The 144,179-nt window shown below is 43.6% G+C and overlaps 4 protein-coding genes and 2 long non-coding RNA genes across 12 annotated transcripts in view; 3 read left to right on the forward strand and 3 right to left on the reverse strand.

Annotated features, from left to right (window-relative positions):
* Positions 1–8,522: 8,522 nt before the first annotated feature.
* LOC311100100 lies at positions 8,523–17,177 on the reverse strand. The gene is made up of 3 exons (XR_014609796.1): positions 17,056–17,177; positions 9,359–9,501; positions 8,523–8,942 (listed from the first exon to the last, which is right to left on the reverse strand). It is a non-coding gene; the product is annotated as an uncharacterized lncRNA (long non-coding RNA).
* Positions 17,178–26,685: 9,508 nt separating this feature from the next.
* On the reverse strand, positions 26,686–47,239 carry LOC311100022 (globoside alpha-1,3-N-acetylgalactosaminyltransferase 1-like). Its single transcript, XM_084140752.1, has 10 exons — positions 47,191–47,239; positions 47,011–47,058; positions 46,077–46,148; positions 45,746–45,781; positions 44,063–44,197; positions 35,012–35,063; positions 33,799–33,954; positions 30,206–30,330; positions 27,231–27,393; positions 26,686–26,998 (listed from the first exon to the last, which is right to left on the reverse strand). The coding sequence occupies exons 1-10, from the start codon at positions 47,214–47,216 to the stop codon at positions 26,798–26,800; spliced, it is 1,014 nt and encodes a 337-aa protein (XP_083996878.1). The 5' UTR covers positions 47,217–47,239; the 3' UTR covers positions 26,686–26,797.
* Positions 47,240–59,801: 12,562 nt separating this feature from the next.
* ovca2 (OVCA2 serine hydrolase domain containing) lies at positions 59,802–62,890 on the reverse strand. Its single transcript, XM_084140060.1, has 2 exons — positions 62,520–62,890; positions 59,802–60,656 (listed from the first exon to the last, which is right to left on the reverse strand). The coding sequence occupies exons 1-2, from the start codon at positions 62,686–62,688 to the stop codon at positions 60,133–60,135; spliced, it is 693 nt and encodes a 230-aa protein (XP_083996186.1). The 5' UTR covers positions 62,689–62,890; the 3' UTR covers positions 59,802–60,132.
* Positions 62,891–67,235: 4,345 nt separating this feature from the next.
* LOC311100230 (zinc-binding protein A33-like) lies at positions 67,236–81,232 on the forward strand. The gene is made up of 7 exons (XM_084141050.1): positions 67,236–67,353; positions 67,523–67,937; positions 68,099–68,185; positions 76,848–77,078; positions 77,189–77,211; positions 77,298–77,416; positions 79,233–81,232. The coding sequence occupies exons 2-7, from the start codon at positions 67,548–67,550 to the stop codon at positions 79,787–79,789; spliced, it is 1,407 nt and encodes a 468-aa protein (XP_083997176.1). The 5' UTR covers positions 67,236–67,353; positions 67,523–67,547; the 3' UTR covers positions 79,790–81,232.
* Positions 81,233–83,040: 1,808 nt separating this feature from the next.
* On the forward strand, positions 83,041–87,024 carry LOC311099675. 7 transcript variants are annotated; one of them, XR_014609744.1, is made up of 5 exons: positions 83,041–83,306; positions 83,470–83,519; positions 83,973–84,215; positions 84,971–85,066; positions 85,976–87,024. It is a non-coding gene; the product is annotated as an uncharacterized lncRNA (long non-coding RNA). The 7 variants fall into 7 exon arrangements; XR_014609746.1 differs by having other exon boundaries at positions 83,041–83,297; XR_014609748.1 differs by having other exon boundaries at positions 83,041–83,288.
* Positions 87,025–127,686: 40,662 nt separating this feature from the next.
* The window catches only part of LOC311099881 (globoside alpha-1,3-N-acetylgalactosaminyltransferase 1-like), a gene marked incomplete at both ends in the record, with an annotated part of 28,378 nt that continues 11,885 nt past the window's right edge, over positions 127,687–144,179 (forward strand). Inside the window, 5 exons of the mRNA XM_084140603.1 lie at positions 127,687–127,723; positions 128,719–128,794; positions 141,232–141,303; positions 141,586–141,621; positions 143,172–143,306. Coding sequence (XP_083996729.1) covers positions 127,687–127,723; positions 128,719–128,794; positions 141,232–141,303; positions 141,586–141,621; positions 143,172–143,306 — 356 coding nt within the window. The remainder of the gene's footprint in view (positions 127,724–128,718; positions 128,795–141,231; positions 141,304–141,585; positions 141,622–143,171; positions 143,307–144,179) is intronic.

The raw sequence follows: 144,179 nt of genomic DNA on the forward strand, positions 1-144,179 counted from the left end.
CACTATATATGGAATGGGGTGCTATTTGGGACACACTTACTGTCACAATTTCCTCCGAAGCTACCTCCTCTCCTTGTTCGGGCAGGCTTTGGCATTCGTCGTCACTGGCCTTCTAGCCACTGCCGCTCCTCATCTCATCATTCCATTTGTTTTGTCTTGTTTTTACACACACCTGGTTCATATCCCCTCATCAGTCCCTGTATAAGTATTCCCTCTGCCCCCTATATCTTTGTGTGTGATTGTTTATTGTGGAGGTGATGATAGCTCGGTGGAGCTTTATATAAACTCAACAAAAAAAGAAACGTCCTCTCGCTGTCAACTGCGTATATTTTGCTGTGACACACCGCCCCAGACCATGACGGACCCTCCACCTCCAAATCGATCCAGCTCCAGAGTACAGGCCTCGGTGTAACGCTCTTTCCTTCGACGATAAGCGCAAATCCGACCATCACCCCTGGTGAGACAAAACGCGACTCGTCAGTGAAGAGCACTTTTTGCCAGTCCTGTCTGGTCCAGTGATGGTGGGTTTGTGCCCATAGGCGACATTGTTGCCAGTGATGTCTGGTGAGGACCTGCCTTACAACAGGCCTACAAGCCCTCAGTCCAGCCTCTATCAGCCTATTGCGGACAGTCTGAGCACTGATGGAGGGATTGTGTGTTCCTGGTGTAACTCAGGCAGTTGTTGTTGCCATCCTGTACCTGTCCCGCAGGTGTGATGTTCGGATGTACTGATCCTGTGCAGGTGTTGTTACACGTGGTCTGCAACTGCAAGGATGATCAGCTGTTCGTCCTGTCTCCCTGTAGCGCTGTCTTAGGCGTCTCACAGTGACCTTAATTGCCTACCATCTGTAAGCTGTTAGTGTCTTAACGACCGTTCCACAGGTTCATGTTCATTAATTGTTTATGGTTCATTGAACACGCATGGGAAACAGTGTTTAAACCCTTTACATTTAAGATCTGTGAAGTTATTTGGATTTTTACAAATTATCTTTGAAAGACGGTCCTGAAAAAGGGATGTTTCTTTTTTTGCTGAGTTTATTTGTATCACCGGGATATTCACCGGTGTGCTTTGTTTTCTCCAGTGCCCCGTTATACCGCACTGTAGTGTTTTACGCATTGCTGCGTACCGCTGTATTTCCCGAATAAACCATTTATTCTGTGATTTACCCTCCTGCACCTGACTCTGTCCAAATCACCCACTACAATCAAGAACCTACAATCAACAAGTGCACTATATAGGGAATGGGGTGCATTTTGGGACACATATACAGTATCACAGCTTTTTAAAATCTCTTTCTACTCCTTTTACCATTGAGATCAGAGAACCACGGTCAATTGTTGTAGGCCTATATAAATACATTTAATGGATAATTTCAATTGCACTAATTACAAAAAAGAGCAGCCATATAATATGATAACATTTGAATAATGTAACGATTAGTTCACAGGACCTTTGTAGCGGAACACTGACTGCACAAAGACAACACATTTTAACCGAATATTCTTCCATCACAGAGACTGTATAGGGATTACAACCAGACCTGGGTTCAAGTAGTATTTTAAATCTTTCAAATGCTTTTAGTGTTTTCTCTAGTCTGTCTGGAGTATACCATATAGATATAATAAGATATACCATGAGACTGGATATGGACCATGTATAGAATAATGTGGTGCCTCCACCTAATAAGCATAATCACGTGATTGGTTAGATAGGCAGGCTTGAACTCCTTGTGACTTATCCATTTGTTCCATTGTGCCAGGCAAGCTCAATCAAGCCCAGATAAAAGTATTTGAAATGATTCCGAATAATATTTGAACCCAGGTCAGATTTGAACACAACCAGCCTCATCCCATATATAAGGATGATCCAGGCTGCGCTCTGTGGTCCACTGACACACAAAGCTCAACTATTGATTAGGCCTAAGCCTACGTTTTTAGACAAGAAAATTATATTTACCAGGGCTACAACAACACAGTGCAATGAGGAAGTTATTATTGTTATCTAGCGAGTGCACATTTATTGTCTATAGGCTGTAAATTGCAGTGATATAAGCTAATTTGAATAACTGCTCAAACATTCTGTTTTGTTTCATGCCGAAATAACTGCATAGCCTACAGCCTAGGCCTGATTATGCAACCATTTGAATCAGATTGGGTCTATTCTCAACAGTTTAGAAAGTCCAGAAAGGTACATTAGCAGGCCATTCATATGGTGTATTTTGTCAGGATGTAGCCCAGTGTTAAGATATGCCTACTGTAGGAAAATACTGTCTTCTTTCCAACTCCATGCCCATTCTTAATGCTGCAGCCTATTTTACCAGGGTTGCAACTTTCACTGGGGACGGGGGGGACATGACAGTCAGTACACAACATACTATTGATGTTGATGAAGGGATACAGATATGTTTGAATGCCCAGTCATGTTCATATAATCTCAGACATAAATTACTGCAGTTTAAGACCATCCATAGAACATCTTATATGCCAGTGAAACTGAATATCATGCACTCAGAAATGTAATTCCTCTGCTGGAAGTGTAAAACACAAAAGGGGACATATTTGCATATGTTATGATCTTGTGAAGGCTGGCTGAATTCTGGCAAAGAGTACGTGCTTTTATCTCAGCATGTCTACAGATTCTCCCATCTCCCTGTTTTTGTTTGCTTGGAATTGTTGACGTGAGTAAGACTTTTAATCAGGTCAACATTCACAAGGCCGCAGACGGATTACCAGGACGTGTACTCCGAGCATGCGCTGACCAACTGGCAAGTGTCTTCACCGACATTTACAACATGTCCCTGACTGAGTCTGTAATACCAACATGTTTCAAGCAGACCACCATAGTCCCTGTGCCCAAGAACACTAAGATAACCTGCCTAAATGACTACCGACCCGTAGCAATCACGTCTGTAGTCATGAAGTGCTTTGAAAGGCAGGTCATGGCTCACATCAACACCATTTTCCCAGAAACCCTAGACCCACTCCAATTTGCATAACGCCCCAACAGATCCACAGATGATGCAATCTCTACTGCACTCCACACTGCCCTTTCCCACCTGGACAAGAGGAACACCTACATGAGAATGCTATTCATTGACTATATGTAATGACATCTAATAGTGCATTTTTTAATTGACTTGTACTCATTGTGTAGCATTTTGACTGCTGTTTCTAAAAATCACCTGGTCCCAGTTGTCTGTACAGTATAATGTGCAGCTATCTATAGCTGTCACTTTGTACAACATGTTTCCAGCTGGCTCCAACACCTCTCTGCATGCCAAACCACAGGTGTCCCAGTACAGGAGTAGCACCTGCCTGCCTCCCCCTCTCCTGCTGCTTTGTCTATAAGGAAATATTATATCCACTGTGCTCCCACTCAGCCCCTCCCAGTCCCTGCATGCAAATCCTCAAGATGCAATTCCTCCCCTACCAACCAACCACCTCCCCTACCAACAGAATCACAATAACTACACCCAGTGGTGGAAAAAGTACCCAATTGTCATACTTGGGTAAAAGTAAAGATACCTTAATGGAAAATTACTCAAGTAAAATTGAAAGTCACTCAGTAAAATTCTACTTGAATGAAAATCTAAAATTGCTAAATATACTTAAGTATTACAAGTAAAAGTATAAATCATTTCAAATTCCTTATATTAAGCAAACCAGACAGCACCATTTTCATGTTTTTAAAATGTACGGATAGCCAGGGGCACACTCCAACACTCAGACATAACTTACAAACAAATAATTTGTGTTTAGTGAGTCCACCAGATCAGAGGCAGTAGAGATTGACCAGGGATGTTCTCTTGATACAGTAGGGAAAAAAAGTATTTAGTCAGCCACCAATTGTGCAAGTTCTCCCACTTAAAAAGATGAGAGAGGCCTGTAATTTTCATCATAGGTACACGCCAACTATGACAGACAAAATGAGAAAAGATAATACAGAAAATCACATTGTAGGATTTTTAATGAATTTATTTGCAAATTATGGTGGAAAATAAGTATTTGGTCAATAACAAAAGTTTCTCAATACTTTGTTATATATTCTTTGTTGGCAATGACACAGGTCAAACGTTTTCTGTAAGTCTTCACAAGGTTTTCACACACTGTTGCTGGTATTTTGGCCCATTCCTCCATGCAGATCTCCTCTAGAGCAGTGATGTTTTGGGGCTGTCGCTGGGCAACACAGACTTTCAACTCCCTCCAAAGATTTTCTATGGGGTTGAGATCTGGAGACTGGCTAGGCCACTCCAGGACCTTGAAATGCTTCTTACGAAGCCACTCCTTCGTTGCCCGGGCGGTGTGTTTGGGATCATTGTCATGCTGAAAGACCCAGCCACGTTTCATCTTCAATGCCCTTGCTGATGGAAAGAGGTTTTCACTCAAAATCTCACGATACATGGCCCCATTCATTCTTTCCTTTACACGGATCAGTCGTCCTGGTCCCTTTGCAGAAAAACAGCCCCAAAGCATGATATTTCCACCCCCATGTTTCACAGTAGGTATGGTGTTCTTTGGATGCAACTCAGCATTCTTTGTCCTCCAAACACGACGAGTTGAGTTTTTACCAAAAAGTTCTATTTTGGTTTCATCTGACCATATGACATTCTCCCAATCCTCTTCTGGATCATCCAAATGCACTCTAGCAAACTTCAGACGGGCCTGGACATGTACTGGCTTAAGCAGGGGGACACGTCTGGCACTGCAGGATTTGAGTTCCTGGCGGCGTAGTGTGTTACTGATGGTAGGCTTTGTTACTTTGGTCCCTGCTCTCTGCAGGTCATTCACTAGGTCCCCCCGTGTGGTTCTGGGATTTTTGCTCACCGTTCTTGTGATCATTTTGACCCGACGGGGTGAGATCTTGCGTGGAGCCCCAGATCGAGGGAGATTATCAGTGGTCTTGTATGTCTTCCATTTCCTAATAATTGCTCCCACAGTTGATTTCTTCAAACCAAGCTGCTTACCTATTGCAGATTCAGTCTTCCCAGCCTGGTGCAGGTCTACAATTTTGTTTCTGGTGTCTTTTGACAGCTCTTTGGTCTTGGCCATAGTGGAGTTTGGAGTGTGACTGTTTGAGGTTGTGGACAGGTGTCTTTTATACTGATGACAAGTTCAAACAGGTGTCATTAATACAGGTAACGAGTGGAGGACAGAGGAGCCTCTTAAAGAAGAAGTTACAGGTCTGTGAGAGCCAGAAATCTTGCATGTTTGTAGGTGACCAAATACTTATTTTCCACCATCATTTGCAAATAAATTCATAAAAAATCCTACAATGTGATTTTCTGGATTTTTTTTCTCAATTTGTCTGTCATAGTTGACGTGTACCTATGATGAAAATTACAGGCCTCTCTCATCTTTTTAAGTGGGAGAACTTGCACAATTGGTGGCTGACTAAATACTTTTTTTCCCCACTGTAAGTGTGTGAATTGGACCATGTTCTTGTCCTGCTAAGCATTCAAAATGTAACGAGTACTTTTGGGTGTCAGGGAAAATGTATGGAGTAAAAAGTACATTATTTTCTTTAGGAATGTAGTGAAGTAAAAGGAAAAGTTGTCCAAAATATAAATAGTAAAGTACAGATACTCCCCAAAACTACTTAAGTAGTACTTTAAAGTTTTTTTTTTTCCTTAAGTACTTTACACCACTGACAACTCCTGCCTTCCTGATCTCAAAACCCAGAACCAAATCTTGCAGATGTTGGGAGTGCGTAACTACTGCCTCCCGAAGGACACGCTGCAGGCAGGGCCTCTGTTTACCAGGCTCATCCTCTCATCCTCTACTCTTTGTTCTGGTCATTTGTTATTCTTAAAACTGCTCCATGATTATTCCTCTATGATGGTGTTCTGCATGCTGTGAATCTGCATAGCCCTCTATGTCATATTTCATTGTTGCTACAGGCTATTGTTGATCTGTGTTACTTCTCTACACTGAATTCATTTAGTCAACAATCAACATGTTCTGCGTTCATTCATAAGACAGAGGTGTATTTACTAGGAACCAAAACGGAAGCAAACAGCCAAAACAAGGAGGGACAAACCTAAACTTGACCAATAAGAAACACTCGTTTTTGTTCCAAAATGTTTTCTATTGCAAAACGTTTTGCTACGGTGTGCACTAATGAATACACCCCTGCTGTTGGGTACCTGGTGTTTTGCACTGATTAAAGCACCTGTAACACAGGGGGCTGCTGAGGGGAGGACGGCTTATAATAATGGCTGGAATGGAGTCAATGGAATGGTATCAACCACGTGTTTGATGTTTTTGATACTATTCCATTTATTCCATTCCAGCCATTACCAGGTACCCAACAGCATCCTCCCCAATTAAGGTGCCACCGGCCACCTGTGACCTGTAAGGATTATGTTATGTGTTCACTGTGGATCCTCCTTTCCCAAAAACTCCCGGCTTTCCAGATATCCTGGTTGGAAAACTCTGGAATTACGAGGGAATATGCAGGAAATCCGTGAATCCTCCAACCAGGATTTCTGGAAAATCTGGTAATTTTGGGAAGGTTCCCAACCCTAATGCTCAGGCCCTCCGTAGTTCATGTCATGTTGAGAAGACAACAATCAGTTTTGATTAAAGCTAACTTGGTTGTCAGTAATCACTCATCTATGTTATTTACATTATAGCCCCACCTGTACGTGAAGAAGATTTACTTCCTGGAATTCAAAACAATAAAAAAGATCAGGTTGCAAACATCTGCAATATGTGTTCTTTAATAGTAACTTGGTTGTCAAAAATCACACGCTATAGTCCCACCTCGTATGTGAATATCATTTGCTTGAATGCAAAACAGTAAAAAGGGGAGGTTACAAGTGTCCAATGTTATATTATGCTAACTTATATTATGCTAACGGTAGCCAGAAGTAAATAATGGATTATTGTGGATTCTGGCACCATGGGCTTTCAGACACATATCAAGGTTAGGGTAATTTGACCCAAATATAGAGTTTGGATTACCTATCCCTTTAAAAGTCTGTGGGGTTCAGCCCTAGTACAGCAGGACAATGTCTCCCGTGCTGTCTGTCTGTGTGAACTGCATGCGCTCCTGGACTCTGTTAACCACTGTTATCGTTCTACCACTCTAGGGCCAGTTTCCCAGACACAGTCACAGATTAAGCCTAGTCAAGGACAAGAAAGCATTCTCAAGAGATTCTCTATTGAAAGAGCTTTTAAGTCCAGGACTAGGCTTAATCTTTGTCTGGGAAAGCGGCCCATTGAGAATAAAACTCTGCTACATTTTAATGTCAGACACCATGACCACAGATGTCAGAGATAAGTATAATAATTTTAATGTATAAAATGTAAACTGATGTAAAACATGACAAAGGCCATTAAACATTATTTTATAAATAAAATAAATTAAATTGATAAAACATGACCAATCAATCAATCAAATGTATTTTGAAGGCCTTCGGATCAATTTCAACAAAATGTTTTTTGGAACTCAGAAGGGGTCTCAAGTTACTGTTGCGTGTTAGAATAGTAGAATACACAAAGTGACATTTTGAAATGTGGTTGTGCATCAGCATTTTCTCTCTTGTTATGTCAGTCAATGATAGTCAGTTCATTAGCCCATGTCAGCATTTTTTGGGGGGATTGCTAAGTTATTTTAGCGGCCAGCCATCTAAACTTGTTAACATGGACGAAATTAACGGCCCCAGGGTCCCCATTGATTTTGTTAGTCAGTCACTCAGATCTAATATTAAACTGCAAAAATGTCTCTCCACCCTGTGGCAAAATATGTAGAATTGCAGGAAATTAGTCATGTGGGGCCACATTTGCTCCCGGGTCTGCAAGATGGGTACATTGATGGGGGTGGAGGACACAAAGTTGCCCATCCCTGTTTCAAACAATGCAGCAATTACATCGAATTACACTAGAATGCCATAGCACACTTCACAGACAGATGCAGCAACCGTCTGAGCGGTTGGCTTCTGAGTCCTCACCCGCTACGGACTTAAGCCGACTCTGCTTTGGTCTGACCCACTGCAGGCGGTCCGGCAAGTACCCAGCAGATGTGTTCATATCCAGAGTTTTATTCTCTAGTTTTATCCACACATTACCACACACAAAGAAGTGATCTTTCTGATACATAGGATGGACTTGTGGTTCTAAAAGGTATTAAAACATATACACATGACAGTATTAATATAGTTGTACATGCAATAGGAATATATAACAGGAATGAAAAGAATATTCACACAGCAGAATCACAAAAACATATGTCTATCACAGGAGGCTGGTGGCACCTTCATTGGGGAGGACTGGCTTGTGGCAGGAGCGGAATGGTATCAAATCCAAACACATGGTTTGATGCCATTATTATGAGCCGTCCTCCCCTCAGCAGCCTCCACTGATGTACAGTGCATTCGGAAAGTATTCAGACCCCTTGACTTTTGCCAGAATTTTGTTATGTTACAGCCTTATTCTAAAATTGATGAAATTGTTTTTTCCCCTCATCAATCTACACACAATACCCAATAATGACAAAGCAAAAACAAGTTTAGATTTTTTTTCCAATTTATAAATAATAAGAAACTGAAATATTACATTTACATACGTTTTCAGACCATTTACTCAGTACTTTCTTGAAGCACCTTTGGCAGCGATTACAGCCTCGAGTCTTCTTGGGTATGACGCTACAAGCTTGGCACACCTGTATTTGGGGAGTTTCTCCCATTCTTCTCTGCAGATCCTGTCAAGCTCTGTCAGGTTGAATGCGGAGCGTCGCTGCACAGCTATTTTCAGGTCTCTCCAGAGATGTTCGATCGGGTTCAAGTCCGGGCTCTGGCAGGGCCACTCAAGGACATTCAGAGACTTGTCCCGAAGCCTGATCTGTGTCTGGTGCCAACCAGCCATTATTATGAGCCGTCCTCCCCTCAGCAGCCTCCACTGATGTATATTAACATCTCTCTCTAGGCGGCAGCGCGTGATGTCTGAGAGAGACAGAAAAAAGGAATGACTCAACAGGCTAGATGTATGATCCTCTCTCAGGACTGGTGGAGATCTTATCTGATCTGTGTCTGGTGCCACCCAGTTGTACATCATACTGTGCATGCCAGAGCTCAGAGGACCATCTCCAAGACTTCTAGCAGGTTCTAGAACTCACCATGGCATAACAGTAGTGGCTATACAAATAACCATCTCTAATCAATAGCATGTACTATGCAAATACTCATGTAGTTAAGGCAATGCAGGCACTTACGACAATATCAACAACATGCACAAACCTGCAAGATAAAAAGTACTATTACAATACAGTTACACTTGTAGGAAAGTAGCATCAAGTACTATAAGTAACTAAACATCGTTTAGCAGCACTAAAGCCCCAATGGTAGGCCCCACAACTCACACTTTCTTAGATGCTCAATCTTCCTAGTAAACACAATCAACTTGAGTCTTCTTCTTCTGACGACTAAAACACTCTGACCTTGGGTTGGAGGGGTCAGAGTCCAAATGTCCATTCTGGCACGCTGATTGGTGAAAACCAGGAGGCTATGATAAAGACATAAAAAAAATCACCTTGACGGAACTGTGGGGAAAGTCAGATGCGCAGGTATGGACTTTACATTTTTACAGATTTTAAACATGACATGAAGGCCATAAAACATGACCAAGATTTTAAACAATGCAGCAATTACATCGAACTACAGTAGAATGCCATAGCAATCTCAAAGTGCTTAAAATGTAAATTAATTAATAATGAAATGGCAAATTGAAATAAAAATCTGAAATTTGAGATCTGGAAGTCAGAATCAAAGCAGTTATTTGCTTGGGAGGGAGTGGGATCTCTGTTATAACCAGGTAGTAGACGTAATATGGTCCTGGTCAAATTTAGTGCGCTATATAGGGAATATAGGGTCCCATTTGACTTCCTGCTACATGGCTCGAGGATTCTCCATGGAAGATTTTCTCTTGCAGACTGGACATTCCCGATTTCCCTTTTGTCTCCAGTATTCCTTTAGCAGGCTTTGCAGAAGCAGTGGCCACAGGTCAGTTTGACAGGCTGCTTGAAGTCACCATCGCACAGAATACAGCGTGGAGGTGGAGGTGGACTTGGGTGTGGACTAGATTCTGCACCACCCATTTTCTCATCCAGTCACGATCATTCCTCTGTAATATCCTGTGAGGTTAGACGCAGTACTTTCACTTTTTAAAAATACGGTTTGTTCTCCTCAGCCACACTTTGAAAGCACTGTTTTTCACTCCTGAAATGCTGTCAAACTTTTTAGAAGCAAAATAACTTAAATGATTCAGGAGACACGTATTTTGTCCCATTGATTTCAAACCTAACCATCTAAAAAAATGTGCCCACACCCAAGTCTCTCGAGCAAGATGTCTTACTTCCGCAAACAACTTCCTCTTTCGGTTTTATGGCGAACTACACTCAAAAGGTGTACTGTCGCCACCAACAGGACGGGGGTAAAAAAACATTACAAAATAAAAATAAATTCCTTACGGGAAATTAACATTAATCCCCAAAGACTAAACAATTGTTTTTAATACACATACATTCCCACTCCTTCAGTCCTTCAAAACCACAAATACCTTTGTCAAGGGGTGCTGAAGGTGGGTGTGGTGCAGGAATCAAGCGCAGGACGCAGAAGCTCAGTCCAAAAGACTTTAGTGAAATAATCACGTAGTAAATAAGCACAATAAGCCCGGAGGCGAAATAACGGCGCACACAGGCGTCAAACAAACGGCGCACTAACATGTGCAAAAACCTCTCCAAACACTGGAGGGAAGTACGTAGCTCAAACACCAAAACAGAAGAGCAATCACACACAAACACAGACACACACAACGAGAACTAAATAGGACACTAACGAGGACTAACTAGACACAGGTGTACAACATCAAGACAAAACCAAACGAACATGAAACATAGATCGGTGGCAGCTAGTACTCCAGGGACGACGACCGCCGAAGCCTGCCCGAACCAGGAGGAGGAGCAGCCTCGGCCGAAACCGTGACAGTACCCCCCCCCCTTGACCCGCGGCTCCAGCCGTGCGCCGACCCCGGCCTCGGGGACGACCAGGAGGACACGGAGCAGGGCGCGCGGGATGGTCCCGGTGGAACTCCGACAGGAGAGATGGGTCTAGGATGTCCCTCAGCGGCACCCAGCACCGCTCCTCCGGGCCGTACCCCTCCCACTCCACGAGATACTGGAGACCCCCCATCCGGCGTCTTGAGTCCAAGATGGACCGAACGGTGTACGCCGGAGCCCCCTCGATGTCCAATGGGGGCGGAGGAGTCTCTCCTATCTCACCTTCCTGGAGTGGACCAGCTACCACCGGCCTGAGAAGAGACACATGGAACGAGGGGTTAATATTCTTATATTCAACAGGTAGATGTAACCTATAACACACCTCGTTCAATCTTCTCAGGACTTTAAAAGGCCCCACAAACCGCCGACCCAGCTTCCGGCAGGGCAGGCGGAGGGGTAGGTTTCTGGTAGAGAGCCAGACTCGATCTCCGGGTGCGTACACCGGCCCCTCACTGCGGTGGAGATCGGCGCTCGCCTTGTGACGATGGATGGCCCGCTGCAGGTGGACGTGGGCAGCGTTCCACGTCTCCTCCGAGCGCCTCATCCAATCATCCACCGCAGGGGCCTCGATCTGGCTCTGCTGCCAAGGTGCCAGAACCGGCTGGTAACCTAACACACATTGGAAGGGGGTTAGGTTGGTAGAGGAGTGGCGGAGAGAGTTCTGGGCCATCTCGGCCCAGGGAATGTACCGAGCCCACTCCTCAGGCCGGTCCTGGCAATACGACCTCAGAAACCTACCCACATCCTGGTTGACACGTTCTACCTGCCCGTTACACTCCGGGTGGTACCCTGAGGTAAGGCTAACCGAGACCCCCAAACGCTCCATGAACGCTCTCCATACTCGGGAGGTAAACTGGGGGCCTCGATCAGACACTATATCCTCGGGTACCCCGTAATGCCGGAAGACGTGGGTAAATAGGGCCTCTGCGGTTTGTAGGGCAGTAGGCAGACCCGACATAGGGAGAAGACGACAGGCCTTAGAGAACCGGTCCACAACGACCAGGATGGTGGTATTCCCCTGAGAGAGGGGAAGGTCTGTCACAAAATCCACCGAGAGGTGGGACCATGGTCGTTGTGGAACGGGCAGGGGTTGGAACTTACCCCTGGGCAGGTGTCTGGGCGCCTTACACTGGGCGCGGGCGCACACCGAGCAGGAGGAGACATAAACCCTCACATCCCTGGCTAACGTGGGCCACCAGTATTTAGTGCTAAGACAATGCACTGTCCGGCCAATACCCGGATGTCCAGAGGAGGGTGACGTGTGAGCCCAGTAAATGAGTCGATCCCGAATCTCGAGCGGAACGTACTTCCGACCCTCAGGACACTGTGGAGGGCTGGGGTCGGTACGCAACGCTCGCTCGATTTCGGCATCGACCTCCCACACCACCGGTGCCACAAGACAAGACTCCGGTAGTATGGGAGTAGGCTCAACGGACCTCTCCTCCGTGTCATACCGCCGGGACAGCGCATCTGCCTTACCATTCTGGGACCCAGGGATGTACGTGATTTTAAAAACGAACCTGGTGAGAAACATACTCCATCGAGCCTGGCGAGGGTTCAGTCTCCTCGCTGCCCGGATGTACTCCAGGTTCCGATGGTCAGTCAAAATGAGGAAAGGGTGTTGAGCCCCCTCAAGCCAATGCCTCCACACCTTAAGGGCCTGAACTACAGCTAACAGCTCCCTGTCCCAGACGTCATAATTACGCTCCGCCGGGCTGAGCTTTTTTGAGTAAAAAGCACAGGGGCGGAGTTTAGGTGGCGTGCCGGACCGTTGAGAGAGAACGGCCCCTATACCAGCCTCAGACGCGTCCACCTCAACCTGAAAGGGTAATGCGGGATCCGGATGCGCCAGCACCGGAGCCGACGTAAACAGGTCCTTCAGTCTCCTAAAGGCCCTGTCCGCATCAGCTGACCACTGCAAGCGCACCGGACCCCCTTTCAGGAGGGACGTGATGGGAGCTGCCACCTGTCCAAAACCCCGGATAAACCTCCGGTAGTAATTCGCAAAGCCCAAGAACTGCTGCACCTCTTTGACAGTGGTTGGGGTTTGCCAATTACGCACAGCGGACACACGATCCACCTCCATTCTCACCCCTGACGCGGACAACAGATAACCCAAAAAGGAGACCGACTCCTGGAAAAACAGACATTTCTCTGCCTTGACATATAGGTCGTGCTCCAACAGCCTCCTCAATACACGACGCACCAGGGTTATATGCTCGGCTCGGGTAGACGAGTACACCAGATTGTCATCAATGTACACGACCACCCCTTGCCCCTGCATATCCCGGAAAATGTCATCTACGAAGGATTGGAAGACTGATGGAGCATTCATCAACCCATATGGCATGACGAGATACTCGAAATGACCTGACGTGGTACTAAACGCTGTTTTCCATTCGTCACCCTCCCTAATGCGCACCAAGTTATACGCGCTCCTGAGATCCAGTTTTGTGAAAAACCGCGCTCCATGCAATGACTCCGTCATGGTCGCAATCAGAGGGAGTGGATAACTGTATTTCACAGTAATCTGATTGAGACCACGGTAATCAATGCACGGGCGCAACCCTCCATCTTTTTTCTTCACAAAAAAGAAGCTTGAGGAGGCGGGAGAGGTGGAGGGCCGAATGTATCCCTGTCTCAAAGAACCGGCTGTGTAAGTCTCCATAGCTTTACTCTCCTCTTGAGACAAAGGATACACGTGGCTCCGTGGGAGCGCTGCTCCTGCCTGGAGATCAATCGCACAATCCCCCTGTCTATGAGGAGGCAACTGCGTCGCCCTAGTTTTACTAAACACGAGAGCTAAATCCCCATATTCAGGTGGAATGTGCAGTGCGGGCACTTGGTTTGGACTTTCCACCGAAGTCGCCCCCACGGAAACACCCAGACATCGCCCCTCGCACTGAGCAGACCACCCATCGAGAGCCCTCTGTTGCCACGAAATAGCAGGGTTATGGGTGCTTAACCAGGGAATTCCCAGCACCACTGGGTACGCAGGAGAGTCGATCAGATACAGCTGTATAGTCTCTTCATGACCCCCCTGCGCACACATCCTAAGTGGTGCTGTGATTTCCCTAATCAACCCCGACCCCAACGGGCGGCTATCTAAGGCATGAACGGGAAAAGGTTTGTCAACAGGTAGGAGAGGGATCCCTAAATCTAAACAAAACTTTCGATCAACAAAATTCCCAGCTGCGCCTGAATCTACTAGCGCCTTATGCTGGGAATGAGGTGCAACCTGTGGAAAACAAACAGGTATACAAAAGTGCGCAACAGAGAGCTCTGGGTAAGTGGGGCGTCTACTCACCTGGGAGGGCTCCCCAGTGCGTGGCCTGTTGTCTTCTCCCCCGGAGAACCCTCCCCAGCACCTGGCCGCAGTGTGCCCTCCACGACCGCACTTGGTGCAGGAGACAGGTCCCCTCGGGCTCCTCCTCCTCCTTTCTCTAGCGCCGGCACCCCCGAGCTCCATAGGGCTCGGCTCGGAGGTGCCGGAGGGCGGAATGGACGGACCCCCCTCGGGACGTCCACGGGTGGCCAGCAGGGTGTCCAGACGGATGGACATATCGACCAACTGGTCGAAGGTGAGATTGGTATCCCTGCAGGCCAACTCACGTTGAACGTCCTCCCGTAGGCTACATCGAAAATGGTCGATGAGGGCCCGTTCATTCCACCCTGCGTCCGCCGCTAGAGTCCGGAACTCCAGCGCAAACGCCTGTGCGCTCCTCCTCCCCTGTCTCAGGTGGACTAGACGCTCCCCCGCCGCTTTGCCCTCAGGTGGATGGTCGAACACGGCCTTGAAGCGATGGGAGAACTCGGCGTAGGAGATGGTGGTGGCGTCCATCTTCCTCCACTCGGCGTTGGCCCATTCCAACGCCTTGCCCGTGAGACAGGAGATGAGGGCGGAAACGCTCTCGTGTCCCGAGGGCACCGGGTGTACAGTGGCCAGGTAGAGCTCCACCTGTAGGAGGAACCCCTGACACCCGGCAGCTGTTCCGTCATACGCCCTCGGGAGCGAGAGCCGAATCCCCCTGGGTTCCGGACCTGGGACTGGTGGACCGGCCGATGGGGTTGGCAGGGTAGGTGGAGGTGTGGGTACCCCTCTGGCCTCCCATCGGTGCAGGGTGTTGATGACGTCCTGTAGAGCAGTCCCCAGTTGTCGTATCTGGTCATCCTGGCCGCGGACATGCTCCTCGAGCGACTCGGGCGTGACTGTTGATCCTGCTGATTCCATTCAATTGGTGTGTGATTCTGTCAAGGGGTGCTGAAGGTGGGTGTGGTGCAGGAATCAAGCGCAGGACGCAGAAGCTCAGTCCAAAAGACTTTGGTGAAATAATAACGTAGTAAATAAGCACAATAAGCCCGGAGGCGAAATAACGGCGCACACAGGCGTCAAACAAACGGCGCACTAACATGTGCAAAAACCTCGCCAAACACTGGAGGGAAGTACGTAGCTCAAACACCAAAACAGAAGAGCAATCACACACAAACACAGACACACACAACGAGAACTAAATAGGACACTAACGAGGAATAACTAGACACAGGTGTACAACATCAAGACAAAACCAAACGAACATGAAACATAGATCGGTGGCAGCTAGTACTCCGGGGACGACGACCGCCGAAGCCTGCCCGAACCAGGAGGAGGAGCAGCCTCGGCCGAAACCGTGACAACCTTGCTCAGGCTCTGGGGCTTAATTCTCTAGAAATGTTTGCTAATTTATAAAAAATTAAAATCAAAAATAATTTTAAAATAAATTTACATAAGTATTCAGACTCTTTACTTAGTACTTTCTTGAATCACCATTGGCAGCAATTACAGCCTCAAGTCTTCTTGGGTACAGTGATCTGGATAAGAACGTCTGCTAAATGACTTAAATGTAAATGTAAATAATGATAATAATAATAATAATAATAATAATAAATAGAAAATAGAAAATAGAATACAAAATAAAAGTAAGAATAAAAACCACACAAGAATTACGATGAGAGTTAAATAACAAGACTGCAAGTATATACAGGTCAGTGTCAGTCCCTTATTTAATGTTCAGGGGTACTGGAGTGGTTGTATATACAGGTCAGTGTCAGTACCTTATTTAATGTTCAGGGGTACTGGAGTGGTTGTATATACAGGTCAGTGTCAGTACCTTATTTAATGTTCAGGGGTACTGGAGTGGTTGTATATACAGGTCAGTGCCAGTACCTTAATTCATTGACAGGGAATAAGGTGGAAATCCGGGAATCCTCCAACCAGGATTTCTAGAAAACCAGGGGATTTTGTAACACTACTACATTCACATTTACATTTACGTCATTTAGCAGACGCTCTTATCCAGAGTGACTTACAGTTAGTGAGTGCATACATTATTATATATATATATTTTTTCATACTATTGTTATTCTCTGAGGTCATACGGTTCATCCACAAATCCAGGGAACTAAGGGAAACTTAGCCAGCAGATACAGCCCACTTGCTTATAGCTGCACTATAAGATACGGCGAGTTGCCCCCAACACACTTATCGAACATTTTACTACTTTACTAAAGAATGATCTACATTTTTCTCTCTAAACAAGTGTATTATTTATCTTAAGGCTTTCCTACTTGTATTTTCTTTAAACAATTATAGATCTAACTAAATTGGAAGATATCTACAACCTTTTCCAAATGTACCACCATTTTTTTGTTGTTGAAATATCTCCAAAAGTTGTGATGACACAGAGGCCATTTTTTGTTGAGCAAGAGCAGTGGCAGGCAGGGAAAGTGTTGGGGAAATAACTTGGTGACATCTTGTGGTCTTAATGTGAATTACAGGATGGGGGCCAGTTACCACAGGGGGCTAGTTACCCCCTAGTACCCTACAGGCAAACTTTCACGTGAGTTTCGCTGCTAACTCAAACAAGCACTTGCTTTCTGTTTCGTTATTGTTAGTTGACGTATTGTTTGTTACACAGGTAGTTTACACTTGAAACGTATTGAGTGATATAATAAAGTGAACTTACTTCTTTGCTGTGAAGGCAAGTGAGCTGTGTTGTTATTGTGGCTCTTCTTCTATAATATTATCGCCATCCGCAAACAAACGTTTGAGATGCTGTTACCGCTCTATCTATCAATCACTTACCGCTGTGATGCATGCAAGAATAACTAAGTACTTCCGGGTCACAGATTTTTCCAATCCTTCAGAATAAGAGTCCTGTCCTGTATACTTTGTAAATGAATAATTAGGGCGGAACGGGGTATGGTAGTGCTTTGAACAGGGTATGTTAGTAGGTGCCAGCCCCACCGGGTTTGTGTGTGTCAAAAACTGCAACGCTGCTTGGTTTTTCACGCTCAACAGTTTCCTGTGTGTATCAAGAATGGTCCACCACCCAAAGGACATCCAGCCAACTTGACAAAACTGTAGGAAGCATTGGAGTCAACTTGGGCCAGCATCCCTGTGGAACACATTCGACACCTTGTAGAATCCATCTCCTGACAAATGTAGGCTGTTCTGAGGATAAAAGGGGGTGCAACATTAAGAAGGTGCTCCTAATGTTTTCTACACCCAGTATATATTATCCATGTCCTTGTTAAGCCACGACTCAGAGGAGAAACATAGGATATTACAGTTCTTCAGGTACGGTTGATAGGATAGTCTTGAACGGAGCTCGTCCAATTTGTTCCCCAGTGATTGTACGTTTGCCAATAAAAAGGAGGGTAGAGAGGGTTTATGTACTCGCCGACAGGCCTCTCTTTCGCAGCCTTTTTCTTGTCCAAGTCTCGGGGATTAGGGCCTGCCCCGGGGTGAGCAGCAGTAGTGGTAATATCACTGTGGAAGCAAATCCAGAAAAAAAAGCCATATTACAACCTATGTGTTGTGATAATTGCGTTGTTTTCTCTATAACCTGTTAGTTCATATGCCTTGACACGGTGATATATATATATATAGGCCTAAGGCCGAGACAATAAGAAGACAGTGGTAGAATAAATTCAACCACATATTTGTTTCATTAGAAAACCGGAGAGCAACGTCTGTCCGGTGAAGTCCACTAAACATATTGCATATAACAAACAGTTACAAGACCTACAGCATGGTCAAGCAAGGTAATGTTTCCAACATTTTCGGACTACTAAACAACTATTGATTTAAAACCACGGAGAGTTACCGCAAGTCGCAAAGAAAACCGGTGCTGCCTCCACATTTCCAGCACCATTTCAACTTCAACATTTCAACATCATCTAATCACCTATGCTTAGTCTAATACAGTGACAACTAAAATATACCAAAAACTATTTAGTCCAATCAACGTAAGCTAAATATGATGTGGCTGTCCATGGTATTGATTTCTGTCTGTGTCTGTGTGTGTGTGTGTACTTGCGTGCAAGTAGAAAAAACATGTTGACTCACCCTACTTGTTGTCACGTCTCCTCCCGTTGCTCCCCTCCGGCGCTCTGATTCGCCGGTCTACTGAGCCACCGGTCTGAGCGCACCACCTCGGCAACACCAGAATGGAAACCCAATACACCTTAATCCCCTCCAGCGCACCTTCATCTCATCACCACCACTATATAGCCCTGGACTGTTCTGGATGATGTTGTGCGTGATTGTTTAGCTTCGTGTCATTTACTCTATCTTTGTTATATCTCTTTGTCATGGTTAAGTAAACCTTGACCTTGTTAATTCCTGCGTCTGCGTCCTGCCTCTTCGTATCCTCAGTACTCGTCACACTTGTAGAGAAATGCCAATGCCATCCTCCTCTTTCATGTTGCCTAAACAGTCTATGATTCTGTCATACAGTACACACTTTTAGTTTCTGTTGTCCTAGGCTACCTGGCGAAAATACTTGCTCGCTAGCCTAACTTCCTTTCAGGGGCAATGATACACCAGGCCAGCTAGTCAACATTAGCATACTACATATAGCTACATGTTGAACTTCCATCCTCTCAGGCCAGGGGCACAATGTATGAATTTATGGTTGGATCAGAATCGCTGTTATAATCATTGGCCAGTACGGAGAATTAAGTAAAACCACAAGTCCAAATCCCTATCTCCATCCATGGCTAATTTAGGAAAGGGACCATTTTAGCTAGCTAGCTAGCCACCAGAGGACAACAACACAATGAGATGTAACAATTCAAGTTTTTTTCTCTCAATAATTACGTTTGGCTTGTGATGTGATTGGTCTGAAGCCAATTCCAAACTGGCTTCCCTCTACACTTTTTTTTTGGTGTGCCAGGACCATTCATAGCTGAGCTCACTCAGTTTAGCTCAATGCTGATTGGCTTTTATTATTATTTATTTTTTAATCAAGGGAGGCCAAATGCTCGCTGACTTCCCTTGCATTCAATGCTATGGGCGGCAACAATGTCATACTCTTTCTGGCCAGACAGCATCAGATCGATACTCTACACATACTGAGACAGAGCGGTGCTGTTTTGTTTGCTCGGATGCTTTCTCCGGTGAGATAAATTTAGCCTCTATTGGAATTTTTTGTTAACTGCTTAGACAACATAACAAACCACTTATATGAATTATGCATGTTGTAGAATGAAATGCGTATATGCCCTATATGCCTATGGATTAAGAACCAATTTAACAATAGTAGAGACATTTCTTTAGTGCAAATGCTGTGGTTCCGAGAAAGGATGGTTCCCTCTAGCTCCCTGCAGCTGGTCTGGGTGTGTAGTCAAGGACATGGGATGGAGATACACTTCAGGAACAGATAGACCTGTATAGACCTATATTGTTTCTCGTTGCTTCTGAGTAACCTGATCACACGGTCAGGACAAAAAGCCTCAGAATGACCACAGTTTTTCAGTTCATCCTGTCTTTTACTATCTTCCAATGGTGCAGCTGGGTGGAGATAGGAGTAGCAACGGAACTAACGTTATCACTTGTTTCTGCGCTATGACCCGATACACATAGCCTGACCCGATACACATAGCCACATACACATAGTCACAAGAAGAAACCATAGTGGCTCAAGGTCCAGGGAGGGTGGCTGTTTGGAGAAAGAGGGGGTTCCAATATCATATGAAAAGGAGACCAAGCAGACATGGGGATAGACAGGAAAGAAGCCAATTTTTCAGTAGACTATAAGTTAAAATTATATGTTGAACAAAGTTAAATACTTTTAGACTATAAAGTTAAAACATTATTAATCACAAAGACAAGCAGTAAGACTAAGTGATACAGAGAGTGGTACAGAGAATGAGGAGGCCTGGAACAGAGCCAGGAGATGGAGGACATGGACCTGGGAAAAGGCCTGCTCATTCTTATTATGTGTGGGAAATATACACTATGCATGAGAACTGTACATGTCTGAGAACTGATTATACTGCTATGCATGAAGCCATGCATGAGGAATGTCTTAAATGTATATGGTTGAGAATGGGTTATGGACTTTTAATAAAGTAAAACGAATCTCTGTGTTCAACAAATTTACCAACTTTTTAGTTTTGTCCTCACTCATCTTTTTTCGTTAAACTTTTTCACCCCGGACGTTTATCCCGAGACAGAAGAGTCATTTTCCTGTGCGTTTTAGCTGCCAACTTTACGTTATTTTCCTTTTTTCCATCGCAACTTTTTTCCCTTATTCAACTTTTTCACTCCGGACGCTTTATCTGGACATGGTTCATCAACATCTTCAACAGCCGAAGCTAAGTAGTAACATTAACATGATGTCTTCTAATTGCAGTCGCTGTACTCATAATATACAGGAGAACGATCGCCTTACGGCGAGAATAGCTGTGCTACAAGCCCAGCTTCAGACGCAATCGTTAGGCAAGGGTAATTTCAGTGTAGGAAAGGAAGAAACAGCGTCTGTGCCACCAGTAAGTACAGACAGTAACGTTAGTATAAATCCCCCCGCACAGTCCCCGCAGCCGGACAACTTTCTCATGGCTTCTGGAGGGAAATACTGTTGGAATGCTCAACCGGTGTCGCTCATTCAGCCGACAGAAACCTTCAACCGGTTTTCCCCATTATGTAGCGAGTCGGAGTCTGAGTCTGAGTCTTCTCTAGTCTCTACTCCTCCCGTTACGGGGTCTGAGACGCCGAAGGCTCCCACCATTAGCTCTGACAAATTGAAAACCCTAGTCATTGGCGACTCCATTACCCGCAGTATTAGACTTAAAACGAATCACCCAGCGATCATACACTGTTTACCAGGGGGCAGGGCTACCGACGTTAAGGCTAATCTAAAGATGGTGCTGGCTAAAGCTAAAACTGGCGAGTGTAGAGAGTATAGAGATATTGTTATCCACGTCGGCACCAACGATGTTAGGATGAAACAGTCAGAGGTCACCAAGTGCAACATAGCTTCAGCGTGTAAATCAGCTAGAAAGATGTGTCGGCATCGAGTAATTGTCTCTGGCCCCCTCCCAGTTAGGGGAAGTGACGAGCTCTACAGCAGAGTCTCAGCACTTAATCGCTGGTTGAAAACTGTTTTCTGCCCCTCCCAAAAGATAACATTTGTGGATAATTGGCCCTCTTTCTGGGACTCACCCACAAACAGGACCAAGCCTGACCTGCTGAGGAGTGACGGACTCCATCCTAGCTGGAGGGGTGCTCTCCTCTTATCTACCAACATAGATAGGGCTCTAACTCCTCTAGCCCCACAGTGAAATAGGGTGCAGGCCAGGCAGCAGGCTGTTAGCCAACCTGCCAGCTTAGTGGAGTCTGCCAATAGCACAGTCAGTGTAGTCAGCTCAGCCATACCCATTGAGACTGTGTCTGTGCCTCGACCTAGGTTGGGCAAAACTAAACATGGCGGTGTTCACCCTAGCAATCTTATTAGGATAAAGACCTCCTCCATTCCTGCCATTATTGAAAGAGATCGTGATACCTCACATCTCAAAATAGGGTTACTTAATGTTAGATCCCTCACTTCAAAGGCAGTCATAGTCAATGAACTAATCACTGATCATAATCTTGATGTGATTGGCCTGACTGAAACATGGCTTAAGCCTGATGAATTTGCTGTGTTAAATGAGGCCTCACCTCCTGGTTACACTAGTGACCATATTCCCCGTGCATCCCGCAAAGGCGGAGGTGTTGCTAACATTTACGATAGCAAATTTCAATTTACAAAAAAAAATATGGCGTTTTCATCTTTTGAGCTTCTAGTCATGAAATCTATGCAGCCTACTCAATCACTTTTTATAGCTACTGTTTACAGGCCTCCTGGGCCATATACAGTGTTCCTCTCTGAGTTTCCTGAATTCCTATCAGACCTTGTAGTCATAGCAGATCATATTCTAATTTTTGGTGATTTTAATATTCACATGGAGAAGTCCACAGACCCACTCCAAAAGTCTTTCGGAGCCATTATCGACTCAGTGGGTTTTGTCCAACATGTCTCTGGACCTACTCACTGCCACAGTCATACTCTGGACCTAGTTTTGTCCCATGGAATAAATGTTGTAGATCTTAATGTTTTTCCACAAAATCCTGGACTATCGGACCACCATTTTATTACGTTTGCAATCGCAACAAATAATCTGCTCAGACCCCAACCAAGGAGCATCAAAAGTCGTGCTATAAATTCTCAGACAACACAAAAATTCATTGATGCCCTTCCAGACTCCTTCTGCCTACCCAAGGACGTCAGAGGACAAAAATCAGTTAACCACTTAACTGAGGAACTCAATTTAACCTTGCGCAATACCCTAGATGCAGTTGCACCCCTAAAAACGAAAAACATTTGTCATAAGAAACTAGCTCCCTGGTATACAGAAAATACCCGAGCTTTGAAGCAAGCTTCCAGGAAATTGGAACGGAAATGGCGCCACACCAAACTGGAAGTCTTCCGACTAGCTTGGAAAGACAGTACCGTGCAGTACCGAAGAGCCCTCACTGCTGCTCGATCATCCTACTTTTCCAACTTAATCGAGGAAAATAAGAACAATCCAAAATTTCTTTTTGATACTGTTGCAAAGCTAACTAAAAAGCAGCATTCCCCAAGAGAGGATGGCTTTCACTTCAGCAGTGATAAATTCATGAACTTCTTTGAGGAAAAGATCATGACCATTAGAAAGCAAATTACAGACTCCTCTTTGAATCTGCGTATTCCTCCAGGGCTTAGCTGTCCTGGATCTGCACAGCTCTGCGAGGGCCTGGGATCGGGAGAGACACTTAAGTGTTTTAGTACTATATCTCTTGACACAATGATGAAAATAATCATGGCCTCTAAACCTTCAAGCTGCATACTGGATCCTATTCCTACTAAACTGCTGAAGGAGCTGCTTCCTGTGCTTGGCCCTCCTATGTTGAACATAATAAACAGCTCTCTATCCACCGGATGTGTACCAAACTCACTAAAAGTGGCAGTGATAAAGCCTCTCTTGAAAAAGCCAAACCTTGACCCGGAAAATATAAAAAACTATCGGCCTATATCGAATCTTCCATTCCTCTCAAAAATTTTAGAAAAAGCTGTTGCGCAGCAACTCACTGCCTTTCTGAAGACAAACAATGTATACGAAATGCTTCAGTCTGGTTTTAGACCCCATCATAGCACTGAGACTGCACTTGTGAAGGTGGTAAATGACCTTTTAATGGCGTCAGACCGAGGCTCTGCATCTGTCCTCGTGCTACTAGACCTTAGTGCTGCCTTTGACACCATCGATCACCACATTCTTTTGGAGAGACTGGAAACCCAAATTGGTCTACACGGACAAGTTCTGGCCTGGTTTAGATCCTACCTGTCGGAAAGATATCAGTTTGTCTCTGTGAATGGTCTGTCCTCCGACAAATCAACTGTACATTTCGGTGTTCCTCAAGGTTCCGTTTTAGGACCACTATTGTTTTCACTATATATTTTACCTCTTGGGGATGTTATTCGAAAACATAATGTTAACTTTCACTGCTATGCGGATGACACACAGCTGTACATTTCAATGAAACATGGTGAAGCCCCAAAATTGCCCTCGCTAGAAGCCTGTGTTTCAGACATAAGGAAGTGGATGGCTGAAAACTTTTTACTTTTAAACTCGGACAAAACAGAGATGCTTGTTCTAGGTCCCAAGAAACAAAGAGATCTTCTGTTAAATCTGACAATTCATCTTGATGGTTGTAAAGTCGTCTCAAATAAAACTGTGAAGGACCTAGGCATTACTCTTGACCCTGATCTCTCTTTTGACGAACATATCAAGACTGTTTCAAGGACAGCTTTTTTCCATCTACGTAACATTGCAAAAATCAGAAATGTTCTGTCCAAAAATGATGCAGAAAAATTAATCCATGCATTTGTTACTTCTAGGTTAGACTACTGCAATGCTCTATTTTCCGGCTACCCGGATAAAGCACTAAATAAACTTCAGTTAGTGCTAAATACGGCTGCTAGAATCCTGACTAGAACCAAGAAATTTGATCATATTACTCCAGTGCTAGCTTCCCTACACTGGCTTCCTGTTAAGGCAAGGGCTGATTTCAAGGTTTTACTGTTAACCTATAAAGCGTTACATGGGCTTGCTCCTACCTATCTTTCCGAGTTGGTCCTGCCGTACATACCAATACGTACGCTACGGTCACAAGACGCAGGCCTCCTAATTGTCCCTAGAATTTCTAAGCAAACAGCGGGAGGCAGGGCTTTCTCCTATAGATCTCCATTTTTATGGAACAGTCTGCCTACCCATGTGAGAGACGCAGACTCGGTCTCAACCTTTAAGTCTTTACTGAAGACTTATCTCTTCAGTAGGTCATATGATTGAGTGTAGTCTGGCCCAGGAGTGTGAAGGTGAACGGAAAGGCTGGAGCAACGAACAGCCCTTGCTGTCTCTGCCAGGCCGGTTCCCCTCTCCACTGGGGTTCTCTGCCTCTAACCCTGTTGCAGGGGCTGAGTCACTGGCTTGCTGGTGCTCTTTCATGCCGTCCCTGGGAGGGGTGCGTCACTTGAGTGGGTTGAGTTACTGACGTGATCTTCCTGTCTGGGTTGGCGCCCCCCCCCCTTGGTTTGTGCTGTGGTGGAGACCTCTGTGGGCTATACTCGGCCTTGTCTCAGGATTGTAAGTTGGTGGTTGGGGATATCCCTCTAGTGGTGCGGGGGCTGTGCTTTGGCGGAGTGGGTGGGGTTATATCCTTCCTGTTAGGCCCTGTCCGGGGGTTTCTTCGGATGGGGCCACAGTGTCTCCGGACCGCTCCTGTCTCAGCCTCCAGTATTTATGCTGCAGTAGTTTATGTGTCGGGGGGCTGGGGTTAGTTGGTTATACCTGGAGTACTTCTCCTGTCTTATCCAGTGTCCTGTGTGAATTTAAGTATGCTCTCTCTAATTCTCTCGTTCTCTCTTTCTCTCTGAGAACCTGAGCCCTGGGACCATACGTCAGGACTACCGGGCATGATGACACCTTGCTGTCCCCAGTCCGCCTGGCCTTGCTGCTATTCCAGTTTCAACTGTTCTGCCTGCGGCTACGAAACCCCTACCTGTCCCAGACCTGCTGTTTTCAACTCTTAATGATCGGCTATGAAAAGCCAACTGAGAGACCTGAGCCCTAGGACCATACGTCGGGACTACCGGCCGTGGTGACTCCTTGCTGTCCCCAGTCCGCCTGGCCTTGCTGCTATTCCAGTTTAACTGTTCTGCCTGCGGTTATGGAACCCCTACCTGTCCCAGACCTGCTGTTTTCAACTCTTAATGATCGGCTATGAAAAGCCAACTGAGATTTATTCCTGATTATTATTTGACCATGCTTGTCACTTATGAACATTTTTGAACATCTTGGCATGGTTCTGTTATAATCTCCACCCGGCACAGCCAGAAGAGGACTGGCCACCCCTCATAGCCTGGTTCCTCTCTAGGTTTCTTCCTAGGTTTTCGCCTTTCTAGGGAGTTTTTCCTAGCCACCGTGCTTCTACACCTGCATTACTAGCTGTTTGGGGTTTTAGGCTGGGTTTCTGTACAGCACTTCGAGATATTAGCTGATGTAAGAAGGGCAATATAAAATAAAATTGATTGATTGATTGATTGGACCTGCCATGTTTAAACCATATTTAAGTGTTGATTGATATGTTTTATAATGTGTTATGGGTTAGATGGGATGATTTATGTGCAAATGTATTTGTAGCTGGAGACTTTATGTGCAGAGGGGGCCTATCTCAGAAACTGCATGAGAAAGCTTGGTCCTGCCACTATTGTTTCCAAATCTGAATACATAGGAGGAAGAGAAGTCAGATTTCGCCACTATCATAAATTAAGAGAGTGGGCGTAGCGGTCAAAAGATGGAGACTTGGAGACAATGGTGGAAGAACTAAACAGGGAGGGATTAAGCTCAAAAGTATGTAAAATGTGCAGGAATAGAACTGTATATGAACTGAGGGCCAAGTGTAGGGAATTCAGTTGTGCTGCAGACCCACTCGGCTTTTGTTGCGTTGTGTAATAAAGTCTATCTTGATTCTACAATAACTCTGGAAGAACTTTGATTTTTAATAAGTATAGGGATACAATTCCACGACACCTCTTGCAAATTAGTTTTTTCTTTTTTATTTTTTTTATTTTTTTGGGAAGCCTTGCTTCCCTTGGCATCCATGAATACACGTCACTGGTGAGCAGTATGTCCTGTGCTCAGACTCGTTGAAGGAGAACTCTTCATCCAAATCAAAGTTAGTTATCGCTGTTCTGATGTCCAGAAGCTCTTTTCGGTCAGAGGAAATAATTGCAGAAACATTATGTAAAGATTAAGATCAGAGTTTAAAAAACACACAAAATAGCAGAATTGGTCAGGAGGCCGTAAAACGACTGCTATCCATTCCAGCACCATTCTCTTCTCCTCTCACGGGTTCTCTCTGACCTCTGCCTTGTTCTTGATGACAGAGGAGAAGCGGACCAGTTTTATCTCCTTGGCGTCCCGTCCTCGAGCGTCGTCCCACACATATTCAGGTGACAGCAGCTTGGTGGGCTTATTCTTCACCAGGTACCAGTTCAGATGACTCTCCTCCTGCCACACAGCCTCCACACCCACTGACTTATCCACCTAGAGGGAGGGGGTGGGGAAGAGAGGGGGGGGGGAGAGGAGGGACGGGGGGGTTGAGAGAGAGAATGACTGAGTGTGTGACTACAGAGGAGATTGAGAGAGAGTGAGTGCCTACCTGCCTCCCTGCGTCTGTGCCTACGTGTCGGAATGCATGCCTTTCTGTCTGCATAACTGTCTGTCAGGTATGAGTGTGTGAGTGTGTGTTTGCCTGCCTGCCTGCATGAGTACCTACCTCCAGGTGCTCCCTGCACGTCTTGGTCAGCCTGTGAACATCCTCCAGCGCTCCTCCGAATATGTTGGCCTGGTAGTAGAAGTCTCCCTGGTCCAGGGGTACATAGGCTGTGGAGACGTTCCGCCGCTCGCAGGGGTACTGGTTCCGGGGGTCCCAGTAGAACCTGCAAGACACAAGACAATTTTGTATTGTTACGTAACCTTTATTTAACCAGGAAAATACCCTTACCAAGGTCAGGGTGAAACTTTATTTGGATAGCCTGTAGAGCACCTACAGATGGACAAGCTACAGACTATCAGTAACATTTCAACTAACTATCTACTAACCCTTGCCCTAACCCTGAATTTAACCCTAGCCCTAACCCTGAACTTAACCCTTATCCTAACCCTGAACTTAATCCTTACCCTTACCCTAGCCCTAGCCCTAACCCTTATTCTAAACCTAACCCTAAACTTAGCAAGCAGTTGCTTATCAACAGATAGTTTGTTGATAGTATGACCACCTGTAGAGTATCAACAGATGGAAAATCCATGTCACATTTTCTGGCCTATCCAGACAAAGAATTGATTTTGTCTGCTATGGAGCCCAGCCTGGGAGACAGTATATTAAGGGGGGCAGTCTAGCGAATCCAGGAGTTGTGGTTTCATCTCGCTGTGATATTCTCAGCCTGATTTAGAGCTCTCAACATGAAAAAATACTAAATAATTTCGTAGAATTGAAACACGACCATTCTCGTGGTCACAGAGGGACGAAAGCTGATGTTATAACGAGTCTGCAGACATTCAAATGGTGTCTCTGCGTCGCTCAGAGAACTTGGTAGAAAATGCTCTGTCGTCAGTTATATGAAAAGGGGACTCATTTGTACTGACACTAAATATGATCTTATTTGTTTTACAGTTATAAGAAAGGTGAAATCTTATAGCAAGTCATTTATAATTTCATTGTTACTATATTTAGAAAGCATTTCAGTTGTTTCAAGCCCTATTCCCCCACTTTCGTTGAATAGAGAGAAAATCATATATCATTTTAATATTTGTACTATGTTTCTTGAGCTTGTGTCCTTAAATGTGAAGAATTTACAATTATGTTTACCAGAAAGGGGAGTTCCAGACCTTTCTAGAACTATGCAGCATTACTAGTTGTCCATCTCATGAAAAACAGTTACTTTTGGGTATGTCTATTTAGGAGTAAATCTACATTTCGCCATTATGTTAAAGTTAAAGGAGAAGTTATATTTTTTACAACCAATTTAAAAATACACTACTATGTGGACACCTGCTCCTCGAACATCTCATTCCAAAATCATGACCATTAATATGGAGTTGGTCCCCCCTTAGCTGCTACAACATCCTCCACTCTTCTGGGAAAGCTTTCCACTAGATGTTGGAACATTGCTGCAGGGACTTGATTCCATTCAGCCACAAGAGCATTAGTGAGGTTGGGCACTGATGTTGTGCAATTAGGCCTGGCTCGCAGTCGGCGTTCAAATTCATCCCAAAGGTGTTCGATGGGGCCGAGGTCAGGGCTCTGTGCAGACCAGTCAAGTTCTTCCACACTGATCTCGACAAACCATTTCTGTATGGACCTCACTTTGTGTCGAACTGCCAGATGGTGAAGCATGATTCATCACTCCACCGCATGGTGATCTTAGGCTTGTGTGCGGCTGCTCGGCCATGGAAACCCATTTCATGATGCTCCCGACAAACAGTTATTGTGCTGACGTTGCTTCCAGAGGCAGTTTGGAACTCGGTAGTGAGTGTTGCAACCGAGGATAGACGATTTTTACGCACTACGCGCTTCAGCACTCGACGGTCCCGTTCTGTGAGCTTGTGTGGCCTACCACTTCGCGGCTGAGCCGTTGTTGCTCCTAGACATTTCCACTTCACAATAACAGCATTTACAGTTGACCTGGGCAGTTCTAGTAGGGCAGAAATTTGACGAACTGACTTGTTGGAAAGGTGGCATCTTATGACGGTGCCATGTTGAAAGTCACTGAGCTCTTCAGTAAGGCCATTCTACTGCCAATGTTTGTCTATGGAGATTGCATGGCTGTTTGCTTTGATTTTATAAACCTGTCAGCAACAGGTGTGGCTGAAATAGCTGAATCCACTAACTTGAAGGGGTGTCCACATGCTTTTGTATATGCAGTGCCTTTGGAAAGTATTCAGAAACCTTGACGTTACACATTTTGTAACGTTACAGCCTTATTTTAAAATGGATTAAAAAATGAATAAAAAAAATAATGCCCAGCAATCTACACACAATACCCATGATAAGGTGAAAACGGGTTTTTAGAAATTTTTCCAAATGTATTAAAAAATAAAAAACAGAAATAACTTGACTGGAGTCCACCTGTGGTAAATTCAATTGATTGGACATGATTTGGAAAGGCACAGACCTGTCTATATAAGGTCCCACAGTTGACAGTGCATGTCAGAGCAAAAACCAAGCCATGAGGTCAAAGGAATTGTCCGTAGAGCTCCGAGACAGGATTGTATCGAGGCACAGATCCGGGGAAGGGTACCAAAATATTTCTGCAGCATTGGAGGTCCCCAAGAACACAGTGGTCTCCATCATTCTAAAATGGAAGAAGTTTGGAACCATCAAGACTCTTCCTAGAGCTGGCCACCCGGCCAAACTGAGCAATCGGGGGAGAAGGGCCTTGGTCAGGGAGGTGACCAAGAACCCAATGGGCACTCTGACAGAGCTCTAGAGTTCCTCTGTGGAGATTCGAGAACCTTCCAGAAGGACAACCATCTCCGCAGCAATCCACCAATCAGGCCATTGTGGTAGAGTGGCCAGACGGAAGACATTCCATTTACTTCATAAATATAGATTTTTGGTTGTAAAAAATGAAACTTCTCCTTTAAATAAGTAGGTAAGTAAGTAATACCAGGGATGGATGCTGGCCCTTCAAGTAAGTATTACCAGGGGTGTATGCTGGCCCTTTAAGTAAGTAAGTAAGTAAGTATTACCAGGGGTGGATGGCGGCCACCAGTCTCCCCAGAGCCTCTGGCCCCACACGGCCATGGAACCTCATGTCTACATCAAGGCAGAAGATGTAGTGCGCCTCCCGGTGGATGTGAACCTCAATGGCAGTCTGCTCCCAAATAGATGGTTGGTGGATGTTCAGTAGAATTTCAATCAATCAATCAAACAAACAACAAACAACAAATCAATCAAATCAATCAATCAAACAAATCAATCAATCAAACAGTCAAACTTGATTGTCCTCAGATGTAAATTTGGTTTGCAGGCAGGGGTAAGATGATAAAAATACACAATCCACCGTCGACAACATTTCAACTTATTGGTTTGCACTAACCCTAACCATGTAGGCATATCATCTTAATTAACTGTAACCCTAGAAATATGTTGCCTATTATCAACAGTTGATATTTTGTTAATAGTTGGGACATCTTTAGGGAACCACTACTACTACATTTTTACATTTTAGTCATTTAGCAGATGCTCTTATCCAAAGTGACTTACAGGAACAATTAGGGTTAAGTGCCTTGCTCAAGGTCTCATCAACAGATTTTTCACCTAGTTGGCTTGGGCATTCAAACCAGTGTGTAAGGGTTGGTGTGAGGTGTGACCCAGGGGTGGTGCAGGATAGATAGTACGCAGTAGGCAAGGATGGTGAAACAAGGATCTTTACTGGTGGTCCAAAAGCCAGGATACAAAACAACGGACTATACATGATAACAAATGAGGAGCACTTAGGTCTCCAAAAACAGGCTGACAACAAACAATACGAAATACTAACTCTGACTGGAAAAACACAATGACACAGGGAGAACACTTCTTCAGTACCTGTACAGTGGGGAAAAAAAGTATTTAGTCAGCCACCGATTGTGCAAGTTCTCCCACTTAAAAAAATGAGAGAGGCCTGTAATTTTCATCATAGGTACACGTCAACTATGACAGACAAATTGAGAAAAAAAATCCAGAAAATCACATTGTAGGATTTTTTATGAATTTATTTGCAAATTATGGTGGAAAATAAGTATTTGGTCACCTACAAACAAGCAAGATTTCTGGCTCTCACAGACCTGTAACTTGTTCATTAAGAGGCTCCTCTGTCCTCCACTCGTTACCTGTATTAATGGCAGCTGTTTGAACTTGTTATCAGTATAAAAGACACCTGTCCACAACCTGAAACAGTCACACTCCAAACTCCACTATGGCTAAAGGACACCAGAAACTAAATTGTAGACCTGCACCAGGCTGGGAAGACTGAATCTGCAATAGGAAATTACAGGCCTCTCTCATCTTTTTAAGTGGGAGAACTTGCACAATTGGTTGCTGACTAAATACTTTTTTTCCCCACTGTACGTACTGCTTGACATCAAGGAACTAGCAGAGAAAACTGAGCAAGGGAACACAGGGAAGTGAGGGCATAAATACACAGGTGAATCAGATAGCCACAGGTGACACCAATAGGCAGATATCTAGTCACGACTGTGAGTGAGGAGGTGCCTATGGTTGTCGGAGGATGACACCTAGTGGGTCACTCCGGAACTGCGACCCACTCCTGTAACAGTGCCCTCGTGTTGGCATGGCGCCCGGCAGGAGATCGATAGCTCAGTCATAAGGCCTGTGAGGAGGGAGGCCCTTGGCATGCCTCTTACTAAACCCCTCCACCAGATCCCAGCGTAGGTCCACTGAACCCTGACGAGGAGGAAAAGTCTGGGCGTCTCTGGAGTTGGGGTTTCGGTTCCGGCTTGCTAGCACCCTCCAGATACCTAGCACCCTCCCGTTTTCCCGGCTTCTCCAGGCATGAGTCGCCGTGGTGACCTGCGTGGCCGCAGTTCCGGAAACGTCCCTGGGGCAGACCCTCTGCCTCTTCATTCAGGACAAGCGCGCCGCACCCAGCTGCGTAGCCTCCTCCTGAGGCTTCTCCTCCCTGAATCAGCGGAAAGACTCCAGGCTGATAGGGAGACACGGAGGCGAGCCTTGCGTCATGCCTCTCTCGTACGCCCTCTCACGACGCCTTTTTTCCACCCGCACAGAGAGGTCGACGAAGCCGTCCAGTTGTTCTGGCAGCTCCCTGAAGGAGAGTTCGTCCTTCATCCCCTCCGATTGCCCCTGCGTGTACAGGACAATCAGGACGGCCTCCTCCCATCTTGCCTCTCGAGCCCAGGTCCGGAACTCCATGGAGTAGTCTGCCACCGAACGGTCACCCTGCCGACAAGCCATGAGCCACCTCCCGGCCTCGTGCCTCGACTCCACCCGAGAGGTGTCAAACACCTTGCGGAACTCCTGGATGAATTGGTAGGAGTCGGAGCACGCCGGAGTTTGGCTCTCCCACTCCGCAGTAGCCCAAGAAAGGGCCCGACCTGTCAATAGAGCCATAATGTAGGCCACCCGGCCCTGCTCCGTTGGGAAGGAGGAGGGTTGCAGGCTGGACATCAGGGAACGCTGGGTGAGGAATTCCCTGCAGGCCTCTGGACGTTCGTCGTACGGTGGGGTTCTCGCGATGTCGCAAGCGAGACTGGAGACGCCGCTGCCGCAACTGACTATACACAAAAGCAAATTAGGAGCACATAGGTCTCCAAAAAACAGGCTGACAACAAACAATTTGAAATACTAATTCTGACTGGAAAAACAGAACGACACTGGGAGAACACTTCTCGAGTACCTGTAACTCCGTCACGTGATCCGACACTGATACGTACTGCTTGACATCAAGGAACTAACAGAGAAAACTGAGCAAGGGAACACTGGGAAGTGTGGACATAAATACACAGGTGAATCAGATAGCCACAGATGACACCAATATGCAGATAATTAGTCCCGACTGTGAGTGAGGAGGTGCCTATGGTTGTCGGAGGATGACACCGAGTGGGTCGCTCCGGAACTGCGACACACTCCTGTAACACAGTGACCTTTCGGTTACTTACCCAACGCTCCTAAACGCTAGGCCTAAACTACTACTACTACTACTACTACTACTACTACTACTACTACTACTACTACTACTACTACTATTACAGCTACTACTACTACTACTACTACTACTACTACTACTACTGCTACTACTATTACTACTACTACTACTACTACTACTACTGCTACTACTACTACTACTGCTACTACTGCTACTACTACTAATACCGCTACTACTACTGCTACTACTACTCCTATAATAATAATATTAATAGTTATCATTAATAATAAACTAAATAACTCATAATGAAGTAATGAGTGACTCCTGAGTGGCGCAGTGGTCTAAGGCACTGCATCGCAGTGCTAGCTGTGCCACTAGAGATCCTGGTTCGAATCCAGGCTCTGTCGTAGCCGGCCGCGACCGGGAGACCCATGGGGCGGCGCACAATTGGCCCAGCGTCGTCTAGGGTAGGGGAGGGAATGGCCGGCAGGGGATGAAGCTCAGATCGTAGAGCATGGCGTTTGCAACGCCAGGGTTGTGGGTTCGATTCCCACGGGGGGTATGAAAAAATAAAATAATGTATGCACTAACTGTAAGTCGCTCTGGATAAGAGCGTCTGCTAAATGACTAAAAATGTAAATGTAAAAAAATGTAATAATTGTAATAAAGTGTGACCTGGATGATCTCCATGCGGCGGAGGGATATCTCCTGCCAGCGGTCGAACTTCGGCACGCTCACGATGCTGAGCAGTCTGCCGACACCAAGAGTCACGTTGCCAGGCACATCACCGGGCAGGTCGGTGAACACATAATAGTGTACCTCCAGCCCCACCTGGAATCACATTTTAATTGATTTGAAGGGATGGAATTTGTAACGAATTCAGTCACATTACGTTTAATAAATGTAAATGTAATAACATTTCATTTAATCTGGACCAATGAATACGATCACATGGGCAGGAGGACCTAATCCTACATCATCACTCCTACAGTAGTCTTTATAAATACGGTTCCAGAATTTTTCCTATTAAAAGCGTCTGCTAAATAATAATAATAATAATAATAATAATAATAATATGCCATTTAGCAGACGCTTTTATCCAAAGCGACTTACAGTCATGCGTGCATACATTTTTCTTTTTTTGTGTATGGGTGGTCCCGGGGATCGAACACACTACCTTGGCATTAGAAGCGCCGTGCGCTACCAGCTGAGCTACAGAGGACATGGCATATGTGCCTTCGGAAAATATTCAGACCCCTTGACTTTTCCACATTTTGTTAGGTTAGAGCCTTATTCTAAAATGTATTAAATTGCTTTTTTCCCTCATCAATCTACACACAATACCCCATAATGACAAAGCAAAAATACTTTCCGAATGCACTGTATAAATGCCATTTTTTTACCCCATATGTAACTCTGTGTTGTTTTTATTGCACTGCTTTGCTTTATCTTGGCCAGGTCGCAGTTGTAAATGAGAACCTGTTCTCAACTGGCTTACCTGGTTAAATAAAGGTGAAATAAAATAAATAAAAAAAATAAAAAAAATAAAAAATAAATAAATTTAGCAGACGCTTTTAAAAGGAAAAACACTTTTTGGGTTACTACATGATTCCATATGTGTTATTTCATAGTTTTGATGTCTTCACTATTATTCTACAATGTAGAAAATAGTAAAAATTAAGAAAAACCCTTGAAAGAGTTTGTGTGTCCAAACTTTTGACTGGTAGTGTGTATATATATATATATATATATATATATATATATATATATATATATATATATATATATATATATATATATATATATTATTATTATTATTATTATTATTATTATTATTATCCCTGGTCCTAACAGTCAATCCATTTGATAGATAGTTCTGGATTCTCACCATGAAGTGCTTCTCAGCTGACTCTAAGAAGTCACTGAGAAAACGAGTGTATCTGTAAGGATGGATAGACATGAAAAACATGTACATAAAAATGTGTGTGAAATGACAGAACTAAAGTTACTACATCTTCAACGATGGATAGAAAAATGAGAGAAGCATCTACAGTGGCCTGCGAAAGTATCCAACCCCCTTGGCATTTTTCCTATTTTGTTGCCTTACAACCTGGAATTAAAATGGATTTTTTGGGGGGGTTTGTATCATTTGATTTACACAACATGCCTTCCACTTTGAAGATGCAAAATATTTTTTTGTGTGAAACAAACAAGAAATAAGACAAAACAACAGAAAACTTGAGCGTGCATAACTATTCACCCCCCCAAAGCCAATATGTTGTAGAGCCACCTTTTGCAGCAATTACAGCTGCAAGTCTCTTGGGTTATGTCTCTATAAACTTGGCACATCTAGCCACTAGGACTTTTGCCCATTCTTCAAGGCAAAACTGCTCCAGCTCCTTCAAGTTGGATGGGTTCGCTGGTGTACAGCAATATTTAAGTCATACCACAGATTCTCAATTGGATTGAGGTCTGGGCTTTGACTAGGCCATTCCAATACATTTAACTGTTTCCCCTTAAACCACTCGAGTGTTGCTTTAGCAGTATGCTTAGGGTCATTGTCCTGCTGGAAGGTGAACCTCCGTCCCAGTCTCAAATCTCTGGAACATTGAAACAGGTTTCCCTCAAGAATATCCCTGTATTTAGCGCCATCCATCATTCCTTAAATTCTGACCAGTTTCCCAGTTCCTGCCGATGATAAACATCCCCACAGCATGATATAGCCACCACCATGCTTCACTGTGGATGGTGTTCTCGGGGTGATGAGAGGTGTTGGGTTTGCGCCAGACATTTTCCTTGATGGCCAAATAACTCAATTTTAGTCTCATCTGACCAGAGTACCTTCTTCCATATGTTTGGGGAGTCTCCCACATGCCTTTTGGTGAACACCAAACGGGTTTGCTTATTTATTTTTTGAAGCAATGGCTTTTTTCTGGCCACTCTTTTTGTAAAGCCCAGCTCTACAGAGTGTTCAGCTTAAAGTGGTCCTACGGACAGATACTCCAATCTCCGCTGTGGAGCTTTGCAGCTCCTTCAGGGTTATCTTAGGTCTCTTTGTTGCCTCTCTGATTAATGCCGTCCTTGCCTGGGCCGTGAGTTTTGGTGGGCGGCACTCTCTTGGCAGGTTTGTTGTGGTGCCATATTCTTTCAATTTCTTAATAATGGATTTATTGGTGCTCCGTGGGATGCTCAAAGTTTCTGATATTTGTCCCTGACCTGTTTAGAGAGCTCCTTGGTCTTCATGGTGCCGCTTGCTTGGTGGTGCTGAAGTCTCTTGGGCCTTTCAGAACAGGTCTATATATACTGAGATCATGTGACAGATCATGTGACACTTAGATTGCACACAGGTGGACTTTATTTAACTAATTATGTGACTTCTGAAAGTAATTGGTTTCACCAGATCTTATTTAGGGGCTTCATAGCAAAGGGGGTGAATAGATATGCACGCACCACTTTTGTGTTATTTATTTTTTAGAATTCTTTTAAACAAGTAACTATTTTCAATTTGGACTATTTTGTGTATGTCCAATACATGAAATCCAAATAAAAATCCATTTAAATTACAGGTTGTAATGCAACAAAATAGGAAAAATGCCAAGGGGGATGAATACTTTTGCAAGGCACTAATACTTGCTATTATTTTTGTCAATTAAATACATGAAGAAGGTGAAACATTCAGGTTGTAAATAATAAATAATGTGAAACATTCAGGTTGTAAATAATCAATAATGTGAAACGTTCAGGTTGTAAATAATCAATAATGTGAAATATTCAGGTTGTAAATAATCAATAAAGTGAAACGTTCAGGTAGTTAAAAAACAAGACCTTCAGGTAGGACAAGCAAGTGGCCAGCAGGGGGAAATGTGTATGTATAGATACAGCTAGAGACAGACTGCATGCTTATGACATGAGATTGCTTTATCCGGAAATATGAAGTAAAGGGTCCATATAGAGTCATGGTGTGTCCCAAACATGAACCTATTCCCTATATAGTGCTCGGGTCAAAAGTAGTGCACTACATAGGGAATAAGATGCCAGTTGACACACAACCATAGGGTTTGAATAATGCAGACAGGCAACATGAACGAGGTTATGATGTTGATAACATCAACCAAAGATATTAACACATGAGGTTAATGCATGTGGATAGGTACCTGGTGAATGCATGTAGATACAATGGGGGAAAAAAGTATTTAGTCAGCCACCAATTGTGCAAGTTCTCCCACTTAAAAAGATGAGAGAGGCCTGTAATTTTCATCATAGGTACACGTCAACTATGATAGACAAAATGAGAAAATAAATTCCAGAAATTCACATTGTAGGACTTTTTAATGAATTTATTTGCAAATTATGGTGGAAAATAAGTATTTGGTCAATAACAAAAGTTTCTCAATACTTTGTTATATACCCTTTGTTGGCAATGACACAGGTCAAACATTTTCTGTAAGTCTTCACAAGGTTTTCACACACTGTTGCTGGTATTTTGGCCCATTCCTCCATGCAGATCTCCTCTAGAGCAGTGATGTTTTGGGGCTGTCGCTGGGCAACACAGACTTTCAACTCCCTCCAAATATTTTCTATGGGGTTGAGATCTGGACACTGGCTAGGCCACTCCAGGACATTGAAATGCTTCTTACGAAGCCACTCCTTCGTTGCCCGGGCGGTGTGTTTGGGATCATTGTCATGCTGAAAGACCCAGCCACGTTTCATCTTCAATGCCCTTGCTGATGGAAGGAGGTTTTCACTCAAAATCTCACGATACATGGCCCCATTCATTCTTTCCTTTACACTGATCAGTCGTCCTGGTCCCTTTGCAGAAAAACAGCCCCAAAGCATGATGTTTCCACCCCCATGCTTCACAGTAGGTATGGTGTTCTTTGGATGCAACTCAGCATTCTTTGTCCTCCAAACACAACGAGTTGAGTTTTTACCAAAAAGTTCTATTTTGGTTTCATCTGACCATATGACATTCTCCCAATCCTCTTCTGGATCATCCAAATGCACTCTAGCAAACTTCAGACGGGCCTGGACATGTACTGGTTTAAGCAGGGGGACACGTCTTGCACTGCAGGATTTGAGTCCCTGGCGGCGTAGTATGTTACTGTTGGTAGGCTTTGTGACTTTGGTCCCAGCTCTCTGCAGGTCATTCACTATGTCCCCCTGTGTGGTTCTGGGACTTTTGCTCACCGTTCTTGTGATCATTTTGACCCCACGGGGTGAGATCGTGCGTGGAGCCCCAGATCGAGGGAGATTATCAGTGGTCTTGTATGTCTTACATTTCCTAATAATTGCTCCCACAGTTGATTTTCTCAAACCAAGCTGCTTACCTATTGCAGATTCAGTCTTCCCAGCCTGCTGCTGGTCTACAATTTTGTTTCTGGTGTCCTTTGACAGCTCTTTGGTCTTGGCCATAGTGGAGTTTGGAGTGTGACTGTTTGAGGTTGTGGACAGGTGTCTTCTATACTGATAACAAGTTCAAACAGGTGCCATTAATACAGGTAACGAGTGGAAGACAGAGGAGCCTCTTAAAGAAGAAGTTACAGGTCTGTGAGAGCCAGAAATCTTGCTTGTTTGTAGGTGACCAAATACTTATTTTCCACCATAATTTGCAAATAAATTCATAAAAAATCTACAATGTGATTTTCTGGATTTTTTTCTCCTCAATTTGTCTGTCATGGTTGACGTGTACCTATGATGAAAATTACAGGCCTCTCTCATCTTTTTAAGTGGGAGAACTTGCAAAATTGGTGGCTGACTAAATACTTTTTTTTCCCCACTGTAGGTGCATGGTGGATGCATGTTGATAGGTGCATGGTGGATGCATATGGATAGGAGTGTCGTGAATGCATGTGGATAGGTGCATGGTGAATGCATGTGGATTGGTGCATGATTGATGCATGTAGATAGGTGCATGGTGGATGCATGTTGATAGGTGAGTGGAGGATGCATGTTGATAGGTCCATGGTGGATGCATGTTGATAGGTGCATGGTGGATGCATGTTGATAGGTGCATGGTGAATGCATGTGGATAGGTGCATGGTGGATGCATGTGGATAGGTGCATGGTGAATGCATGTTGATAGGTGCATGGTGGATGCATGTTGATAGGTGCGTGGTGGATGCATGTTGATAGGTCCATGGTGGATGCATGTTGATAGGTGCATGGTGAATGCATGTGGATAGGTGCATGGTGGATGCATGTGGATAGGTGCATTGTGAATGCATGTTGATAGGTGCATGGTGGATGCATGTTGATAGGTGCATGGTGGATGCTTGTGGATAGGTGTGTGGTGAATGCATGTGGATAGGTGCATGGTGAATGCATGTGGATTGGTGCATGGTGGATGCATGTTGATAGGTCCATGGTGGATGCATATTGATAGGTCCATGGTGGATGCATGTTGATAGGTGCATGGTGAATGCATGTGGATTGGTGCATGGTGGATGCATGTAGATAGGTGCATGTGGATAGGTGCATGGTGGATGCATGTAGATAGGTCCATGGTGGATGCATGTTGATAGGTCCATGGTGGATGCATATTGATAGGTGCATGGTGAATGCATGTGGATTGGTGCATGGTGGATGCATGTAGATAGGTGCATGTTGATAGGTGCATGTGGATGTATGTGGATAGGTGCATGGTGAATGCATGTGGATTGGTGCATGGTGGATGGATGTTGATAGGTGCATGGTGGATGCATGTAGATAGGTGCATGGTGGATGCATGTTGATAGGTGCATGGTGGATGCATGTAGATAGGTGCATGTGGATGTATGTGGATAGGTGCATGGTGAATGCATGTGGATTGGTGCATGGTGGATGGATGTTGATAGGTGCATGGTGGATGCATGTAGATAGGTGCATGGTGGATGCATGTTGATAGGTGCATGGTGGATGCATGTAGATAGGTGCATGTGGATGTATGTGGATAGGTGCATGGTGAATGCATGTGGATTGGTGCATGGTGGATGCATGTTGATAGGTGCATGGTGGATGCATGTTGATAGGTCCATGGTGGATGCATGTTGATAGGTCCATGGTGGATGCATGTTGATAGGTCCATGGTGGATGCATGTTGATAGGTCCATGGTGAATACATGTGGATAGGTGCATGGTGGATTAATGTTGATAGGTGCATGGCGGATGCATGTTGATAGGTCCATGGTGGATGCATGTTGATAGGTCCATGGTGGATGCATGTTGATAGGTGCATGGTGAATGCATGTGGATTGGTGCATGGTGGATGCATATAGATAGGTGCATGTGGATAGGTGCATGGTGGATGCATGTAGATAGGTCCATGGTGGATGCATGTTGATAGGTGCATGGCGGATGCATGTGGATAGGTGCATGGTGGATGCATGTTGATAGGTGCATGTGGATGTATGTGTATAGGTGCATGGTGAATGCATGTGGATTGGTGCATGGTGGATGCATGTTGATAGGTGCATAGTGGATGCATGTAGATAGGTGCATGGTGGATGCATGTGGATAGGTGCATGGTGGATGCATGTTGATAGGTGCATGGTGGATGCATGTTGATAGGTGCATGGTGGATGCTTGTGGATAGGTGTGTGGTGAATGCATGTGGATAGGTGCATGGTGAATGCATGTGGATTGGTGCATGGTGGATGCATGTGGATAGGTCCATGGTGGATGCATGTTGATAGGTCCATGGTGGATGCATGTTGATAGGTGCATGGTGAATGCATGTGGATTGGTGCATGGTGGATACATGTAGATAGGTGCATGTGGATAGGTGCATGGTGGATGCATGTAGATAGGTCCATGGTGGATGCATGTTGATAGGTCCATGGTGGATGCATGTTGATAGGTGCATGGTGGATGCATATGGATAGGAGTGTCGTGAATGCATGTGGATAGGTGCATGGTGAATGCATGTGGATTGGTGCATGATTGATGCATGTAGATAGGTGCATGGTGGATGCATGTTGATAGGTGAGTGGAGGATGCATGTTGATAGGTCCATGGTGGATGCATGTTGATAGGTGCATGGTGGATGCATGTTGATAGGTGCATGGTGAATGCATGTGGATAGGTGCATGGTGGATGCATGTGGATAGGTGCATGGTGAATGCATGTTGATAGGTGCATGGTGGATGCATGTTGATAGGTGCGTGGTGGATGCATGTTGATAGGTCCATGGTGGATGCATGTTGATAGGTGCATGGTGAATGCATGTGGATAGGTGCATGGTGGATGCATGTGGATAGGTGCATGGTGAATGCATGTTGATAGGTGCATTGTGAATGCATGTTGATAGGTGCATGGTGGATGCATGTTGATAGGTGCATGGTGGATGCTTGTGGATAGGTGTGTGGTGAATGCATGTGGATAGGTGCATGGTGAATGCATGTGGATTGGTGCATGGTGGATGCATGTTGATAGGTCCATGGTGGATGCATATTGATAGGTCCATGGTGGATGCATGTTGATAGGTGCATGGTGAATGCATGTGGATTGGTGCATGGTGGATGCATGTAGATAGGTGCATGTGGATAGGTGCATGGTGGATGCATGTAGATAGGTCCATGGTGGATGCATGTTGATAGGTCCATGGTGGATGCATATTGATAGGTGCATGGTGAATGCATGTGGATTGGTGCATGGTGGATGCATGTAGATAGGTGCATGTTGATAGGTGCATGTGGATGTATGTGGATAGGTGCATGGTGAATGCATGTGGATTGGTGCATGGTGGATGGATGTTGATAGGTGCATGGTGGATGCATGTAGATAGGTGCATGGTGGATGCATGTTGATAGGTGCATGGTGGATGCATGTAGATAGGTGCATGTGGATGTATGTGGATAGGTGCATGGTGAATGCATGTGGATTGGTGCATGGTGGATGCATGTTGATAGGTGCATGGTGGATGCATGTTGATAGGTCCATGGTGGATGCATGTTGATAGGTCCATGGTGGATGCATGTTGATAGGTCCATGGTGGATGCATGTTGATAGGTCCATGGTGAATGCATGTGGATAGGTGCATGGTGGATTAATGTTGATAGGTGCATGGCGGATGCATGTTGATAGGTCCATGGTGGATGCATGTTGATAGGTCCATGGTGGATGCATGTTGATAGGTGCATGGTGAATGCATGTGGATTGGTGCATGGTGGATGCATATAGATAGGTGCATGTGGATAGGTGCATGGTGGATGCATGTAGATAGGTCCATGGTGGATGCATGTTGATAGGTGCATGTGGATGTATGTGTATAGGTGCATGGTGAATGCATGTGGATTGGTGCATGGTGGATGCATGTTGATAGGTGCATAGTGGATGCATGTAGATAGGTGCATGGTGGATGCATGTGGATAGGTGCATGGTGGATGCATGTTGATAGGTGCATGGTGGATGCATGTTGATAGGTGCATGGTGGATGCTTGTGGATAGGTGTGTGGTGAATGCATGTGGATAGGTGCATGGTGAATGCATGTGGATTGGTGCATGGTGGATGCATGTGGATAGGTCCATGGTGGATGCATGTTGATAGGTCCATGGTGGATGCATGTTGATAGGTGCATGGTGAATGCATGTGGATTGGTGCATGGTGGATACATGTAGATAGGTGCATGTGGATAGGTGCATGGTGGATGCATGTAGATAGGTCCATGGTGGATGCATGTTGATAGGTCCATGGTGGATGCATGTTGATAGGTGCATGGTGAATGCATGTGGATTGGTGCATGGTGGATGCATGTAGATAGGTGCATGTTGATAGGTGCATGTGGATGTATGTGGATAGGTACATGGTGAATGCATGTGGATTGGTGCATGGTGGATGCATGTTGATAGGTGCATGTTGATAGGTGCATGTGGATGTATGTGGATAGGTACATGGTGAATGCATGTGGATTGGTGCATGGTGGATGCATGTTGATAGGTGCATGGTGGATGCATGTTGATAGGTGCATGGTGGATGCATGTAGATAGGTGCATGTGGATGTATGTGGATAGGTGCATGGTGAATGCATGTGGATTGGTGCATGGTGGATGCATGTTGATAGGTGCATGGTGGATGCATGTAGATAGGTGCATGGTGGATGCATGTTGATAGGTCCATGGTGGATGCTTGTTGATAGGTCCATGGTTGATGCATGTTGATAGGTCCATGGTGGATGCATGTTTATAGGTCCATGGTGAATGCATGTGGATAGGTGCATGGTGGATTAATGTTGATAGGTGCATGGTGGATGCATGTTGATAGGTCCATGGTGGATGCATGTTGATAGGTGCATGGTGAATGCATGTGGATTGGTGCATGGTGGATGCATGTAGATAGGTGCATGTTGATAGGTGCATGGTGGATGCATGTAGATAGGTGCATGTGGATGTATGTGGATAGGTGCATGGTGAATGCATGTGGATTGGTGCATGGTGGATGCATGTGGATAGGTGCATGGTGGATGCATGTAGATAGGTGCATGGTGGATGCATGTTGATATGTCCATGGTGGATGCATGTTGATATGTCCATGGTGGATGCATGTTGATAGGTCCATGGTGGATGCATGTTGATAGGTGCATGGTGGATGCATGTCGATAGGTCCATGGTGGATGCATGTTGATAGGTCCATGGTGAATGCATGTGGATAGGTGCATGGTGGATTCATGTGGATAGGTGCATGGTGGATGCATGTTGATAGGTCCATGGTGGATGCATGTGGATAGGTGCATGGTGGATGCATATGGATAGGTGCATGTGGATAAATGACTAAAATGTAAATGTAAATGGATAGGTGCATGGTGGATGCATTTGGATAGGTGCATGGTGGATGCATGTGGATAGGTGCGTGGTTGCGTTAGTGGCAGCAGTCTTGACATTTCAAGTAGGTGATCACACACACACAGAGGAAGTATGTAACCATTGCCTTTGCAATAGGTTTCTACACATTAAATCTGTGACTTACTTCCCTACAGCAAATACAGTTGTAGCGATGGTGAGGTTGAGGGACCTGAAGGCCTCATCTATGACCTGGGGGTCGAAGGTTCCCTCCCAGACTATAGGAGCCAGCCATGGGGTTATAGTCAGAACGTCATTCCTCCTGAATAATAATAATAGTAATATTAATAATAATAGTAATAATAATAACTAGAAAATAAAATGTCCTGATGAAACTGTGTGTGCGTACTAGCTTGTTTTAAAGTATTTATGGTTTTGCAATAAGTTATAAGAGTGGTAGTGACTGCAGTAGAAATGGTAGTGGCTGGTTATAGTTTAAAAAGTAGGTAGATGAAAACATTGATTGATTTATTTATATGTGGGGATCTATTTTCTCATAATTGGATCTGTATGTGATGAATAGCTTAGAAGGAATGCATTAATGATAAGCATAGAAGGTTTGTACTATACTGATATAAATTGTTTCACATAACCAGCTGTGATTCATGTAAGGAACGTTAGGGGGTAGGACAGATGAGACTTGTATTTCTTACAGATACGAACACTGCCTCTTTGTTGTCTGTGAACCGTTGTCTGTGAACCGTCCTTGAACGTAGGTACAGCAGAATGGTGTCTTTTGGGTGCTAACTCCACAGGTTGATAAAAACTTATGCCTGGCAACAGTGTGCAATAAGTGGAGCGCCAAAGGTCTGGGACCAGCCGGTGCGCCAACGGATAGGTTGGGCAAGTCTAAACCACGCCCAACCTCTACCCTGACAGGCCAAGCAGAGAGCGGGAACTAAAACTGTCAGGGTATTTACGGAAGGATTTGTAATGAGGAAGTCAGTTCTCTGAGTGCCCTGCGTGGTATTTCAGTGGACCTGTATATACGAACCTTCATACTTATCATACATACATTTTGCATATAATAAATTTAGCTTGGATTGAAGATCTCTTGATTCTTATTCCAATACCAGATTTGAATTACGCAATTTCTAACATATATGAGCCATATTTTTGGTCAATGGCTCTCAGGTTCCCTTTTTGAAGTGAATTGAATAACTTTTTTTTCCTATGGAATTAAGTATATTTAAATAGCTGTCATTTTCCCACATAAATATGACCAAATTCATGTTTGCTTAAAAATTCTAAAAACTAAATTATACAACAATCAAATTATAGTAAATTCACTTTTTAGTACTAATGTGGATTGTAGTTTGAAAAAAAGCTGCACATTATACAGTATAAAGGAAAAATGTATATGTAAATTAACAATCTGTTTTTATATTTTTTATATTGTTGTAGTACAAAAAGTATCAATACAATCACAAATATTTTCTCAACCAATCTAAGTTGCGGCAGTCTGCACATTTAAAAGTTGGTTTCGTGATTATAGCTTAAATCGTTTAAGAGCTAAAGCAGGCAGAATAATAACAATATGAGTATGTAAGAAAGCTAGAGTGGTCTTGCCTTCAGCAAGCACACTAGTAATAAACACCCAAAGTCACTTAACATATTCATCATGATAATCATCAAGATAAACAGCCATTAGTGGTAACACTTTGTGAAAAGGCATTATATAAAGTACGTTATAAAGTAAGTATTTACTGTACTTCATAGTGTTTACCATAACGGTATAATTTAATATAGAATTCAAACAATAGAATACAGCTCTATTGTAATGCTGTCGTCTGCCTTCGCTGCCACTTACACTGGTTCCATAAGCTTGGCTTGCTTGCTCTGTAATCTGAAAAACACGGGGAGCATGTTTACTTTTTGCAGAAGCAGACTGGCACTCTGAGATAATAATAATAATACACATTTAAGGCTAGGACTTGCTTGGGGTACCAGTCTGTTTGTGACATCATGCCACTCCTTGTCATGTTTTTTGATGAAAAGGAGTGGCATGATGGCAGAAACAGATCTCGGACCAGGCTACGCTTGGTTGATTAAATAATGAAAGGTTATCAATAGTATAAAGAGTACAGTGCAGTACAGGTTCAACAGGTGTGTACAGTCAGTACCCACGCGTACTCACTCACCTGTGATTCACCACAACCTGGTGATGCACCTGGCGCCATGTTAACCCCTCATCATACTCACTGGGACCCTCACTGACAAACAAACAGACAGACGGACAGACAGACAGCCAGCAGAGAAAGAAAAGAGAGAGAGTGTGGCTCAGTTGATAGGGCATGGTGCTTGCAACGCCAGGGTTGTGGGTTTGATTCCCACGGGGGACCAGTACAAAAAAGTATGAGAATGTATGCACTCACTAGTGTAAAATGTAAAAATGTAATGTAACAGAGATTATTCTGTTTAAGCACCTGTCCAGGTAAACACACCTCAGAGGCAGAGTGGAGTATTCCAGTACATAGTTCAGTAATCCTGGTATTATCTACAGGGTTTACAGTACATCTGTAATTATTGGGAAAGTTAAGCATTTTTTCGGCTCTTGGCTCTATACTTCGAAACTTTGGATTTGAAATCAAACAATGACTATGAGGTTAAAGTGCAGACTGTCAGCTTTAATTTGAGGGTATTTCCATCCATATCAGGTGAACCGTTTAGAGATTACAGCACTTTTTGTACATAGTCCCCCCATTTTAGTGGAGCAAAAATATTGGGTCCAATTCACTTAGATGTGTATTAAAGCAGTAGAAAGTTATGTATTTGGTCCCATATTCATAACCTGCAATGATTACATCAAGCTTGTGACTCTACAAATTTGTTGGATGCATTTGCTGGTAGCATCCACATTAATGTAGAAGTGTTTAGAAACTAATTCTACTCTTATTTACAATAAAAGTGACTCCAAAATGACACAATACATTATTTACCTTTCATTTATAATGGGCACGAAATAATCTGAAACACAACTGAAACAAACAGCAAATGCATCCAACAAATTCGTAGAGCTTTAGCCACACCTTACAGCACAGCTTTCAACCAGCATTGCAATACATGTTTTCTTACTTGACAGAGACAGATGGATGGACAGATGGACAGCATAAGAAGACAAGCCTGTGATGACAGGAGAATAACATAATAGAACAATCTATAATAACAACAACAACAACAATGATGATAACAAAAATTATGACAATAAAAACTCAAAAATTAAACTGGAGGCTACAGCTTCTCAAATGTCATTACCAGCAGAGAACCGTCCCCCCAGCCATTATTAAAGCAAGTAGGCAGTGTTCACGTTCTGGAAAGAAAATGATAAAGGCATTAACAACCAACAATATGAGTGGAAGGAAAAATAGTTTCTGCTAAATAAGAAGTACTGTAACTATATAGTGATATAATTATAATGCAATACAATATAATACCATTTAATGCAGACAGACACACACAGGTGTGTAAATCAGGAGCAGGGGAGTAAAAACAACATTGATTGATAGCCTTAGTAGGTGTTCAGGTTTTTCCTAATATTTGAATTATTTCAATGAGTGCAGGCACCGAATAGATCTCATCTCAACAGCTTTCTTTTGATCTAAAATAAATAACCAAGTAACTTTTTATTTTGGCCCAAAATGTCAATTTCGCCCCATGCACGCACACCCACGCACACCCATCCAATTGGCTACAGAATTTCATGTGAATATTTTCAAATCTGCATAAAAACAATGTGCACATTTTCCCACCAGAGATGTCTTTCCATCAAATTGACTTGTTGCTAATAAAAGGCTGTGCATGATGACATAGTGCACATAATAATACTTTTTGCGGTTAAATTCCCACGTACTGTAATGTATACGCTGGGAGTCAGGAAGCAGGTACAGAAGGTGAGTTTAATAATAATAAACATAACAGGAGATGAGTACTGAACGTGAACAAAAACAATACTTCCTGATGACTTAGGCTACAGAGGGCTAAATAAAGGGAGAGTAATCAGGGTGATGATGAAGTCTAGGTGTGCATAATGATTGGTTGCCAAGGCCGGTGGTTAGTAGACCGGTGACGTCAAGCGCCAGAGTGGGGGAGTGGGAGTAGGCGAGACATGTACCCAATAAAAAGTTAAATGGGTTTACATAGCATTTTCATCACTACTAATGTTGAAAGTGCAAGGTGATGAGCTTGATGCTCCTTTCCAATAAATAAAGAGGGTCTTATTCTGGTGACATGATCATCGCCCCCATTTGACAAATAAAAAATAAATGTTGTGTTATTTCTCACAAAAAATGTGTGCCAAATACAAATAATCTCGCTCTTTTGTCCATAATAATCTCATAGATTACGCCCTGTTGGCTAGAGCTCATGTATAGCCTACATGATGAGACTATTATGGACAAAGTAGCAAGATTATTTGTATTTTATTTTGTATTTGTCAAATGGCGGAAGAGCGTTGATGATCATGTCACCAGAATAAGACCCTCTACAGTATATTTATTGGAAAAGAGCATCAAGCTCATCACCTTGCACTTTCACCACCTGTGAAGTTCATTATAATGTATTTAATCTGCATCTAATAAACTGCATGCTTTCCAGACAAATCGTAGTGGGAGTACCACACAACATGTCATCACGTGACTCCAATATCAGTGGTGCAACTTTGGTTTTAGAAGTGGGGAGGACATAACCTGGCAGGTGGTCCTCTCTCGGAATTCTTTGGGGCATCTAAAGCTAATTTCCTGCATTTCTACTAGGGCTGTCTCCAACAACAACAAAAATCTTGGTCCAACAAGAGTAGTCTTTTCTTTCGACCAATCGAAATGTCTATTTTTTCATAGGCCTATATACAGTGGGGGAAAAAAAGTATTTAGTCAGCCACCAGTTGTGCAAGTTCTCCCACTTAAAAGATGAGAGAGGCATGTAATTTTCATCATAGGTACAGGTCAACTATGACAGACAAAATGAGGAAAAAAAATCCAGAAAATCACATTGCAGGATTTTTTACGAATTTATTTGCAAATTATGGTGGAAAATAAGTATTTGGTCAATAACAAAAGTTTCTCAATACTTTGTTATATACCCTTTGTTGGCAATGACACAGGTCAAACGTTTTCTGTAAGTCTTCACAAGGTTTTCACACACTGTTGCTGGTATTTTGGCCCATTCCTCCATGCAGATCTCCTCTAGAGCAGTGATGTTTTGGGGCTGTCGCTGGGCAACACAGACTTTCAACTCCCTCCAAATATTTTCTATGGGGTTGAGATCTGGAGACTGGCTAGGCCACTCCAGGACCTTGAAATGCTTCTTACGAAGCCACTCCTTCGTTGCCCGGGCGGTGTGTTTGGGATCATTGTCATGCTGAAAGACCCAGCCACGTTTCATCTTCAATGCCCTTGCTGATGGAAGGAGGTTTTCACTCAAAATTTCACGATACATGGCCCCATTCATTCTTTCCTTTACACGGATCAGTCGTCCTGGTCCCTTTGCAGAAAAACAGCCCCAAAGCATGATGTTTCCACCCCCATGCTTCACAGTAGGTATGGTGTTCTTTGGATGCAATGCAGCATTCTTTGTCCTCCAAACACGACGAGTTGAGTTTTTACCAAAAAGTTCTATTTTGGTTTTAGTTCTCTTCTGGATCATCCAAATGCACTCTAGCAAACTTCAGACGGGCCTGGACATGTACTGGCTTAAGCAGGGGAACACGTCTCGCACTGCAGGATTTGAGTCCCTGGCGGCGTAGTGTGTTACTGATGGTAGGCTTTGTTACTTTGGTCCCAGCTCTCTGCAGGTCATTCACTAGGTCCCCCCTTGTGGTTCTGGGATTTTTGCTCACCGTTCTTGTGATCATTTTGACCCCACAGAGTGAGATCTTGCGTGGAGCCCCAGATCTAGGGAGATTATCAGTGGTCTTGTATGTCTTCCATTTCCTAATAATTGCTCCCACAGTTGATTTCTTCAAACCAAGCTGCTTACCTATTGCAGATTCAGTCTTCCCAGCCTGGTGCAGGTCTACAATTCTGTTTCTGGTGTCCTTTGACAGCTCTTTGGTTTTGGCCATAGTGGAGTTTGGAGTGTGACTGTTTGAGGTTGTGGACAGGTGTCTTTTATACTGATAACAAGTTCAAACAGGTGCCATTAATACAGGTAACGAGTGGAGGACAGAGGAGCCTCTTAAAGAAGAAGTTATAGGTCTGTGAGAGCCAGAAATCTTGCTTGTTTGTAGGTCACCAAATACTTATTTTCCACCATAATTTGCAAATAAATTCATAAAAAATCCTACAATGTGATTTTCTGGATTTTTTTTCTCTCAACTTGTCTGTCATGGTTGACTTGTACCTATGATGAAAATTACAGGCCTCTCTCATCTTTTTAAGTGAGAGAACTTGCAAAATTGGTGGCTGACTAAATACTTTTTTTCCCCACTGTAGACACACCCTATGAACCAATTTATCTTACCATTTCTACCAATCTGCCTGCCAGTTATGATTTTCATTTGCACATTTTCGTGGAACAGTTTAATTATCTCAATCATTGTCTGTGGTTAATCTACATTCTGTCTAAATGAAAATTATACAAATGTACAAGTAACTTTTATTGCCATTTCCAACTATGTAATAATAACCTACATAAAGACAACACAACAACATTGCAGCCTGCAGGTAGAAAATATCCTGATAAAAATAAATATATTAATTCACATTGGCTACGCATGGCCTGTCTGCAACGGTCTTGAAACGTATCAATTATCAACTGGGTCGCCCCAATACTTGCACGAACAAATTTGAAACATTGTATAAAATATTCTGGGCCCTCAGAGTTTCCGAAGCTCGGGACAGACACAGCTGTAGGCTATTTGTGCAAGGGATGAGAAGTAATCAGGTATTTTATGACGTTTCCACTGGATCAGAGCATTACATTTTTCCCTTTCATGCCAAGTGGTTATTGAAAGGGAGAGAGCTGGAAATATTGTTCAAGTACATTGACGAACTATTGTCATTCTCAAATGTTTCTAAAAACAGACTTTGTTTACTTGCTGTTTGAGGAGAAGAAAAATTACTTTGAGAAGTTCCACATCTCATTAGTGATGGTGAGTTAAGACAATCAGGAATACTAACAGACATCCCCAAATGGGCACATTTATATTTGCATGCAGGCCAAGAAGACTAGTCCTACTTCTATATGTGACTCGTTTCAGAAAACCAGGCGTATGTCGCGGGTCAATACTTCATAGGAGAGCCATTTGAATTTAAGCTTTTGTTTTTGATCAAAATGCATTTTTTGGCAGAAATGCCTTCTGGAACATGTGAACTTTCACGTGCCTTATTAAACAAACTTGTATGCCATCTGTAAATACGAATACAATTGTTAAATTACAAGCCTAGTTGGTTTAGCCACAAAAAAAGACAGCAACCTTCCCGCTAGCCATCATTGGCTGAGATAATGAGTAGGCTGGACTTGCCGAGAGATGAGTTCAGATTGGTCTGACATATAGCACGTCTATTTGAGCTGGTCAGTATGTGTAGGTAATACTGTGTAACGTAGCTTTTTTTTTAAATGTATCTACATTTCCAGATATTACACGTTTCTAATTTTAACAGAAAGTGTTTTCATTTCAAGTTAAAGTGTACTGTTAGCTAGCTAACGTTAGCTGGCTGGCTCACTAGCTAATGTTACGTGTATGATCTTATTATTCGTATCTCAGAGCCATTTGCTTTGCTAGTTATAGCCTAATGTTAGCTAGCTAACATTGAACCTGGTTGGTTAGCTACCTGCAGATTCATGCAGGGTAGTAACGTCATGAGTTGGGATTATGGTTGATTGTTTACCTAGCTAGCTAGCTAGCTACATGTCTTAACAAGACTCCACTATGCAAGTAACCATTTCAGGTGCATTCGTAAATTCAGTCTGAGTATGCCAGAGCGCAGAATAACTGATTAATTTACGAACGCTCAACACCCGTTGAATATGGCCGCTGTCAGTAAATGTCGGCAAAAAAAGCATAATTAAATTGTTGCCAGCAGCACAGTTACAGTCACCAACACTCTGGATAATATGAAAACAGCCTAACCAGCTTTGGTAGGGTGAGTAAAATGGTCATTGGGGTGTTCTCTCATTTGTGTTAACCAGTTAGCTTGGGTGTTTGACTGCCATTGTGAGGTCAGAACGCTCGGATCAACCCTACTCATCAGCCAGATGATTGGAAAATGCAATTTCAGAATGTGAGGGACATGACCCCTGTCCCCAGTGAAAGTTGCGCCCCTGTTCAATATGATGGTTATTTTTTAAATATTTTTGCATAAGAGCGCTTCCACCGACATTTCTTGCATTATTCATTTTAATGTCGCAAAATTTATTTTCCGACACATAAAGAACCAACCTTGTCTAGAATATTTTGGAAAGTTTACAGAAAAATGTTCTGTTTGCATCGGGCTTGGCTTTACTTCCATAACAAGGTTGGATGGAAACCTGGTTAGTGTCTGCAATAATAGGTCAGGTCCTACTACATCCAGCTAGTGCTGCTCAAAAGGCCTCACTCTACAGTTACAGGGAGATCTACAGATTCACCACAGGGAATATAGATTTTTACACATATTTCAAAAAGACAAAAACAAAACTCTAATAACTTTTATTTTTCAAATGTTTTTTTTCCTGAGACAAGTATCTCAATGGCAAGCCATATGCTGAAGGCTATACAATCTTACAACAGTAAACACCTAACCCCCTGGACCGGTTGCACCAGTGGACGTAAAAAGGTTGGTCTTAAATATTAGGTTGTGCTTAGCTACTCTGTACTCCAGCACTTTTGATTTGAAATGATATAATGACTATGAGGTTACAATTTGAGGGTATTTTCATAGATTTCCGGTGAACCGTTTAGAAATTACAGCACTTTTTGTACATATTGCCCCCATTTATAATATAATATAATATGCCATTTAGCAGACGCTTTTATCCAAAGCGACTTAGAGTCATGCATGCATAATTTTTTTTGTGTATGGGTGGTCCCGGGGATCGAACCCACTACCTTGGCGTTACAAGCGCCGTGCTCTACCAGCTGAGCTACAGAGGACATGGCATATATACAGTGCCTTCGGAAAATATTCAGACCCCTTGACCACATTTTAGGGTACCAACAGTATTGGGACAAATTCACTTAGGCCTACATTGTTAGGCCTACTGCTGCTAGGTAGCTCTCTCTCTGCCCTTGATTGCAGGAGTGAAGTCTGGTGTGCGGGAGTCAGGGTTCCAGCTGCAGCTCATTCACCATAATCACCTCAGCCTTTAAGACCCGGTCAAACTTGCCACTCATCATCAGATCATAGTCAAGACGACCATGTTAGTCTCGCTGCCGACTCAACCTGTTTGTTTTCGCTCTTTGTGTTTTTTGGCCTGTTCTATTTACTTTTCTCCTGTGCCACAGATTATTGGAACCTGACTCCTGCCTCCGCTTCACTCCTGCCACCACCATCCTGCTTTCCACTACCGGACCTCCCTTTTGGACTCACCACGGACACTAGGACATTACGGTACCACACCTGCTCTGACCTGGATCTGTTACCCTCCCTGTAACCTGGACTTGCTCTTCCCCTATTATTGGAAACCTGGACAAATTGAACATTGTAAATAAACCTGTTAAACCTTCTCTGGCTCGGTGTGGTTGTCTGCATTTGGGTTCAAATCCAGTGTAATCATGACATACATGTGTATTAAAGTAGTCAAAAGTTTAGTATTTGGTCACATATTCATAGCATGCAATGATTACATCAAGCTTGTGACTCTACAAACTTGTTGGATCCATTTGCTGCATGTTTTGGTTGTGTTTTGGATTATTTTGGTAAATAGTGTATTGTGTCATTTTGGAATCACTTTTGTTGTAAATCAGAATAGAATAAACACTAATGCATTAATGTGGATGCTACCATGATTATGGATAGTCCTGAATGAATCCTGAATACTGATGGGTGAGAAAGTTATAGATGCACAAATATCATACCCCCTCCCAAACAAATTCTACCCTCCCCTGTTATAACGGTGAGAGGTTAGCATGTCTTGTGGGTGTGATATTTGTGCGTCTGTAACTCTTTAGTCTTTATGCAAGTAAAGTCATACCATATTTAAAAAAAATCAAGACAGATGGGATGGAAACAGGTAGTTTCGGTACAATTTTATGAGCGCCAACAGATAATTTGTTCTTTCAACATGGTGGGTTCTTTTTGTGTCAGTAAAATTAATTTGCGAGAAATGGTGGTTTAAACGCATTTATGCGCAAATATTGATATAATAACCATCATATCGAAGTTAACTTGGAGTCACGCGATGATATGGTGTGTGGTCCTCCCACTAAGACTCGGGAAACCATGCAGTTTATTAGGCTACAGATTAAATAAATGATGATGAACTTCACATGGTGGTGAAAGTGCACGGTGATGCTCCTTTTCAATTAATATCGAGGGTCTTATTCTGGTGACATGATGATCGATGCTTAACTGCCGTTTGACAACTAAAAATATTCTTGCTCTTATCAATAATAATCTCATCATGTAGACTAGCCTACCCGCACTGTATCTGTTGAAAATGTTGAAAATGCGATGGAAACACATTGAATTTTTTGATTTTTATTCGGTAGGCTACAAGAAAATGTAAGATAAGAAGTAGGCTACATTTTGTGTGTGCCACGTCATCAACCAATGATTTATAGCCGCAACAAGTCCATTTGGTGGAAACACAACACTAGTGGTATGATGGCAACAACAATTATGCGGGTTTTAGAATATTCGCATGAAAATCTGTTGCCAATTGGATGGAAACCTACTAGCTACAGTCCCAATACTTTTGGAGCTCACTGTATATGACTCTGGTCGTAGCTAAATGCGGTGTAACCAATGCACGTACATGAGATGTGATGCTTCATAATGATGGTTGCTGGGCAGCGCCCTGTACTAGGCTGTTACAAGTGTGGATTCTGTTCCTCTTCACTCGCGTAGTAGCCTGTATCCCGACCAAAAGCCCTTGACTTGTCTGATCATCAATCGATGTGATTTTGTTTCACTGAATCAATCTCCGTCTGTATATTTCATTATTTGATCTCTGGCTTGGCAAATATGTGGAGGTACGAGGTAGCTCATTTTATTCGTTTGCTAATGTATCACTGATCAGAAACATTTAGCATGCCATATGTATTATTTTGCTATTGACTCGTGAATGGTCAACTCGGAGTTTGTGAAATATAAACACAAGACTCATATCCTTTTGAAAATATAGATTGCTATTATTTTCTGTGCTTATCACCCTACACCTGCTCCGTACTAGGCGTAGAATAGGCTGCACGCCCAGGTGTAGCTAATTGAAGGGTTTACGCCCAGGTGGTGCCCAGTGGCGGTTCTAGACACATTTTACTAGGGGGGCCAAGGAGGGGCCAGTGTTTAATCAGGGGGGCACACATAAAAAAACTGGCAACACATGATATTCAAAGATTATAAACTTTATTTTACTTTAAAATCATATGACATTTATTATAACACGTATTTTGTACAAGAGTGCAGATGCAAGAGAGATAGTGCCATAAAAATGAAAAATAAAAAAAGTACAGGGTACAAATACAGGGTTCATATTCAATGTGAACAAAACTCCAGGATACAACAAAGGGTACAACAATGTGCCATTTCCTATTTATGGAAGCCCCACTACTGTGGACAGTTGATTCCACATTTTGTTTTAAGAAAGAAAACTTTGAGTGATTTATAAACAAAACACACTACCCTGTATCCATTTAGGTAAAATAAACCAAATCAGAAAAGAAATTCAATTCAAAGAGGCTTTACTAGCATGACCATATTGACATACAGTATTGCTAAAGCACATAAACAGGGAAACGTGTTACACATTAACATCCAGTAGTCCAATAGGATGCAGACAATAAACATTAAGTTAACATTAGTTTAAAAGCAACAATCATGTCAACACAATGTAGCAATATGAACAACACTGATGGATATCAGCAACAACATGAAAACAAGAATATTACAGGTGTCTGTGTGTGTGTGTGTGTGTGTCTGTGTCTTTGTGTACTTCACTGTCAGTTGATGAGCAGGTGTACAAAAAAAGGCTTTACAACATATATGGGAAAGTCCATTTAGGACAGCACATTTCCACCATAGTTCACATTAGGAAAAAATGACAGCATGAATGCTCACTAAACAAACATATACTACATATACCTTTTTATACACATTTTTTTTCAGTAATTTTTTAAGAGTGAAAGGGAAGTAAGCAATCGCTCATCATAGGATCATACATATTTCAGTTACAATATTAGTTACAATATTAGTGTTAGTTAGATCATCATGTCAAAGCTGGACCTGCAAAGTCTGAACGACACAAGTGTGCAATGATTGGAGTGATTTTGTTTCTTTTTTTTCTTGCTTTGCTTGTTTTCAAAAGGAAAAATCATAGTTGGTAAAAAATAAAATAAACTTTCGTTGAAAGGTATCACACTGTATAATTTACAAATATCTAAAGAGGTTTAGTGGATGCCATAAAACATCTGTGGAGCTTGAAGATTTGTAGTACATAGATGTTTGGCAGAGATAATTCAAAAGAATAAAATAATAAACTCTATCTAACTTTTTTGTTTGCTGGGGCAAAAAATGACTTTATGTCCCTTCCTCGTTTCATGATAACTATTAGAAGAAGAAAAAACGTAGGGGCATGCATTACATTTTGTTACCTAACCATCCCTCCCTACTTAACACTGGCAGATAACCTGTTGATTACTTTACTAAAAATGTATTTGTTATCGCGATGCAACAGCCAAGACGGATGAAGTTACGTGGTTAACATCACAACATTGTGTAGACCTAGCAAGGATAGCCTACTAACATTTGGATATTTGCTTCTGCTTCGATGAGTTTGCTTAGATATGATTACATTTCTAAACAAATCGAGACCAGACATTTAAAAACTTGATTTGATTTATGTGTGAGGAACAAAAGGAACATGTAGGCTATGTGCAAGAACAACAAGTCACTTATGATATTAAATCGTTTTGCTTACCTTCGACCTTCGGGTGCGCCACTCTAATTTACCCGTGTAGAACGTTGCCGTGTAGAGCGTTGCATTAGTTCCGCTTTTGGCGCTCGCGTGTAAAATAGTTATAAATTCATAATTTTTTATTTGGTCAGCACGGGGGGGCCACAGGGGTGGCCAGGGACATTTCCAGGGAGGCACGGGCCTCCCCCGGCCTCCGTGTAAAACCGCCACTGGTGGTGCCTATTTGCACCAAACCTCAAATATATTTTCTTGTATAATATCTAACTTGTATTATGTACATATTATAATAATATATACATTTAATTATATATTATATACGTTGTGTTTAATTTTTGTTGATATCCAATTAGCAGTCAATAGGATTAGCAGTCATGGATTTCTGAAATAGCCTACTCACTGTCCTCAATATATGAATGTAGAATATATTTTAAATTAAATAAATAGATACAAAAACACTCCAACTCATTAATTTTTTCTTCACTAACTTATCTACTAAAACATATCACTTATCATATCTACATGTAAGGACTTGTACTCACTTTTTAGCATTTTGACTGATGCTCCTGAGAATCACCTGGTCCCAGTTGTCTCTATAGTATAAGGTGCATCTACAGTAGCTATCTATACCTGTCACTAACAAATAAATATTTCCATTGAGCTCCCTTGGTTCCCTCTCTCCAGATGTATGCACGTATACACGCCCCCTTATGCATTTAGAAGCATTGGATTGGTGCAATTATTGCTGGAGGGAGGTTCCACCATATTCCGCAACCCTCACACCATTAGTTAATTTAAAAATCATGAGGGGGAGTGTGCAAAGGGGTAGATTACCGTTATGGAGCCTACAGTGGGGAAAACAAGTATTTAGTCAGCCACCTGTGCAAGTTCTCCCACTTAAAAAGATGAGAGAGAAATAGTAGAAAATCACATTGTAGGATTTTTTATGAATTTATTTGCAAATTATGGTGGAAAATAAGTATTTGGTCACCTACAAACAAGCAAGATTTCTGGCTCTCACAGACCTGTAACTTCTTCTTTAAGAGGCTCCTCTGTCCTCCACTCGTTACCAGTATTAATGGCACCTGTTTGAACTTGTTATCAGTATAAAAAGACACCTGTCCACAACCTCAAACAGTCACATTCCAAACTCCACTATGGCCAAGACCAAAGAGCTGTCAAAGGACACCAGAAACAAAATTGTAGACCTGCACCAGGCTGGGAAGACTGAATCTGCAATAGGTAAGCAGCTTGGTTTGAAGAAATCAACTGTGGGAGCAATTATTAGGAAATGGAAGACATACAAGACCACTGATAATCTCCCTCGATCTGGGGCTCCACGCAAGATCTCACCCCGTGGGGTCAAAATGATCACAAGAACGGTGAGCTAAAATCCCAGAACCACACGGGGGGACCTAGTGAATGACCTGCAGAGAGCTGGGACCAAAGTAACAAAGCCTACCATCAGTAACACACTACGCCGCCAGGGACTCAAATCCTGCAGTGCCAGACGTGTCCCCCTGCTTAAGCCAGTACATGTCCAGGCCCGTCTTAAGTTTGCTAGAGTGCATTTGGATGATCCAGAAGAGGATTGGTAGAATGTCATATGGTCAGATGAAACCAAAATATAACTTTTTGGTAAAAACTCAACTCGTCGTGTTTGGAGGACAAAGAATGCTGAGTTGCATCCAAAGAACACCATACCTACTGTGAAGCATGGGGGTGGAAACATAATGCTTTGGGGCTGTTTTTCTGCAAAGGGACCAGGACGACTGATCCGTGTGAAGGAAAGAATGAATGGGGCCATGTATCGTGAGATTTTGAGTGAAAACCTCCTTCCATCAGCAAGGGCATTGAAGATGAAACGTGGCTGGGTCTTTCAGCATGACAATGATCCCAAACACACCGCCCGGGCAACGAAGGAGTGGCTTGGTAAGAAGCATTTCAAGGTCCTGGAGTGGCTTAGCCAGTCTCCAGATCTCAACCCCATAGAAAATCTTTGGAGGGAGTTGAAAGTCCGTGTTGCCCAGCGACAGCCCCAAAACATCACTGCTCTAGAGGAGATCTGCATGGAGGAATGGGCCAAAATACCAGCAACAGTGTGTGAAAACCTTGTGAAGACTTACAGAAAACGTTTGACTTGTGTCATTGCCAACAAAGGGTATATAACAAAGTATTGAGAAACTTTTGTTATTGACCAAATACTTATTTTCCACCATAATGATTTTCTGGATTTCTTTTTCTAATTTTGTCTTTCATAGTTGACGTGTACCTATGATGAAAATTACAGGCCTCTCATCTTTTTAAGTGGGAGAACTTGCACAATTGGTGGCTGAATAAATACTTTTTTTCCCCCACTGTAGATTAAAATGATATACTTCTGCCAGGTAAGCCTACTTTACAGTTAACATTTAATTGAGAAGGTTTTGGGGAAAGTATTTCTGTCAACCCACAAGACGCCAACTGGCTACTAGTCTTTTCTGTGAGCCGTCAATTAATCAAATCAAATGTTATTTGTCACAATACAACAGGTATAGTAGACTTTACTTTCATGCCATGCATAATAATAATAATAATGCCATTTAGCAGACGCTTTTATCCAAAGCGACTTACAGTCATGCGTGCATATATTTTTTGTGTATGGGTGGTCCCGGGGATCGAACCCCCTACCCTGGCGTTACAAGCGCCGTGCTCTACCAGTTGAGCTACAGAGGACCACTTAGATTTTCATTTTGGTGAAAGTGACGGCAGGGTTGGTGTTGGTGAGTGGATACAGCTAACAAGAATCTTGTCATAGAATGCAACACAAGCAGGCAAAATAAATGTTAACGTTTTTGGAATTTATTTTTCAACAAAAATATGTTTTACCTCCCTGAGAATGACAGTAGAATTTATATGCAGTCACTTTGTTACTGTGGTAGCCTACTAACATTGCATGAAAATTAAAGATGCTTTCCAATAAAATATGTTTTAAGCAACCATTTCTGGATACACAAGACAACTGTGTTTTTAACTTAAATCAACATTCTGGTAAAAGTTACTTGTCGTCTTTGGATGAGCAACATCCACATGAAGTTAAGCTCTTAATTTTCAGACATCATGCTCCGCTGAAACTTCTAGGATGGAATAGTTTCCATGCGTCTCCTTCCCCTACTGAAACCTCTTGAGAAACTCCTGGTAGGTCTGTCTGTGTGCTGAGGCAGCTGGCACAAAATGGCCGCCAGGATGAGTCAGCACCTGAGGCTCCTGGAACAGGGGAAGGAGCTCCCGGCTCATCCTATCGGGAATTACCTGGTCTTCCTGTCCGAAGACGTGCAGGGACGGGATGGCGAGCGGAGCAGGGGCGCCATAGAACCGCTGGTGCTCCGAACAAGCACTCCGAAACCCGGCCACCAGGATAGCGAAGCGGAACTGGAATTGTGGTTCTAGACTCTGCTCCTGTAGAGAACAGAGCATGGCAACTAGAGCAGCGCCCTGGCTGAACCCCAGCACACCGTGAAACGGGCCCAAGTCCTTCACTGTTGTCCTCACGGCCTCCACGCTTTCCTCAAGCCCCAGGCTCGCCTGACACTGCTGCCTGGCATCGAAGCTCCGAGCCTGGGTGTCAGAGAACCACCATCCCCTGGGGGCCTCGTCACTTCCAGGGCCCGCTTCATTCTCCTTCCCTTGGGCTGCTGGAGAGTCAGAGAGAAGAGGGAGAGAGCAGTAGAAGAAGGGTGAGAAAGAGAGTATTCAACTTTTAAGTTGATATTGCGTTTAGTTGAAATCTGTATGTGATCACCCTGATAGGTACCAGTCAGAGTTTGGTAATGCAACAATCCCTATCCTCACAGCACTGTTCAGTCAGAATATACACAGAGTATACAAAACATTAAGAACACCTGCTCTTTCCATGACATAGATTGACCAGGTGAATCCAGGTGAAAACTATGATCCCTTATTGATGTCACTTGTTAAATCCACTTCAAATCAGTGTAGATGAAGGAGAGGAGACAGGTTAAAGAACGATTGAGACATGGATCGTGTATGTGTGCCGTTCAGAGGGTGAATGGGCAAGACAAAAGATGCTGGGTTTTTCACACTCAACAGTTTCCCGTGTGTATCAAGAATGGTCCACCACCCAAAGGACATCCAGCCAACTTGACACAACTGTGGGAAGCATTGGCGTCAACATGGGCCAGCATCCCTGTGGAATGCTTTTGACACCTTGTAGAGTCCATGCCCTGATGAATTGAGGTGCAATTCAATATTAGGAAGGTGTTCCTAATGTTTGGTATACTCAGTACAGTGCTTTCAGAAAGTATTCACACCCCTTGACCAAATGTTGTTGTGTTACAGCCTGAATTTAACATTGCTTAAACTTTTTTTTTAAATGTCACTGGCCTACACAATACCCCATAATGTCAAAGTAGAAATGTGTTTCTCAAAATGTTTACAAATTAATTTAAAAAATTACGCTGAAATATCTTGAATCAATAAGTATTCAATCCTTTTATTATGGCAAGCCGAAATAAGTTCAGGGGTAGAAATGTGCTTAACAAGTCCCATAATAAGTTGGACTCATGCAATAATAGTGTTTAACATGAATTTTGAATGACAATCTCATCTCTTATCACGTGTGGCTCAGTTGGTAGAGCATGGTGCTTGCAACGGCAGGGTTGTGGGTTCGATTCCCACGGGGCAGTGTACGAAAATGTTTGCTCTGGATAAGAGTGTCTGCTAAATGACTAAAATGTAAATGTTATCACGATTATCTGGAAGGTCGAGCAGTACATTTCAAACACACGAGCAGTACACAACAAGCACAGGCAAAATCCTAGAGGAAAACCTGGTTCAGTCTGCTTTTCACCAGACACTGGGAGATAAATTCACCTTTCAGCATGACAATAACCTAAAACACAAGGCCAAATCTACACTGGAATTGCTTACCAAGAAGACAGTGAATGTTCCTGTGTGGCCGAGTTACAGTTTTGACTTAAATCTACTTGAAAATCTATGGCGAGTTCTGAAAATGGTCTTCTAGTGATTATCAACAACCAATTTGACAGAAGTTTAAGAATTTTAAAAATAAGAATAATGGGCAAATGTTGCAGAATCCAGGTGTGGAAAGCTCTTAGAGACTTACCCAGAAAGCCTCACAGCTGTAATCGCTGCCAAAGGTGCTTCCACAAAGTATTGACTCGGGTGTGAATACTTATGTAAATGAGATATTTCTGTATTTGATTTTCAATAAATTGGCTAAACTTTTTTAAAACATGTTTTCACTTTGTCATTATGGGGTATTGTGTGTAGATGCATGAGAAAAACAATTTAAATCAATTTTGAATTCAGGCTGTAACACAACAAAATATGGAATAAGTCAAGAGGTATGAATACTATTTTTTTGCCACACCCCAAACAGCACAGAATATATATAGATTGCATCAAAAGATGTACGTTATATGCTTTCGTTTAGTGTGAGTTTTAAAAATAAGTCACAGAATGCTCGTTAACGGTCACGTCATGTTGAAATTTTTGGAGATCAGAATGTGACCCACCGTCGCCTGTTTGCGGTACCCGGTGAGGCGCACTCATGTAAACCAGCTCCACATGCTTCTTCAGAAGCTTCCGTAGGGCCCCAGTTTTCTCGCGAAACGAGCCGCTGTTCTGTCGGTAACCGTGTATGCACAGGATCCGGAGCGGTGCTGGTCGAGTTACAGACGCCATGTTTGCAGGAAGTTAACGAGAGCTAGTCAATTAAACTGACAGGTTAGGCATTTATTCTCTTACAAATATTGCATACCGGTACTTTTGCCAGTTAAGTTAGCTACACACTATGGCACTTTTATTTGTAGACTGAATTTATTTTGGAGTTAGTTTCCTTGTCAAGTGAAAACCTGTTTCAACCGGTAGGGGTACAGGTCCGTCTGGAAATAGTGGTCGAGGGAAACAGAAGCTAAGTTAATGTTTCCTACACATAGCACAGTTCCGAGCGAAAACAGGAAGTATCGTTGCATTGGCCAGGTGACAAACCTCTGAAAAACCAGCTCTATCTGTTATTTCCATTTTAAAGTAGTCAATTTTCTTCTTCATTGGCTGATTGCTCCCAAGTCATAGGAATCCCCACCCAGTTGACTACTTTAAAATGGTGGAAGCCCTCAATGGCAACGTCCACGCTAAAATGGGTTATATCCATGTTGAGTCCTCTATCTATCTCTATGACAGCCACAACTCCGATTTAAACTCTTCTTTTTTTTTCAAAGTTGCAGAAATGCCAAGTTCGTCCACTTATATCAGTGCATTCGTAACAACCTAACCATTCCGAAATTTATATTCGAATTAAAAAAATCTCACGTAGCAAATTAGGGATTACATTTTTTGTTGACCAAATTCGACACTCTCATTGACCTCCATACAAAGATTCCTCACCCCGTGGGTTTATTTTCGTGGACAGATTTTTGGCGGAGTAAAAGCTCTCGCTTCACCTCTTCGATATTCACTGGCAAGACCTAGCAAAAGGCCCTGACTTCAAAATAAAAGTCTCGCAATGAAGATGGTAAAAAAATTATACTAATGGTCGAAATGACTTCCATTTTATTAGGAAATATTAGCAGACTTTTTTTGTTTAACAATATCAAGAAAGGAAAATATTTAATAGCCTTAATAGCACAAATAATATTATTAAAGGTAATGATTACTAGATAGTTATTATGGTAACAACAGTAATACAAATAACAAAACATTATTTATGATACTATTAATAATAGTAATACAAATATTAATTTCATAATTATAATAATCAACTTTAGAAAATACATTTAAATCCCATTGTTATTTAGCCCATTCGTATTGCACGATGTTCATACATTGTTCATATTGGACATACACAATTTTCTGTACATTGTGTCGCACAGTAAAAGGGGGTTTCCATTTTACTCAGGAGCACCTTTAGTTTCCAAATCCACAGTGTTTACACCCAGAGGAGTGTAGCTGCTCATTTTGCGGGCCTTAAAGAGTGGCCAATCAGCTTAAATACAATCGTTATTTTCATACTGGACATCAATAATAATAATAATAATAATATGCCATTTAGCAGACGCTTTTATCCAAAGCGACTTACAGTCATGCGTGCATACATTTTTGTGTATGGGTGGTCCCAGGGATCGAACCCACTACCTTGGCGTTACAAGCGCCGTTTCTCTACCAGCTGAGCTACAGAGGACATCCATATTGCACCGGTCATAAAATGAGCAGCGACGCTCCGCTGGGTGTAAACTCTGTGGATTTGTACACTAGAAGTGTGTCGCATTTCACTGCGACACAACGTACAGGCAATTATGTATGCAAAATGAGCAATTATGTGCGGTGCAATAAATGATAGGAGACCCACACAAAAAAACATTGTTGACCATTTAGGCTTGAAAAAATTAAAAATATACAAATAAATCACATAATATCTTATATAAATACTTTAAAGTATTCTTTGTATGATAACTAGTATAAAGTATATCGATAATTGTTCATATTTACCATCATTTTCGCCCTAATTATTCATTTACAAAGTATACAGGACAGGAGTCTTATTCTGAGTTTATGGGGATGGGAAGATGCGGAAGGGGATGCTGAGTTCGAATTAAGCAGCGCGTAGAGCAAATTTGGTGAAGACGAATGTTCTGAATGGACAACAGTAGTATCGAAAACCTGGAACAAAAAGGACATTGTCTAAGATTGGAGTGGAGGAAACGTGTGTAAATGATAAGGAATCGCTTCTCGTTGGGATGCGTTTGTTGAGTAAGGACGCATATGTGGAAAACCCGTTTGAGGTGTCAAATGGTGAAGTATGCGCTTGAAAAGTGGAGTCTGTCAGAGTGACCAGGAGCGTCTTATTTTGATTATTTGAGCAGAGGAAGATTGCGGTGGGCCTCAACATAATCCTGACAACAGAGATTTTGTGTTTTGAACTTCGAAGCAGTGGTGGAAAAAGTAACTGTTAGAAATTGCGTAATTCAAATCTGGTATTGGAATAAGAATCAAGAGATCTTCAATCCAAGCTTAATTTATTATATGCAAAATGTATGTATGATAAGTATGAAGGTTCGTATATACGGGTCCACTGAAATACCTCGCAGGGCACTCAGAGAACTGATCCATTGTTACCGGTTCTTCCTCAAATACTCTGACAGAGAGAGAGTTCCCACCTCTCTGCTGGCCAATCAGAGTAGACGCTGAGCGTGGTTTAGACTTACTCAGCCAATCCGTTGGTGCACGGGTTGGTCCCAACCCCTCTGCGCTCCACTTTTTGCACACTGTTGCCAGGCATAAGTTTATCATAACAACCTGTGGAGTCAGCACCCAAAAGACACCATTCCACTGTACTACATTCAAGGACGGTTCACAGACAACAAAGAGGCAGTGTTCGTATCTGTGAGAAATACAAGTCTTATCTATAAGAAATACAAGTTTTATCTCATCCTAGCCCCTAACGTTCCTCACATGAATCACAGCCTGTTATGTGAAACAATTTATATCAGTATAGTTCAAACCTATGCTCCTCATTAATGCATTCCTTCTAAGCTATTCATCACTTCAATCCAATTATGAGAAAACAAATCCCATCATAACCAATTGTCATACATGAGTAAAAGTATAGATACCTTAGTAGAAAGTTACTCAAATAAAAGTAAAAGTCACCCAGTAAAATACTACTTGAGTAAAATTCTAAAAGTATTTGGTTCTAAATATACTTAGGTACGAAAAGTAAATGTAAATGCTAAAATATACTTAAGTATCAAAAGTAAAAGCAGGTTGCACCATTTTCTTGTTTTTTTTAAAATGTATGGATAGCCAGGGGCACACTCAGACATCATTTACAAAAGATGCATTTGTGTTTAGTGAGTCCGCCAGATCAGAGGCAGAGGCCTCCAGAGTGGCGCAGTGGTCTAAGGCACTGCATTGCAGTGCTAGCTGTGCCACTAGAGATCCTGGTTCAAATCCAGGCTCTGTCGTAGCCGGCCGTGACCGGGAGACCCATGGGGCGGCATACAATTGGCCCAGGGTAGGGGAGGGAATGGCCGGCAGGGATGTAGCTCAGTTGGTAGAGCATGGCATTTGCAACGCCAGGGTTGTGGGTTCGTTTCCCACGGGGGGACAGTATAAAATTTTTTTAAATAATGTATGCATTCACTAACTGTAAGTCGCTTTGGATAAGAGCATCTGCTAAATGACTAAAAATTTAAAAGGGATGACCATTTTCCTGCCCCGCTAAGCATTCAAAATGTAACGAGTACTTTTGGGTGTCATGTAAAATGTGTGGAGTAAAAAGTACATTATTTTCATTAGGAATGTAGTGAAGTAAACATATAAAATAGTAAAGTACCTCAGAATACCTGAAGAGAATTCCTGGTGTGGTTTGCGCTCTGTGTCCGACCCGCTGGGTGAATGGAGGAAAAGAAGATAGTCTGTCGGTCCTGCTGTTTTTTTGATAAAGAGCAAATACCTACGCATGTTGAAGCTTGGTTATGTAAGATAAGCCGTAAGAGCTTTCGTCCCAAAACCACTGCAGTGTAAGAATTGTAAAGGATTTGGCCATGTTTCAAGTGTGTGCAGACGAACAGAGTATACTGAAGAACGGTGTGTAGAAGGACGATAGTGTTGCAATTGTGGTGGGGGGTCATGACCCCAAGTTCCTGGAGTGCCCTGTAAGGGTGACGGAAATTGAGGTGGCAAAAGTTAGAGCGGTCAATCGAATCTCCTATGTGGAGGCAATTCAAAGAATTGAGAAAACAAGTGATGCTAGTGAAGATATGGTGGTGGATACACCACAGCCTGTAGTAAATGTTTGATGCCAGACAAAGGATACCCTGTGTGTTAAAAATGTGGATTTTGTTGCATTCATTGCCACAGTTATAAACTGTACAACACAAGTTTCAAAGAAGTCGAAGAAACTGGACATTATTGTGGCTGCGGCAGAAAAGTTTTTGGGATTTTACATCTGAAGACTTGCAAGGGGTACTGGCGCCGGAAGATCCACTCTCCCAGGTTCCCCTGGAGCCTGTGTAGGGATCAGATCTGTTTTATTTATTTATTTTTAACAGAAACGTTTTTTGATTTATTTGATTTGTTTATTTTTGGGTCGTTTTTTGGTAGTTCAGTTTTTGGGGTGAATTCTGTTTCCATCCACATTAAATTGTGTGATCGTCAATATACCGAAGAAGAAGAAGTCTTATTCTGAAGGATTCCAAAAATTCGTGACCCGGAAGTACTTAGTTATTCTTGGCTGCGTCACAGCGGTATGCGATAATAACACCTCTATCGTTTGTTTGCGGATGGCCGTAATATTATAGAAGAAGAGCCACAATAACAGCACAGCTCGCTTGCCTTCACAGCAAAGAAGTAAGTTCACTTTATTATATTACTCAATACGTTTCAAGTGTAAGCTACATGTGTTACAAACAATACGTCAACTAACAATAACGAAACAGCAAGCAAGTGCTTGTTTGAGTTAGCAGCGAAACTCACGTGAAAGTTTGCAAGTACGGTTGTTGTTTTATTTCCCCCGAAGGACGGCGTATGATTTGAGGGGGAAAATGGCCACCACATCTTCTCTTCCAGAAGAGGACCTTACCTGTCCCGTATGCCGAGACATCTTCAGAGACCCAGTCATCCTCTTGTGTAGCCACAGCTTCTGTAAGGACTGTATACATGGCTACTGGAGGGAGAGAGAAATGAAGGAATGTCCAGTCTGTAGGAAAAGATCGAAACTCAGTGACGCACCCCTCAACCGGGCTTTGAAGAACCTGTGTGAGGCCTACTCGAAGGAGAAAGCATCTGCAGGTGTGCTCTGCAGTCTGCATGGGGAGAAATACAAACTTTTCTGTCGGGACCATGGACAGCCTGCATGCCTGGTGTGCCAGACTTCTGAGTTACACACAAACCACAAGTTCTGCCCCATGGACGAAGCTGCCAAAGAATATAAGGTGAGTGAAAAGTAAATGTCCTTTACATTTAGCTTTTTCCTAAATGAAAAACAACAATTATTGCACACCACTGCTTAGTGTAGGTGCTGCTGCCCTTTAGAGAAAATGTCTTAGATTATCAGTAAACTGATATATTTTAGCATTTTCCTGTTGCATTCCAGGAGTCTGTGCTGAAGCTCCTACAGAACAAACTGGAGGTCCTTGAGGCAGACAGTCGAACTTGTGTCCAAACGGCAGAAACTATCAAGGTAAGAAAACGGAGCGACTTTTGGCTTTTATGTTTCTGTATTAGTTTCCCTTAGCCAGCAGATCCGACTCCGTTTGTTACAGCTGCACTAGGGTCGGACTGCCTTCATGTGTAGATTTAGACACTGCAGAGCCAGCGTGAGATATGGCTCGCAAAATGTACCTCAGTCTAGAGATGAGAAATGCGTTCTACTCCGAATTGTCCCATTATCCCAACTGTTACACCGAGAAGATTGTACGACTATACATTATACAAAAAATGCATAAAAAAACATCCCACTCCTTCAGTCAGAGTTCAAATCACATCCCTCTCACAGGGAATCTCGCAAAACTCAAATACGTGTGAGAAGAGAGAGACTCCTCATCAAAAATAATAGAATGGATGGAGTAGATTCGGCGGGCACCAACCAGTTGATCCAATTCTTCACGTATATCATTTCCATTCACTTCTGGCGCCACACCAGAGATGACACCCTTGATAGGTGCCCTGCTTTGAAGATCCACACAAAATACGTTCAATCAAATTTATTTGTAAAGCCCTTTTTACATCAGCAGATGTCACACAGTGCTATACAGAAACCCAGCCTAAAACCCCAAACAGAAAGCAATGCAGATATAGAATCACTGTGGCTAGGACAAACTCCATAGAAAGGCAGAAACCTAGGAAGAAACCTAGAGGAACCAGACTCTGAAGGGTGGCCAGTCCCCTTCTGGCTGTGCCGGGTGGAAAGTATAACAGTACATGGCCATTAAGGGCAGATTTTTCTCCAAGATGTTCAAATGTTCATAGATGACCAGCAGGGTCAAATAATAATCACAGTGCTTGTAGTGGTTGCAACAGGTCAGTACATCAGGAGTAACTGTCACTTGGCTTTTCGTAGCCGGGTGTTGAGGTTGAAATAGCAGCTGCGGTAGAGAGAGAGAGTTGAAAACAGCAGGTCTGGGACAAGGTAGCACGTCCAGTGAACAGGTCAGGGTTCCATAGAAGAATTGAAACTGGAGCAGCAGCACGACCAGGTGGACTGGGGACAGCAAGGAGTCATCAGGCCAGGTAGTCCTAAGGCATGGTCCTAGGGTTCAGGTCCTCCGGGAGGGGAGGGAGGGAGAGAGAGAATTAGAGGGAGCATACTTAAATTCACACAGGACATTGGATAAGACAGGAGAATAACACCAGATATAACAGACTGACCCTATCCCCCTGGCACATAGACTATTGCAGCATAGGTACTGGAGGCTAAGACGGGGGGGGTCGGGAGACACTGTGGCCCCGTCCGACGATACCCGCGGACATGGCCAACCAGGCTGGATATAACCCCACCCACTTTGCCAAAGCACAGCCCCCACACCAACAGAGGGATATCAACAGACCACCAACCTACTACCCTGAGACAAGGCTGAGTATAGCCTACGAAGATCTCCTCCACTCAACAAGCCAGAGGGGGCGACAAACCGGACAGGAAGATCACGTCAGTGACTCAACCCACTCAAGTGATGCACCCCTCCTAGGGACTGCATGGAACGCACCAGTAGGCCAGTGACTCAGCCCCCGTAATAGGGTCAGAGGCAGAGAATCCCAATGGAGAGACGGGAACCGGCCTGGCAGAGACACGAAGGGCGATTTGTCGCTCCAGTGCCTTTCCGTTCACCTTCGCACCCCTGGGCCAGACTACACTCAATCATAGGTGTCTCTGCCTGGCCGGTTCCCGTCTCTCCATTGGGATTCTCTGCCTCTGACCCTCTTCAGTAAAGATTTAAAGGTCGAGACCGAGTCTGCGTCTCTCACATGGATAGGCAGACCATTCCATAAAAATTGAGCTTTATAGGAGAAAGCCCTTCCTCCAGCTGTTTGCTTAGAAATTCTAGGAACAATAAGGAGGCCTGGGTGTTGTGACCGTAGTGTACGTGTAGGTATGTACGGCAGGACCAAATCGGAGAGATGGGTAGGAGCAAGCCCATGTAATGCTTTGTAGGTTAGCGGTAAAACCTTGAAATCAGCCCTAGCCTTAACAGGAAGCCATTGTAGAGAGGGTAGCACTGGAGTAATATGATCACATTTTTGGGTTCTAGTCAAGATTCTAGCAGCCGTGTTTAGCACTAACTGAAGTTTATTTTGTGCTTTATCCGGGTAGCCGGAGATTAGAGCATTGCAGTAGTCTAATCTAGAAGTGACAAAAGCATGGATTAGCTTTTCTGCATCATTATTTGACAAAATGTTTCTGATTTTTGCAATGTTACGAAGATGGAAAAAACTGACCTTGAAATATTCGTGATATGTTCGTAAAAAAAGAGATCAGGGTCCAGAGTAACGCCGAGGTCCTTCACAATTTTTTTTGAGACGACTGTACAACCATCAAGATTAATTGTCAGATCCAACAGACGATCTCTTTGTTTCTTGGGACCTAGAACTAGCATCTCTGTTTTGTCCGAGTTTAAAAGTAAAACATTTGCTGCCATCCACTTCCTTATGTCTGAAACACAGGCTTCCATGGTAGGCAATTTTGGGGCTTCACCATTTCATCGAAATGTACAGCTGTGTGTCGTCTGCATAGCAATGAAAGTTAACATTGTTTTTCCGAATGACATCACCAAGAGGTAAAATATATAGTGAAAACAATAGTGGTCCTAAAACGGAACCTTGAGGGACACGTACAATTGATTTGTCAGAGGACAAACCATCCACAGAGAATAACTGATATCTTTCCGACAGATAAGATCTAAACCAGACAAGAACTTGTCCATGTAGACCGATTAAGGTTTCCAATCTCTCCAAAAGAATGTGGTGATCGATGGTGTCAAAAGCAGCACTAAGGTCTAGGAGCACGAGGACAGATGCAGAGCCTTGGTCTGACGCCATTAAAAGGTAATTTACAACCTTCACGAGCGCAGTCTCAGTTCTATGATGGGGTCTAAAACCAGACTGAAGCGTTTCGAATACATTATTTGTCTTCAGGAAGGCAGTGAGTTGCTGTACAACAGCTTTTTCTAAAAACTTTGAGAGGAATGGGAGTTTCGATATAGGCTGATTTTTTTATTTATTTAATTTTTTACCTTTTCTGGGTCGAGGTTTGGCTTTTTCAAGAGAGGCTTTATTACTGCCACTTTTAGTGAGTTTAATACACATCCAGTGGATAGGGAGCCATTTATTATGTTCGATTCCGAAATCTTCTTGAGGTGCAGAGCACTCTCCTTCTGTTCCATAGATGCGCAGAAAACCAAAATAAGCCCATTCCTCGTTACTGTCACCGACGCCACCCTTATCCAACGCATCCATGGTTTTTCATAGACTTCAAACTGATCTCCCAGGTAACATCAATCCAAAACCCTTACTCCGACCACAAAACCCTTATTCCGACCACAAAATAATCACAACTATGGTTGGATTTACTAGATTCCATGACCACTTTACTTCTCTTATTTCCTTTTGTATTTTATATATATATTGTAATTCAATTCTTCTCACTCATCTCCACTCGACACGCCATCTGATTCAAACAGAACATCCACTTGCGCCATTTTCCCTTCCAACGTCACGTCTCCGGCACGTAGCGGTGAACAACAAAGTAGCTGATAGGCTGACACTGCCATTCCAAAATGGCTGCTGTGGCTTCTGCTACCTAGCATGAGGACAAAAAAAGGGCAGTTTTCCGGAAAACTAGCAGTCGTTCAATCTTCTCGGTGTAACAGATGGGATAATTTGGAGTACAAGGCATTTTTCATCACTGGATTGAGGTATGTTTTCTGAGCCATATCTCACACCGGCTCCGTGGTGTCTTAAAAAGGAAGCCTGTCTGACCCTAGTGCAGCTGTAAGCAAGCGGGCCGTATCTGCTGGCTAAGTTTCCCTTAGTTCCCTGGATTTGTGGATGAACCGTATGACCTCAGAGAATAACTAACAATAGTAGTGGGGTTACAAAATTCCACAGACTATCCACACTGACACTAATCCTGGTCGGGGGATTCCCGGATTTCCACGAAATTCCCTCTCAATTCCATCAATCTTGCAACCAGGATTTCTGGTAAACCGGGGAATTTTGTGAAAGTTACGGACGTTTTCCAACCCTAAATAGTAGTAATGTTATTAGAGATATTTTGTTTGTAAGTGGACTGAAATAGGTGCCGGTACTCATCATATTTTAGAGCCAATATTCTATAAGAGGTGCCTGTACTGCAAGCAGTAGAACATTTTGAGGTACCGGTGCTCTACTGGCGTACACCCCGTACACATACCGGGCGTGTCTGAGAATAGACTCTCAATGCTCCCGTCCAACAGGCGGTATCGCTGCATCAAGGCTCAGACAAACAGACTCCTTAAACGGCTTCTGTCCGCTGGCCATAAGACTGTTAAATGGCTAACAACTACTGCTCTCCCTCTCCCACAGGCTATCCACACTGACACTATGCCCATTCACAGGTCTCTAGCCACTCAATTAGATGTATTACTCCATTACGCGGCTGTCTATTGATTGTGATTACCATTAGTATTTATCCTGCTACTTGTCACTTTTACTCCTGTTTACATGTGTATATATTACCATAAGTATTCACACTGAACAAAAATATAAACGCAACATGGAAAGTCCTGGTCCCATGTTTCATGAGCTGAAATAAAAGATCCCACGTGTTTACATCCCTGTTAGTGAGCATTTCTCCTTTGCCAAGATAATCCATCCACCTGACAGGTGTGGCATATCAAGAAGCTGATTTATTTCACCTTTATTTAACCAGGTAAGCCAGTTGAGAACAAGTTCTCATTTACAACTGCGACCTGGCCAAGATAAAGCAAAGCAGTGCGGTTTAAAAACGACAACAACACAGAGTTACATATGGGGTAAACAAAACGTACAGTCAAAAACACAATAGAAAAATAGAAAATCTATATACAGTGTGTGCAAATGTAGTACGTTTTGGAGGTAAGGCAATAAATAGGCCATAGTGGAAAATAATTACAATTTAGTATTAACACTGGAATGATAGATGTGCAGAAGATGATGTGCAAATAGAGATACTGGGGTTCAAATGAACAAAATAAATAACAATATGGGGATGAGGTAGTTGCGTGGGCTAATTACAGAAGGGCTGTGTACAGGTGCAGTGATCAGTAAGGTGCTCTGACAACTGATGCTTAAAGTTATTGAGGGAGATAAGAGTCTCCAGCTTCAGAGATTTTTGCAGTTCGTTCCAGTCATTGGCAGCAGAGAACTGGAAGAAATGGCGGCCATAGGAGGTGTTGGCTTTGGGGATGACCAGTGAGATATACCTGCTGGAGCGCATACTACGGGTGGGTGTTGCTATGGTGACCAATGAGCTAAGATAAGGCGGGATTTGCCTAGCGGTGATTTATAGATGACCTGGAGCCGGTGGGTTTGGTGACGAATATGTAGTGAGGGCCAGCCAACGAGAGCATACAGGTCACAGTGGTGGGTAGTGTATGGTGCTTTGGTGACAAAACGGATGACACTGTGATAGACTACATCCAATTTGCTGAGTAGAGTGTTGGAGGCTATTTTACAAATGACATCGCCGAAGTCAAGGGCATGTTTGGCAGCATGAGTGAAGGAGGCTTTGTTGCGAAATAGGAAGCCGATTCTAGATTTAACTTTGGATTGGAGATGCTTAATGTGAGTCTGGAAGGAAAGTCTACGGTCTAACCAGACACCTAGGTATTTGTAGTTGTCCACATATTCTAAGTCAGACCCGCCGAGAGTAGTGATTCTAGTCGGGCGGGCGGGTGCCAGCAGCGTTCGATTGAAGAACATGCATTTAGTTTTACTAGCGTTTTAAGAGCAGTTGGAGGCTACGGAAGGAGTGTTGTATGGCATTGAAGCTCGTTTGGAGGTTTGTTAACACAGTGTCCAAATGAAGGGCCAGATGTATACAAAATGGTGTCGTCTGCGTAGAGGTGGATCTTAGTCACCAGCAGCAAGAGCGATATCATTGATATACACAGAGAATAGAATCGGCCCGAGAATTGAACCCTGTGGCACCCCCATAGAGACTGCCAGAGGTCCAGACAACAGGCCCTCTGATTTGACACATTGAACTCTATCTGAGAATTACATTTTACATTTTAGTCATTTAGCAGACGCTCTTATCCAGAGCGACTTACAGTTAGTGAGTGCATACATTATTTTATTTTTCATACTGGCCCCCCGTGGGAATCGAACCCACAACCCTGGAGTTGCAAACGCCATGCTCTACCAACTGGGCTACATCCCTGCCGGCCATTCCCCTCCCCTACCCTGGACGACGCTGGGCCAATTGTGCGCCGCCCCATGGGTCTCCCGGTCGCGGCCGGCTACGACAGAGCCTGGATTCGAACCAGGATCTCTAGTAGCACAGCCTTAGACCACTGCGCCACTCGGGAGTAGAGAAGTAGTTAGTGAACCAGGCGAGGCAGTCGTGGAGGAGTATTTCTGTCTGAAATGAAGCCCTTTGTGGGGGGAAAACTCATTCTGAATGGCTGGGCCTGGCTCCCCAGTGGGTGGGCCCCTACCCAGTCATGTGAAATACATAGATTAGGGCCCGATGATTTTATTCCAATTGACTGATTTCCTTCAATGAACTGTAACTCAGTAAAATCTTTGAAATTGTTGCATGTTGCGTTTATATTTTTGTACAGTGTTGTCGTGACGTGACACACTTTAATGTATAACTGTTATTTATCGAATCAACTTACTATGTTTCATTGTCACTCGATTAAATTCATCATGTAACAATGAACTCATTAGGAATTTGGGGCACCATGGAATAAGTTGTTTAACGAGTTACCATCTCCCGAATTAAACTCTTAGGTGTGTGTGTGTTATATATTGATAACTGTCACTTATTAAATAATTACCTCTTATCAGTCTCATTCTGAACGTCGCATAATCCTTGAACCTGCAAGAACCCTAACCTTATTGATGAATCAGCAATACACAAATTGGCTTAATTATTTATTTACTAACTAAATAATAACACAATACAAACACACACACACACAGGTTATTGATTACTAACGTAATACAATGAAAACAGGTCCCTAGTGGACTGGACTAACATTAGCATGAATGCTTGGAAGGGAGAGACAGATTCAAACTATCGTTGATACTTTGGAAACTACGCTCACGGAAATACAAATGTTTAGCACCAGCTCATTCGGATTAGAAATGCAACATGTATTTACGTGTAGCTGTCCTCGATAGTTGAGTTGATGATGTAGGGCTCTGGTTTGCCCACCAGAGATCCCAATGTCCTTGGTAGAGTTTCTGGTCATAGTGGTGGTTAGGATGGATACTTCAGCGTACCCTGTAGTTCGTGGAGTTGGTCTGTTAGAATAGATACTTCAGATGTACCAACGGTTGTCTGAGAGGGATTGTCCTTCCCAACTTGTCTTTAGTGAAAGTTCTCTAGACGACTATACATGCCAGCTGCAGATTGAGATGATCTAGTGCGCTGTCTTCTTCACCTCGTGTAGAGGTTGAGTTTCAGAGTTTCACCATTTTGTCAAGTTTAGCTCACGCTTCACGTCTGCTGGTCTGTCAACAGTTTTAAGCCGTGGGGCATCCTGGTCTAACCATTTTAAGCCGTGTAGCTTCAGCTTCACGCTTCCTGGTCTGGTAGAAATTCAACCATTTGCAACATCCGGCTTATACCGTAATCTGTTTGGTCTGAGATTAATTTCGTCACAAGGGGATTTATACTTGAGTAGAAAAGGGGGCGTTTCATCATGTTTGCTCATCTGGGTGTGGCCACTGACTGAGAACAAATCAATATGGAAAACAATCATCTAGAATGCTAAAATCACATTATCTTCACAAAAGTATTATTATACTTAATCATTCGTTTTATACAACAATTAGATGCAAACCGCATAACTGGGAAGTGTACACTCAGAGATACAGTTATGTTGTTTCACCGTCTTTAATGACATCACAACATAGTAATGAATTTGACATGATTGTTCTTTGAGTTGCCACCAACCATTTCCCACATTCTTTGAGGTATGAATATTGTTTCATTATCCACTTTTAGATGTTGGAGTCTTGGCGGGAAGACTTCCTTTGTTCCACAGGGAAATTCCCTCTCCCAGTACTGCATGGCACAGACAATAAAGTTTCTGTAAGGAATTTACGGCCGGTCATAAAACTGGCCCCCAGGAAAGGGGTGTTAAAACCTTTGCCTAGCCGGCATCTTTGATCCTCAACCCATGAGGGCAAGTCATGACAGTGTGTGTGTGTATATATATATATATATTTATATTTATTTATTTATTTATTTATTTATTTATTTATTCCTGGTACCAGTCACTTTTCAGCCATTACATGTATATCCTACTACCAGTCACTTTTTATGTATAAACCCACCTCAACCACTCCAGTACCCCTGAACATTAAATAAGGTACTGGCACTGACCTGTATATACAAACACTCCAGTATCCCTGAACATTAAATAAGGTACTGACACTGACCTGTATATACTTGCAGTCTTGTTATTTAACTCTCGTCGTAGTTCTTGTGTGGTTTTTATTCTTACTTTTATTTTGTATTTATTATTATTATTATTATTATCACTGTATTGTTGGGAAAGAGCTCTCAAGGTAAGAATTTCACTGTACTGTTGTATCCTGTGCACGTGGTGAATAAACTTTGAAACTCAACTCAAGCACTGGATATTTGTCTTCAGAGCCAGGCCCTGTCCACAGAGAGGAAAATTAGAGAACAGTTTGAGGAGCTTCACCAGTTTCTACGAAATGAAACGGTATTCAGGATAGCTGCCCTGAAGCAGGACGAAGATTACAAGAGTCAAATGATGAAGAGGAAGATTGAGGAGATGAACAGAGAGATATCGTCCCTTTCTGACACCATCCGAACCCTAGAGGAGGAGCTAGGGGCTGAAAACATTTATTTGCTACAGGTAAGAAAATAAAAAAAGATCTCCCTCTGTTTTTAAGTAGAGATGGTACTGCTGCAACTTGATAATGTCGTTGATGTTAATATTTAATCTGATACTTTGTTGTTCTGCAGGACTATGAGGTCATCAAGAAAAGGTAAGTGATCTGCCTCTTGTTTCTCTATCGTCTGTGGTTCTGACCCCTAACCGTACAGCAGCACTGACTCCTTAATGTTCTCCCAGAGTTCAGTGCATATTGCCAGATCCAGAGAGGGTTACTGGAGCGCTGATCGACGTGGCCAGACACCTGGGCAACCTGCAGTTCAGAGTCTGGGAGAACATGCAGGAGATTGTTGAGTACAGTGAGTACTATTTTTATGATGATGATAATAATACATACGTAGGAGTTACGGTACCTTCGGAAAGTATTCAGACCCCTTACATAAGTATTCAGACCCTTTACTCAGTACTTTGTTGAAGCACCTTTGGCAGCTTGACTTTTTCCACATTTTGTTACGTTACAGCCTTACTCTAAAATTGATTAAATAGTTTTTTGTCGTCATCAACCTACACACAATACCCCATAATGACAAAGCAAAAACAGGTTTTTAAAATTAAATATTACATTTACATAAGTATTCAGACCCTTTACTCAGTACTTGGTTGAAGCACCTTTGGCAGCAATTACAGCCTCAAGTCTTCTTGGGTATGATGCTACAAGCTTGGCACACCTGTATTTGGGGAGTTTCTCCCATTCTTCTCTGTAGATCCTCTCTAGCTCTGTCAGGTTGTATGGGGAGCGTTGCTGCACAGCTATTTTCAGGTCTCTCCAGAGATGTTCGATCAGGTTCAACTCTGGGCTCTGGCTGGGCTACTCAAGGACATTCAGAGACTTGTCCCGAAGCCACTCCTGCATTGTCTTGGCTGTATGCTTACTGTCGTTGCACCAGTCTGAGGTCCTGAGAGCTCTGGAGCAGGTTTTTATCAAGGCTCTCTCTGTACTTTGCTCCGTTCATCTTTCCCTCGATCCTGACTAGTCTCCCAGTCCCTGCCGCTGAAAAACATCCCCACAGCATGATGCTGGCACCACCATGCTTCACCGTAGGAATGTGACGCTTGGCATTCAGGCCAAAGAGTTCAATCTTGGTTTCATTAGACCAGAGAATCTTGTTTCTCATGGTCTGAGAGTCTTTAGGTGCCTTTTGGCAAACTCCAAGCGGGCTGTCATGTGCCTTTTTACTGAGGAGTGGCTTCCGTCTGGCCACTACCATAAAGGCCTGATTTGGTGGAGTGCTGCAGTGGTGGTTGTCCTTCTGGAAGGTTCTCCCATCTCCACAGAGGAACTCTAGAGCTCTGTCAGAGTAACCATCGGGATCTTGGTCACCTCCCTGAAGAAGGCCCTTCTCCCCTGATTGCTCAGTTTGGCTGGGCAGCCAGCTCTAGGAAGAGTTTTGATGGTTCCAAACTTATTTCATTTAAGAATGATGGAGGCCACTGTGTTCTTGGGGACCTTCAATGCTGCAGAAATGTTTTGGTACGGACAATTCCTTCGATCTAATGGCTTGGTTTTTGTTCTGACATGCACTGTCAACTGTGGGACCTTTATATAGACAGGTGTGTGCCTTTCCAAATCATGTCCAATCAGTTTAATTTACCACAGGTGGACTCCAATCAAGTTGTAGAAACATCTCAATGATGATCAATGGAAACAGGATGCACCTGAGCTCAATTTCGAATCTCATAGCAAAGGGTCTGAATACTTATGTAAATAAGGTGTTTCTGGCCTTTTTTTAAATTATATAAATGTGCAAAAATGTGTAACTTGTTTTTGCTTTGTCATTATGGGATATTGTGTGTAGATTGCATTTTATCCATTTTAGAATAAGGCTGTAACGTAACAAAATGTGGAAAAAGTCAAGGGGTCTGAATACTTTCAGAATGCACTGTATATAGCGCTTTTCAAGGACCCAAAGTTGCTTTACAATTGTATAAAATAAAAATACCAAATACAAATTAATAAAACAAATATCACGCTTTTATTATTTCAATATGTGTAAAACATGGGATGCAATCCTCAAGGGAAAAAAAAAAGTAATATCAGTTTTGTATAAAAATGACCTAGTCATACTACTACGAGTCCCCACTTTAAAATAATATATCTGTGTTCTCTCTACTCAGCTCCTGTGATTCTGGACCCCAACACTGCTCACCCAGATCTCATCCTGTCTGGTGACCTGACCAGCTTCACATGCAGACTCAGTGACGACCAACAGCAGCTTCCTGACAACCCAGAGAGGTTTAAACACCGCTATGCTGTCCTGGGCTCAGAGGGCTTCAGCTCCGGGATACACAGCTGGGACGTAGAGGTTGGGGATAGCAAAGAGTGGGCGGTCGGGGTAGCCATAGAGTCTTGCGATAGGAAGGAGACGTCTCGGTGGCATATTAGTGGAGTCTGGTATGTACTCTCAAGAGAAGGGAGTGACTATATTGACCAAGTGTCACCAAATGCTTGTTACTGTCTTGAACCCTTTAAAGTGAAACCCCAGAGGATCAGAGTGCAGCTGGACTGGGACAAAGAAACGGTGTCACTTTCTGATCCGGTCAATAACCAACGTATTGGGTGTTTCTTCAAAAACCCTCAGATATTTTCACTGAGTTTCACTGAGAGAATTTTTCCCTTCCTCAGTGGGGACTATGTCAGGGTTATGCCAGTGAAGGCCTCTGTAACAGTATAGTACAGTTAGAGCTGATAATTGCACAAGTTGTTTTGTTTGAAAACAAAACTACAGGCTTTAAAGGCAATTTCACACAAACGATTGCTGTGGGGAAAATTGTTGACCAATTTCAAATGCATAAAATTGAAATGAATCAGTTTATTGTTAACTTTAATGTCTATTAATATCAGTAACCCTTGTTTGATGATAGACATGAGAACTGCAGGTTTTGTTTTATTTGTTGTTTTTTCAGGGTGTTTGTGCCTGCTGCTGAATCTCATTCAACATCGACTTAATGGGACAGATTTGAAATGTATCTTGTTTTCTAATTTGAATGCCAGGTGTACTGAACGCATCTATCCTTTTTGGCCTATTGAATCGTTTTGGCTTGGGAAATGTTACTGTTGTTCAGTTCATCTTCTTGTTAAGTATCCACTAACCACATATGTTATAGCAATCTGTCAGTCAATCATTAGTTGATGCAACGGTCTGAGCAGGGGAACACCACCTTTGACTCAGACTGTCTGTGACTGAGCTCTTCCTCCCACTCACCCCCTCTCACTTCCGGATTTCATCCTTCTGGTTTTTATTTACATTTGCTGTTTCATTGTTTAGCTTTTTAAGAGCTTTGAGATTTATTCTCTATCAGTAACGGTCTTCCTGTCTGTGAAGTCTGCTAACGGTCTTCCTGTCTGTGAAGTCTGCTAACGGTCTTCCTGTCTGTGAAGTCTGCTAACGGTCTTCCTGTCTGTGAAGTCTGCTAACGGTCTTCCTGTCTGTGAAGTCTGCTAACGGTCTTCCTGTCTGTGAAGTCTGCTAACGGTCTTCTAGTGTAATGTAAGTCAAGTCATTGCTGCAGTGTTTTAAACCATGGTCATGTTTTACAGCCTTTGTCATGTATTAAGACAGTTTTCATTTTATACGTTACATTACAGTTATATCTGTGGTCGTCTCTGACTTTACATTTTACATTTCAGTCATTTAGCAGACGCTCTTACCCAGAGCGACTTACAGGAGTGAATGCATACATTTTCTAACCTTTTTTTTGTGCTGGTCCTCTGGGACAGCAACCCCCATTCTGAAATGACACTTCTTCAGAAATAATGTAGTCTAGGGAGCTAGGATATATCCGTTAGCTAACCATTTACAGTAACATTTCATTAATAGGTCAATAAACATATTTTTTGTGACTCTCTTATCATTTAAAATCTAAAATAAATGGAGAAATATTACTATATTGGCACTAATAGATTAATTAATAGCTATTAACAGATGGCATAGTATATGAATACAATTAAGTTAGACTGGTGAACTCCTACTCTGAAGGGACAGGAAGTTCCGGCTGTGCATTTGGCCAATGACAGGCATTCCACATTTAACCCACCCACTTGTGAAAATCGAAATATCAAGTAGTTTTTTGGTTTATCTTGCAAAAATGAGAATAAAAAAACAAGCCATTTTTCAGTTTTTGAAATAAATCTATACAGTACCAGTCAAAAGTTTGGACACACCTACTCATTTAAGGGTTTTTCTTTATTTTTTACTATTTTCTATATTTTAGAATAATAGTGAAGACATCAAAACTATGAAGTAACACATATGGAATCATGTAGTAACCTAAAAAGTGTTAAAGCAAAATATATTTTAGATTCTTCAAAGTAGCCACCCTTTGCCTTGATGACAGCTTTGCACGCGCTTGGCATTCTCTCAACCAGCTTTGTGAGGTAATCACCTGGAATGCATTTAAATTAACAGGCAATCGTAAACCTGCTCTGTGAGTCACAAAGACACACTGGTTGGAACCAAAAAACTCAAATTTGGACTCATCAGACCAAAGGATAGATTTCCACAGTCTAATATCCTTTGCTCGTGTTTCTTGCCCAAGCAAGTCTCTTCTTATTATTGGTGTCCTTTAGTAGTGGTTTCTTTGCAGCAATTCGACCATGAAGGCCTGATTCACACAGTCTCCTCTGAACAGTTGATGTTGAGATGTGTCTGTTACTTGAACTCTGTGAGGAATTTATTTGGGCTGCAGTTTCTGAGGCTGGTAACTCTAATGAACTTATCATCTGCAGCAGAGGTAACTCTGGGTCTTCCATTCCTGTGGTGGTCCTCATGAGAGCCAGTTTCATCATAGCTCTTGATGGTTTTTGCGACTGCACTTGAAGAAACTTTCAAAGTTCTTGAAATGTTCCGTATTGACTGACCTTCATTTCTTAAAGTAATTATGCGTTTCTTTGTGCTTATTTGAGCTGTTATTGCCATAAAAAGGACTTGGTCTTTTACCAAATAGGGCTATCTGCTGTATACCAACCCAACCTTGTCACAACACAACTGATTGGCTAAAATGCATTAAGAAGGAAATAAATTCCACAAATTAACTTTTAACAAGGCACACCTTTTAATTGAAATGCATTCCAGGTGACTACCTCATGAAGCTGGTTGAGAGAATGCCAAGAGTGTCCATCAATACTTTAAGACAGTCAATCCGGAAAATTCGAAGAACTTTGAAAGTTTTTGCGACTGCACTTTAAGAAACTATCAAGCGCTATGATGAAACTGGCTTTCATGAGGACCGCCACAGGAAAGGAAGACCCAGAGTTACCTCTGCTGTAGAGGATAAGTTCATTAGAAAATTATGTTGAGTTTGTCCCACCAAGATTTACATGCTAAAATTGCCACTGCCAAGGAGCAAAATGTTGTAACTGTGGTTGAGAGCATGAAGCACAATCCTTGGAGTGCCCGATATAGAAAGAGAATGAGTTTGCTAAAATCAGGGTAGTTGAGAGAGTCTCCTACACTGTAATCCCAAACAGTTGTACTAGCTCATAAGTAATAAGGTCATAACAGTCAAATGTCGTTATACAGTTGACCAAACTATAAAGTATTGAGCTCTGTTGAGATTTATGCCACTTTAATTGAAGAGGGCTCAATATGTTATAGGTAATTTGTGTGGAACGCTCAAAAAGTTTAGGTAGTGTCATGACGTTATCGACGTCATGACGTTCTGGTGGGTGGGTCATCTCTCCCTCAGGAAAGCTGAGTCAGCCATCTTGAATTTGCCTTGATGCGGGGATGTTTGGGATGTGGAACACAGTTTAATTTGTTTTAATTTGTTTGCAATGCGCACTTTTATGCTGCCCGCTTGAAACCACCACCTCCGTTTTTATCATTAGTCTTATTGCCTTCATTTTCTTAAGCGCCATCTTATCATCACCTCTGATTTGGTAAGTAACTCTAATGTTGTTTTTGTTTTAATTGAATTTCGATAGTCTTAAATGTGGAACTGGGAATGCATTTGTACAATGTGCACAGTGAATATTTGTTGTAAATAGTTTAAAAATCCAAGTAATTGTAACTTTAGAAGTTGTTAAATATGTGACAAATACGTTACGTTACTTCATCTTACAACGGTGTAACGTTATCAGCAGGTTTCCTGGATGAACTACATTTTCCATAATGCATGTTTGCCCGGGACATTGACGGTGGAGGAAGGTCCATGAGTTTTCGCTGTTCGCCGGTAATGCAAGTGCGTACTGTGAGTATACTTATTTCAATAAGTGTCTGCCTTACACAGTAAATATTATACGTTATCGAGCTGTGTGTACGTGTGTGCTAGCGTGAAACGAACAATGCTAAACAACATAATGTGAGTGTGTTATCATGATGCTAACCAGGCCTGTGTTTGTATTTCTTCCTAGGCTCAAGTGTGTGGTTGTGAGATCATCTCGAAATCCTTTTAACAGTTCAGGTAGGATGTATTATGAAATAGTGTTACTAATGTAATACATTGCTAAAACCAAGTATAGAGTGTATTTGTTATAATTCATTGGTATTAGATTTAAAAGGTGATCGAATAGCTCCTGATTTGTAATGTCATTAATGCATTTCTTTTGAAGCAATGTTTTAAATTTTTTTACAAGTGAATAGGTCGGTTTACTTTTAAGTTTAAATTTCCCACGTATCTCGTTAAAGTTTTGACCAATGAGCTAACTTGTTAAGTTGTGGCCAATGGGAGAGTGGACTGGTTGCCGGGAAAGAAAAGGGAGGGAAAAGTTGAAAGAAGGGAGAGGAGAGACGTTAGTGGGGTTGGTGAAGGAAAAACGACCAAAGGAAACGATAAAGAGAGAACAAAACCATACCTACAGAGTTTTTTTAAGGGAAATCCTGATTTTATTTCTATAAGAGAGTGTTTATTATTTAGTTAAGAAAGACCAAGTGGAGACTGAAGCTGCCGTCGCATTGTGGAGACATTCGACATCCTAGAGGTTAGCCTAGCATCGTGCAAGACTTGGAGAGAATTGCTTGTGACGATCAGTTCGGGTTTCCAACGGATGTCTGTTGCTGCTACCGAGTACTGGCTGCATTGATAGCTGTGTTCGCTGTGGATCTTGTGAGGACACCTGCACGGAACTACTATATTTTGCTGAGGCATTATCTACAAGTAGTGAGTAACTACAAATGTGGTGTGGACTTCGGGACTTTATGTATGTCGTCATTTTTTTTATGAGCTCCAACGCGCGCCCAGGGTTTAAGCAAGCTTGCAAATAATTTGGACATGGGGTTGTGGAAAAATCATTGGGGTTTATAATTTGTATTTCTTTTGATGTGATACATTGAACATTTGATTAATATAGATCTTGAACCTTATGTCTGTTGTATTGGTGGAGTCATTTACTGTTTCAGTTTCATTTAATGCATGGGAAAGCATATCCTTATAACAATAACCAAGTCTATAATCATTCTATCTGAAGTTAATACCCTATTTGTCATTCACCCTAGCAAGTTTACAATAGGGATTCTTATTGGAGATGTCCTTCTCACCTAATATCCCATGCTGTTCAGATATTCTAAATAAGGTAATATCGTGAGAGTCAAATTCGAGCCTGGTGAGAGGGTTACACTAATAATTGGTTTTATTTTATGTGTTTCCACAGTCATTCTTTTGCTATTTCTCTAAATGTTTTTATCTCAACTGTGGGGTCAACAGTTGATCACTTGAACCCTTTATTAATACTTTGTTAAATACAAAGAACAACAACAGAAATAGCAGATCTATAAGCACACAACTTTGATGCTTTGCTTGTTAATAACTAACTTGCTTATCTTTTAACATTTTCATTTTTACTATAATTAGTGTACAATGAATGTTTTTGATATTTGTGTAATTATTATTGTAATGGATATTTTTTGTCCATGTAGGAACAACGTGATGTAAATATGAGACGGGCCCTCGTCCTTCGTGCACTTCCTGTGTACCTGCGTGAAGATGCCTCCAAGTTTTTCAGGACCTGTAATGTAAGTGTACTGGCCTCACTATCAATCCCTTTGCTTAGCTATTCAGTCAGCTTAAACATGACATCACTCAAAGAACTCTAGGAGAACCAGAGGGGCATTCCAGAAAGCAGGTTATGTGAAAACCATCAGTATAGCCAATTGTATTTTTTCCAACAACGTAATTTCAAAGTCCGTGTTTCTAGTTTGTCGCCGCATTGAGTATGAGATAAAATGTTTTTATATTTCATTTTCAGCCGATTTAAATAAAATAAAACTAAAATAAAACATTGAACAACATTCAACCACTTCCTTAAAGGCTAATATAAAATAAAGTGATAATTTCAAAATGAAAAGACGACTGCATCTGAAACTCTGTCAGTGATTTATATAACAGCCGCAGCCAGAAAATGTCTACTTCCTGTTTTCTCCCGTTGCCATGGTGAATAACCGTATCGGAGCTCCATTGATGATGGCTTTTTACTAGTCGTCAGGCACAAGCTCAACTCCGAGTTAACGTACTCTGAGTCAACTTACCTAACTCAGATCAGCTGTTCTGTAACTGAAAACTCAGTTTCACTTCACAGGGTAAGTCAACTCTGAGTTCAGGGTTAGGCTCAGTTTGTTGAACCTCCTTTCTGGAATAGCCCCCAGGACCTGTTTATGAAGTTTCCTTGAGTTGTTATTCTGCAAACTGACATGTAGAAATTACATAAATGAAAAGGTAAGTATAAAGAATTCCACTAAACAAAAAGTATGCTTACAGGTAGGTGTGAAACTAACATAAAATAATAAGCATGTGTAAAGAAAATAGTTTAAACATGTAGCTTAGCTGCAGTCTAAGTGCAAAGTGACCGTAATGTCTAGACATCATTAGCATGATTTGTATCCTTGAGGGGCTGAACTCATTTTTGTATTATTTGTGTTTTATAGTCAGCAGATGGTCCAGACCTCACTGACACTCCGGTGGCTCTCCTGACAGTTGTCACTGATGATACTACTGATGCGGCCCTCTTCAGCCCTGAGAGCATCTGTGTTGTCGTGGAAGATGAAATACTTGTGAGTGGTCCCACAAACCTGGCTGACTCATTTATCCTGCTCTTTGGGTATGTCTATGCACTAGACCTACAGTACCCAAAGAATCTCGAGCTTACATTCACATTTATCCAAAAAGTTGTGATGTGTCTTGAGGACAACAAACCACTGAAAGGGCGTCTACTGACACTGAAGAATGATTTGTTCAATGAGTGAATCACTCAGAATGGACTATTTGTTGAACTGAGTATTGAGGATGTTTTTTGTTTTTTTCCCCTCTTTACAAATGTAATAATTTGCCTCTTCTACCTCATGTTTAATATGTTACACTGTTTGCCTCTTCTACCTCAGATTTAATACATTGATTGTTAATAGATAAATATCACAACATTGACGTATTGCCAAGCCGAAGTTTTTGCACTGTAGTTGTGGGAAACGACTGTTGAATTCATGCACTATACATGTTTAATGTTGTGTGACCTAATGCTTACCTTGATGTTGCCAGTTGAAGTACGGCACAGTAGAAACCAGTACTTTTATTTGAATGTTTTATTTTAAAAAAGTTAGTTGCAGCCTTCAAGGTACAGTAAGTGCCAAAATGTTTTAAATGGCTCCACATTCTAATAGTTGTTATTGCTGTTGAGGATGGATTATAATTAGAATCTTATTGAATTTTAACATGAAGCCTTTGTGAGTTTTTATCATAATGTTTACTGAATAATGTGATATGGAGACCGAAAATACTGAATCTACCCTCTGTAGCAATGACCACTATCAGAATATGGAACTATTAACACTTAATGTACTTTAAAACACATTTTGTTTTTATGGAGTCATTTCCTTTTTTGTTTTAATTTATGACAAGCACTTTGTTTTGACTGAGCTCCTTTTGATTCGTGCCTTTTTAAAAGCACATTGTGTTGAATAAAAAAAAAGTTAAATTGTCACTGTGGTGTCACTTTCATGTTTTCTAACATTATTCGCTGATTATAATTGTGTAATGGACCGACATCAGTATTTCAGTTTAGAATTAATTTTGATTGCATGTCCCACATTATGAGTTGAAGAATATTGAAAATTTTGAGTGTATTTCACACATTATATGAGTTGAAGAATATTTAATATTTTGAGTGTATTTCCCACATTTATGAGTTGAAGAATATTGAAAGTTTTGAGTGTATTTCCCACATTATATGAGTTGAAAAATATTGAAAATTTTGAGTGTATTTCCCACATTATATGAGTTGAAAAATATTGAAAATTTTAAGTGAATTAATCCATAATTATAAGTTGAGGAATATCAATATTTATAATATAACATTGAGATAATTTAAGGCAACTGTAAATATAATTTTTATTTTATGTAAACTTAAAACATTTAAAAACATCACTAAAATATTTTTGTGTAATCTGTTACAAAATAATTTTTGAGTTATGTGAACTTATTAGGGTTTACAGTGTATGTGGAGTTTGTCAAAAGGGTAGACAGATGGAATAGCTTTGAAGGTCCAGTGGTAGTGAAGACCAGTAGGCCTACAATGGAGCCTACACCGCAGCCTGAGTATCAACAGCAGGACCCAGAAATTCTACATGTGAAGAAAGTGGACTTTGTATTGTGGGGGTCTATTTTCTTATAACTAGATGTGATGCCTAGCTTAGAAAGAATACATTAATGATTAAACATAATAGGTTTGTGCTGTACTGATATAGACTGTTTAACATAACAAGCTGTGATTAATGTGGGGAACTATTAGGGGGTAGGATGAGATAAGACTTGTGTCTCACATACACACACACTGCCTCTTTGTTAGAACGCTCAAGGACATGTGTTCTGCTACAAAGATGTCTGAGGTTGCTGACTGGAGACAAGTTACAAAACAACTAAACACCTGGCAACAGTGAAGCGCCAAGGGGCCGGGACCATCCTGTGCGCCAACAATAGGCTGAGTAAGTCTAAACCACGCTCAGTCTCTACTCTGATAGGCCAGCAGGGAGCAGGAACTATCTCTGTCAGAGTATTTAAAGAAGAACTTATAACAATGGCTTAGTTCTCTGTCTGCCCTGCGTGGTATTTCAGTGGACCCGTATATATGAACATCATATTTACCATTGAAGTGTTTTGCATTAATTAAAATACTAGTCTATTTTAGAAGACATGTATTGACCTCTTTTTGTTCCAATACCAGATTTGAATTGACGCAACTTAACAGTATCATTTATAGCAATGGTGATAAATGGAACTGCACAAGTTGAAAGGAAGTCAAGAAAGATCGACATCATTGTTTCTGAAGCTAAACTCTTTCTGGGATTAAAAGATTTGACATCTGAAGAGCTTCATGGACTACTGTCTCTTGCGATCCCACCCTAGAGTTGATTGATTACCCATTGCGTCAATCTAATTAACATAATAAAAACATCGGCAGTTTAAGATAGAGATATCTATTATTTTATTTTTGCATTGGATGCATCTCAATCGACCGCATCCACCGATGTCGCACTTCTGCATCTGCGGTGAAAGGTGGCAGAGCTAGAGCGATGTTTGTCAGACCATGAGACATCCCGAAAATTGCTCTTCTTGCGAAAACTTTCCTTGTAGCGTCATACCCAAGAAGACTCGAGGCTGTAATTGCTGCCAAAGGTGCTTCAAGAAAGTCTGAATACTTATGTAAATGTAATATATTTTTTAATATTTTGTATAAATTAGCAAACATTTCTAGAGAATTAAGCCCCAGAGCCTGAGCAAGGTATTTGTGGTTTTGAAGGACTGAAGGAGTGGGAATGTATGTGTATTAAAAACAATTGTTTAGTCTTTTGGGATTAATGTTAATTTCCCGTAAGGAATTTATTTTTATTTTGTAATGTTTTTTTTACCCCCGTCCCGTTGGTGGCGACAGTACACCTTTTGAGTGTAGTTCGCCATAAAACCGAAAGAGGGAGTTGTTTGCGGAAGTAAGACATCTTGCTCGAGAGACTTGGGTGTGGGCAAAGATTTTTAGATGGTTAGGTTTGAAATCAATGGACAAAATACGTGTCTCCTGAATCATTTAAGTTATTTTACTTTTAAAAAGTTTGACAGCATTTCAGGAGTGAAAAACAGTGCTTTCAAAGTGTGGCTGAGGAGAACAAACCGTATTTTTTAAAAGTGAAAGTACTGCGTCTAACCTCACAGGATATTACAGAGGAGTGATCGTGACTGGATGAGAAAATGGGTGGTGCAGAATCTAGTCCACACCCAAGTCCACCTCCACCTCCACGCTGTATTCTGTGCGATGGTGACTTCAAGCAGCCTGTCAAACTTACCTGTGGCCACTGCTTCTGCAAAGCCTGTCTAAATGAATACTGGAGACAAAAGGGAAATCGGGAATGTCCAGTCTGCAAGAGAAAATCTTCCATGGAGAATCCTCCAGCCATGTAGCAGGAAGTCAAATGGGACCCTATATTCCCTATATAGTGCACTAATTTTGACCAGGACCCTATTACATCGACTACCTGGTTATAACAGAGATCCCACTCCCTCCCAAGCAAATAGCTGCTTTGATTCTGACTTCCAGATCTCAAATTTCTGATTTTTATTTCAATTTGCCATTTCATTATTCATTAATTTACATTTTAAGCACTTTGAGATTGCTATGGCATTCTACTGTAGTTCGATGTAATTGCTGCATTGTTTAAAATCTTGGTCATGTTTTATGGCCTTCATGTCATGTTTTAAATCTATAAAAATGTAAAGTCCATGCCTGCGCATCTGACTTTCCCCACAGTTCCGTTAAGGTGATGTCTTTATCATAGCCTCCTGGTTTTCACCAATCAGCGTGCCCGAATGGACATTTGGACTCTGACCCCTCCAACCCAAGGTCAGAGTGTTTTAGTCGTCGTCAGAAGAAGACTCAAGTTGATTGTGTTTACTAGGAAGATTGAGAATCTAAGAAAGTGTGAGTTGTGGGGCCTACCATTGGGGTTTTAGTGCTGCTAAACGATGCTTAGTTACTTATAGTACTTGATGCTACTTTCCTACAAGTGTAACTGTATTGTAATAGTACTTTTTATCTTGCAGGTTTGTGCATGTTGTTGATATTGTCGTAAGTGCCTGCATTGCCTTAACTACATGAGTATTTGCATAGTATATGCTATTGTTTAGAGATGGTTATTTGTATAGCCACTACTGTTATGCCATGGTGAGTTCTAGAACCTGCTAGAAGTCTTGGAGATGGTCCTCTGAGCTCTGGCATGCACAGTATGATGTACAACTGGGTGGCACCAGACACAGATCAGATAAGATCTCCACCAGTCCTGAGAGAGGATCATACATCTAGCCTGTTGAGTCATTCCTTTTTTCTGTCTCTCTCAGACATCACGCGCTGCCGCCTAGAGAGAGATGTTAATATACATCAGTGGAGGCTGCTGAGGGGAGGACGGCTCATAATAATGGCTGGTTGGCACCAGACACAGATCAGGCTTCGGGACAAGTCTCTGAATGTCCTTGAGTGGCCCTGCTAGAGCCCGGACTTGAACCCGATCGAACATCTCTGGAGAGACCTGAAAATAGCTGTGCAGCGACGCTCCGCATTCAACCTGACAGAGCTTGACAGGATCTGCAGAGAAGACTGGGATAAACTCCCCAAATACAGGTGTGCCAAGCTTGTAGCGTCATACCCAAGAAGACTTGAGGCTGTAATCGCTGCCAAAATGTGCTTCAAGAAAGTACTGAGTAAATGGTCTGAAAACGTATGTAAATGTAATATTTCAGTTTCTTATTATTTATAAATTGGAAAAAAAATCTAAACTTGTTTTTGCTTTGTCATTATTGGGTATTGTGTGTAGATTGATGAGGGGAAGAAACAATTTAATCAATTTTAGAATAAGGCTGTAACGTAACAAAATTCTGGCAAAAGTCAAGGGGTCTGAATACTTTCCGAATGCACTGTACATCAGTGGAGGCTGCTGAGGGGAGGACGGCTCATAATAATGGCATCAAACCATGTGTTTGGATTTGATACCATTCCGCTCCTGCCACAAGCCAGTCCTCCCCAATTAAGGTGCCACCAGCCTCCTGTGATAGACATATGTTTTTGTGATGCTGCTGTGTGAATATTCTTTTCATTCCTGTTATATATTCCGAATGCATGTACAACTATATTAATACTGTCATGTGTATATGTTTTAATACCTTTTAGAACCACAAGTCCATCCTATGTATCAGAATGATCACTTCTTTGTGTGTGGTAATGTGTGGATAAAACTAGAGAATAAAACTCTGGATATGAACACATCTGCTGGGTACTTGCCGGACTGCCTGTAGTGGGTCAGACCAAAGCAGAGTCGGCTTAAGTCCGTAGCGGGTGAGGACTCAGAAGCCAACCGCTCAGACGGTTGCTGCATCTGTCTGTGAAGTGTGCTATGGCATTCTAGTGTAATTCGATGTAATTGCTGCATTGTTTGAAACAGGGATGGGCAACTTTGTGTCCTCCACCCCCATCAATGTACCCATCTTGCAGACCCGGGAGCAAATGTGGCCCCACATGACTAATTTCCTGCAATTCTACATATTTTGCCACAGGGTGGAGAGACATTTTTGCAGTTTAATATTAGATCTGAGTGACTGACTAACAAAATCAATGGGGACCCTGGGGCCGTTAATTTCGTCCATGTTAACAAGTTTAGATGGCTGGCCGCTAAAATAACTTAGCAATCCCCCCCAAAAATGCTGACATGGGCTAATTAACTGACTATCATTGACTGACATAACAAGAGAGAAACTGCTGATGCACAACCACATTTCAAAATTTTACTTTGTGTATTCTACTATTCTAACACGCAACAGTAACTTGAGACCCCTTCTGAGTTCCAAAAAACATTTTGTTGAAATTGATCCGAAGGCCTTCAAAAGGGGCCTGCGGGCCGCCAGTTTCCCATCCCTGGTTTAAAACCTTGCTTCTACATCTGCATTGCTTGCTGTTTGGGGTTTTATAACAATAAATAATAATATGCCATTTAGCAGACGCTTTTATCCAAAGCGACTTACAGTCATGCGTGCATACATTTTTGTGTATGGGTGGTCCCGGGGATCGAACCCACTACCTTGGCGTTACAAGCGCCGTGCTCTACCAGCTGAGCTACAGAGGACCACTGGGTTTCTGTATAAGCACTTTGTGTCATCTGCTGATGTAAAAAGGGCTTTATAAATACATTTGATTGATTGATTGGTCATGTTTTATTTATTTTATTTTATTTATAAAATAATGTTTTATGGCCTTTGTCATGTTTTACATCAAAATGATTATACTTATCTCTGACATCTGTGGTCATGGTGTCTGACATTAAAATGTAGCAGAGTTTTATTCTCAATGGGCCGCTTTCCCAGACAAAGATTAAGCCTAGTCCTGGACTTAAAAGCTCTTTCAATAGAGAATCTCTTGAGAATGCTTTCTTGTCCTGGACTAGGCTTAATCTGTGACTGTGTCTGGGAAACTGACCCTAGAGTGGTAGAACGATAACAGTGGTTAACAGAGTCCAGGAGCGCATGCAGTTCACACAGACAGACAACACGGGAAGACATTGTCCTGCTGTACTAGGGCTGAACCCCACAGGCTTTTAAAGGGATAGGTAATCCAAACTCTATATTTGGGTCAAATTACCCTAACCTTGATATGTGTCTGAAAGCCCATGGTGCCAGAATCCACAATAATCCATTATTTACTTCTGGCTACCGTTAGCATAATATAAGTTAGCATAATATAACATTGGACACTTGCAACCTCCCCTTTTTACTGTTTTGCATTCAAGCAAATGATATTCACAAACGAGGTGGGACTATAGTGAGTGATTTTTGACAACCAAGTTACTATTAAAGAACACATATTGCAGATGTTTGCAGCCTGATCTTTTTTATTGTTTTGAATTCCAGGAAGTAAATCTTCTTCACGTACAGGTGGGGCTATAATGTAAATAACATAGATGAGTGAATACTGACAACCAAGTTAGCTTAATCAAAACTGATGGTTGTCTTCTCAACACGACATGAACTACGGAGGGCCTGAGCATTAGGGTTGCATAATTCCGGGAACTTTCCCAAAATTACCTGATTTTCCATAAATCCTGGTTGGATGATTCACGGATTTCTTGCATATTCCCTCGTAATTCCAGAGTTTTCCAACCAGGTTATCTGGAAAGCCGGGAGTTTTTGGGAAAGGAGGATCCACAGTGAACACATAACATAAGCCTTACAGGTCACAGGTGGCCGGTGGCACCTTAATTGGGGAGGATGCTGTTGGGTACCTGGTAATGGCTGGAACGGAATAAATGGAATAGTATCAAAAACATCAAACACGTGGTTGATACCATTCCATTGACTCCATTCCAGCCATTATTATAAGCCGTCCTCCCCTCAGCAGCCCCCTGTGTTACAGGTGCTTTAATCAGTGCAAAACACCAGATACCCAACATCAGGGGTGTATTCATTAGTGCACACCGTAGCAAAACGTTTTGCAATAGAAAACATTTTGGAACAAAAACGAGTGTTTCTTATTGGTCAAGTTTAGGTTTGTCCCTCCTTGTTTTGGCTGTTTGCTTCCGTTTTGGTTCCTAGTGCATACACCTCTGTCTTATGAATGAACGCAGAACATGTTGATTGTTGACTAAATGAATTCAGTGTAGAGAAGTAACACAGATCAACAATAGCCTGTAGCAACAATGAAATATGACATAGAGGGTATCTGTACTTTACTATTTATATTTTGGACAACTTTTCCTTTTACTTCACTACATTCCTAAAGAAAAAATAATGTACTTTTTACTCCATACATTTTCCCTGACACCCAAAAGTACTCGTTACATTTTGAATGCTTAGCAGGACAAGAACATGGTCCAATTCACACACTTGTCAAGATAACATCCCTGGTCAATCTCTACTGCCTCTGATCTGGTGGACTCACTAAACACAAATTATTTGTTTGTAAGTTATGTCTGAGTGTTGGAGTGTGCCCCTGGCTATCCGTACATTTTAAAAACATGAAAATGGTGCTGTCTGGTTTGCTTAATATAAGGAATTTGAAATGATTTATACTTTTACTTTTAATACTTAAGTATATTTAGCAATTTTAGATTTTCATTCAAGTAGAATTTTACTGAGTGACTTTCAATTTTACTTGAGTAATTTTCCATTAAGGTATCTTTACTTTTACCCAAGTATGACAATTGGGTACTTTTTCCACCACTGGGTGTAGTTATTGTGATTCTGTTGGTAGGGGAGGTGGTTGGTTGGTAGGGGAGGAATTGCATCTTGAGGATTTGCATGCAGGGACTGGGAGGGGCTGAGTGGGAGCACAGTGGATATAATATTTCCTTATAGACAAAGCAGCAGGAGAAAGGGAGGCTGGAAGGTGCTACTCCTGTACTGGGACACCTGTGGTTTGGCATGCAGAGAGGTGTTGGAGCCAGCTGGAAACATGTTGTACAAAGTGACAGCTATAGATAGCTGCACATTATACTGTACAGACAACTGGGACCAGGTGATTTTTAGAAACAGCAGTCAAAATGCTACACAATGAGTACAAGTCAATTAAAAAATGCACTATTAGATGTCATTACATATGGTCAATGAATAGCATTCTCATGTAGGTGTTCCTCTTGTCCAGGTGGGAAAGGGCAGTGTGGAGTGCAATAGAGATTGCATCATCTGTGGATCTGTTGGGGCGGTATGCAAATTGGAGTGGGTCTAGGGTTTCTGGGAAAATGGTGTTGATGTGAGCCATGACCTGCCTTTCAAAGCACTTCATGACTACAGATATGAGTGCTACGGGTCGGTAGTCATTTAGGCAGGTTATCTTAGTGTTCTTGGGCACATGGACTATGGTGGTCTGCTTGAAACATGTTGGTATTACAGACTCAGTCAGGGACATGTTGTAAATGTCAGTGAAGACACTTGCCAGTTGGTCAGCGCATGCTCGGAGTACACGTCCTGGTAATCCGTCTGCGGCCTTGTGAATGTTGACCTGATTAAAAGTCTTACTCACGTCAACGTTTCCAAGCAAACAAAAACAGGGAGATGGGAGAATCTGTAGACATGCTGAGATAAAAGCACGTACTCTTTGCCAGAATTCAGCCAGCCTTCACAAGATCATAACATATGCAAATATGTCCCCTTTTGTGTTTTACACTTCCAGCAGAGGAATTACATTTCTGAGTGCATGATATTCAGTTTCACTGGCATATAAGATGTTCTATGGATGGTCTTAAACTGCAGTAATTTATGTCTGAGATTATATGAACATGACTGGGCATTCAAACATATCTGTATCCCTTCATCAACATCAATAGTATGTTGTGTACTGACTGTCATGTCCCCCCCGTCCCCAGTGAAAGTTGCAACCCTGGTAAAATAGGCTGCAGCATTAAGAATGGGCATGGAGTTGGAAAGAAGACAGTATTTTCCTACAGTAGGCATATCTTAACACTGGGCTACATCCTGACAAAATACACCATATGAATGGCCTGCTAATGTACCTTTCTGGACTTTCTAAACTGTTGAGAATAGACCCAATCTGATTCAAATGGTTGCATAATCAGGCCTAGGCTGTAGGCTATGCAGTTATTTCGGCATGAAACAAAACAGAATGTTTGAGCAGTTATTCAAATTAGCTTATATCACTGCAATTTACAGCCTATAGACAATAAATGTGCACTCACTAGATAACAATAATAACTTCCTCATTGCACTGTGTTGTTGTAGCCCTGGTAAATATAATTTTCTTGTCTAAAAACGTAGGCTTAGGCCTAATCAATAGTTGAGATTTGTGTGTCAGTGGACCACAGAGCGCAGCCTGGATCATCCTTATATATGGGATGAGGCTGGTTGTGTTCAAATCTGACCTGGGTTCAAATATTATTCGGAATCATTTCAAATACTTTTATCTGGGCTTGATTGAGCTTGCCTGGCACAATGGAACAAATGGATAAGTCACAAGGAGTTCAAGCCTGCCTATCTAACCAATCACGTGATTATGCTTATTAGGTGGAGGCACCACATTATTCTATACATGGTACATATCCAGTCTCATGGTATATCTTCCCCCTGTATCGTTCATGGGCATACTGACTCATGGTAACACACACAGTGTCCTGTAGGTCTACATGCTACCGTATACACCCCTCTTGTCTACTACTGCCATTCACCTACAGTGGGGGAAAAAAGTATTTAGTCAGCCACCAATTGTGCATGTTTTCCCACTTAAAAAGATGAGAGAGGCCTGTAATTTTCATCATAGGTACACGTCAATTATGAAAGACAAATTGAGAAAAAAAAATCCAGAAAATCACATTGTAGGATTTTTAATGAATTTATTTGCAAATTATGGTGGAAAATAAGTATTTGGTCACCTACAAACAAGCAAGATTTCTGGCTCTCACAGACCTGTAACTTCTTCTTTAAGAGGCTCCTCTGTCCTCCACTCGTTACCTGTATTAATGGCACCTGTTTGAACTTGTTATCAGTATAAAAGACACCTGTCCACAATCTCAAACAGTCACACTCCAAACTCCACTATGGCCAAGACCAAAGAGCTGTCAAAGGACACCAGAAACAAAATTGTAGACCTGCACCAGGCTGGGAAGACTGAATCTGCAATAGGTAAGCAGCTTGGTTTGAGGAAATCAACTGTGGGAGCAATTATTAGGAAATGGAAGACATACAAGACCACTGATAATCTCCCTCGATCTGGGGCTCCACGCAAGATCTCACCCCGTCGGGTCAAAATGATCACAAGAACGGTGAGCAAAAATCCCAGAACCACACGGGGGGACCTAGTGAATGACCTGCAGAGAGCTGGGACCAAAGTAACAAAGCCTACCATCAGTAACACACTACGCCGCCAGGGACTAAAATCCTGCAGTACCAGACGTGTCCCCCTGCTTAAGCCGGTACATGTCCAGGCCCGTCTGAAGTTTGCTAGAGTGCATTTGGATGATCCAGAAGAGGATTGGGAGAATGTCATATGGTCAGATGAAACCAAAATAGAACTTTTTGGTAAAAACTCAACTCGTCGTGTTTGGAGGACAAAGAATGCTGAGTTGCATCCAAAGAACACCATACCTACTGTGAAGCATGGGGGTGGAAACATAATGCTTTGGGGCTGTTTTTCTGCAAAGGGACCAGGACGACTGATCCGTGTAAAGGAAAGAATGAATGGGGCCATGTATCGTGAGATTTTGAGTGAAAACCTCCTTCCATCAGCAAGGGCATTGAAGATAAAACGTGGCTGGGTCTTTCAGCATGACAATGATCCCAAACACACCGCCCGGGCAACGAAGGAGTGGCTTCGTAAGAAGCATTTCAAGGTCCTGGAGTGGCCTAGCCAGTCTCCAGATCTCAACCCCATAGATCATCTTTGGAGGGAGTTGAATGTCCGTGTTGCCCAGCGACAGCCCCAAAACATCACTGCTCTAGAGGAGATCTGCATGGAGGAATGGGCCAAAATACCAGCAACAGTGTGTGAAAACCTTGTGAAGACTTACAGAAAACGTTTGACCTGTGTCATTGCCAACAAAGGGTATATAACAAAGTATTGAGAAACTTTTGTTATTGACCAAATACTTATTTTCCACCATAATTTGCAAATAAATTCATTAAAAATCTTACATTGTGATTTTCTGGATTTTTTTTCTCATTTTGTCTGTCATAGTGGACGTGTTCCTATGATGAAAATTACAGGCCTCTCTCATCTTTTTAAGTGGGAGAACTTGCACAATTGGTGGCTGACTAAATACTATTTTTCCCCGCTGTATATGAGATGAGGCTGGTTGTGTTAAAATCCTACCTTGGTTCAAAAACTATTTGGAATCATTTCAAAAACTTTTATCTTGGCTTGATTGAGCATGCCTCGCACAATGGAACCAATGGAATAGTCACATGGAATGCAAGCTCACCTATCTGGCACTCCAGACAGACTAGAGAAAACACTAAAAGCATTTGAAAGATTTAAAATACTACTTGAACCCAGGTCTGGTTGTAATCTCTATACAGTCTCTGTGATGGAAGAATATTCGGTTAAAATGTGTTGTCTTTGTGCAGTCAGTGTTCCGCTACAAAGGTCCTGTGAACTAATCGTTACATTATTCAAATGTTATCATATTATATGGCTGCTCTTTTTTGTAATTAGTGCAATTGAAATGATCCATTAAATGTATTTATATAGGCCTACAACAATTGACTGTTGTTCTCTGATCTCAATGGTAAAAGGAGTAGAAAGAGATTTTAAAAAGCTGTGATACTGTATATGTGTCCCAAAATGCACCCCATTCCCTATATAGTGCACTTGTTGATTGTAGGGGGTGATTTGGACGGAGTCAGGTGCAGGAGGGTAAATCACAGAATAAATGGTTTATTCGGGAAATACAGCGGTACGCAGCAATTCGTAAAACACTACAGTGCGGTATAACGGGGCACTGGAGAAAACAAAGCACACCGGTGAATATCTCGGTGAAACAAATAAACTCAGCAAAAAAAGAAACATCCCTTTTTCAGGACCGTCTTTCAAAGATAATTTGTAAAAATCCAAATAACTTCACAGATCTTAAATGTAAAGGGTTTAAACACTGTTTCCCATGCTTGTTCAATGAACCATAAACAATTAATGAACATGCACCTTTGGAACGGTCGTTAAGACACTAACAGCTTACAGACGGTAGGCAATTAAGGTCACTGTGAGACGCCTAAGACAGCGCTACAGGTAGACAGGACGGACAGCTGATCGTCCTTGCAGTTGCAGACCACGTGTAACAACACCTGCACAGGATCAGTACATCCGAACATCACACCTCCGGGACAGGTACAGGATGGCAACAACAACTGCCTGAGTTACACCAGGAACACACAATCCCTCCATCAGTCCTCAGACTGTCCGCTATAGGCTGATAGAGGCTGGACTGAGGGCTTGTAGGCCTGTTGTAAGGCAGGTCCTCACCAGACATCACCGGCAACAATGTCGCCTATGGGCACAAACCCACCATCGCTGGACCAGACAGGACTGGCAAAAAGTGCTCTTCACTGACGAGTTGCATTTTGTCTCACCAGGGGTGATGGTCGGATTTGCGCTTATCGTCGAAAGAATGAGCGTTACACCGAGGCCTGTACTCTGGAGCTGGATCGATTTGGAGGTGGAGGGTCCGTCATGGTCTGGGGCGGTGTGTCACAGCAAAATATACGCAGTTGACAGCGAGAGGACGTTTCTTTTTTTGCTGAGTTTATATAAAGCTCCACCGAGCTATCATCACCTCCACAATAAACAATTACACACAAAGATATGGGGGGCAGAGGGAATACTTATACAGGTACTGATGAGGGGATATGAACCAGGTGTGTGTAAAAACAAGACAAAACAAATGGAATGATGAGATGAGGAGCGGCAGTGGCTAGAAGGCCGGTGACGACGAATGCCGAAGCCTGCCCGAACAAGGAGAGGAGGTAGCTTCGGAGGAAATTGTGACAGTATGTGTGTCCCAAATAGCACCCCATTCCATATATAGTGCACTACTTTTTACCAGGGATCTGGTCATAACTTGTGCACTATTTAGGCTGCTTTACACAGGCAGAGCAATTCTGATATTTTTTTCACTCATTTATATTTTGAACAATCAGATCAGCTCTGAAAAAGATCTGACGTGAGAAGATCTGAGGTGATTGGTCAAAAGACCAAATTAGTGGATAAAAGATCAGAATTGGGCTGCTTGTGTAAATGCAGCCAGAGTAAATAAATGCAGCCAGAGTAAATAGGGTGCCCATTTGGACGCACCCATAATATGGGCCTCAAGGTCCAGACGGTTGCAACTAAAAACAATATCCTTTTAGCCAGCTACATTCGTTCGCAGCGACGCCGTTTTTCAAACAAAGTCAACACAGTAGCCATTGCTAGCCAGCCAACACTACCAGCAGGCTGTGGTAGCTAAACACAATATCTTTGTGCTAGCTACCCAACGTTTAATCGTTGCTGCGTTATGAAAGGTAAGCTTGGCTTCTTATATGGTGTTGAGTTAAGCTTAAACCATGTATTTAGATTGTAGGTAGGTATTGTAGTTTGGTATTATAGGTAGCTTACTCAGGTAGTTATTGAAGGTTATTGTAGGTAATTATTGTAGGTAAGGACTGTATTCGGCGGACTCCGGCGAAGCACGAGGCTAGCCTACCCACTACTTGGACCAACAAAGCTAGCTAGCTAGCGGGTAGCTACTGGTAACTTTTTGCAACTATGGTTAATTGTTTCCAATGTAATTTCATGCTTAAGAGTACCTGTGATTGAGCCAGCTAGCTGCTACCATTCAGCTGTTTTTCTAACCTCATCCGAGGCATTAACGTTAGGTGGTTGGTAGCTGCTGTACTTAATTACAGCTACTGATAACAGTCTGCTGTAGTTTACAACAATTCTAATTTCTAAAGTGGAAGTTGGGAGAGTTTTACTCGGGTGGTTCAGTGAAACAATTATAGTTTCTGAGGTGGAAGTTGGGAGAGTTATATATATATTTTTTTTTTGGTGAGGGAGGCCTGCTCTCTCCTTTCCCTGATGTTTAGTTCATTTCATCCCGATCTCCTCTGCATTATTGTAGCCATCTGCTGCAGCCTGTCAACTATGCCTATCCCTGTTCTCTCCTCTCCGCACAGGCTACACAAACGCCTCACACCGCGTGGCTGCTGCCTCTCTAACCTGGTGGTCCCTGCACGCACCACACACCTGGAGTTCCAGGTCTCAGGCAGCCTCTGGAACTGCCGTTCTGCCGCCAACAAGGCTGACTTCATCCCAGCCTATGCCACCCTCCAGTCCCTCGACTTCCTGGCACTGACGGAAACATGGATTACCACTGAAAACACTGCTACTCCTACTGCTCTCTCCTCGTCTGACCATGTGTTCTCGCATACCCCGAGAGCATCTGGTCAGAGGGGTGGTGGCACAGGAATCCTCATCTCTCCCAAGTGGTCATTCTCAATTTTTCCCCTAACCCATCTGTCTATCTCCTCATTTGAATTCCACGCTGTCACAGTCACTAGCCCATTTAAGCTTAATATCCTTGTCATCTATCGCCCTCCAGGTTCCCTTGGAGAGTTCATCAATGAGCTTGACGCCTTGATAAGTTCCTTTCCTGAGGATGGCTCACCCTTCACAGTCTTGGGGGATTTCAACCTCCCCACGTCTACATTTGACTCATTTCTCTCTGCCTCCTTCTTTCCACTCCTCTCCTCTTTTGACCTCACCCTCTCACCATCCCCCCCCACTCACAAGGCAGGCAATACGCTTGACTTCATCTTTACTAGATGTTGCTCTTCTACTAATCTCACTGCAACTCCCCTCCATGTCTCCGACCACTACTTTGTATCCTTTTCTCTCTCGCTCTCCTCCAACACTACTCACTCTGCCCCTACACAGATGGTAACGCGCCGCCGCAACCTTCGCTCTCTCTCTCCCACTACTCTCTCCTCTTCCATCCTATCATCTCTTCCCTCTGCTCAATCCTTCTCCCTCCAATCTCCTGATTCTGCCTCCTCAACCCTCCTCTCCTCCCTTTCTGCATCCTTTGACTCCCTGTGTCCCCTATCCTCCCGGCCGGCTCGGTCCTCCCCTCCAGCTCTGTGGCTTGATGACTCATTGCGAGCTCACAGAACAGAGCTCCGGGCAGCTGAGCGGAAATGGAAGAAAACTAAACTCCCTGCCGACCTGGCATCTTTTCACTCCCTCCTCTCTACATTTTCTTCATCTGTTTCTGCTGCTAAGGCCACTTTCTACCACTCTAAATTCCAAGCATCTGCCTCTAACCCTAGGAAGCTCTTTGCCACATTCTCCTCACTGCTGAATCCCCCCCCCCCCACCCCCCTCCTCCCTCTCTGTGGATGACTTTGTCAACCACTTTGAAAAGAAGGTTGACGACATCCGATCCTCGTTTGTTAAGTCTAATGACACTGCTGGTCCTGCTCACACTGCCCTACCCTATGCTTTGACTTCTTTCTCCCCTCTCTCTCCAGATAAAATCTTGCGACTAGTGACTGCAGGCCGCCCAACAACCTGCCCGCTTGACCCCATCCCCTCCTCTCTTCTCCAGACCATCTCCGGTGACCTTCTCCCCTACCTCACCTCGCTGATCAACTCATCCTTGACCGCTGGCCATGTCCCTTCCGTCTTCAAGAGAGCGAGAGTTGCACCCCTTCTCAAAAAACCAACACTCGATCCCACTGATGTCAACAACTACAGACCAGTATCCCTTCTTTCTTTTCTTTCCAAAACTATTGAGCGTGCCGTCTTTAGCCAACTCTCTTGCTATCTCTCTCAGAATGACCTTCTTGATCCAAACCAGTCAGGTTTCAGGACTGGTCATTCAACTGAGACTGCTCTTCTCTGTGTCACGGAGGCTCTCCGCACTGCTAAAGCTAACTCTCTCTCCTCTGCTCTTGTCCTTCTAGACCTGTCTGCTGCCTTTGATACAGTGAACCATCAGATCCTCCTCTCCACCCTCTCCGAGCTGGGCATCTCCGGCGCGGCTCACTCCTGGATTGCGTCCTACCTGACCGGTCGCTCCTACCAAGTGGTGTGGCGAGAAGCTGTCTCCGCACCACGTGCTCTCACCACTGGTGTCCCCCAGGGCTCAGTTCTAGGCCCTCTCCTTTTCTCCCTATACACCAAGTCACTTGGCTCTGTCATATCCTCACATGGCCTCTCCTATCATTGCTACGCTGACGATACACAACTAATCTTCTCCTTTCCCCCTTCTGATAACCAGGTGGCGAATCGCATCTCTGCATGTCTGGCCGACATATCAGTATGGATGACGGATCACCACCTCAAGCTGAACCCTGGCAAGACGGAGCTGCTCTTCCTCCCGGGGAAGGACTGCCCGTTCCATGATCTCGCCATCACGGTTGACAACTCCGTTGTGTCCTCCTCCCAGAGTGCGAAGAGCCTTGGCGTGACCCTGGACAACACCCTGTCGTTCTCCGCCAACATCAAGGCGGTGACCCGATCCTGCAGGTTCATGCTCTACAACAACATTCGGAGAGTACGACCCTGCCTTACACAGGAAGCGGCACAGGTCCTAATCCAGGCACTTGTCATCTCCCGTCTGGATTACTGCAACTCGCTGTTGGCTGGGCTCCCTGCCTGTGCCATTAAACCCCTACAACTCATCCAGAATGCCGCAGCCCGTCTGGTGTTCAACCTTCCCAAGTTCTCTCACGTCACCCCCCTCCTCCGCACACTCCACTGGCTTCCAGTTGAAGCTCGCATCCGTTACAAGACCATGGTGCTTGCCTATGGAGCAGTGAGGGGAACGGCACCTCCGTACCTTCAGGCTCTGATCAGTCCCTACACCCAGGCGAGGGCATTGCGTTCATCCACCTCTGGCCTGCTGGCTCCCCTTCCTCTGCGGAAGCATAGTTCCCGCTCAGCCCAGTCAAAGCTGTTCGCTGCTCTGGCACCCCAATGGTGGAACAAGCTCCCTCACGACGCCAGGACAGCGGAGTCACTCACCACCTTCCGGAGACATTTGAAACCCCACCTCTTTAAGGAACACCTGGGATAGGATAAAGTAATCCTTCCACCCCCCCCCCCCCCCCCCCCCAAAAAAAAAAAAAAGTATAATTGTAAAGTGGTTATCCCACTGGCTATAGGGTGAATGCACCAATTTGTAGTCGCTCTGGATAAGAGCGTCTGCTAAATGACGTAAATGTGCCCTTGAGCAAGGCACTTAACCCTAATTGCTCCTGTAAGTCGCTCTGGATAAGAGCGTCTGCTAAATGACTAAAATGTAAATGTAAATGTAACGGTAAAGACTGTCTATTATACTGACAAGATAGAGTGACTGTCACGATCGTCGAAGGAGGAGGACCAAGGAGCAGCGTGATATTCGTACATACTTATTTTATTAAGTGCACACAAAAACAAAACAACAAACGATAACGTGACGTCCTAGGTCTAACACAACCAACACGGAACAAGATCCCACAACTACTGTGGGAAAACAGCCTGTCTAAATGTGGTTCCCAATCAGAGACAACCAGCAACAGCTGACACTCGTTGCCTCTGATTGAGAACCACTCTGGCCAACATAGAAATACAAGAACTAGAACTACAACATAGAACACAAACACATAGAATCTACACACCCTGGCTCAACATATAGAGTCCCCAGAGCCAGGGTGTGACAGTACCCCCCCCCAAAGGCGCGGACTGCGACCGCGCCTAAACATAAACCAAACAGGGGAGGGCTGGGTGGGCATTCCTCCTCGGAGGCGGTTCCGACTCCGGGCTTGACCACCACCCTCCAACAATCCCCCCGTAGCGCCCCTGGTCCGGTCTGGCCCCACTGGCTGGAGCTGGACTGGATATCGTAGGAGCGGATTGCTTAGGCTCCGGTGTGGAGCAGCTGACCGGTACCTGACCAGGCACCGGTGGCCCAGGCACGGGTTGTGCCGGACTGACGACGCGCACCCCTGGCTTGGTGCGTGGAGCAGGAACGGGCCGGACCGGGCTGACGATGCGCACCCCTGACTTGGTGCGTGGAGCAGCAACGGGCCGGACCGGGCTGACGATGCGCACCCCTGGCTTGGTGCGTGGAGCAGGTACGGGCCGGACCGGGCTGACGACTTGCACCCCTGGCTTGGTGCGAGTGGCAGGAACAGGCCGGGCCGGGCTGGCGACGCGCACCGTAGGCTTGGTGCGAGGGGCAGGAACAGGCCGGGCCGGGCTGGCGACGCGCACCATTAGCTTGGTGTGGGGAGCAGGAACAGGCCAGGCCGGGCTGGCGACGCGCACCATTAGCTTGGTGCGGGGAGCAGGAACATGCCGGGCTGGCGACGTGCACCATTGGCTTGGTGCGGGGAGCAGGAACAGGCCGGGCCGAGCTGGCAACGCGCACCATTGGCTTGGTGCGGGGAGCAGGAACAGGCCGGGCCGGGCTGGCGACGCGCACCGTAGGCTTGGTGCGAGGGGCAGGAACAGGCCGAGCCGGGCTGGCGACGCGCACCATTGGCTTGGTGCGGGGAGCAGGAACAGGCCGGGCCGGGCTGGCGACGCGCACCATTGGCTTGGTGCAGGGAGCAGGAACAGGCCGGGCCGGGCTGGCGACGCGCACCATTGGCTTGGTGCAGGGAGCAGGAACAGGCCGGGCCGGGCTGACGACGCGCACCATTGTCTTGGTGCGGGGAGCAGGCACAGGCCCGGCCGGGCTGACGACGCGCACCATTGGCTTGGTGCGGGGAGCAGGAACAGGCCGGGCCGGGCTGACGACGCGAACCATTGGCTTGGTGCGGGGAGCAGGAACAGGCCGGGCCGGGCTGGCGACGCGCACCGTAGGCTTGGTGCGGGGAGCAGGAATGGGCCGGACCGGGCTGACGACGCGCACCATAGGCTTGGTGCGGGGAGCAGGAACAGGTCGGGCCGGACTGGGAACACGCACCACTAACTTAGTGCGGGGAGCAGGAACGGGCCGGACCGGACTGGTGACACACACCACTTGCTTGGTGTGAGGAGCGGGACTGGGTTTCTTCATAACCCTCCGCTCCTCAAAGTTTTTTTTACTATAGAATCTACACATCGTATAATGAAAACTTGGTGCAAGTAATGGGCTGTGTCGAGTTACAAATAACATAATCACACCTCGAATGTCAAAATTGCAATGCTTGTGTTGAGCCAATTATTATTTGAAAGTGCATATCACATTCAATCAATGGGGCTTCTATTCGGTGAGGCACCTCTTCAATTCAAGAAATGTTCATTAGAGGAGAGTATGGTCACTCAGATAGGAAGAGTGGTGTCTGTCAATCATAAGCTTCACCCCTACACCTCAACCGACACTCGATCACACTGACTTTTATCAAAGCAACCAATGAGGGAAAGTATCTGGCTTTGTCCCAAGACCGTAATGGATGTAATTTCCTGTTCAACACAAGAAAGATATTTGGCGGCATTATCAGCAGGGGAGGCAGTGCATGGGCAGGAGTTCACTGGAGCTGAGTACCAGCACCCAGAAGCGGTGCGTACAGTGAGGGAAAAAAGTATTTGATCCCCTGCTGATTTTGTACGTTTGCCCACTGACCAAGACATGATCAGTCTATAATTTTAATGGTAGGTTTATTTGAACAGTGAGAGACAGAATAACAACAAAAAAATCCAGAAAAACGTATGTCAAAAATGTTATAAATTGATTTGCATTTTAATGAGGGAAATAAGTATTTGACCCCTCTGCAAAACATGACTTAGTACTTGGTGGCAAAACCCTTTTTGGCAATCACAGAGGTCAGACGTTTCTTGTAGTTGGCCACCAGGTTTGCACACATCTCAGGAGGGATTTTGTTCCACTCCTCTTTGCAGATCTTCTCCAAGTCATTAAGGTTTCAAGGCTGACGTTTGGCAACTCGAACCTTCAGCTCCCTCCACAGATTTTCTATGGGATTAAGGTCTGGAGACTGGCTAGGCCACTCCAAGACCTTAATGTGCTTCTTCTTGAACCACTCCTTTGTTGCCTTGGCCGTGTGTTTTGGGTCATTGTTATGCTGGAATACCCCATCCACGACCCATTTTTAATGCCCTGGCTGAGGGAAGGAGGTTCTCACCCAAGATTTGACGGTACATGGCCCCGTCCATCGTCCCTTTGATGCAGTGTAGTTGTCCTGTCCCCATAGCAGAAAAACACCCCCAAAGCATAACGTTTCCACCTCCATGTTTGACGGTGGGGATGGTGTTCTTGGGGTCATAGGCAGCATTCCTCCTCCTCCAAACACGGCGAGTTGAGTTGATGCCAAAGAGCTCGATTTTGGTCTCATCTGACCACAACACTTTTACCCAGTTCTCCTCTGAATCATTCAGATGTTCATTGGCAAACTTCAGACGGCCCTGTATATGTGCTCTCTTGAGCAGGGGGACCTTGCGGGCGCTGCAGGATTTCAGTCCTTCACGGCGTAGTGTGTTACCAATTGTTTTCTTGGTGACTATGGTCCCAGCTGCCTTGAGATCAATGACAAGATCCTCCCGTGTAGTTCTGGGCTGATTCCTCACCGTTCTCATGATCATTGCAACTCCACGAGGTGAGATCTTGGTGCTGCTCCACGCACCAAGCCAGGGGTGCGCATCGTCAGCCCGGTCCGGCCCGTTCCTGCTCCACGCACCAAGCCTATGGTGCGCGTCGCCAGCCCGGCCCGGCCTGTTCCTGCCACTCGCACCAAGCCTACGGTGCGCGTCGCCAGCCCGGCCCGGCCTGTTCCTGCCACTCGCACCAAGCCAGGGGTGCGAGTCGTCAGCCCGGTAAGGCCCGTTCCTGCTCCACGCACCAAGCCAGGGGTGCGCATCGTCAGCCCGGTCCGGCCCGTTCCTGCTCCACGCACCAAGTCAGGGGTGCGCCTCGTCAGCCCGGTACGGCCCGTTCCTGCTCCACGCACCAAGCCAGGGGTGCGCATCGTCAGCCCGGTCCGGCCCGTTCCTGCTCCACGCACCAAGTCAGGGGTGCGCCTCGTCAGCCCGGTACGGCCCGTTCCGGCTCCACGCACCAAGCCAGGGGTGCGCATCGTCAGCCCGGTCCGGTCCGTAGCTGCTCCACGCACCAAGCCAGGGGTGCGCATCGTCAGCCCGGTCCGGCCCGTTCCTGCTCCACGCACCAAGCCAGGGGTGCGCATCGTCAGCCCGGTCCGGCCCGTTGCTGCTCCACGCACCAAGCCAGGGGTGCGCATCGTCAGCCCGGTCCGGCCCGTTCCTGCTCCACGCACCAAGCCAGGGGTGCGCATCGTCGGCCCGGTCCGGCCCGTTGCGGCTCCACGCACCAAGCCAGGGGTGCGCATCGTCAGCCCGGCCCGGCCTGTTCCTGCTCCCCGCACCAAGCCAATGGTTCGCGTCGTCAGCCCGGCCCGGCCTGTTCCTGCTCCCCGCACCAAGCCAATGGTGCGCGTCGTCAGCCCGGCCGGGCCTGTGCCTGCTCCCCGCACCAAGACAATGGTGCGCGTCGTCAGCCCGGCCCGGCCTGTTCCTGCTCCCTGCACCAAGCCAATGGTGCGCGTCGCCAGCCCGGTCCGGCTCGTTCCTGCTCCCCGCACCAAGCCTGTGGTGCGCGTCGTCAGTCCGGCACAGCCCGTGCCGGGGTCACCGGTGCCTGGTCAGGTACCGGTCAGCTGCTCCACATCGGAGCCTAAGCATTCCGCTCCACCGATGTCCAGTCCAGCTCCAGCCAGCGGGGCCAGACCGGACCAGGGGCGCTACGGAGGGTGGTGGTCAAGCCCGGAGCCGGAACCGCTTCCAAGGAGGAATGCCCACCAGGCCCTCCCCTGTTCGGTTTATGTTTGGCGCGGTCGCAGTCCGCGCCTGTGGGGGGGGGGGGGGGGGGGTACTGTCACGCCCTGGCTCTGGGACTCTGTTATGTTGAGCCAGGGTGTGTTGTTTCTATGTGTTTTGTGTGCTAGGGTGATTATCTAGTTCATTTGTTTCTATGTTGGCCGGTGTGGTTCTCAATCAGAGGCAACGTGTATCAGCTGTTGCTTGTTGTCTCTGATTGGGAACCATACTTAGGCAGCCTGTTATCCACAGTGTGTTGTGGGATCTTGTTCCGTATATGGTTTGTGTCTGTTACTAAGGACTTCACGTATCGTTTTGTTGTTTTGTTTCGTGTTGGTAATTTAAAAAATAAAGTATGTTCACTTATCACGCTGCGCATTGGTCCACTTCCTCTGACGATCGTGGCAATGAGTTTCCTGTAAACAATAGATATTATATTCCTTCTCTTTGAGCCATGTAAATATTGTTCTTCTTTTGCTATTTTCTGCTAGGCCATTACAATGATAACTGGCTATACTTATTTCACCATACACCATAATGAGATACAACTTTCAAGTCTATTTATCATTATGTATGTTATAACATTTACCAATAAAAAATACCGTAATGATTGAGTGTCCATATAGCTGTACCATGATATTTGCATTTCTACTAAGTAACCCTCCAATTGTTCTCCACTAATTCCCCCGCTAAAGCCCCTCCCCATCCCAAGTTGAGCCGTCATCCCAGTGATCGGCATCCCACCCCCGTCCCTCCGGATCCCTAGGGCCCCGAGAGGCCAGGACCCATCCATTGAAAACAGTACACAGTGCCACCCACAAAACAGAAGCAGGTTAACCGCCAAAAGCATTTCCAATGCTGTCACCTCAATATATATAACTATTTTAAAATATATATCTATTCAAATATCTTGCATATCTTATTTTCCATCATTATCAATTAATATGCGTAGGATTTTAACATATTACCCGGATTGCCATTGTATTACATTTCATTTTTGACAAGCAATTATTGTTTTAGCAAACAATTATTGTGGTTCATCCTATATTCTCCCTAACATCCTTACCCCCTTGCAACAGATGTGGGATAAACACACACACACATACTCTAACACACTCAACCCCTTTCCTTCACAATCAACCATAAAATCAGATGCTGAACGGTTGTTACATCCCAGAGCCCAACTCAAGAAAGGACCTGATTTACGAATGCATATACAGTTACAGCTGATTGAGAAAGCATGCAAGATTGAGCAGAAATTGAAAACAATGTGAGATTTGATTAATCTATTTAATCTATGTCAAGTCCTAGGTGATGGAGATCAGATCCACCCTCTTCACCTGTGACACAAACACTTTTGATAGATTTTATTTCTCAGTTAAAAAAACATATATACACAAATACTTTTTAAAGTGACGAGGTTTGAACAATAATGTCGGGGACTTATTTCCATTGTGGTCCATGTTTTTTTTTAACATAAATACATATACAATTACGTAGTAGTGCAGTCCTGTTTTTGTCGTGTGTCTGTAAATAGCCTGTAAATACCCTTTTTTTTTTTTCTTTTTTTTTCGTACATATTTCCCTATCAGACTTTTCATCCTTCTACAAAATATACTTTCCTGCAACCCGCCTCACTCAATGTGGAACGGATTCTATTATTGACTTACCTTTTATCTAGAATCTCCAGTTGAAACTAGCTAGCCAGCTAACTAGCTACTTGCTATTAGCCACAGTTAGCGGTATTTCACCCAGAACATTGGATTTTTTTCCGCGGGATTAATTTTAATCACTGGACATTGATCACCGGATATTCGGCCAGTCTGCACAGCGCGTTATCGACCCAGAACATATCAGTTTTTCCGCCGGAATCACTGAATCACTGGACCTTTAACTCCGGATTCATCGCTACCAGCTGGCTACAACAAAACGGACGCTGTGGTCTGGCTAATCATCCTGAGCTAGGCCCATCTCCCGGCTATCTACCTCTCTGTCAACCGGACGGGACCACCTAGTGTTGACACGGAGCCCCGCCGATCCTACACGACTGGTCTGCCGACGAAATCGTCTGATGTGGTTACGACGTTAACCACGAAGATTCCATCCATCGGCTAGCCCTGGCCCGCTAGCACACGCTATCCGTGGCCTCTTACTCACTAAACTGAACTAGCTACTGAACTAGCTACTTGCTATTAGCCACAGCTAGCGGTGTTTCACCCAAAACATTGGATTTTTTTCAGCGGGATTAATTTTAATCATTGGACATTGATCACTGGATATTCGGCCAGTCTGCACAGCGCGTTATCGACCCAGATCATATCAGTTTTTCCGCCGGAATCACTGAATCACTGGACCTTTAACTCCGGATTCATCGCTACCAGCTGGCTACAACAAAACGGACGCTGTGGTCTGGCTAATCATCCTGAGCTAGGCCCATCTCCCGGCTATCTACCTCTCTGTCAACCGGACGGGACCACCTAGTGTTGACACGAAGCCCCGCCGATCCTACACGACTGGTCTGCCGACGAAATCGTCTGATGTGGTTACGACGTTAACCACGAAGATTCCATCCATCTGCTAGCCCTGGCCCGCTAGCACACGCTATCCGTGGCCTCTTACTCACAAGTGCTTCACCACCGGACCTTATGATAACTCAGCTATACAGCTGATATCTGCTGGACTGTTCCTTTTTAAGGTACTACATCCTGTTTATGTTTAGCCTCAGCCCAAACATGGTTAGTTTATTGTTGTTTCGGTTATTTCTAATTGTACTATATCACTGTAGACCCCCCAGCCTAGCTAAACCTGCCTTAGATAGCTCCTTTGTCCCTCCCCCCATACACTCAGAGACCGACTCAATTGATGCCTCTAGAGATACTATCTCTTTCATTGTTACCCAACGCTTAGGTTTACCTCCACTTTACTCATATCCTTCCATATCCTTGTCTGTACATAATGCCCTGAATCTTTTCTACAACACCCGGAAATCTGCCCCCTTTATTCTATGTACCCAACGCACTAGAAGACCAGTTCTTAAAGCCTTTAGCCGTATCCTTATTCTAGTCCTCCTCTGTTCCTCTGGTGATGTAGAGGCTAACCCAGGCCCTGCAGCCCTCAGTATCACTCCTACTCCCCAGGCGCTATCATTTGATGACTTCTGTAATCGCAAAAGTCTTGGTTTCTTGCACATAAATATCAGAAGTCTACTTCCTAAGTTTGAGTTATTCACTGCGTTAGCACACTCTGCCAACCCTGATGTTCTAGCAGTGTCTGAATCCTGGCTCAGGAAGGCCACCAAAAATTCTGAAATTTCCATCCCCAACTATAACATTTTCCGTCTAGATAGAACTGCCAAAGGGGGTGGAGTTGCAATCTACTGTAGAGATAGCCTGCAGAGCTCCATCATACTATCCAGGTCTGTGCCCAAACAGTTTGAGCTTCTACTTCTAAAAATCCACCTTTCCAGAAATAAGTCTCTCACTGTTGCCGCTTGCTACAGACCCCCCTCAGCCCCCAGCTGTGCCCTGGACACCATATGTGAATTGATTGCCCCCCATTTATCCTCAGAGTTTGTACTGCTTGGTGACCTAAATTGGGATATGCTTAATACCCCAGCCATCCTACAATCCAAGCTAGATGCCCTCAACCTCACGCAAATTATCAACGAACCTACCAGGTACAACCCTAAATCCGTAAACATGGGTACCCTCATAGATATCATCCTGACTAACATACCCTCTAAATACACCTCAGCTGTCTTCAACCAGGATCTCAGCGATCACTGCCTTATTGCCTGCGTCCGTAACGGGTCCGCGGTCAAACGACCACCCCTCATCACTGTCAAACGCTCCCTAAAACACTTTAGCGAGGAGGCCTTCCTAATTGACCTGGCCCAGGTATCCTGGATGGATATAGATCTCATTCCGTCAGTAGAGGATGCCTGGTTGTTCCTTAAAAGTAATTTCCTCTCAATCTTAAATAAACATGCCCCATTCAAAAAATACAGAACTAAGAACCGATATAGCCCCTGGTTCTCCTCAGACTTGACTGCCCTTGACCAGCACAAAAACATCCTGTGGCGTACAGCATTAGCATCAAATAGCCCCCGCGATATGCAACTTTTCAGGGAAGTTAGGAACCAATATACACAAGCAGTCAGGAAAGCAAAGGCTAACTTTTTCAAACAGAAATTTGCATCCTGTAGCACTAACTCCAAAAAGTTTTGGGACACTGTAAAGTCCATGGAGAATAAGAGCACTTCCTCCCAGCTGCCCACTGCACTGAGGCTAGGAAACACTATCACCACCGATAAATCTACAATAATCGAGAATTTCAACAAGCATTTTGCTACAGCTGGCCATGCTTTCCATCTGGCTACCACTAACCCGGCCACCAACTCTGCACCCTCTGCTGCAACTTGCCCATGCCCCCCCCGCTTCTCCTTCACACAAATTCAGACAGCTGATGTTTTGAAAGCGCTGCAAAATCTGGACCCCTACAAATCAGCTGGGCTAGACAATCTGGACCCTTTCTTTCTAAAACTAGCCGCCGAAATTGTCGCAACCCCTATTACTAGTCTGTTCAACCTCTCTTTCATAACGTCTGAGATCCCCAGAGATTGGAAAGCTGCCGCGGTCATCCCCCTCTTCAAAGGGGGTGACACTCTAGATCCAAACTGCTACAGACCTATATCCATCCTGCCCTGCCTTTCGAAAGTATTCGAAAGCCAAGTTAACAAACAGATCATCGACCATTTCGAATACCACCGTACCTTCTCCGCTATGCAATCCGGTTTCCGAGCTGGTCACGGGTGCACTTCAGCCACGCTCAAGGTCCTAAACGATATTATAACCGCGATTGATAATAGACAGTACTGTGCAGCCGTCTTCATCGACCTGGCCAAGGCTTTCGACTCTGTCAACCACCGCATTCTTATTGGCAGACTAAATAGCCTTGGTTTCTCAAATGACTGCCTCGCCTGGTTCACCAACTACTTCTCAGATAGAGTTCAGTGTGTCAAATCGGAGGGCCTGTTGTCTGGACCTATGGCAGTCTCTATGGGGGTGCCACAGGGTTCAATTCTTGGGCCGACACTTTTCTCCGTGTATATCAATGATGTCGCTCTTGCTGCTGGTGACTCTCAGATCCACCTCTACGCAGACGACACCATTTTGTATACATCTGGCCCTTCATTGGACACTGTGTTAACAAACCTCCAAACGAGCTTCAATGCCATACAGCAATCCTTCAGTAGCCTTCAACTGCTCTTAAACACTAGTAAAACTAAATGCATGCTTTTCAATCGAACGCTGCTAGCACCCGCCCACCCGACTAGAATCACCACTCTCGACGGGTCTGACCTAGAGTATGTGGACAACTACAAATATCTAGGTGTCTGGTTAGACTGTAAACTCAACTTCCAGACTCACATAAAGAATCTCCAATCCAAAGTTAAATCTAGAATCGGCTTCCTATTTCGCAACAAAGCCTCCTTCACTCATGCTGCCAAACATGCCCTCGTAAAACTGACTATCCTACCGATCCTTGACTTCGGCGATGTCATTTACAAAATAGCCTCCAACACTCTACTCAGCAAATTGGATGTAGTCTATCACAGTGCCATCCGTTTTGTCTCCAAAGCCCCATACACTACCCACCACTGTGACCTGTACGCTCTTGTTGGCTGGTCCTCACTACATGTTCGTCGTCAAACCCACTGGCTCCAGGCCATCTATAAATCACTGCTAGGCAAATCCCCGCCTTATCTTAGCTCATTGGTCACCATAGCAGCACCCACCCGTAGTCTGCGCTCCAGCAGGTATATCTCTCTGGTCATTCCCAAAGCCAACACCTCCTTTGGCCGCCATTCCTTCCAGTTCTCTGCTGCCAATGACTGGAACGAATTGCAAAAATCTCTGAAGCTGGAGACTCTTATCTCCCTCAATAACTTTAAGCATCAGTTGTCAGAGCACCTTACCGATCACTGCACCTGTACACAGCCCATCTGAAATTAGCCCAACCAACTACCTCATCCCTATATTGTTATTTATTTTGCTCTTTTGCACCCCAGTATCTCTATTTGCACATAATCTCTTGCACATCTAGCATTCCAGTGTTAATACTATTGTAATTATTCTGCACTATAGCCTATTTATTGCCTTACCTCCATAACTTGCTACATTTGCACACACTGTATATATATTTTCTGTTGTATTTCTGACTTTATGTTTTTTTTTTACCCCATATGTAACTCTGTGTTGTTTTTATTGCACTACTTTGCTTTATCTTGGCCAGGTCGCAGTTGTAAATGAGAACCTGTTCTCAACTGGCTTACCTGGTTAAATAAAGGTAAAAAAAAAAAAAAAAAGATAGGTCTTCCAGACGGGAGTAGCCAGCTAACTAGCTACTTGCTATCAGCTACCGTTAGCGGTTTTTCACCATTGTCCGTGGCCTGCACCACCCACCAGCCAGCTCTAGTCTGGACTATTATTCGGCCAGTCTGCACTGTCTGCACAGCACGTTATCGACCCAGAACATATCAGTTTTTCTGCCGGAATCACTGAATCACTGGACCTTTAACTCCGGATTCATCGCTACCAGCTAGCTGCAACAAAATGGACGTTGTGGTCTGGCTAATCATCCTGAGCTAGGCCCATCTCCCGGCTATCTACCTCTACGTCAACCGGACGGGACCACCTAGTGTTGACACGGAGCCCCGCCGATCCTACACGACTGGTCTGCCGACGAAATCGTCTGATGTGATTACAACAGGCTTCCCGTTACCACGTCGACCACGAAGATTCCATCTGCTAGCCCCGGCCCGCTAGCACACGCTAGCTGTGGCCTCTTGCTTGCTAGTGCTTTAACAGCCCCCGAACTATCCTATTGCTGTTCACCGGACCTTATGATAACTCAGCTATACAGCTGATGCCTGCTGGACTGTTCCTTTTTACGGTACCACATCCTGTTTATGTTTAGCCTCAGCCCAAACTGTGTCGTCATTACCAGCTGTTGTCTTAGCTCTCTCAAATTACACCGTGATTGCTTTATGCCTCTCTCCCATCTCAATATTGTTAGCTTATTGTTGTTTCGGTTATTTCCAATTGTACTATTTCACTGTAGATCCCCCAGCCCAGCTAAACCTGCCTTAGATAGCTCCTTTGTCCCACCCCCCATACACGCGGAGACCGACTCAATTGGTGCCTCCAGTGATGCTATCTCTTTCATTGTTACCCAACGCTTAGGTTTACCTCCACTTTACTCATATCCTTCCATATCGTTGTCTGTACATAATGCCCTGAATCTTTTCTACAACGCCCGGAAATCTGCCCCCTTTATTCTATGTACCCAACGCACCAGAAGACCAGTTCTTAAAGCCTTTAGCCGTATCCTTATTCTAGTCCTCCTCTGTTCCTCCGGTGATGTAGAGGCTAACCCAGGCCCTGCAGCCCTCAGTATCACTCCTACTCCCCAGGCGCTATCATTTGATGACTTCTGTAATCGCAAAAGTCTTGGTTTCTTGCACATAAATATCAGAAGTCTACTTCCTAAGTTTGAGTTATTCACTGCGTTAGCACACTCTGCCAACCCTGATGTTCTAGCAGTGTCTGAATCCTGGCTCAGGAAGGCCACCAAAAATTCTGAAATTTCCATCCCCAACTATAACATTTTCCGTCTAGATAGAACTGCCAAAGGGGGTGGAGTTGCAATCTACTGTAGAGATAGCCTGCAGAGCTCCATCATACTATCCAGGTCTGTGCCCAAACAGTTTGAGCTTCTACTTCTAAAAATCCACCTTTCCAGAAATAAGTCTCTCACTGTTGCCGCTTGCTACAGACCCCCCTCAGCCCCCAGCTGTGCCCTGGACACCATATGTGAATTGATTGCCCCCCATTTATCCTCAGAGTTTGTACTGCTTGGTGACCTAAATTGGGATATGCTTAATACCCCAGCCATCCTACAATCCAAGCTAGATGCCCTCAACCTCACGCAAATTATCAACGAACCTACCAGGTACAACCCTAAATCCGTAAACATGGGTACCCTCATAGATATCATCCTGACTAACATACCCTCTAAATACACCTCAGCTGTCTTCAACCAGGATCTCAGCGATCACTGCCTTATTGCCTGCGTCCGTAACGGGTCCGCGGTCAAACGACCACCCCTCATCACTGTCAAACGCTCCCTAAAACACTTTAGCGAGGAGGCCTTCCTAATTGACCTGGCCCAGGTATCCTGGATGGATATAGATCTCATTCCGTCAGTAGAGGATGCCTGGTTGTTCCTTAAAAGTAATTTCCTCTCAATCTTAAATAAACATGCCCCATTCAAAAAATACAGAACTAAGAACCGATATAGCCCCTGGTTCTCCTCAGACTTGACTGCCCTTGACCAGCACAAAAACATCCTGTGGCGTACAGCATTAGCATCAAATAGCCCCCGCGATATGCAACTTTTCAGGGAAGTTAGGAACCAATATACACAAGCAGTCAGGAAAGCAAAGGCTAACTTTTTCAAACAGAAATTTGCATCCTGTAGCACTAACTCCAAAAAGTTTTGGGACACTGTAAAGTCCATGGAGAATAAGAGCACTTCCTCCCAGCTGCCCACTGCACTGAGGCTAGGAAACACTATCACCACCGATAAATCTACAATAATCGAGAATTTCAACAAGCATTTTGCTACAGCTGGCCATGCTTTCCATCTGGCTACCACTAACCCGGCCACCAACTCTGCACCCTCTGCTGCAACTTGCCCATGCCCCCCCCGCTTCTCCTTCACACAAATTCAGACAGCTGATGTTTTGAAAGCGCTGCAAAATCTGGACCCCTACAAATCAGCTGGGCTAGACAATCTGGACCCTTTCTTTCTAAAACTAGCAGCCGAAATTGTCGCAACCCCTATTACTAGTCTGTTCAACCTCTCTTTCATAACGTCTGAGATCCCCAGAGATTGGAAAGCTGCCGCGGTCATCCCCCTCTTCAAAGGGGGTGACACTCTAGATCCAAACTGCTACAGACCTATATCCATCCTGCCCTGCCTTTCGAAAGTATTCGAAAGCCAAGTTAACAAACAGATCATCGACCATTTCGAATACCACCGTACCTTCTCCGCTATGCAATCCGGTTTCCGAGCTGGTCACGGGTGCACTTCAGCCACGCTCAAGGTCCTAAACGATATTATAACCGCGATTGATAATAGACAGTACTGTGCAGCCGTCTTCATCGACCTGGCCAAGGCTTTCGACTCTGTCAACCACCGCATTCTTATTGGCAGACTAAATAGCCTTGGTTTCTCAAATGACTGCCTCGCCTGGTTCACCAACTACTTCTCAGATAGAGTTCAGTGTGTCAAATCGGAGGGCCTGTTGTCTGGACCTATGGCAGTCTCTATGGGGGTGCCACAGGGTTCAATTCTTGGGCCGACACTTTTCTCCGTGTATATCAATGATGTCGCTCTTGCTGCTGGTGACTCTCAGATCCACCTCTACGCAGACGACACCATTTTGTATACATCTGGCCCTTCATTGGACACTGTGTTAACAAACCTCCAAACGAGCTTCAATGCCATACAGCAATCCTTCAGTAGCCTTCAACTGCTCTTAAACACTAGTAAAACTAAATGCATGCTTTTCAATCGAACGCTGCTAGCACCCGCCCACCCGACTAGAATCACCACTCTCGACGGGTCTGACCTAGAGTATGTGGACAACTACAAATATCTATTTGTCTGGTTAGACTGTAAACTCAACTTCCAGACTCACATAAAGAATCTCCAATCCAAAGTTAAATCTAGAATCGGCTTCCTATTTCGCAACAAAGCCTCCTTCACTCATGCTGCCAAACATGCCCTCGTAAAACTGACTATCCTACCGATCCTTGACTTCTGCGATGTCATTTACAAAATAGCCTCCAACACTCTACTCAGCAAATTGGATGTAGTCTATCACAGTGCCATCCGTTTTGTCTCCAAAGCCCCATACACTACCCACCACTGTGACCTGTACGCTCTTGTTGGCTGGTCCTCACTACATGTTCGTCGTCAAACCCACTGGCTCCAGGCCATCTATAAATCACTGCTAGGCAAATCCCCGCCTTATCTTAGCTCATTGGTCACCATAGCAGCACCCACCCGTAGTCTGCGCTCCAGCAGGTATATCTCTCTGGTCATTCCCAAAGCCAACACCTCCTTTGGCCGCCATTCCTTCCAGTTCTCTGCTGCCAATGACTGGAACGAATTGCAAAAATCTCTGAAGCTGGAGACTCTTATCTCCCTCAATAACTTTAAGCATCAGTTGTCAGAGCACCTTACCGATCACTGCACCTGTACACAGCCCATCTGAAATTAGCCCACCCAACTACCTCATCCCTATATTGTTATTTATTTTGCTCTTTTGCACCCCAGTATCTCTATTTGCACATAATCTCTTGCACATCTAGCATTCCAGTGTTAATACTATTGTAATTATTCTGCACTATAGCCTATTTATTGCCTTACCTCCATAACTTGCTACATTTGCACACACTGTATATATATTTTCTGTTGTATTTCTGACTTTATGTTTTTTTTTTACCCCATATGTAACTCTGTGTTGTTTTTATTGCACTACTTTGCTTTATCTTGGCCAGGTCGCAGTTGTAAATGAGAACCTGTTCTCAACTGGCTTACCTGGTTAAATAAAGGTGAAATAAAAAAATAAAAAAATAGGTCTTCCAGACGGGAGTAGCCAGCTAACTAGCTACTTGCTATCAGCTACCGTTAGCGGTTTTTCACCATTGTCCGTGGCCTGCACCACCCACCAGCCAGCTCTAGTCTGGACTATTATTCGGCCAGTCTGCACTGTCTGCACAGCGCGTTATCGACCCAGAACATATCAGTTTTTCTGCCGGAATCACTGAATCACTGGACCTTTAACTCCGGATTCATCGCTACCAGCTAGCTGCAACAAAATGGACGTTGTGGTCTGGCTAATCATCCTGAGCTAGGCCCATCTCCCGGCTATCTACCTCTACGTCAACCGGACGGGACCACCTAGTGTTGACACGGAGCCCCGCCGATCCTACACGACTGGTCTGCCGACGAAATCGTCTGATGTGATTACAACAGGCTTCCCGTTACCACGTCGACCACGAAGATTCCATCTGCTAGCCCCGGCCCGCTAGCACACGCTAGCTGTGGCCTCTTGCTTGCTAGTGCTTTAACAGCCCCCGAACTATCCTATTGCTGTTCACCGGACCTTATGATAACTCAGCTATACAGCTGATGCCTGCTGGACTGTTCCTTTTTACGGTACCACATCCTGTTTATGTTTAGCCTCAGCCCAAACTGTGTCGTCATTACCAGCTGTTGTCTTAGCTCTCTCAAATTACACCGTGATTGCTTTATGCCTCTCTCCCATCTCAATATTGTTAGCTTATTGTTGTTTCGGTTATTTCCAATTGTACTATTTCACTGTAGATCCCCCAGCCCAGCTAAACCTGCCTTAGATAGCTCCTTTGTCCCACCCCCCATACACGCGGAGACCGACTCAATTGGTGCCTCCAGTGATGCTATCTCTTTCATTGTTACCCAACGCTTAGGTTTACCTCCACTTTACTCATATCCTTCCATATCGTTGTCTGTACATAATGCCCTGAATCTTTTCTACAACGCCCGGAAATCTGCCCCCTTTATTCTATGTACCCAACGCACCAGAAGACCAGTTCTTAAAGCCTTTAGCCGTATCCTTATTCTAGTCCTCCTCTGTTCCTCCGGTGATGTAGAGGCTAACCCAGGCCCTGCAGCCCTCAGTATCACTCCTACTCCCCAGGCGCTATCATTTGCTGACTTCTGTAATCGCAAAAGCCTTGGTGTCCTGCATGTAAATATCAGAAGTCTACTTCCTAAGTTTGAGTTATTCACTGCGTTAGCACACTCCGCCAACCCTGATGTTCTAGCAGTGTCTGAATCCTGGCTTAGGAAGGCCACCAAAAAATCTGAAATGTCCATCCCCAACTATAACATTTTCCGTCTAGATAGAACTGCCATAGGGGGTGGAGTTGCAATCTACTGTAGAGATAGCCTGCAGAGCTCTATCATACTATCCAGGTCTGTGCCCAAACAGTTTGAGCTTCTACTTCTAAAAATCCACCTTCCAGAAATAAGTCTCTCACTGTTTCTGCTTGCTACAGACCCCCCTCAGCCCCCAGCTGTGCCCTGGACACCATATGTGAATTGATTGCCCCCCATTTATCCTCAGAGTTCGTACTGCTTGGTGACCTAAATTGGGATATGCTTAATACCCCGGCCATCCTACAATCCAAACTAGATGCCCTCAATCTCACGCATATTATCAACGAACCTACCAGGTACAACCCTAAATCCGTAACCATGGGTACCCTCATAGATATCATCCTAACTTACCCTCTAAATACACCTCCGCTGTCTTCAACCAGGATCTCAGCGATCACTGCCTTATTGCCTGCGTCCGTAACGGGTCCGCGGTCAAACGACCACCCCTCATCACTGTCAAACGCTCCCTAAAACACTTTAGCGAGCAGGCCTTCCTAATTGACCTGGCCCAGGTATCCTGGATGGATATAGATCTCATTCCGTCAGTAGAGGATGCCTGGTTGTTCTTTAAAAGTAATTTCCTCTCAATCTTAAATAAACATGCCCCATTCAAAAAATACAGAACTAAGAACAGATATAGCCCCTGGTTCTCCTCAGACTTGACTGCCCTTGACCAGCACAAAAACATCCTGTGGCGTACTGCATTAGCATCAAATAGCCCCCGCGATATGCAACTTTTCAGGGAAGTTAGGAACCAATATACACAAGCAGTCAGGAAAGCAAAGGCTAACTTTTTCAAACAGAAATGTGCATCCTGTAGCACTAACTCCAAAAAGTTTTGGGACACTGTAAAGTCCATGGAGAATAAGAGCACTTCCTCCCAGCTGCCCACTGCACTGAGGCTAGGAAACACTATCACCACCGATAAATCTACAATAATCGAGAATTTCAACAAGCATTTTGCTACGGCTGGCCATGCTTTCCACCTGGCTACCACTACCCCGGCCACCAACTCTGCACCCTCCGCTGAAACTTGCTCATGCCCCCCCCCACTTCTCCTTCACACAAATTCAGACAGCTGATGTTCTGAAAGAGCTGCAAAATCTGGACCCCTACAAATCAGCTGGGCTAGACAATCTGGACCCTTTCTTTCTAAAACTAGCCACCGAAATTGCTAGTCTGTTCAACCTCTCTTTCGTAACGTCTGAGATCCCCAGAGATTGGAAAGCTGCCGCGGTCATCCCCCTCTTCAAAGGGGGTGACACTCTAGATCCAAACTGTTACAGACCTATATCCATCCTGCCCTGCCTTTCGAAAGTATTTGAAAGCCAAGTTAACAAACAGATCACCGACCATTTCGAATCCCACCGTACCTTCTCCGCTATGCAATCCGGTTTCCGAGCTGGTCATGGGTGCACTTCAGCCACGCTCAAGGTCCTAAACAATATTATAACCGCGATCGATAATAGACAGTACTGTGCAGCCGTCTTCATCGACCTGGCCAAGGATTTCGACTCTGTCAACCACCGCATTCTTATTGGCAGACTAAATAGCCTTGGTTTCTCAAATGACTGCCTCGCCTGGTTCACCAACTACTTCTCAGATAGAGTTCAGTGTGTCAAATCGGAGGGCCTGTTGTCTGGACCTATGGCAGTCTCTATGGGGGTGCCACAGGGTTCAATTCTTGGGCCGACTCTTTTCTCCGTGTATATCAATGATGTCGCTCTTGCTGCTGGTGACTCTCAGATCCACCTCTACGCAGACAACACCATTTTGTATACATCTGGCCCTTCATTGGACACTGTGTTAACAAACCTCCAAACGAGCTTCAATGCCATACAACACTCCTTCAGTAGCCTCCAACTGCTCTTAAACACTTGTAAAACTAAATGCATGCTCTTCAATCGAACGCTGCTGGCACCCGCCCACCCGACTAGAATCACCAATCTCGACGGGTCTGACCTAGAGTATGTGGACAACTACAAATACCTAGGTGTCTGGTTAGACTGTAAACTCTCCTTCCAGACTCACATTAAGAATCTCCAATCCAAAGTTAAATCTAGAATCGGCTTCCTATTTCTGTAACACTCTGGCTCCAGGGACTCTGATTGTTGAGCCAGGGTTGTTATTTTCATTTAGGGTGTCTTTTGTTTTGGTTTTGTATTTCTAGGTTTGCCTTTCTGTTGGTTGTATTTCTAGGTTTGTCTATGACTCCCAGTCGGAGGTAACGAGTGTCAGCTGTTCGGCTCGTTATCTCTGATTGGGAGCCATATTTATTCTGTATGTTTTCCTGTGGGGTTTGTGGGTTTTTGTTTCCGTGTTGCTGCTGTCTGTATCAGTAGTGGAACTTCACGTATCGTATTTTGTTGTTTTCTCGTGTTGCACTTTAATTCAATAAAGTCATCATGTTTATTGGTACACGCGCTGCGCGTTGGTCTCATCCTTCACACGATCGTGACAGAAAAACCCACCATACCAGGACCAAGCAGCGTGTCCAGGAGCCGAGGGTCTGGACATGGGAGGAGTTATTGGACGGAGAGGATCCTTGGGCACAACCGGAGGAATATCACCGCCCTCGGGAAGAGCTGGAGGCAGCCAAAGCCGAGAGGAGGTGGTACGAGGAGGCAGCGCGAAGGCGAGGCTGGAAGCCCGTGGACGTGAGGCAACCCCAAAAAGTTTTTGGGGGGGGGCACATGGCTTGGGCGGCTGGGCAGCAGGAAGCTGCCACAGGGAGTATAGGTGAGAGGGCTAACGGAGTACGGGAGCCATTGGCGAGAAGAGGCAGGGATGTGTGTGTGGCACGGCGTGAAGGACTGAGGTATGTTGCCAGTCCGGTCCGGCCCGTTCCTGATCCTCGGTTGAGGCCAGTGGTGTGTGTTCCCGGTATGGACCGGCCTGTTCCTACTCCACGCACCAGGGATACGGTGCGCTTCGCCAGCCCGGCCCGGCCTGTTCCGGCCACTCGCACCAGGGATACGGTGTGCGTCGCCAGCTCAGCCCTGCCTGTTCCTACTCCACGCACCAGGGATACGGTGCGCTTCGCCAGCCCGGCCCGGCCTGTTCCGGCCACTCGCACCAGGGATACGGTGTGCGTCGCCAGCCCAGCCCGGCCTGTTCCTACTCCACGCACCAGGGAAACGGTGCGCTTCGCCAGCCCGGCCCGGCCTGTTCCGGCCACTCGCACCAGGGATACGGTGCGCGTCGCCAGCCCAGCCCGGCCTGTTCCTGCTCTCCGCACTAGGCGTGAGGTGAGTCCCCAGGGTCCAGCATGCCCTGTTCCGGCTCCCCGCACTAGGCGTTATGGGAGTCCCCAGGGTCCAGCATGCCCTGTTCCGACTCCCCGCACTAGCCTTGTGATGCGTGTCCTCAGCCCGGTACCTCCAGTTCCGGCACCACGCATCAGGCCTACGGTGCGTCCCCAGGGCCAAGCATGCCCTGTTGCTTCTCCCCGCACTAGCCCTGTGATGCGTGTCCTCAGCCCGGTACCTCCAGTTCCGGCACCACGCAACAGGCCTACGGTGCGCCTCAGACGGCCAGAGTCTGCCGTCTGCCCAACGGGGCCTGAACTGTCCGTCTGCCCAACGGGGCCTGAACTGCCCGTCTGCCCAACGCCGTCTGAACTGCCCGTCTGTCCAACGCCGTCTGAACTGCCCGTCTGCCCAACGCCGTCTGAACTGCCCGTCTGCCCAACGGCGCCTGAACTGCCTGTCGGCCCAACGCCGTCTGAGCTGTCCGTCTGCCCAACGCCGTCTGAACTACCCGTCTGTACAGAGCCTACAAAGCCGCCCGTCTGCCATGAGCCTTCAGAGCCGTCCGCCAGATCGGAGCCGCTAGAGCTCTCCACCAGACAGGATCAGCCAGAGCCTTCCGCCAGACAGGATCAGCCAGAGCCTTCCGCCAGACAGGATAAGCCAGAGCCTTCCGCCAGACAGGATCAGCCAGAGCCTTCTGTCAGACAGGATCAGCCAGAGCCTTCCGCCAGACAGGAGCAGCCAGAGCCTTCCGTCAGACCGGATCAGCCAGAGCCTTCCGCCAGACGGGATCAGCCAGAGCCTTCCGCCTGCCATGAGCAGCCAGATCCGTCAGCCAGCCATGAGCAGCAGGATCCACCAGAGCCAGCCTGCCAGGATCCGTCATTCAGTCCGGAGCTGCCCCTCAGTCCGGTGCTGCCACTTAGTCAGGTACTGTTCCTTAGCCTGGTGCTGGTCCTTATCCCGGTGCTGGCCCTTAGCCCGGTGCTGCCCCTTAGCCCGGTGCTGCCCCTTAGCCCGGTGCTGCCCCTTATCCCGGTGCTGGTCCTTAGTCCGGTGCTGCCCCTTAGTCCGGTGCCGCCCCTTAACCCAGTGGGGTGTAGTTGGGGGGTGGTAATGTGTAGGAGGCTAAGTAAGTGGGTAATGACTATGGTGGGGTGGGGACCACGACCTGGGCCAGAGCCGCCACCTGGACAGACGCCCACCCAGACCCTCCCCTAGACGGTATGCTGGTGCGCCCGGAGTGCGCACCTTTAGGGGGGGGTACTGTAACACTCTGGCTCCAGGGACTCTGATTGTTGAGCCAGGGTTGTTATTTTCATTTAGGGTGTCTTTTGTTTTGGTTTTGTATTTCTAGGTTTGCCTTTCTGTTGGTTGTATTTCTAGGTTTGTCTATGACTCCCAGTCGGAGGTAACGAGTGTCAGCTGTTCGGCTCGTTATCTCTGATTGGGAGCCATATTTATTCTGTATGTTTTCCTGTGGGGTTTGTGGGTTTTTGTTTCCGTGTTGCTGCTGTCTGTATCAGTAGTGGAACTTCACGTATCGTATTTTGTTGTTTTCTCGTGTTGCACTTTAATTCAATAAAGTCATCATGTTTATTGGTACACGCGCTGCGCGTTGGTCTCATCCTTCACACGATCGTGACAATTTCGCAACAAAGCCTCCTCCACTCATGCTGCCAAACATGCCCTCGTAAAACTGACTATCCTACCGATCCTTGACTTCGGCGATGTCATTTCCAAAATAGCCTCCAACACTCTACTCAGCAAATTGGATGTAGTCTATCACAGTGCCATCCGTTTTGTCTCCAAAGCCCCATACACTACCCACCACTGTGACCTGTACGCTCTTGTTGGCTGGTCCTCACTACATGTTCGTCGTCAAACCCACTGGCTCCAGGCCATCTATAAATCACTGCTAGGCAAATCCCCGCCTTATCTTAGCTCATTGGTCACCATAGCAGCACCCACCCGTAGTCTGCACTCCAGCAGGTATATCTCACTGGTCATTCCCAAAGCCAACACCTCCTTTGGCCGCAATTCCTTCCAGTTCTCTGCTGCCAATGACTGGAACGAATTGCAAAAATCTCTGAAAATGGAGACTCTTATCTCCCTCAATAACTTTAAGCATCAGTTGTCAGAGCACCTTACCGATCACTGCACCTGTACACAGCCCATCTGAAATTAGCCCACCCAACTACCTCATCCCTATATTGTTATTTATTTTGCTCTTTTGCACCCCAGTATCTCTACTTGCACATAATATCTTGCACATCTAGCATTCCAGTGTTAATACTAATTGTAATTATTTTGCACTATAGCCTATTTATTGCCTTACCTCCATAACTTGCTACATTTGCACACACAGTATATATATTTTCTGTTGTATTTTTTGACTTTATGTTTTTTACCCCATATGTAACTCTGTGTTGTTGTTTTTATCGCACTACTATGCTTTATCTTGGCCAGGTCGCAGTTGTAAATGAGAACTTGTTCTCAACTGGCTTACCTGGTTAAATAAAGGTGAAATAAAAAAAATAAAAAAATAGATAGACACATTACAGAGATAGAGATAAAAAAATGCTCAACGTCCAGATGAGTCTGAGGGGGGAGTTTATGTACAATTCCTACAAGTTTGTTTGGCTGGTAGCTCATTCTTTAGGCCCACCCACTTGGGAGCCAGGCCCACCCACTGGGGAGCCCGGCCCAACCAATAAGCTATATTACAGACAGAACTACTCCTCAGCACCCCCTCTGACGATCCAGCAGGTGAAGAAGCCGGATGTGGAGGTCTTGGGCTGGGGTGGTTACGCGAGGTCTGCGGTTGCGAGGTCGGTTGGTTGGACATACTGCCAAATTATCTAAAAGGACATTGGATGCGGCTTATGGTAGAGAAATTAACATTAAATTATCTGGCAACAGCTCTGGTGGAGATTCCTGCAGTCAGCATGCCAATTGCACGTCCCTCAAAACTTCAGACATCTGTGGCATTGTGTTGCGTGACAAAACTGCACATTTTAGAGTGGCCTTGTATTGTCCCCAGCACAAGGTGCACCTGTGTAATGATCATGCTGTTTAATCAGCTTATTGAAATGCCACACCTGTCAATTGGATGGATTATCTTGACAAAGGATACATTCTCATTAATAGGGATGTGAACAAATTTGTGAACAAAGTTTGAGAGAAATACGTTTTTTGTGGTATGGATCATTTACATTTACATTTACATTTTAGTCATTTAGCAGACGCTCTTATCCAGAGCGACTTACAGTTAGTGAATGCATACATGTATTTTTTTAATTATTTTTTTATACTGGCCCCCCGTGGGAAATGAACCCATATCCGTGCCGGCCAAACCCTCCCCTACCTTGGACGACGCTGGAGAAATGGTGCACCGCCCATGGGATATGGGATCTTTTATTTCAGCTCATGAATTATGGGACCAGCACTTTACATGTTGTGTTTATATTTTTGTTCAAATCAAATTTTAATTGCCACATGCGCCGAATACAACAGGTGTACACCTTACAGTGAAATGCTTACTTACAAGCCCTTAAAGCAAATACTATGGGTAGCCATGATTAGCTGTTCATGGCTTGGGGGTAGAAGCTGTTAAGAAGCCTTTTGGACCTAGACTTGGCGCTCTGGTACCGCTTGCCGTGCGGTAGCAGAGAGAACAGTCTATGGCTAGGGTGGCTGGAGTCTTTGACAATTTTTAGGGCCTTCCTCTGACACCGCCTGATATAGAGGTCCTGGATGGAAGGAGACTTGGCCCCAGTGATGTACTGGGCTGTACTCACTACCCTCTGTAGTGCCTCGCGGTCGGAGGCTGAGCAGTTGCCATACCAGGCGGTGATGCAACCAGTCAGAATGCTCTCGATGGTGCAGCTGTATAACTTTTTGAGGATCTGAGGACCCATGACAAATCTCAGTGTAAATATCTACCTCAATGACCTCATTCCCCTGCATATCGACTCAGTACTGTAACACCGTGTATATAGCCAAGTTATCCTTACTCATGGTGAATTTATTCCTCTGCATTGTTGGGAAGGGCAGTAAGTAAGAATTGTACTGTCAGTCTACACCTGTTGTTTACAAAGCATGTGACAATTAACATTTGATTTGATTTATACAGTTAATCAATTAAGGAGAATCACAGAGGCTCAGCTTCTGCTGAGAGATTGTTTTCTGAACTTAATTAGGGCTCCATTCCATCCGCATTTCGAAAGTTCGGCTTTGCAGCGTGATTGAAATTTAAAGGCGACGTTCCTGTTTTTTAGCGGAGACTGCATTCACAGTAGCCTACATGCTGCATATGTCGGCTCAATCGGAAATGACCTTTACATTTCTATTGCGGAATCTGTAACGCTGAAGCATTACAGATTGAATAGAGCCCTACAACTCACAAAGAAATACCTCAGAAGCATTAGGCTCTCTGTCTGATATGGGTTTTTGAATACCTGAGTAAGTTCCACGTAACCATGACAACAGCATTTGTTTAACAATATCCCCTTACTTTTAATCAGTTAAATGATTTCTTTTTCCAGGCCTGAGGCACGTTGATCAGTCACATTCTTGAAGCCCAGGAAACAAATGCGTAGCTTCCTAGTACATATGGAAATTAAAACATTTTATTAATTACTTTTTGGAGGGTTATTGTCAAAATGATTGATTAAATAAAAAATAGACATTAATGACAGGCGCATGGGCCCTCAGAGCTCTGGGCTCCCTCGCCTTTACTGTGATTCCTGTGGTTTTCCACGCAGGACCAGCTGGGTTGGTATCAATTCCATATAGAAATTCACAGTCTTAATAGAAGACATAGGCTCCATAACGATATTCTACCGTTTTGCACACTCTCCCTCATGAATTTTAAATTAACCGAATGGTGTGAGGGTTGAGGAATATGGTGGAACCTCCCTCCAGCCATGCTTGCACCAATCCAATGCTTCTAAATGCATAAGGGGGCGTGAACAAGTGCACACATCTGGAGAGAGGGAACCGAGGGAGCTCAATGGAAATATTTATTTGTTATAAGTGACAGGTATAGATAGCTACTGTACCTTATACTATAGAGACAACTGGGACCAGGTGATTCTCAGGAGCATCAGTACAAATGCTACAAAGTGAGTACAAGTCCTTACATGTAGATATGATAAGTGATATGTTTTAGTAGATAAGTTAGTGAAGAAAAAATTCATGAGTTGGAGTGTTTTTGTATCTATTTATTTAATTTAAAATATATTCTACATTCATATATTGAGGACAGTGAGTAGGCTATTTCAGAAATCCATGACTGCTAATCCTATTGACTGCTGATTGGATATCAACAAAATGTACACACAACGTATATAATATATAATTAAATGTATATATTATTATAATATGTACATAATACAAGTTAGATATTATACAATAAAATATATTTGAGGTTTGGTGCAAATAGGCACCACCTGGGCGTAAACCCTTCAATTAGCTACACCTGGGCGTGCAGCCTATTCTACGCCTAGTACGGAGCAGGTGTAGGGTGATAAGCACAGAAAATAATAGCAATCTATATTTTCAAAAGGATATGAGTCTTGTGTTTATATTTCACAACCTCCGAGTTGCCTATTCACGAGTCAATAGCAAAATAATACATATAGCATGCTAAATGTTTCTGATCAGTGATACATTAGCAAACTAATAAAATGAGCTACCTCGTAACAGACGGAGATTGATTCAGTGAAACAAAATCACATCGATTGATGATCAGACAAGTCAAGGGCTTTTGGTCGGGATATAGGCTACTACGCGAGTGAAGAGGAACAGAATCCACACTTGTAACAGCCTAGTACATGGCGCTGCCCAGCAACCATCATTATGAAGCATCACATCTCATGTACGTGCATTGGTTACACCGGATTTATCTACGACCATAGTCATATACAGTGAGCTCCAGAAGTATTGGGACTGTAGCTAGTAGGTTTCCATCCAATTGGCAACAGATTTTTATGCGAATATTCTAAAATCCGCATAATTGTTGTTGCCATTATACCACTAGTGGTGTGTTTCCACCAAATGGACTTGTTGCGGCTATAAATCAGTGCTTGATGACGTGGAACACACAAAATGTAGCCTACTTCTTATCTTACATTTTATTGTAGCCTACCGAATAAAAATCTAAAATTCAATGTGTTTCCATCGCATTTTCAACATTTTCAACAGATACAGTGCGGGTAGGCTAGTCTACATGATGAGATTATTATTGATAAGAGCAATAATATTTTTAGTTGTCAAACGGCAGTTAAGCATCGATCATCATGTCACCAGAATAAGACCCTCAATATTAATTGAAAAGGAGCATCACCGTGCACTTTCACCACCATGTGAAGTTCATCATCATTTATTTTAATCTGTAGCCTAATAAACTGCATGGTTTCCCGAGTCTTAGTGGGAGGACCACACACCATATCATCGCGTGACTCCAAGTTTACTTCGATATGATGGTTATTATATCAATATTTGCGCATAAATGCGTTTAAACCACCATTTCTCGTAAATTAATTTTACTGACACAAAAAGAACCCACCATGTTGAAAGAACAAATTATCTGTTGGCGCTCATAAAATTGTACCGAAACTACCTGTTTCCATCCCATCTGTCTTGATTTTATTGTATTTTTTATATGGTATGACTTTACTTGCATAAAGACTAAAGAGTTACAGACACACAAATATCACACCCACAAGACATGCTAACCTCTCACCGTTATAACAGGGGAGGGTAGAATTTGTTTGTGAGGGGGTATGATATTTGTGCATCTATAACTTTCTCACTCATCAGTATTCAGGATTCATCCAGGACTATCCATAATCATGGTAGCATCCACATTAATGCATTAGTGTTTAGTCTATTCTGATTTACAATAGAAGTGACTCCAAAATGACACAATACACTATTTACCAAAATAATCCAAAACACAACGAAAACAAGCAGCAAATGGATCCAACAAGTTTGTAGAGTCACAAGCTTGATGTAATCATTGCATGCTATGAATATGGGACCAAATACTAAACTTTTGACTACTTTAATACACATGTAGGCCTAAATGAATTTGTCCCAATACTGTTGGTACCCTAAAATGGGGGCAATATGTACAAAAAGTGCTGTAATTTCTAAACGGTTCACCTGATATCTATGAAAATACCATCAAATTAAAGCTGACAGTCTGCACTTTAACCCCATAGTCATTCTATCATTTCATATCCAAAGTGCTGGAGTACAGAGCGAAAAGAACAAAAAATAAATAACTGTCCCAATACTTTTGGAGCTCACTGTATACTGTATATGGCTCTGGTTACGAGTCTTATTTTTCCTTTGTGCAACAAAGGCGGACGTAGCTACGCCCGACCTAATATTTTAAGACCAACTTTTTTACGCCGAACTAGTTATATATAAATAAAAAGTTACTTGGTTATTTATTTTAGATCAAAAGAAAGCTTGAGATGTTGAGATGAGATCTATTCGGTGCCTGCACTCATTGAAATAATTCAAATATTAGGAAAAACCTGAACACCTACTAAGGCTATCAATCAATGTTGTTTTTACTCTCCTGCTCCTGATTTACACACCTGTGTGTGTCTGTCTGCATTAAATGGTATTATATTGTATTGCATTAGAATTACATCACTATATAGTTACAGTACTTCTTATTTAGCAGAAACTATTTTTCCTTCGACTCATATTGTTGGTTGTTAATGCCTTTATCATTTTCTTTCCAGAACGTGAACACTGCCTACTTGCTTTAATAATGGCTGGGGGGACGGTTCTCTGCTGGTAATGACATTTGAGAAGCTGTAGCCTCCAGTTTAACTTTTGAGTTTTTATTGTCATAATTTGTGTTATCATCATTATTATTGTTGTTGTTGTTGTTGTTGTTATAGATTGTTCTATTGTTTTATTCTCCTGTCATCATAGGCTTGTCTTCTTATGCTGTCCATCTGTCCATCCATCTGTCTCTGTCAAGTAAGAAAACATGTATTGCAATGCTGGTTGAAAGCTGTGCTGTAAGGTGTGGCTAAAGCTCTACGAATTTGTTGGATGCATTTGCTGTTTGTTTCAGTTGTGTTTCAGATTATTTCGTGCCCAATAGAAATGAATGGTAAATAATGTGTTGTGTCATTTTGGAGTCACTGTTATTGTAAATAAGAGTAGAATTGGTTTCTAAACACTTCTACATTAATGCGGATACTACCAGCAAATGCATCCAACAAATTTGTAGAGTCACAAGCTTGATGTAATCATTGCGGGTTATGAATATGGGACCAAATACAAAACTTTCTACTGCTTTAATACACATCTAAGTGAATTGGACCCAATATTTTTGCTCCACTAAAATGGGGGGACTATGTACAAAAAGTGCTGTAATCTCTAAACGGTTCACCCGATATGGATGGAAATACCCTCAAATTAAAGCTGACAGTCTGCACTTTAACCTCATAGTCATTGTTTGATTTCAAATCCAAAGTTTCGAAGTATAGAGCCAAGAGCCGAAAAAATGCTTAACTTTCCCAATAATTACAGAGGTACTGTAAACCCAGTATATAATACCAGGATTACTGAACTATGTACTGGAATACTCCACTCTGCCTCTGAGGTGTGTTTACCTGGACAGGTGCTTAAACAGAATAATCTCTGTTACATAAAATGTTTACATTTTGCAGACGCTCTTATCCAGAGCAACTTACAGTAGTGAGTGTATACATTCTCATAATTTTTGTTCCCGTCCCCCATGGGAATCAAACCCACAACCCTGGCTTGCAAGCACCATATCCTATCAACTGAGCCACACCCTCTCTTTCCTTTCTCTGCTTGCTGGCTGGCTTGGCTGGCTTGGCTTGGCTGGCTTGGCTTGGCTTGGCTTGGCTTGGCTTGGCTTGGCTTGGCTTGGCTTGGCTGGCTTGGCTGGCTTGGCTGGCTTGGCTGGCTTGGCTGGCTTGGCTGGCTTGGCTGGCTTGGCTGGCTTGGCTGGCTTGGCTGGCTTGGCTGGCTGGCACAAACAAACAGACTGGTACTATTATCTCAGAGTGCCAGTCTGCTTCTGCAAAAAGTAAACGTGCTCCCCGTGTTTTTCAGATTACAGAGCAAGCAAGCCAAGCTTATGGAACCAGTGTAAGTGGCAGCGAAGGCAGACGACAGCATTACAATAGAGCTCTATTCTATTGTTTGAATTCTATATTAAATTATACCGTTATGGTAAACACTATGAAGTACAGTAAATACTTACTTTATAACGTACTTCATAATGCCTTTTCACAAAGTGTTACCACTAATGGCTGTTTATCTTGATGATTATCATGATGAATATGTTAAGTGACTTTGGGTGTTTATTATTAGTGTGCTTGCTGAAGGCAAGACCACTTTAGCTTTCTTACATACTCATATTGTTATTATTCTGCCTGCTTTAGCTCTTGAACGATTTAAACTATAAACACGAATACTTTAAAACAAGCTAGCAAGCACACACATTTTCTTCAGGAAATGTACTTTTCTAGTATTGTGATTAATATCCCTGCCCAAAAGATTCTGGATGTGTCACGAACGTTGACAGACGGGTCAGACCAAGGTGCAGCGTGGTATGCGTACATGTTTATTCACCCAAATAAACATACAAACAAAACAAGAAACAACGTAACGTGAAGTCCTCCGTCTATACACATACAAGCCTATACAGGAACAAGATCCCACAACTAAGGTAGGCAAACAGGCTACCAAAGTATGATCCCCAATCAGAGACAACGAGCGACAGCTGCCTCTGATTGGGAATCACACCCGGCCAAACCTAGAAATACACATCTAGATCCTAAACATAGAAATTCTAACATAGATCCTCACGCCCTGACCAAACCAACTAAAGACAACCGGCCTCTCAAGGCCAGGGCGTGACAGGACGCTACTCCTCTTGAACTGTTTAAGCTATCAACACGAAACTAACGTTGATAGTGTGCAGACTGACTCAACTTTTTGATAGTATGCAAACGTTTAACATTTATTTAAAAGCTCCATAGACTTCAAAGGCAACATTTGGATGTGTCACTGCTCTGTAAGCGTTTAAGCTACAAACACCAAATATTGAAATGTGCAGACTGACTCAACTTAGATTGCTATAACACAGCTTTGTCCTACCATTCATACACACTATCAAGCTTGTTATATCCCCATTCATTTAAATGGCAGAATGCAGGCTTCAACATTCTTAACTGAAATCACTCCCACAGAACTTTCGGAATGTTCAAACTAATATATTTTCAGAGCTTAAAAAACCATGATATGGCTTATAATGCTATAGTACTCACTCTAGCCTACTATACCAGCCCACTATAATAACTCCAAATCTGGAAACCACCCCAAAGTAATTAACTTCAACTAACCCATAGCCTCTGACAACCCTGTTACTACAATTACTACTGCAGTCACTACCACTACTACTACCATTTCACAACCATAAATACTTCAAGACCAGAAACACACATTTTCTTCATTAAATATAGTGTTTGCTAAGAGAAAGGATAAAATAGTATTGTGATATACCTTGCTTATCTAATTATATTGGTTCCTACTACTAGTTATTAATGTGTTTACTACGCAGTAAAACAAAATAATTTGTCAGATTACAGTAGTGTTCTGTCTGAATTATCACTAAGTTTTACTTTATCATATCCAGTAAGATGGTCATGCGTTCTCCATACCTGGCATAGAGGGTGGTCTTGAAAAAGAAAAGGAAAGCTGCACACTCTAGGAGCTCAGATGCAATAATTTAATATCCTAATAACCAACGTTTCGACAAACAAGCTGTCTTCATCAGGGTATAATGACAAACACTGCGGGTCACTAGTTTATATAGTGTCAAAGGACACACACAGGTGTCTGTAATCATGGCCGGGTGTGGCCTAATAGCATTGGTTAATTCACAGATAAACAGAACATACAAAAAACATGGATAGCATACGATCATAGATACAACTTGGCTACATAGGCCCACAAACATTTACAATGAATAGCAAAATCACAATAATCACATGAATGGCTTCAAATCAAAGTTACGTTAGGATTTTAAATTATTTCACAAATACACAACAACACACACTAATCTAAAAGTAAAAGAATGGAATGAAGAAATATATATATATATATATATTTTAGAATGAGCAATGTCTGAGTCCGGAGTATGTATACACTACCGTTCAAAAGTTTGGGGTCACTTAGAAATGTCCTTGTTTTCCATGAAAACATTAATGACATGAGTGTGAATAGGAAATATAGCAAAATGCATAGAAAATGTAGTCATTGACAAGGTTAGAAATAATGATTTTTAATAGAAATAATAATTGTGTCCTTCAAACTTTGCTTTCTTCAATGAATCCTCCATTTGCAGCAATTACAGCCTTCCAGAACTTTGGCATTCTAGTTGTCAATTTGTTGAGGTAATCTGAAGAGATTTCACCCCATGCTTCCTGGAGCAACTCCCACAAGTTGGATTGGCTTGATGGGCACTTCTTATGTACCATACGGTCAAGCTGCACCCACAACAGCTCAATAGGGTTGAGATCCGGTGACTGTGCTGGCCACTCCATTATAGACAGAATACCAGCTGACTGCTTCTTCCCTAAATAGTTATTGCATAGTATGGAGCTGTGCTTTGGGTCATTGTCCTGTTGTAGGAGGAAATTGGCTCCAATCAAGCGCCATCCACAGGGTATGGCATGGTGTTGCAAAATGGAGTGATTGCCTTCCTTCTTCAAGATCCCTTTTACCCTGTACAAATCACCCACTTTACCACCACCAAAGCACCCCCAGACCAACACATTGCCTCCACCATGCTTGACAGATGGCATCAAGCACTCCTCCAGCATCTTTTCATTTGGTCTGCATCTGACAAATGTTTTTCTTTGTGATTCGAACACCTCAAACTTCAATTAATCTGCCCATAACACTTTTTTCCAATCTTCCTCTGTCCAGTGTCTGTGTTCTTTTGCCCATCTGAATATTTTATTGTTGTTGGCCAGTCTGAGATATGGCTTTTTCTTTGCAACTCTGCCTAGAAGGTCAGCATCCCGGAGTCGCCTCTTCACTGTTGACGTTGAGACTGGTGTTTTGCGGGTACTATTTAATGAAGCTACCAGTTGACGACCTGTGAGGCGTCTGTTTCTCAAACTAGGCACTCTAATGTATTTGTCCTCTTGCTCAGTTGTGCACCAGGACCTCCCACTCCTCTTTCTATTCTGGTTAGAGCCAGTTTGTGCTGTTCTGTGAAGGGAGTAGTACACAGTGTTGTACGAGATCTTCAGTTTCTTGGCAATTTATCGCATGGAATAGCCTTCATTTCTCAGAACAAGAATAGACTGACGAGTTTCAGAAGAAAGTTCATTGTTTCTGGCCATTTTGAGCCTGTAATCGAACCCACAATTGCTGATGCTCCAGATACTCAACTAGTCTCAAGAAGGCCAGTTTTATTGGTTCTTTAATGAGCACAACAGTTTTCAGCTGCGCTAACATAATTGCAAAAGGGCTTTCTATTGATCAATTAGCCTTTTAAAATGATAAACTTGGATTAGCAAACACGATGTGCCATTGGAACACAGGACTGATGGTTGCTGATAATGGGCCTCTGAACGCCTATGTAGATATTCCATTAAAAATCAGCCGTGTTCCGGCTACAATAGCCATTTACAACATTAACAATGTCTACACTGTATTTTTTGATCAATTTGATGTTATTTTAATGGAAAACAAGGACATTTCTAAGTGACCCCAAACTTTTGAACGGTAGTGTATGTATATATATATATATATACAGTTGAAGTCGGAAGTTTACATACAGTGGGGAGAACAAGTATTTGATACACTGCCGATTTTGCAGGTTTTCCTACTTACAAAGCATGTAGAGGTCTGTAATTTTTATCATAGGTGCACTTCAACTCTGAGAGACGGAATCTAAAACAAAAATCCAGAAAATCACATTGTATGATTTTTAAGTAATTAATTTGCATTTTATTGCATGACATAAGTATTTGATCACCTACCAACCAGTAAGAATTCCGGCTCTCACAGACCTGTTAGTTTTTCTTTAAGAAGCCCTCCTGTTCTCCACTCATTACCTGCATTAACTGCACCTGTTTGAACTCGTTACCTGTATAAAAGACACCTGTCCACACACTCAATCAAACAGACTCCAACCTCTCCACAATGGCCAAGACCAGAGAGCTGTGTAAGGACATCAGGGATAAAATTGTAGACCTGCACAAGGCTGGGATGGGCTACAGGACAATAGGCAAGCAGTTTGGTGAGAAGGCAACAACTGTTGGTGCAATTATTAGAAAATGGAAGAAGTTCAAGATGACGGTCAATCACCCTCGGTCTGGGGCTCCATGCAAGATCTCACCTCGTGGGGCATCAATGATCATGAGGAAGGTGAGGGATCAGCCCAGAAATACACGGCAGGACCTGGTCAATGACCTGAAGAGAGCTGGGACGACAGTCTCAAGAAAACCATTAGTAACACACTACGCCGTCATGGATTAAAATCCTGCAGCGTACGCAAGGTCCCCCTGCTCAAGCCAGCGCATGTCCAGGCCCGTCTGAAGTTTGCCAATGACCATCTGGATGATCCAGAGGAGGAATGGGAGAAGGTCATGTGGTCTGATGAGACAAAAATATAGCTTTTTGGTCTAAACTCAACTCGCCGTGTTTGGAGGAAGAAGAAGGATAAGTACAACCCCAAGAACACCATCCCAACTGTGATGCATGGAGGTGGAAACGTCATTCTTTGTGGATGCTTTTCTGCAAAGGGGACAGGACGACTGCACCATATTGAGGGGAGGATGGATGGGGCCATGTATCGCGATATCTTGGCCAACAACCTCCTTCCCTCAGTAAGAGCATTGTAGATGGGTCGAGGCTGGGTCTTCCAGCATGACAACGACCCGAAACACACATCCAGGGCAACTAAGGAGTGGCTCCGTAAGAAGCATCTCAAGGTCCTGGAGTGGCCTAGCCAGTCTCCAGACCTGAACCCAATAGAAAATCTTTGGAGGGAGCTGAAAGTCCGTATTGCCCAGCGACAGCCCCGAAACCTGAAGGATCTGGAGAAGGTCTGTATGGAGGAGTGGGCCAAAATCCCTGCTGCAGTGTGTGCAAACCTGATCAAGACCTACAGGAAAAATATGATCTCTGTAATTGCAAACAAAGGTTTCTGTACCAAATATTAAGTTCTGCTTTTCGGATGTATCAAATACTTATGTCATGCAATAAAATGCTAATTAATTACTTAAAAATCATACAATGTGATTTTCTGGATTTTTGTTTTAGATTCTGTCTCTCACAGTTGAAGTGTACCTATGATAGAAATTACAGACCGCTACATGCTTTGTAAGTAGGGAAACCTGCAAAATTGGCAGTGTATCAAATACTTGTTCTCCCCACTGTACACCTTAGCCAAATACATTTAAACTCAGTTTTTCACAATTCCTGACATTTAATCCTAGAAACAATTCCCTGTCTTAGGTCAGTTAGGATCACCACTTTATTTTAAGAACGTGAAATGTCAGAATAATAGTGGACAGAGATATATTTCAGCTTTTGTTTATTTCATCACATTCCCAGTGGGTGAATTTGTATTTGGTAGCATTGCCTTTAAATGGTTAACGTGGGTCAAACATTTTGGGTAGCCTTCCACAAGCTTCCCACAATAACTTGGGTGAATTTTGTCCCATTCCTCCTGACAGAGCTGGTGTAACTGAGTCAGGTTAGTAGGCATCCTTGCTCGCACATGCTTTTTCAGTTCTGCCCACAAATGTTCTATAGGATTGAGGTCAGGGCTTTGTGATGGCCACTCCAATACCTTGACTTTGTTGTCCTTAAGCCATTTTGCCACAACTTTGGAAGTATGCATGGGGTCATTGTCCATTTGGAAGACCCATTTGCGACCAAGCTTTAACTTCCTGACTGATGTCTTGAGATGTTGCTTCAATATATCCACATAATTTTCCTTCCTCATGATGCCATCTATTTTGTGAAGTGCACCAGTCCCTTCTGCAGCAAAGCACCCCCACAGCATGATGCTGCCACCTCCGTGCTTCACGGTTGGGATGGTGTTCTTCGGCTTGCAAGCCGCCCCCTTTTTCCTCCAAACATAACGATGGTCATTATGGCCAAACAGTTCAATGTTTGTTTCATCAGACCAGAGGACATTTCTCCAAAAAGTACGATCTTTGTCCCCATGTGCAGTTGCAAACCGTAGTCTTGCTTTTTTATGGCGTTTTTGGAGTAGTGGCTTCTTCCTTGCTGAGCGGCCTTTCAGGTTATGTCGATATAGGACTCGTTTTACTGTGGATATATATAATTTTGTACCTATTCCCTCCAGCATCTTCACAAGGTCCTTTGCTATTGTTCTGGGATTGATTTGCACTTTTCGCACCAAAGTACGTTCATCTCTAGGAGACAGAACGCGTCTCCTTCCTGAGCAGTATGACGGCTGCGTGGTCCCATGGTGTTTATAGTTGCGTACTATTGTTTGTACAGATGAACGTGGTACCTTCAGGCGTTTGGAAATTGCTCCCAAGGATGACCCAGACTTGTGGAGGTCTACACTTTTATTTCTGAAGTCTTGGCTGATTTCTTTTGATTTTCCCATGATGTCAAGCAAAGAGGCACTGAGTTTGAAGGTAGGCCTTGAAATACATCCACAGGTAGACCTCCAATTAACTCAAATGATGTCAATTAGCCTATCAGAAGCTTCTAAGCTGTTTAAAGGCACAGTCAACTTAGTGTATGTAAACTTCTGACCCACTGGAATTGTGATACATTGAATTATAAATGAAATAATCTGTCTGTAAACAATTGTTGGAAAAAATTACTTGTGTCATGCACAAAGTAGATGTCCTAACCGACTTGCCAAAACTATAGTTTGTTAACAAGAAATTTGTGGAGTGGTTGAAAATCGAGTTTTAATGACTCCAACCTAAGTGTATGTAAACTTCCGACTTCAACTGTATATACATTCATGTGAAAAAGTAACTACACCCCCTGTAAAATTTTATTTTATTTGGACAGATATTGTAATGAATACTCAGGGAGAAAAAGGTGTAGATTCACGCGCGTGAGGGGTGAGGCAGGTGTTTATTTCGCAAAAGGCAGGAATCGTGGTCACAGGCAGGCAATGGTCATACACAGGTAGGCAAATAGGCAGGAGAATCAAAAACTAGGACTGAAGGCCATAACTGGTTCTTACAAACGAGATATAAAAAGGCTTAGTAGAGTCAAAACAAACAATGCCTCACAAGGCACAAACAGAAAGAACTGAACTAAATAAAGGAGCTAATGAGACCAGGTGAGTAACTAACACAGGTGAAATCAATGAACAAAAATGAAAGACAGGGCTACGTTCAATAACACAAAGAAACAGGGCTACGTACAAGAACAAAAGGTGAACTAAGAAAACAAATACAGAACCTTACAGATATGTAATCTTCACTTCAACTCTATTGACAGATAAAGGTAACATAATTTAACAAATGACACTAAAAGAATATACTCTGCAATAATTTATTCATCAAAAATCAACAGAATTGCAATTCCATAGTGCGGGAAAAATAAGTACACCCCTAGCTTCAATAGCTGGTGTTGCCCCCTTTGTCTGAATGACTTCATTTAGCCGTTTCTAGTAACTTGTAAGTGTATCAGCCTCTTACATCGACTGGGAGGAATGTTTTGCTCTCTTCTTTACAGTACTGCTTCAACTGGGTCATGTTCCAGACCCGCTTCATGTCCCCCCACAGCATTCCGACAGGATTGAGATCTGGGCTTTGACTTGGCCAATCCATAACCCTCCATTTCTTATTTTTGAGCCATAAGTAATTTGCATTTTAATTGCATAAGATTTTCAAAGTATTTTTGTTGTTGTTGTGATTTGTTAAATTGGGTTACCTTTATCAATGAATGTGGTTAGAATTTAGCTCAAATATCCATGTGTGCAAATATGTTTTTATTTGTTGAAAAAAAAAATAATAAGACCACCTTTTAGGGGGTGTACTTACTTTTCCACGTGACAGTACCAGTCAAAAGTTTGGATACACTTACTCATTCAAGGGTTTTTCTTTATTTTTACTATTTTCTTCATTGTAGAATACTAGTGAAGACATCAAAACTATGAAATAACACATATGGAATCATGTAGTAACCAAAAAAGTGTTGAACAAATCACTGTTCCACTAATTACAGAGGTACTGTAAGCCCAGTAGATAATACCAGGATTACTGAACTATGTACTGGAATACTCCACTCTGCCTCTGAGGTGTGTTTACCTGGACAGGTGCTTAAACAGAATAATCTCTGTTACATTAAATTTTTACATTTTACACTAGTGAGTGCATACATTCTCGTACTTTTTTGTACTGGTCCCCCGTGGGAATCAAACCCACAACCCTGGTGTTGCAAGCACCATGCCCTATCAACTGAGCCACACTCTCTCTCTTTTCTTTCTCTGCTGGCTGTCTGTCTGTCCGTCTGTCTGTTTGTCTGTCAGTGAGGGTCCCAGTGAGTATGACGAGGGGTTAACATGGCGCCAGGTGCATCACCAGGTTGTGGTGAATCACAGGTGAGTGAGTACGCGTGGGTACTGACTGTACACACCTGTTGAACCTGTACTGCACTGTACTCTTTATACTATTGATAACCTTTCATTATTTAATCAACCAAGCGTAGCCTGGTCCCAGATCTGTTTCTGCCATCATGCCACTCCTTTTCATCAAAAAACATGACAAGGAGTGGCAAACAGACTGGTACCCCAAGCAAGTCCTAGCCTTAAATGTGTATTATTATTATCTCAGAGTGCCAGTCTGCTTCTGCAAAAAGTAAACGTGCTCCCCGTGTTTTTCAGATTACAGAGCAAGCAAGCCAAGCTTATGGAACCAGTGTAAGTGGCAGCGAAGGCAGACGACAGCATTACAATAGAGCTGTATTCTATTGTTTGAATTCTATATTAAATTATACCGTTATGGTAAACACTATGAAGTACAGTAAATACTTACTTTATAACGTACTTTATAATGCCTTTTCATGAAGTGTTACCACTAATGGCTGTTTATCTTGATGATTATCATGATGAATATTTTAAGTGACTTTGGGTGTTTATTATTAGTGTGCTTGCTGAAGGCAAGACCACTCTAGCTTTCTTACATACTCATATTGTTATTATTCTGCCTGCTTTAGCTCTTAAACGATTTAAGCTATAAACACGAAACCAACTTTTAAATGTGCAGACTGCCGCAACTTAGATTGGTTGAGAAAATATTTGTGATTGTATTTATACTTTTTGTACTACAACAATATAAAAAATATAAAAACAGATTGTTAATTTACATATAAATTTTTCCTTTATACTGTATAATGTGCAGCTTTTTTTAAAACTACAATCCACATTAGTACTAAAAAGTGAATTTACTATAATTTGATTGTTGTATAATTTAGTTTTTAGAATTTTGAAGCAAATATGAATTTGGTCATATTTCTGTGGGAAAATGACAGCTATGTAAATATACTTAATTCCATAGGAAAAAAAGTGATTCAATTCACTTCAAAAAGGGAACCTGAGAGCCATTGACCAAAAATATGGCTCATATATGTTAAAAATTGCGTAATTCAAATCTGGTATTGGAATAAGAATCAAGAGATCTTCAATCCAAGCTAAATGTATTATATGCAAAATGTATGTATGATAAGTATGAAGGTTCGTATATACGGGTCCACTGAAATACCACGCAGGGCACTCAGAGAACTGACTTCCTCATTACAAATCCTTCCGTAAATACCCTGAAAGTTTTAGTTCCCGCACTCTGCTGGGCCTATCAGGGTAGAGGTTGGGCGTGGTTTAGACTTGCCCAACCTATCCGTTGGCACACCGGCTGGTCCCAGCCCCTTGGCGCTCCACTAATTGCACACTGTTGCCAGGCATACGTTTTTATCATAACAACCTGTGGAGTTAGCACCCAAAAGACACCATTTTGCTGTACCTACGTTCAAGGACGGTTCACAGACAACGGTTCACAGACAACAAAGAGGCAGTGTTCGTATCTGTAAGAAATACAAGTCTTATCTGTCCTACCCCCTAATGTTCCTTACATGAATCACAGCTGGTTATGTGAAACAATTTATATCAGTATAGTACAAACCTTCTATGCTTATCATTAATGCATTCCTTCTAAGCTATTCATCACATACAGATCCAATTATGAGAAAATAGAGCCCCACATATAAATCAATCAATCAATGTTTTCATCTACCTACTTTTTAAACTATAACCAGCCACTACCATTTCTACTGCAGTCACTACCACTCCTATAACTTATTGCAAAACCATAAATACTTTAAAACAAGCTAGTACGCACACACAGTTTCATCAGGAAATTTTATTTTCTAGCTATTATTATTACTATTATTATTAATATTACTATTATTATTATTCAGGAGGAATGACGTTCTGACTATAACCCCATGGCTGGCTCCTATAGTCTGGGAGGGAACCTTCGACCCCCAGGTCATAGATGAGGCCTTCAGGTCCCTCAACCTCACCATCGCTACCACTGTATTTGCTGTAGGGAAGTAAGTCACAGATTTAATGTGTAGAAACCTATTGCAAAGGCAATGGTTACATACTTCCTCTGTGTGTGTGTGTGATCACCTACTTGAAATGTCAAGACTGCTGCCACTAACGCAACCACGCACCTATCCACATGCATCCACCACGCACCTATCCACATGCATCCACCATGCACCTATCCACATGCATCCACCATGCACCTATCCACGTGCATCCACCATGGACCAATCCACATGCACCTATCTACATGCATCCACCATGGACCTATCAACATGCATCCACCATGCACCTATCCATATGCATCCACCACGCACCTATCAACATCCATTCACCATGCACCTATCTACATGCATTCACCAGGTACCTATCCACATGCATTAACCTCATGTGTTAATATCTTTGGTTGATGTTATCTACATCATAACCTCATTCATGTTGCCTGTCTGCATTATTCAAACCCTATGGTTGTGTGTCAACTGGCATCTTATTCCCTATGTAGTGCACTACTTTTTGACCCAAGCACTATATAGGGAATGGGTTCATGTTTGGGACACACCATAACTCTATATGGACCCTTTACTTCATATTTCCGGATAAAGCAATCTCATGTCATAAGCATGCAGTCTGTCTCTAGCTGTATCTATACATACACATTTCCCCCTGCTGGCACAATTGCTTGTCCTACCTGAAGGTCTTGTTTTTTAACTACCTGAACGTTTCACATTATTGATTATTTACAACATGAACGTTTCACATTATTGATTATTTACAACCTGAATATTTCACATGATTGATTATTTACAACCTGAATGTTTCACATTATTGATTATTTACAACCTGAATGTTTCACCTTCTTCATGTATTTAATTGACATG

Source organism: Coregonus lavaretus, assembly GCF_964263955.1.
Source record: "Coregonus lavaretus genome assembly, chromosome: 24".
Classification (NCBI taxonomy): Eukaryota; Metazoa; Chordata; class Actinopteri; order Salmoniformes; family Salmonidae; genus Coregonus; species Coregonus lavaretus.

Coding starts and splice junctions, on each gene's coding strand:
- LOC311100230 (XM_084141050.1), top strand. CDS start 67,548: ATGGCCACCACATCTTCTCTTCCAGAAGAGGACCTTACCTGTCCCGTA. Junction 67,938..68,098: donor AAGCTGCCAAAGAATATAAG/GTGAGTGAAAAG, acceptor GTTGCATTCCAG/GAGTCTGTGCTGAAGCTCCT. Junction 77,212..77,297: donor TATGAGGTCATCAAGAAAAG/GTAAGTGATCTG, acceptor ATGTTCTCCCAG/AGTTCAGTGCATATTGCCAG.
- LOC311100022 (XM_084140752.1), bottom strand. CDS start 47,216: ATGGCTGGGGGGACGGTTCTCTGCTG. Junction 45,782..46,076: donor CAGGTTGTGGTGAATCACAG/GTGAGTGAGTAC, acceptor CGTGTTTTTCAG/ATTACAGAGCAAGCAAGCCA. Junction 30,331..33,798: donor GCCGCATGGAGATCATCCAG/GTCACACTTTAT, acceptor ATTTGGGAGCAG/ACTGCCATTGAGGTTCACAT.
- ovca2 (XM_084140060.1), bottom strand. CDS start 62,688: ATGGCGTCTGTAACTCGACCAGCACCGCTCCGGATCCTGTGCATACAC. Junction 60,657..62,519: donor GGTACCGCAAACAGGCGACG/GTGGGTCACATT, acceptor CTGACTCTCCAG/CAGCCCAAGGGAAGGAGAAT.